This window comes from Halichoerus grypus, chromosome 8 (assembly GCF_964656455.1).
Source record: "Halichoerus grypus chromosome 8, mHalGry1.hap1.1, whole genome shotgun sequence".
Taxonomy (NCBI): domain Eukaryota; kingdom Metazoa; phylum Chordata; class Mammalia; order Carnivora; family Phocidae; genus Halichoerus; species Halichoerus grypus.
This window is the reverse complement of record NC_135719.1, coordinates 141,653,677-141,785,391: the sequence shown is the minus strand read 5'-3', so window position 1 is coordinate 141,785,391 and position 131,715 is coordinate 141,653,677. Positions and strand designations below refer to the sequence as shown.

Below are 131,715 nucleotides of genomic sequence, written 5' to 3'. Positions count from 1 at the left end.
ATAAAGATAAAGAGCCAGGAAAACACTGACAAGGAAAAGATACGGGTGAGGGTGGGGAGGATAGGGGACCAGCCTGAGCAGATACTAAAGCAAACCACACAGATGCTCTAATTAATTCTGTGGCGCTGGAACATAAATCTGGGGTCAGCCCAGTGACACAGGTTTGGGAGACTGGAAATAGACACCAGTACACGTGGAAATTTAATATTCAAAAAAGAAAGACTTTTAAATAAATGGTATTGGGACAACTGGATAGTCATTGGGGGGAAAAAGATACAAGTAGATCCATTCTTCACACCATACATAAGAATAAACTAAGAATCAGAGATTTATGTGGAAAAAAAAAAAGGAAAGAAACTATAGGAGTACAAGAAGAAAGCATCGGTCAATTCCTCTACAATGTAGGTGTAGGAAAAGGTTTTCTGCCCATGACTCACAGTCCAGATGAAATTAAAGAAAAGATTGGCTTATTTGACTACATAAGAAGTATTTTTTTTAAACACCCAGTCAAAAATTCATAAGCAAAATCAACAGAAATGAAAACTGGAGAGAATATATTTGCAAAGTCCGTCACTGATGAAGAGCAGCTATCCCTCACTTGCGGCTGCTGGAATATATGAAAACATGTTCATCCTCATTTCTAATTTTTAAGAAATGCAAAATAAAACTCCGTGGAGGTGCCATTCCCTGTCTGCCGGATTGGCAAAGCCGCGAGAGCTTCCCAGCACACCCCGCTGATGGTGGGGAGACCACGGGGCACGCAGCACTGGTGGGCACGCTAACGCCCACTGTGGAGCAGGAGATTGGCAATACGTAACTTACTCTCGTCCTACAACTGATGCAATCAATCCCCACACTCCAGGTGGCTTCACACACAGAAATAAATTCTTTCACAGTTTTGGAGGCCAAAGTGGGAGCATAAGGGGTCAGCGGGGTTTTTCCTGCAGGACGCTTGGGGACAGAACCCATTCTTAACAACTGAGCCACCCAAGCGCCCCGATCCCGGATGATCTTAAGATCCTTGCCTTAATTCCATCTGCAAAGACGCTCTTGTGAAATAAGGTCACAATTCATAGGTCCCTGGAGTTAGGATGTGGACATAGCTTTTCAGGGACCACGATTCAACCCAACACATACAACAAAAACACAGATATATTGACTTTTGATCCAGAAATTCTAGGAATTTAACCTAAAGACAAACCTCCCACAATTTTTAAAGAATAATCTGCACAAGGTTATTAAGTGGAGCATTATTTGTAATCACAAAATACTGGAAATTACTTAAATGGCCAAACACAGGCAATTGGTTGAATAAACAATGCAGTACTATGAAGTTGTAAAAAGTAGTAGTAATAAGGAGGACGTCTACAGTTGAGTTTGTAAGGAAGAAAAAGAAATAAGAAAGCAGGGCTGCCTGGGTGGCTCAGTTGGTTAAGCATCTGCCTTCAGCTCAGGTCATGATCTCAGGATCCTGGAATCAAGCCCCACGTGAGGCTCTGTGCTCAGCGTGGAGTCTGCTTGAGATTCTCTCTCTCCCTCTCCCTCTGCCCCTATCCCTGCTTGTGCTCTCTCTCTAAATAAAATAAATAAAATCTTCAAAAAATTATAACTGGAGGTATAAACTTATGGTTTCTAGTACATTCCTAGTGTCTAGGTATACCTGGGACCATTTGAAATCTAAACAAATGCAAACATGCATACATACACATTTATAATACGATCAGTAATGGATTAACGTGCACTAAATAAAATTGAGTTCATGAATCTATACTAAGAATGTTGATAAATATGAAAGGAATATGGATTTAGACCATCATCCTAAAAACTGATTCAGGCAAGAGTGTTCAATGGATATACATCTCAGCGGGGTGGGCGGGTGGGGGGGTGGGATGAGGAGTTTGATGAACAGGATATTTAAATTTTTTCCAAGTATTTCTTCACAAAGAACTTATTGCAGGAGACATGGAAGGTGTATCTTGGAGAAATGGACATCCCCTTAACCAAGTTATTAAATGAACATCACCAATTAGGGACAAACAGACATCAGGTGCCTCTGGATGTGATATCCTGAGAAGGACCCAACATTTTTTTTTTTTTCTATTCCTGCCACCAAAAATGTATAATCAGAGGCTAATCAAGGGGATACACAAGACCAACCCAAACTGAGAACCTATAAAATAGCCAAGCCAAGCCCTTCAAAATGTCAATATAATGACAGGCACAGCTGAAGAACCATCCCAGATCCAAGGAGACCAAGGTGAGGTGGCGCGAAATGCAACAGACAGCTCGGACAGGCTCCTAAACTGCAAATAAAAATAGCACAAAGAATATTCGTGGGGCAATTGGCAACATTAGAGTATGATTGTAGCTTCAGGTATTGTAACAATATTAAATTGTTTGGATTTGATCATTTATTACCATTTATATAAGAGAATATTCTTATTCTCCAGGACACCTAATCATTTCAAATGATTCAGAATAAGACAAGGGGTGGGGGGCACATGCAGACACAGACACACAGAGAGAATTGTCAAACATGTGGAAAAGGTTTAAAAATTAGTGATTCTGGGGCGCCTGGGTGGCTTAGTCGTTAAGCGTCTGCCTTCGGCTCAGATCATGATCCCAGGGTCCTGGGATCGAGCCCCGCATCGGGCTCCCTGCTCCGCGGGAAGCCTGCTTCTCCCTCTCCCGCTCCCCCTGCTTATGTTCCCGCTCTCGCTGTCTCTCTCTGTCAAATAAATAAATAAAATCTTTAAAAAATTAGTGATTCTGGGTAAAGAGTTATAGAAGTTCTTTGTAGCTATTCTTGGCGATTTTACTTGAAGTTTGAAATCGCTTAAAAATAAATGTTTTAAGTTAAAACCGGGAATAAATAAGTAATGACCAGCAGCATAAAAGGAAAGGAGGGTAAGGATATAACCCAGATAGAGTACAGTCAAGAACAGGTATGTGCATGCCCACGTGGTGTGGGTGTGCGTGTGTACATGTGTGTGTGCGGTAGGGGTGGAGAGGGGCCAGATGCGTGGTGAGCACCCTAGAAGTGTCCTGCTTTCAGGCAGTCGAGCTCCCGACTGACCTAAAGGCTCTTTCCTCCCCCAGCGCAGGGTCCAGCGCTGCGCCCCTGTGTCCTGGGCACTGAAGGCTGGACCAGAAGCCACGTGATTGGATGGGGACCCTCCAGCTGCCCTGAGATGGCTGCCCATGAGGTCGTGAGGTTGCCTCCCTGCTAGGTGAGCTCCCTCGAGATCTTTTGGTAACCAGGCAACCATTCCTTCCCATCACCGCTCCCACCCAGACCCTTGCATGAAGCCCTTGGAATCCTGGGCAGGCTGTCTGTCCATCCCCCTGCCTCCAGCGGGGCCGTGAGTCCTGCTGACATCAGCCCCCCTTCGCCATGCCAGGCACTGGGCTGAGTGCTTGTCACAGACATCCTGTTACTCTCAGGTCTAAGCAGCGTGGGCGCCCAGCGTCTGCCTGCCTTCCTGGCACAGGAGAGAGGCGCCCGGGCACAGGAGGGGGGCGCTGGTCTCCTAGGCACCAGGTGGAGGCGGAGGTTGGGAAGGCTTTTCTTTTCCACGTCGTGCCACCCACCTACCCAAGCTCTGCCCTTGATCTGATGCACACAGAGCAAACTCACAGTGGTTTCTCACATGTCCTCCTCCGTAAAGTCCAAATCTGGGGGCCACGTTACCTCTGACATTCCTTCTGGCCCCAGTGTCACACGACGACGACCATTCCTTAGCGCGTCCGGCCAGGCCTCAAGCTCTTTGCCTGCCCTACCCCAGGCATGCAGTGCTCACAGTTCGGCCGTGGGAGCCCATTTTATAGATGGGAAAACCTAAGCAGAGTGCGGTTGGGGAGCTAGTCCAGGGGGCACAGCTGGGAAGAAGCCCAAGTGACAGCGGTAGGGACTGAGTGTGACCTGCTGGGGGCAGCGCAGGACTCATGTCCTTACCGGAGGCACAGAGCGTCTGAGCCACACTTCCTGGGGGCCAGGGCTTGCTGTCGTCCAGCTCCTTGCTGGTTCTGGGTGCTGATGAGATATTCATAGGCCAGAGGCTTCGTTCTGGCCATTCCATGAAGCGGGGAAAGCAAGCACGGACAGGCTGAGCTGCATTCCCCAGTGAATACAGTGGGGGGCCCTGGGGTGGCTGACGGAGACCCTCATGCTCTTTCCAATACATTCTGCTGCCTTTCCTTGGAAGGATCCATTCTGAAATCCTGGCAGGCGTTGTAAGAGCCTCGCAGAAAGTCAAGTGCAACACAGTGACTTCTATGGAGCTCTGAAGCCCTCCGTGAACACCATGCCCCACAGCATTGGGCCCGCTGGTTCCTCTCAGACATCTGGCAAAGCTGAACCCCCACCCCAGTCTGCAGGAAGGAGCCCCTCCTCCATCGGCTGCAGGACAGTGCAGATGGGAAGGCCAAGGCTGAGAAGCCCACCTGCACCCCTCACCTTGACCTCATCGGGGAGCACTTCTCAACCGAGCAGGTGCTGCTCCAAAGGAACATTCCAGAAACATGTTGGGGCACTTTGGTTTTCACAAAGATTTGAGGACATGCGATTGGCATAAACCATGAGGGTCAGAGATGCCAGACATACTGCAAGGCATAGGACCGTCCCTCGCAATGAAGTGACCCAGGTCCCACAGGACAGATGTTCCACAGCGAGTCCGTACGGGTGAAGAACCTGTCCAAAAATCATCTGAGCCCAGAGACTCACAGTCCCACAGATGTTTGATTTCATATGAAAACACCAATTTCCCGCAAGGTTTTCATTCCCAATGAATTTTCTGTGAAGACAACTACTATGTAAATCAGAGGAAGATTTGTATTTTGTGTTGGGGAACTTTACCAAGTATGATTCACATTGCAGAAAACCTTAGGACTGAGATTGGTGGGGTAGGTCTTCATCGTCTCTGCCCCCACCCCCAACGGGGCACCCAGCCTTAGATTGGGGATCCAGGGGCCCTCTGTGGGATCCACCATCGCCTTCCTTCACACGAGGTACTCAGCCCCTGGAACAAGTCCATCCCACGAGGCTCTGGATCCTTCCAGAGCAACACCTGGGGTTGAGAGGCGGAAGCTCTCACGATGCACCCAGTCATATTCCAGGTTGGAGAAGCAGCTGGGGACTATGGGAAGCCTGTCTCTCTGTCTTTGCTTTTGCAGAAACACATCCTCCAAGCGGGATGTTAATCATTAACAGTCCCCTGGGGAGCATCCTTTGGAACAGCAAATATTTGCTGCAAACCCTAACCTTCCCTGTCTTTTTTCTGAGTGAAGGACCTTCCCAGGCACCAGGGGGCCACTCACTGGGAAGAGCCAGCCGATTAAAGGAGACCTTCAAAGGGTCCAACTAGTGAGCTATGGGGGAGAGATGTTCTTGTTGGCTCTGGGTGGGTTCCAAGGTGGGGGAGGGGGGGCCTGGGCAGTGCCGAGTCCTCACCCCCAGGCTGGATAGGACAGGAGTGGCTTAGAGGCGTGTTCTAGACACAGGGACCTTCCTTTGCAGGATGGTGGCCAGAGGAAGAGGCTTTCAAGGCTTGAGACTTCATGCCCATAACACTCGCCATGCAAACCACACTCAGGTCCCTGGCTTTCTTCCCAGGGACCCTCCTGCCCAGGGGGCTAGCCTGCCCCTTCCAGGACTGGGGGTGGGACTGCTACTCCAGGCCCAGTCAGGGCTGAGGAATGGCAGGTGAGCAGCTGATTTCTTCCCTCTCAGATTCTATTTAGGTTGATGCATCCTTGGCACGCTTGAGGGCACCCCAGTGCCCGGAGAGGGGAGGGACCCCTGCAGACATTCTGTTCTGTTCAGCAGATGAACCCAGGCTTTCGGGGTTACATGGGACTGTCCAGGAGGCAGCATGCAGGGACACCCATGTATCCCCGGACAGCCACTCCAGGCCGGAGGAGGAGCTTGCTCCAAGGCAAGACTTAGCCATCGGAAGGGGTGACATCTGCCGGGAGTGACAGGATCATTTCCTGATGACTGTCACCAAGAGGAGTGACTCGGAATTCAGGAGCATCCTGCCACGGGATGATGTCTTCATTTACAAAGTAGTACTAAACACTGTCACATACCGAAGGCGCGAGCCCCACGTAGGTTTGGTACACCGCAGCAGGTCCTTGCCCAGAGCTTACAACATAGGAGTGACCCGCTGAACACAGGCTTGCCATTTAGAATCGGACAGGCGTCCCCAAACACACATATTTAGGAAGCACGGCAAAAGTATTTCACCGAGTAAGGGGGTGATCCTGAGGCTGTAGGAGGAGTGGGGCCCTGAGTCCTAGAGGCACGGGTTAGCATCAGCAAGGAGCCACACGCCGAGTCCCAGGGCTGGGTGCTGTTTTATGTCAGGCAGGGACTTGGACACGGCCCCCTGCATCAGGGAGGAGAGGCCTGGGGACTTCTCTCGGGCACATTGTGCTCCAGGTGGCCTGGCTCAGAATGAGGGTCTCTGCCGATGGGAACTGCAGCCTCCCGCCTCCCTAGGGCACTTGGGGGGTGGGTGGGGGGACAGTCCCAGAAGAGAGTGAGGGTGCTGCCAACTGACTGCTAGGAATTGAGTCTGTGACCTTTTTAGTGTTGAGAGTCTATGGCTTTTATCTACATTTCGCCATTCTATGTACTTGTCCTGCAGAAACATGGAAGCTTTCTTCCCAAAGTTCCAGCTAGATCAGAAGTATGAGATGTGTGAACTGTTTAAGCAGATGGGAATCAGAAGGGTCTTCTCACCCCAGGGCTGACCTCTGTGAGCTCTCAGTTACTTCAAGAAACCTGAAAGTACCCAAGGTAAGTCAAGATCCTTCACAGGGCCCAATCCCTAAGTATCAAATGTGACCAAAACCAACACTTTTGCAAACCATTTAACATCAATAAAATACCATGCTGTCATAGAAACGTTGTAGTAGAAAATCAGATTTAAAATTCCCCAAAATTTGAAACAGCACTCAAGTTGAATGTTTTAATAATTTTGAGCTACTTTATTAAAACATTTCACTCATTTAATTCCTCTTATGTGGACTTCTCCCTCTTCTCTCCCAATGCTCAAGATTTACCCCCAAAATGGAACTGGGTCACAGATTCATTAAAATTGCATGAAATGACACCACTTTTAAGATGAAAGAATCCCCCAGAGGTCACCTGGCCCAATTTCCCTCCCCTTGTGGAAGTCCACTCTGGAATATCCCTACAAAACAGGCCCCTTGTTCTTTCTTTCAGTGCTTCCAATGACAGAGAACTCACCAATTCCTTGAAAAGCAGCTCAATCCACAAATGGCTAAAATTGTTTTTGTTATATACCCACCCCTCCCTGTAATTCCTCCCTAACTAATGCAGACTCCTTGGCCTTAGTTCTGCCTCTGAAGCTACTAAGAGCAAGGTTAGTCATCTTCCGCATGGAATCCCTCAGCAAATCCATTTTCTCAAGCCAAAGCCCTACTGGTTTGGAGGGGAAGCAGTCATCCGCTGTCCAGAGCAGTCCTGTGCATCCGGGGGAGCGGGGGAGCGCGCCCAACCTCTGGGTGCTAATGCTAGCAAGAGCGCCCCATCATTACTACAACCAAGAAGACGTTCCGACATTTCCAAATGGCGGCGACGTCTGAGCTATGAAGTCTGATTCCTGTTTTCCCCATACAGTTGCATTTTTCAAAGCCGAGAGAGATTTAAAAAGGCGCCCACTGAAGCAGGACCCAGCGGGGTAACCATGGCCTGCCCTCCGGCTTTACCAGCTCGGGGAAAGTCAGGCAAGTAAGCATGACCATCGTGCACACCAGCACCTGAAAGAATTTCTGCTGTAAACACGTCTAAAAATGAAGAAATGTGCTGTTTTACAGTTTAAATTGCAAACCATTAAATATTCTGCCCCCGCCCCCCACCATTTACTCTGGAAAATAAATTTTCACTCCACGAAATGAGAGAATTTCCAGGTGTTGGGACACAGATGTTCCTTCCCATGATCTCTCCTTATAAAAATTATGTCGGTACATCATTTGCATCACATGAGGGTTCTGGACAAGAGGGCCTCCCAAACATGATGAGCAGCCTGAGTCCAGGCACCCAGGGTCCAGGGAGACTTCAGGGACCCGAGGCACAGCTTCAGAGCAGTATGAGTGACTGGGGAAGCTTCTACAGAAGAGGAACCAGGCCCCTGCCCCCACTGTGCCTGCCAAAAGGGTCGAAGTATTCAGGGGTCCCAGGCAGTGTGGAAACCTTCTGCGGGGGGGCGGGGGGAGCATCAGCTCGCTCGAGAATCAGTAGCACAAAGCCCATGCTCACTAAGTATTTGATTTGCTGCGTGTGCGTGTGCACTGGCTAGGCTGTCCCCTGGGTCCACACCCACAGTGTGGTCTGGGGTCCCCGGTACTGTCTCGGGCTCCTAAGGCAGCGCCTGGTACAGCCTCAGACCCTTCCTCTCCGCACAGATGAGCCTGTTTCTTTAAATCCCAGGATCGTGGATGGCCCCATGGGTTGGACCGTAGCAAAAAATGTCAAGGGGCCCAATTAATTCCCTCCTCACCACTGCCCCATAAATGGTCTTCCACGTTATTTCCTTTTCTAGGTTTTACGCAGAGCAGTAATGGAGGATGATAAAAACAAAAAACAAAAAAACCGGAGGCAGTGGTGGGAACCCTGCAGGAAATCATTGCTTATTCCATGCCTCCCATCAGCCAAGTGGACCAGACATTTCACTTCATGATGTATAAAGAAACCTCTAGAACGTTTCTATTTCTGGGCAGCGTGGTGACTCCAGCTCTCCTCTGATTTATGACATGCTTAAGTACTTAGTGCTCCAGCCGAGGCTGAGTCCGGTGGCCCGGGGTGGCCGGAGAAGAGTGTCCCCCTTGTCCTCTGCTGGTCTGAGCCATTCTCAGACAAATCCGACTATTAAATTCACACTATTTTAAGGAGAGGTCTGTACCATCTGTCTGGTACTTTTAAGCCTGTTTCTCAGAGCCTTTGTTATTAACTTAAGCCTAGCTTGGTAGAATATCTTTACCTTTCTCTGTTACTCACGGATTTGGACTTTAAAAAAACGGGAGATCAGAACCCTATTTCAAGAGGAAGCCTTTGGGAGGAAGACACATTCTTCATGAGTCATGTGCTTCGCTCTCTTAACTTTCCTCTGGAGCAAAGGAAGTGTTTTATTTTAATCTGTTACAGAACCATTTCTTGCTGACTAAAATTAGAAGAAAACAGCTGGAGGCAGTCCTGACCGCGGCCCCAGCCTTGGGGCAGCCCTGGCTTCTCCGTGGTACAGCAGATCCTTTGACAGGCATTAACTGAGCCGCAGATCGAGTTCAATACCTTCATTTCACGCACAAGAAAGAACTGGGGGACACAGACTGGCTCATGGGTCATGAGGACATTCACAGGCCCCAGGCACTTTTGCCTTCAAGGCAAAAATCTCATCTCAGAGAAAGGAGAACGTTTGCCCAAGGTCACCCCACGTGGTGGGGCCTGACCCCGGCCCCCTGGCCCATTTCACTCTTTCTCCCTTCTACCCAGAACATCGATCTAAATATACAGGCACCATGCATGTCCTTCTGTTACCCACTTCACTTAAAAAGAACATAAGCATGGGCTTTGTCCCAGGGTTAAAAGGGAAATAGCAAATACCTCTGAAATTTTCTTAGTCATTTTCTGTTATAGAGACAAGAAAATATTTCAGGAGCAAATTCAGAGAACCATGGATAGAGCTAGCTAATTGGGAGTGTCAAGTATGTTGCCTAAATGCCTAATTGGATTTCTGTTTGCTATCCAATGTTTAAATATACCTAAAGTGAATTTATTAGTCATCTTGATTATGAATATGAATCAGAGTAACGTGAATCGTACTTAAGGTAATACTATTAAGTAGCAGTCTAAAGACTGACTTTTCGCCATTCTAAAATCTGCATGTTACTTCATTCCTGAACTCCTTCCATGAGCACTGGCTGACAATGCTAGGACCTAGGACGAGGCAAACATCAAGTACTAAGTCCAATCGACATTCTTAACTGACTTGTTAGTATTCCATCAGTCAAGTGTGTTTGTGGAAAAAGAGTAGAAAGGGAAATAAAAGAGAGTTCTAATCATCCACCTTTAAGAGATGAAATCTAGAAAAGTCTATGAGAACATAATATCCTCTGAAACAAATATGGCCAAACCCAGCTATAAAAAACTTCATTGTATTGAAGGACTCCTAGACTGTGCAGATCCAACTTGACCCTCCCCTCCCCATGTGCATGCAGAACAAGGACAGCACATAAAATTATATCTAACACATTGCCCTTGGAGGCAGAAAATGGCCATATTCCCTGCTTTAAGAAACTTTTTTTTATGTTATACGAAAACAATGAATCGTGGATCACTACACCAAAAACTAATGATGTATTGTATGGTGATTAACATAATAAAATAAAATTAAAAAACAAAACAAACACCTGCTTTGGAAACAGTGATATGAAAAAAAAGAAAAAAGTAATCCCCCCACATATGACTGAAGAAGTCCCTAAGACCCCAGGTTTCAGCTTTTCTAAGTATATCTATGTGTGGTGAAAAAAGGCAGACTAATGAAAAATGTAATAGATCTTACCAAAAAAATTCAAGGTTTCAACTCAGGGGGCAAAGTCTGAACATTGCAACAAGTCTTCACTATATTTAAGTGTCAGGTTTAAAAACTGTTCTCACATAGACACAAACACATACACTCACCCACACTCACACACTATCACACACGCTGCAAAAACTGACAACAGATCACTGAGTTGGTCCAATTCATTTTATCTTCACTGCAAAACTCCTACTCAAGCTGAAGAGTCTGGTCGACTTCAGTTTGAGTACCTCACACATGCCCACAGACTGCAGGGCTCATGGAGCCATCCTTCCAGAATAAGACTTCTCAACGCAGCAAGTCAAATAATGGAAATGAGTTTGAACGTGTACGAAGTTATTATCAGCAAGACTCCATATGCTCTTCTTGCTTATTAGTAAAATCCTTTTTGGCCCGATCTCCGTTTCTGCCAGGAAAACGGAGTTCTACAGGGTCTGTTATTTCACTTGTAATGTGAACTGGAGACATTCTAGAACCTGTCCTTAAAAATGCAAGTCTCCATAATTAACAAGAAGATAAAGGAGCCAGCCATCCCTATTTCACTGCGGCGGCAGATGCCACACAACTATTTTAAAGGATCTATCTGGTGAGTTGTTACACGGAGAACTTTTACTGAGAGTATCAATCTTGCTTCTGGTGTAAATTGAGATATATGCGGATATTCATAACTGTCACCAATTTGTTTTTTACTGTTTTTATATATCCGTCCTTGGAAGTATAATCTTAGCAAACAGGTCAACAGTTTTAGAAATCATGCTCTGTGGGGGAAAAAAAAAAGAAAACTCCCGAAAGTAATGTTGATTAATCGTCTTAATTGACAGGAACAAGACCTGTTCCAATTAAGTAGGAACAAGACCGCGGCTGACTTGCACGTACTCCTGAACTCTACGCGCCCTGGTGACAAAGCACTTTACTCTTCCGTGCGCACACGATGGAAAATAAAGCCCCTAACTCTGCTATTATTATTATTAGTTATTATTGAACAAATAAACTGAAATTCTCCATTTTATTTAAAGCAACAGAGTCAATGCTGAGTATGAAGCAAAGTGCTGGATGTCCCATTATGCACCGCACACATTCTCTCCTAATCGTGCCCTCAGTTCCATGTGAGTGATGCTGAGTTACATAAAATCCACAGAGAACACTGAATTCACTGAGCCCATATTGTCCAGTCTCTCAAATCGACCCAAGTTTTAACTACTGACCAAATGAGAAGTTCAACAATTCCATTTCTTTGTCCTTAAATGAAAGATACTAAGAATCACTAAAAATAGCCCAGAAGAGGCCATATGAAAGGCAAAGGGGAAACACACATCTTGGACCAAGTCTCACGCTGAGTTGCTGTCCCCTGAATAATTTATAGCTGATGCTGCTGTGCTGCTCGTTCATTACTTAAAAATGAACTGTCTTACTCGTTAACTGTAGAATAAAAGCTGCAGGAAAGTATTTAAAACTTTTTTCACAAACACTGGTATCTCATTAACCTATGTTTTATTTTGAGTAAATTCATTATTCATTATTTCACATTATAAAAAGTAACCACACACGCATATGCATTCACAAATTAGATCATCTTTATCATACATCAATATATTTTAAAAAACAAATATTTTCTAATATCAATATAGTTATATGCTGATTGCATTTTGAAATGGAGAAGCTGACAATAGCTTCATACAGTATATCTCAAGAACTGACATTTTAAAATTAAGAATTGTGTATGTTCCACAGGCAAATTTTTATGGAAATATTAGCATTAGTACAAATAAATGCTGTTGACATAGCTTAAGCATGATAGCTTGGAGTAACAGCTGATTCAAACTAGATTCATCATTTTAACTTAAGGACAAATACAATCTACAATGTAAACAAAGTACTTATAAAATAAATTCTTCTAGGAAATGAAATCATCGATCTATTATTTTTAAGGTAGTTGTAAGCTACAAGTTATCAGAAACCTTGGTAGAATTTTCATTGCCAAATTGAAATTTCAGAATGTCCAGTTATAACACTGTCACCACCATCGTAGGACTGATAAACTGCTGTTCGTACCCTTTTCAGTGTGGCTTTTTAATTGGGCTTGGAGATTTGTGAGAAGATGCAATGTTTTTCTTACTCCCCAGGCCCTTCCAAGTGATTAGCTAAAGCAATTTCAGTTGATTTGGACTTCCATATAATTTTTGAGTGCTAAAACTCTAGAACAGTTAAATAGATGGTCTCCTGCACAGATGAATGGAGATCCGTCCCTTCTGCGGCAGGGCTAAAAGCGTATAGCTGAAGTTGTTTTTCATTGCACTTCACTACGACATTGGAATTCTGTAATCACATTATTACTCAAGAAATACATAGTATACCTCCTAGGGAATCTAATTTCAAATATGGAAAGTTTATCCACATCAGCTGCCATTATGTGTCTCTTTTCCATTCATTAACCAAAAAAAAAAAGAAAAAAGAAAAAGAAAAAGAAAAAAAAAGCCCAGCCATTTGCTTTAGCTTTTGTCCATCAATCACATTATCTCCAGTTGTCTTTGTTTTGCTTCCTTCATCAAGCAGATATTTAAGGATTGGATTTTCTCGGTTTTCTTTGTCAAGAAAGAAAGGAGGGAGGGAGGGAAGGAGGGACAAGGAGGGAAAAAGAGAAGAGAAAAAGAAAAAACAAAACATGAAAAATTTTATCCATTCAATGCTTACAAAGTAAATAAGAAACACAATCTACTTTAAATAAACCGACTATATGAGGATTCTGATTAAGTGAAAAAGAAATCACACATTAAGGATGACTTGGAACTCTTTAATTACCCAATCCTACATACATCTAACATAACATTCAATTCAATTCATATGACTTTTCCCACTTTTTTGTGTGTAACGACAACAGAAATGAACACAGGCCCAAATACATCAATATTCGATGCCTTCCCGTACCTCCTTTAAGACACTGGTACTCCTAAATACCAGACGGCTCATCTCTAGGACACTGAAAAGCTGGAGAATGTGTTGCATGGAATTTTTTGGAGAAGCATCACTGAGATAATATTTTCTGAAATCACTTAAGCTTATTTTACAGAAAACGGAGAGATTTTCATTTGGATATGACACATCGCTGAATCTTGCATAATACTTCACAGAAACTAGACCAACGTAGATATCAATCAGCTATTCCAGCCATGTGGCTGTATGCTTTCATGAGAAAGTCCAGGCTACAACTACATCACATGGAAATAGAGTTATGGACTCGATATCCAGTCTCCTGTTAAAAAAAGCAGCTGTAATACCAACATCCCTCTTCCTTCACAATATTCAGAAAAGAAGAAACAAATGATGTGATTTTTTAGTGTTTCTAGATTCATTTTTTTAACCCTCAATTATATGTAACTGATTATATAATTCTATGGATATAATTTTATGTTATCTATAAAGGATATATATTGAGCAAGAGAAAATTCAGTCTATAAAAAGGAAAAACGTGCTCAGCAAAGAAAGAACAGATGAAGACAGTAATCTGAAATAAAGGAGAACTGGTCAAAATATTAGGTTTCAGCCATCTTTACTTTAAAAAATGCCTATGACACACAGAAAAATAAGTTGAGAAGAGAATGAACTACATTCCGATGTTATTAAATATGTTCTTCAGTAGAAGAATTCCAGGGCAAGCCTTTGAGAGGAAGAGGCCTAGGGGTGACAGACAGGAAGGCCCCTTGAGGGATGAATGCACCCTGTCATCACACAGATGAGCACAATGAGGCCCAGACGCCAAACAGACAACACACAGCGTTCTGCCACCCGCTGTTGACACAAGAGCACAAGGCTCCAGTTCCAAGCTCTCTACAGACCTTTACCCCATCCTGTCCTCAATCCTCAAGACTTCGAAACAGAACTTCAAAGTATAGTCATTTGAACAATCATTGTAAGGGCAAAGAACATTCTCTGCAAATAAAAGTATTAATGCGACTAATCTGTAATATCAATATTACATTTTGTATTTGCTATTGCCTTTTGCTATTACATCATCCTACTCTCTCCTTGAGCTCCATTCAATAAATTTTTTCTAAGTTTTAAATGAATTTGGAATACATCTGTATTTATATATACCAATGGCCAATTAAAATTTAGAAGAAATTATGATATAGTTCAGTTCCTAAAGGGGACTAAAGCATGCAGTTTCTGCAAAAAAAAAGATGCATTCGAGAAACTTCATGAGAAAATACTCATGAATTCAGTGAAATATATTTAAAAGAAAACCTGAGTCCTGTTTAAACTCCATTCTAATCAGAAGGTTCCGGTATCCTATATGAAAGCATAAACCTGTCACTATGGTTTGGGCACCCTGGCTGATCAGTCCCACCTTGATATGATCTCTCACCATGGAGACTTTGAGAGTTTACCCTGTTACATGTTCCAACCACAAGTACCAAAGGCTTCAACAATTCAAACCGGATATAAATAGTGCACAAAAAGGAACCACGAGGGAAAAGAAGAGAGGCCCTTTAGAACCACAATGCGAAAGCACAAGTGTGGTCTGCAGAAACCTCCAGTTTGCTGGGCCCACAACCCCAGATTACGGGCTGCAGTAATATCCCTTCAGGGGCCTTAGCTGTACCCATCTTTCTAGGCACTGGGGGACTACATACTGTGTTCATGAGCTGGGTGTTTAAAAGGGATACAATTATATCCAGTGTCTTCTCAGAGATAAATGCCCTGAATGCAAACACTTCACAGGAAAATAAATGGATCTCGGGTTTTAATAGGAGCCATTTAAAGTTTCTTATTAGAGGCACCTGGGTGGCTAAGCGTCTGCCTTCGGCTCAGGTCATGATCCCGGGGTCCTGGGATCGAGCCCCGCATCGGGCTCCCTGCTCAGCGGGGAGCCTGCTTCTCCCTCTCCCACTCCCCCTACTTGTGTTCCCTCTCTCGCTGTCTCTGTCAAATAAATAAAATCTTAAAAAAATAAAAATAAAAAGTAGCTGACGTAACAGAGGCGCAGGTAAAAATAATTCCTTTTAATTTCTACCTTTTCTTCATTACGGACATTGTCTCTTCTTTGGAAAGAATTTAAGTGGGAAAGAGAGTGCCTCGGAAAAGAGTAGAATGATCCAGCCAGCACAGCACTGGATTACTTACAAGGGAGCCTTTCGTGGTTGCGCGTCTTTGCTTCCACTGCTCTTTGGATCAGCTGAGTTACCTGCCCCACGGGAGGTGCTCGGTAGGGAAGGACTGGGAGAAAAGGAAGTCGGAATGCTACTGGCACTGCGAGCGCGGAATGAGTCATCTGGAAGGAATTCAAGTACAGTCAGACATACTGAATGTGCTAAGAAAGATGATAACCTAAGAGAAGAAAGGTTAATGATAGCTGACCTTTTTCTTTTAAAATCCATTTTATTAAGGTAGAGTTTATGTACGATAAACTGCACAAATTTAAAGTCTGACGTACGTATACACCCATGAAGCCATCACCACCACCAAGAGTGAACACACCCACTCCTCCCTCCTGCACCCTGGTGCCCCTCCCCCACACCCCAGGCAATCTACCTCGGGTCACTAAAAATTAGTTCAAATTTTCTACAATTTTATGTAAATGGAATCATACAGTCTGTCTGTCTTCTTTCACTCAGCATTATTTTGAGATGCATCCTTGTTGTTGTGTATATCAATACCTCATTCCCCTTCATTGCTGACTGATGTGCCATTGTATGGATATGCCAAAATTTGTTTAGCCATTCTCCTGTTGAAAGACATTTGGATTGTTTCCAGTTTTTGACGATTACAAAGAAAGCTGCCATGAACAATTGTGTACAAGTCTGTGTATGGATATGTGTTTTAATTTCTTATAAATAAAAGCCTAGGAGTGAAATTGCTGGATCACATAGTAGGTGTATATTTAGCTTCATAAGAAACTGCCAAAAATTCGACCTCAGCCGCAGCAACTTCTTCCTAGACACATTGCCAAAGGCAAGGGAAGCAAGGGCAAAAATGAACTATTGGGACTTCATCAAGATAAAAAGCTTTTGCACAGCAAAGGAAACAGTCAACAAAACCAAAAGACAACTGACAGAATGGGAGAAGATATCTGCAAATGACATATCAGATAAAGGGCTAGTATCCGAAATCTATAAAGAACTCATCAAACTCAACACCAAAAGAACAAAGAATCCAATCAAGAAATGGGCAGAAGACATGAACAGATTTCTGCAAAGAAGACATCCAAACAAACACATGAAAAAGTGCTCAACATCACTCAGCATCAGGGAAATACAAATCAAAACCTCAATGAGATACCACCTTACACCAGTCAGAAAGGCTAAAATTAACAAATCAGGAAATGATTTAGCCAACATCTCAACAGATGTTGAAGAGGATGCAGAGAAAGGGGAACCCTCTTACACTGTTGGTGGGAATGCAAGCTGGTGCAGCCACTCTGGAAAACAGTATGGAGGTTCCTCAGAAAGTCAAAAATAGAGCTACCCTATGACCCAGCAATTGCACTACTGGGTATTTACCCCAAAGATACAAATGTAGGGATCCGAAGGGGCATGTGCACCCCAATGTTTATAGCAGCAATGTCCATAATAGCCAAACTATGGAAAGAGCCTAGATGTCCATCAACAGATGAATGGATAAAGAAGATGTGGTATATACATATAATATGGAATATTATGCAGGCATCAAAAAAATGAAATCTTGCCATTTGCAATGACGTGGATGGAACTAGAGGGTATTATGCCAAGCGAAATAAATCAATCAGAGAAAGACAATTATCATATGATCTCACTGATATGAGGAATTTGAGAAACAAGACAGAGGATCATAGGGGAAGGGAGGGAAAAATAAAACAAGACGAAACCAGAGAGGGAGACAAACCATAAGAGACAATTTCAGGAAACAAACTGAGGGTCGCTGGAGTGGAGGGTGGGGGATGGGAGGGATGGGGTGGCTGGGTGATGGACATTGGGGAGGGTATGTGCTATGGTAAGTGCTGTGAATTGTGTAAGACTGATGAATCACAGACCTGTACCCTGAAACAAATAATAATATGTTAAAAAAAAAAAAAAAGAAAAAAACTGCCAAACTGTTTCCAAAGTGGTTGTACCATTTTGCATTTCCATGAGCAATGAATAACCATTCTGGAGAGTTGCTCTATATCCTTACACGCACTTCACAGTGCTGACCAATTAGTTCTAAAGATTTCTTTTGTTCATCCTGAATATAAGTCCTTTGTCAGGTATATGTAATATGATTATTTTCTTACAATCTGTGTCCTGCCTTTTATTTTGTTCATGCTCTATTTCAAAGAGCAGTCTTAAATTCTGATAAAGTCCAGTATGTTAACTTTTTCTTTTATGGTTTGGGGAAATCTTTGTCTATTCCCAAATCACAAAGACTTCCTTCTGTAATATTTTCTTCAGAAATGTCATAGTTTTAGCTTTTATGCTTAGGTTTATCGTGCATTTTGAGATAATTTTGTGTGTAGTGTGAGATAAGGATTGAGGGTCACTTTGCTTTGTTTTTGTTTTTTTTAAATTTAGATATCCAAAGAACACATAGTGATTTGAGGGGCACATGCACCCCAGTGTTTATAGCAGCCATGTCCACAATAGCCAAAATATGGAAAGAGCTCAGATGTCCATCAACAGATGAATGGATAAAGAAGATGTGGTATAACTATACAATGGAATATCAGCCATCAAAAAGCATGAAATCTTTGCAATGACGTGGATGGAACTAGAGGGTATTATGCAGCATCATTTTTTGAAAATACTATCCCATTACCACTGATTTATCCTGGAGTCTTTGTGGAAACTCAATTGCCTACGTATGTCAGTGTAGACATTCCCATCTTGACTACTGAAGCTTTCTAGCAAGTGTTGAGATCAGGCAGTTTAAGCTCTCTAAATTTGGTTTTCTTTTTCAAAATGGTTTTGGCTATCCACAGTTCTGTGCATTTCAATTTAGATTTTAGAATCAGCTTGTACATTTCTACAAAAAGCCTACTGGAATTTTGATGAGGATTGCATTAAATCTCTGGCTTAATTTAAAAGGAACTGACACCATAACAATGTTAGGTTTTTCCATTCAAAAACATAGTATCTCTCTCCATTTATTTAGGTCTTCTTTAATTTCATTCAGCAATGTTTTGAATTTTTTAGTGTACACAGAATACACATTTTGTCAAATTTATCCCTGAAGACTTAATGTTTTTGAAGTTACTATAAAAGTTATTTTTTAAAATAGACTTTATTTTGTAAAAGTTTAGATTTACAGAAAAATTGAGAAGATAATACAGAGAATTTTCATCCACCCCCTTAACTCGGTTTCCTCTCCTAACACTTCACTCTAGTATGCTACACTTGTTACAGGGAATGAGCCAGTAATGAGACATTATTATTATTATTATTATTATTATTATTATTATTATTATTAACTAAAATCCATAGCGCATTCAATTTCCTTAGTTTTTGCCTAATGTCTGCTTCTGTCTCAGGATCCATCCGGCATACAACATTACCTTCACTTGTCGGCTCTCCTGAGCCTCTCTTTGTTTTTGGTGACCTTACCAGTTTTGAGAGGTATTGGCCAAACGTTTTGCAGGATGCCCTTCTATTAGAATTTAGTGGATGCTCTTCTTAAGGTTGTAGGTTTGAAGAAGGGTGACAAAGGTGAAGTGCCATTTTTATCACACCATACCAAAGGTACAAACTATGATATATTTTATCACGTTTCATGTATTTTATCCTACTGTTTCATGACAGGTCACTAGAAATGGGATTGCTTGACTCAAAGACTACTTTTTAAAACTAGGATTCTTGATGAACTTTACCAAACTGTTTTCCAAAAGGGTTCCATGCATTTTCATACCCACTAATGGATACATTGCCGTTCGTTTCCCTGAATCCTTACTAGCATTCCCTTCGTATTTCCCCCAGTCTGTTGTAGCCACATAGCCTTGGATGAATTGAAGACAGGCAAAAGTCACCAATTACCGATGGGTTCATATTAAGTAACAAATACTCAATTTGACCTTCCAAGCGATAACTCTGACCTTTCATTTCAGCTTTATTTACCCCACCCTTCTACACTCAACTCTGTGCTCCAGACAAACTGGCCTACTGCTACTTCCTCAAGACATTGACACGTCCTCTTTATGACACGTACTCTGAATAGGATGTTATTCCATACACTTCTCTGCCCGTCAGAAATCCCAGCATACCTTAGGCTTCATCCCAAATGACATAAACATCTTGAAGCCTGCCTTAAGTCCCAAAGTAAGTAAAATCTCTTCTCTATGTGAACATCTAATACGTTTGTAAAAAGACATTTTGCTCCCTTTTTCTCTTTGTAGATCAGATGTGTAATTGTGTAACGACTTTTTCCTCAGTCTGTACTTCATTAAGCAATATACAATAACCTAGAAGAGATTTCATTCAACCAATATTCCCTCTCCTCAAAATAATACTGAACCCTTAAGACAGAATATTTTCCAAATATTTTAATACAAGATTTACCCTTATAAAATACATTATTTTATTTAAGACTCTGGATGTTAAGTTTTACGGATCAGTAGATCACATACACACTCTTGATTCTCAAGGTGACTTAAGAACTAGCAAAGTAAAAACTGGAGAAATTAGTGCACAAAATAATTGAAACTTATAAAAAACCATTCTGAATCATGGGGCGCTTGGGTGGCTCAGTCGGTTAAGCATCTGCCTTCGGCTCAGGTCATGATCCCAGGGTCCTGGGATCGAGCCCTGCATCAGGCTCCCTGCCCGGCGGGAAGCCTGCTTCTCCCTCTCCCACTCCCCCTGCTTGTGTTCCCTCTCACTGTCTCTCACTCTCTCTGTCAAATACATAAGTAAAATCTTAAAAAAAAAAAAAAAACCATTCTGAATCAATATTCTTAATGACTTAAGCAAAGAAATTTCTGGGCAAGGATTGTTAGAAGCTCATGAATAAATATGCTCATTTGAACTCATCTTCAAGAAACCAAATTGGATCCATGCAAGTCTGAAGAACCACTTATGGATATCAATAATCATCTGCACCATTTAGCTCCAAGCTGAGCTAATTCAAACTGACTTTCCATATATAGTTACAATTCTTAAAGACACTCCGTATATAAAGTTCACAAACCCTGAATGTTCCCTTAGTATCTCCTAAAGAATTCACTGATTTGCTATGATAAAAGTAAACAACAGTTTTATTATTTATAGCCCTCACTTCAAGAATTGTTGATAACTTTAGTTCAAAAGCTTCCTGTTATCAAATTCATTCAGGTTTCTTATGCTACTCATAGTCTGTCTTGTAGAACCACTCTATACAGGGCATATGAATGTCAGTGCTTTAATATTAGAAAGATTTTTCTGATCTGGCAAATGAGAACATACTGCTTATAGAACAGCCAGTGAGTGTATATCTATTTTTCATGAGAATAAGAACACAGTAAGAGGTAAGAGAAGGACAAAATATTCAAAAACGTAACCTAAAAAGGAAATGTGACCAAACTTAAAAAATTTCAGAACTTTGAGTAGATTTGCTATTCTTTACACTAAAAACTGACCATAGATCAATACTATAATTTTTAGCCAATATTCTAAGATAAAAACTTAAAAATATACTTAGAGCCACTAGTAATTTTTAGCAATATATTTTCCCTTATTCATAGTGTAAGTCTGTGTTCTATTATATAAGCCAGAATTCAGCAAGCTATCAGTCTGTGAGCCAAGTCTTGCCTGCTGCCTAAAATTTTACTGGAATATAACCGTACCTATTCATTATGTACTGTCTATGGCTGCTTTTTGCTCAACAGCAGAGTTGAATAATAGTGACAGAAACGATTTTAACCAAAAAAGCTGAAAATATTTACTACCTGGCTCTTTACAGGAAAAGCTTGCTGACCTGACCCCTGGTATAAACATTCAGATACGTAATACTGTAAATGTTTGGCTGCATATGATCCACCATGAAGCCCTACTGTTTTTAACTTCCTTAAAAATTATTGCAAAAACATTTAATCTGTGCCCCCAGGAGGCCCTCGGATTATGGAAAAACCTACCCTATTACTGTCCTTTCTCTCTTTCAAAAGCATTGAATGCTGAGTTTTGACAGTGAAAACAAAATGGCATAGTCAAGTATTTTCTTAGTTGCTAGGGAAAAATTTAATTATTTGGGCATTTGATAAAGAGGTAAGGCTAGGGAAAACACTCTATCTAGAAATAAAGAAGTATGTCATTTAAAGAAAATAACATTTCATTATACTTAGCAATTTTTTGAAGAGCTCAGATTTCTACTTACCTGTCAGTGAAATCACAGAAGTCTTTCCTAACCCTGAGACAGAAGGTGTATATCCTGCTGTAGAACTTTTACTAGAAAAGAAGGTGATTTAGTTTAAAATACAAGAATATGCTTCTTTCACTCCAGTCATTAGGCACGTGGTCTTTTCTAATCTTTTTTAATGCTTCCCGTTACTTCTGATGAAGCACATTTGCTACTATTACTTCTCATTTATTGTTTACATTCCACGCCTCCCAACAATTCCTTTGTCTTTAACTTAAAAGCATTTCCTTAAAGTTTTTCTCTCGGCTCAGCTAAGACAGAGAATACGGGTAAAATTTTCCTGGAAATAACTTATCTTCAGTTCTAATCTCTTTTGTCCATCTCAAGATCACTCCAGATAGATCTATTGAGAATGTCCAAAAATATAGCTGAAAATCTAGAGTAAGCTGTCTTTAGCAAAAGAAAAATGTATTTTTCCCATACCATGTTATTTTTCTCAATAAGTACTTTTAAAGACAATTATGTTTACTTAAAATTAGTTTTGTTGATTGGTATGCAGCTGTTACATACTATATATGCACAACATTTATAACAAATTATGGTCATTGAATTTATGCTGATTCTCTCCTAATCTTAACTGTTTATATTTATAATTCAGTCTGTGGGGCAAAAGGGGAAACCAGACATTCATCTATTGTAAGAAGAATGGTTGTGATCTCTTTACCACAGACACATGCCGATGGCTTCTCTATATAGAAAGAAACAGTATCAACAGCATGTGGATGTCCACATCCACTTAGCAAATGGGGCACGTCCATATGCACTTAGAGGCTGAGGGGCGTATGTGATAGAGCACCACCTCCCTCATAAAACAGTATATGGATCCCATGATGTCATTATACAGCACCACGGCGGTAATTTTTCTAGAATGCCAGAATACCTGTTCCTATACAAATAGGTAGACTACAGGCTTTTTCATAGAGAATCTTACAGAAGAAATCTTACAATTTACTGACTTATACAAAACTCAAAATTAATCCTGATTTCACATAAATAAAGATGGTAACTATAAAATAAAAATTGGATTAAAACATGAATAGCTGACAGATCATACCTAGGACACTTGTCTAAGTTGCCATATTTTGCATGAAAAGCTTGATTATTAAAAGACTGGCTTCGAATCAGTTTGGATTTCTTGATTTCTTTGCCTGGAGTAATAAGCAGAAGGAAAATGCAGCTGTTCAGTTCATCCTTAGTTGCGCCAACCCCATCCCCTTGCCAACCCCAACCCCACTTTCATTAGGCACAAATGTGTACAGCTTCCTTTCCTCAGTTTGAGCTAACTGGACTATCTCTTACTCCTACTGCCCATCAAGAACTCCTGAAATAATGAAATGATAAAAGGTAAAAAGCATTTTAGAATTTCATCTCATGGAGCGACTTTCCCTGTAATTAATTTTTAGAAAAGGGGAAAAGGAGACATAAAAAGAAGTTGTTTCTTACTTGTCGATGGGGTGCTTGTTCCAGAAGGTCCAGGAACAGAAATAGGGATGCTCTTAGGCAGAGTTGTTGGTGTCTTAGTGTCTCTACCTAAAACAAACTCTGTTTTAAATTCTGTAATTTCCTCTGAGCTCCTAATCTCCATATACACACGCAAGACAACACAGAGAACATGAGTCCCTGTCCCTAGCTAAACAGCATGCTCTTTCCCAAATATTCTTACTTTATATATTTACATATTACATATTTCAAACTTCACTATTCAGTGACCAATTTCACAGTCTTACTGCTGTTACCAGACTTTAAGTTTTCCTTTGAAGAATATGAACCTCCACACTGACTTGCACCATTTATTCATGTATTCCTAAGTCAGTCCCACATGAAGCAGCCAATTTTTGAAAAGAACTTTTTAAAAAAAATTTTTTTATTATGTTATGTTACTCACCATACAGTATATCATTAGTTTTTGATGTAGTGTTCCATGATTCATTGTTTGCATAAACAAATTTTAGAAAATGAAAGAAAGAAAAGCAATTTCCCATATCAAATCTGAAAATCAGCATGGGTTTTCAGAATGCCAGGATGCAACATTAATTGTATGACTTAGTGGTGAAGACACAGGAAAACCACTTACGTTTCTTTTCAAAGGTTTTATCACTCATGGGCCTCCCATCATTCTGTTGCTTCTCTTTCTCTAATTGTTCCTATTATGAAAACAGTATGTTAGCATTAAAGGTAAGCATATATAGATTTAGAAAATTATTCTAAGGTTTACAGATACAAATACAGTTCACAAAACTGCCTTGGAAAAGAATTATTTTTTCCAAGTTACTGTCAAAAGAAGTCAAGGTTCTTTCAGATTTGTGTTCTTTTAACATCTACAGCATTGTGCCCTTGGGGGTTTGTCAAGCTAAAACAATGAGTGTAGTATCATTGTTGTAATGAGCATTTATACTCTAGAAGACATCTGCCAATTCTCACTGGCAAAATATTTGTTACTATTAGTCATTTTCATTTCTGATTGGTAAGTGGCAAAGTAATATTTTTCTTTAAAAGGACCGAGAGAAAAAGAAATGGTCTTTTGGATATTTTTAAATGTTTCATTGAAGTATAACATACATTAAGTGCATAAATTATAAGTGCATATAGCTCAATGAATTCTCCCAAAACGAATACACCTATATAACCAGCTTCCAGATCCAGAAACAAAATGTTATCAAAACTCAAAGGAGTCCTTTATCCCAAAAAAACAGAACAAGTAGGCAAGAAAATCATAAACATACCAAGTTCTGAGCAAAATTAGCATAACTGACACATATAAAACACTACACTCAGGGAGCCTGGCTGGATCAGTCAGTAGAGCATGCAACTCTTGATCTCAGGGTCATGAGTTCAAGCCCCACGTTGGTCATGGAGCCTACTTAAAATTTAAAAACAAACAAAAAAAACCCCCACTACATTTGACAACTGGAGAACACACATTCTATTTAGTTGTATATGTAAAGAAAAACAGGGAGAAAATAGACAACAGACTAAAAAAATTTCCATATAGAATTGGTCTGCATAAAAAAAGAACCAAATGGAATCTCTAACACTGAAAATAAAACATGTAAAACTGAAAATTAAAATATTATTAAGTGGGCTCACAAGTAGTGTTATCTATTTTGTCCACCTTTTCCTCTATTATCTTGGTCATGTTGTCTTAAAGTTCTTTTCTGCTAACTCTAATACCAGTATCATCTGTGGGTCTTTTTCTATTACCTGATTTTTGTCTTGGGTTTAGGTCATTGGGTCCTAAAAATTTTTAAAGCCTGCTTATGCTCTACAACATCTATCCTGAACTTTGATCTTTGTCTCAGAAGGCTGCTAAAGCAATGTGATTGCTTTTCAGAAGATTTCCACTTAAGTGTTTAATCTCACAGTACAATTCTCCACAGAAAGACAGAACATATAAAGAAGAAATAAATGGGAATTTGAGAACTGAAAAATACAGCATTGGGAATAAAAACACTGGATAAGCTTGGAAGCTGAATTGGGAGGACAGGAAAGAGTCAGTGACATTGAAGACGGATCAACAGAAATTATTCACTCTGAGTAACAAAGTTTAAGAAAAAAAAAAAAAAGAACAAAACCTCATGGACCTGTGGGGCAATATCAAAAGATCTTACATGTGTAATTGAAGACCCAGAAGTAGACGAGTGAACACATATTTATTTATTTTTTAAAAGATTTATTTATTTTAGAGAGAGAGAGCATGCACACAGGTGTGTGCAAGTGGGGCGAGGGGAAGGGGGAGAGAATCTTCAAGCAGCCTCCTCACTGCACCTGGAGCCCGACACAGGGCTCAATCTCACAACACTGAAATCATGACCTGAGCTGAAATCAAGAGTTGGATGCTCAACCGAATGAGCCACCCCAGCGCCCTGAAGAATGAACACAAATTTAAATAAATAATGGTTCAAACCTTCTCAAATTTGGGAAATAATACACGTTTACAGATTCAGGAAGCTAAGGAAATCCAAAAACAGATAAATTTGAAGTCAATTATGCCTAAACACATCAAAAGCAAACTGCTAAAAGCAAGAATAAAAGAAAAAAATCTTCAAAGTAGCCAGAGAAAAGCAACATTACACACAGAACAATAATTTGAATGAAAGCTAATATTTTATCAGATGCTCTGGAGACTAGAACACACATCTATAAAGTACAGTAAGAAAAAGGCTATCAACCCAGAATTCCCTATCTAGTGAAAATATCCTTCAGGGACAAAGGCAGATAACACTATATTTCAGATTAGGGAAAACTAAGAAAATATGTCACAAAATACTACATCCCAAGAACAACTAAAGACAATTCTTCAGGCTGAAGGGGAAAAAAAAAAATAACAGAGGGAAGTTTGGATCCTGAGCAACAAAAGAAAGTACTAGAAATGGTAAAAATAAGAAAGTGAACACAGAAGTTCACTCTCTTAAATTCTTCAAAGGTACATATCACAACTTAGAGCAAAGTTTAGAATCAGTTGTCATGAGACAACTGACTGGTGGGGTTTTCAATACAGATATAATTCACATAAAAATTTTAACATAAAGAAAGGGTAGAGAGATCCACATCATTATTAAATGAAGTGGTACAACATTAATAATAGGTAGACTTTGAAAAGTTAAGTATATTGTAACCTCTAGAGAAACCACCAAAAAACAATTCTGAAAGGGAGAGAGAGAGAGAGAGAGAGAGAGAAGGGGAAAGAGCGAAAGAACACCAGCCACTAAGATAAGAATGAAACAGGGGTTGTCACCATGGATCTGATATACATTAGAAGAATATAAGAATATAAACAACTTTATGGCAACAACTTTGACAGCTTAGATGACAAAGAATTTTGGGTGTGGGAAGCAACTTATCAAATTTACAAAAGAAGAAATAGAAAATCTAAACAGTTTTATATCTATTAAAGTAGTTGAATCAATTTTCAAAATCCTTTCTAAAATGAACACTTTGCGGGGCACCTGGGTGGCTCAGTCATTAAGCGTCTGCCTTCAGCTCAGGTCATGATCCCGGGGTCCTGGGATCGAGCCCCGCATTGGGCTCCCTGCTCCGCAGGAAGCCTGCTCTCCCTCTCCCACTCCCCCTGCTTGTGTTCCCTCCCTGGCTCTGTCTCTCTGTCAAATAAATAAATAAAATCTTTACGCAAAATAAAATGAACACTTTGGGGCTTGACTGTTCCACTAGTGAATTCTATCAAAAGCTCAAAGAAAAAATAAGACCAATTTTATACATACTCCACCAGAAAACAGAGGAAGTGGTAATACTACACATTTCATTTTATAAGGCCAGAATAACTCTAATACCAAATTTAAAAGACCCCAAAAATGACAAAAAAGGAAATTATAGACCAGTTTCACTATGAATATAGATGAATATTAAAAATTAGCCAAGAATCCAACAAAAAAGAAAAGGACAACATACCATCACCAGGTAGAGCTTATCCCTAAAATATAAGATTGATTTAGGCATTGAAAAGATCAATGTAATTCAGTGTCTTAACAGAATGAAGTAGAAAAAAACAAGTATCACTTCTAAATATGCAGAAAGAGGGGGCGCCTGGGTGGCTCAGTCATTAAGCGTCTGCCTTCGGCTCAGGTCATGATCCCGGGGTCCTGGGATCGAGCCCCGCATTGGGCTCCCTGCTCAGCGGGAAGCCTGCTTCTCCCTCTCCCACTCCCCCTGCTTGTGTTCCTGCTCTCACTGTCTCTATCAAATAAATAAACAAAAATAAAAAATAAAATAAAAAAAATATGCAGAAAGAGCATTGGACAAAATTCAATAATCATTCATAAAAACTCTCAGACTAGGAATAGGAGGGAATTTCCACAAATTGATAAAGGGCACCCACATAAAACCTCTTGGTAATATCATACTTAATGGTGAAAGATTGAGCTGTTTCCCCCTAAAATCAGTAAAATGACAAGGATGATGCTTCCATCACTTTTATTAAACTGGAAGTGTTTTATTATATTGGAAGTCCTAGACCTTGCAACTAGACATAAGAAATAAAAGGCATAAACACTGAATAGGAAGAAGTAATCTTGCTATACTTAAAGAGGATGTAATAGCTCATGTAGAAAACCCTATTAAATCTAAGAAACAACTCTAGAACAAATACAAGACTAATATACAGAAATCAACAGTAACTGACAGCAGCAATAAAATTTTAGGAAGTGAAATTAAAAATTACAATTCCATTTATAATAATTCCCAAAACCATAATATACCTAGAAATAAATCTAACAAAAGACTTTCTTAACTCTACACTTAACACTACCAAAATTATGTAGAAAAAAGTAAAGAAGATTTAAACAAATGGAGTGGTAGACAATGTTCATGGACTAAAAAATTCTTTAAGATGGCAATTATCCAAATTGATCTATCAATCCTAATTAACACACAACCTAACAAAAATTCCAGCAAACTTTTTATGTAAATGGACAACTGATTCTAAACTTTATATCAAAATGAAAAGGGCCTAGACTGGCCAAAGCAATTTAAAAAAGAACAAAGTTGAAAAACTTAACTGACCTGATTTCAAGAATTACTGTAATGTTATTATGATAAAGACAGTTTGGAATTGCCAAAAAGATAAACATATAAATCAGTGGAACAGAATAAGGAGTCAAGAAATAAACACATACATATATGGACAATTTTTTTTTTAAGATGTTAAGGCAATTCAGTAAGAGAAGTTTTCAACAAATGATGCTAGAATAATTGAATATTCAAATGAAAAAAATATATAAAACTAATTGAAATGGATCACAGACCTAACTGTAAAACCTAAAACTAAAATTTCTAGAAGAAAACATAGGAAAAAGTCTTTGTAATTTTGGGATAGACAAAGGATTCTTGTAACAAACAAGCATAAACAAAAGAGAAAATACTGTTAAGTCGAACCTCATCAAAATTAAAAAGTGCTCTTCAAAAGACACCATTAAGTGAAAGATAAGTCACAAACTCCAAGAAAATACTCATAAAATGTGGATCTGACAAAGAAGTAGTATTCAGAGTATATAAAGGACCCTTACATCTCAATAACTGAAGACAAACAATCCACTTTAAAATCTGAAAACAGGGGCACTTGGGTGCCTCAGTCAGTTAAACATCTGCCTTCGGCATGTCGTGATCCCAGTTCAGGCTACCTGCTCAGTGAGGAGCCTGCTTCTCCCTTTCCCCCCCGCTCATGCTTTCTCTCTCACTCTCTCTCTCAGATAACTAAATAAAATCTTTTTTAAAAATTTAATAAAAATCTGAAAACAGACTTCATCAAATAAGAGATAAAGATGACCAATAAACAAACAAAAAGATGTTCAATATCATTAGGCATTAGGGATTTACAATTTGAAAGCCCAATGAGACACGATTACATACCCACCCTATCAAGCTAAGAGGATATGGGGTAACTGAAGCCCTCCACCACAGCCAATGGGTATGTAAAATGGCACAGTTTTTGTTTGTTTTTAAGTCAAGCATGCCCTACCGTATGATCCAGCCATTACATTCCTAGGTATTTCCCCAAAAGAAAACAAAGCATATGTCCATCCAAAGACTTCTTTATAAATGGTCATAGCAGCCTTATTTCTAACATCCCCAAACTAGAAGTAACCCAAGTGCTCATTAAGGGGTGGGTAAACAAACTGTGGTATGTCTGTAATATGGAATACTACTAAGAAATAAAAAGGAATGATCTACTGATATATACAACAGCATGGATGAATGTCAAAACAATTATGATGGTGGAAAGAAACATTAGCAGAAAATACTATATATGAACAAATTTATATAAATTCTAGTTGCAAGCTAATTTATAGTGATAGGAACTAGATTAGTGGTTTTTGGGGACCAGAGTAGAAGATAGGGATTACAAAGGGGCACAAGGAAACTTCTGAGGGGATGGAAGTGTTTGGCATTTTGATTGTAGCAATGGGTTCATGGATTATCCGTATGTCAAAATTCATCAAATTGAACACTTTATATATATATGCAGTTAATTGTATGCCAATTATATACTTCAATAAAGTAGTTGTGGTTTTTTTGTTTTGTTTTGTTTTGTTTATAAAGATTTTATTTATTTTTTGACAGAGAGAAAGAGAGAGGGGGAACACAAGCAGGGGGAGTGGGAGAGGGAGAAGCAGGCTTCCTGCTGAGCAAGGAGCCTGATGTGCTCGCTCCCAGGACCCTGGGATCAGGACCTGAGCAGAAGACAGACGCTTAACGACTGAGCCACCCAGGCACCCCAAAGTTAGTTGTTTTTTGAAAGGCTCTCACATGTAGTTTTCCTTCCAGTTCATAAAAGAGATTTCAAAAGATCAGGACACTTCTTTAATCATTTAGGAAGAAAAACAGCAGTGTGAAATTGAAGGAAATGACTAATAAGTAATTCATAACAAAGCCCAGCTAACACTGGTCAGGAATAAGTATGTATGCGTGCATGCAAAAACAACGTACCATTTCCATAAGAAGTAGTTCTTCTCTTTCTTTCTCTTGATCCAACAAATCTTTTTCATAAAACTTTTTCTGAAACTAAGTTTAAAGTTTAAAATGAAATTATAAGACATTATGATAAGCTTCTGCCAATTTTAAAATATTCTTTCAGCAAAAGGTAAGGTGTGTGCTTACCGCATCCATGGACATTTCCATTCTGTCCAGCTCTAACACGGTCTGTAAGCAAAGTTGTGAAAATTATTCAGCAGTAATTAAATTAAACCAACCAATCATTTCTCAAAAAGACTCCCCTTCCAGAGGGAGGTTCAAAGAGGAGATTTCTCTACTCTGTGGAAGGCTAAATTAGAAAATCTCTGAAGTTCTTCCCAACTTTACTCTGTATTTTTAACCTCCGAAGGCCAGGATCCATTTGCACTTGTAGAAGACTTTGACCTTAAGAAGAGCAAGTCTCCAGGGATACTGTGAACACACTAAACACACACAAACTAACAAACTTCTAATAACTCCCAGGGCCACTTTTCTCTGAATTTTCAGAAATACAAGATAATTTTTGAATTTTTAATTTTTTTGACAGGGAGAGAGACAGCGAGAGAGGGAACACAAGCTGGGGGAGTGGGAGAGAGAGAAGCAGGCTTCCCGCTGAGCAGGGACCCCGATGCGGGGCTCGATCCCAGGACCCTGGGATCATGACCTGAGCCAAAGGCAGACACTTAACCAACTGAGCCACCCGGAAGCCCCAATAATTTTTGAATTTTTTAAAAAAACTTTTAGCTAACTATAGATGAAGCAAACTCTCATTTGGCTTAAAATCCTTAGTTCCTTTCCGCAGAAACTTTTGACCATTATGACATTCTAACCACTAAGACTTTGCCCCGAAAGTATTTCTTGATTTAGTATTTCTCTTTCAGAACACATTAGTCTGAAACAAATTGTTTCAATCAAACAACGGTCCATCTAACCCAGGATTCTAACTCTGATAGAGGACAGTACTTCTCTTCAGGAGTAACTCTGATGGCCCCAATAAAGTACATTTATATATTCTTATGCCCAAAGCTAGCCATTGCAAATGTAATATTATTTGAAGCCTTATTTTTATGCTGAAATTTCTGAAAATATTAGTTTATGCCATGAAATGTCCCTTTTAAATACAATTACTTCCCATCTTAAAAAACTGACTAGCATAAAGCCATGCCATTTTTATCCCGAAGCTCTGTATAGCTTCCTCAGAGGTTCCCATGCCAAGATTTCACTTTGATAAACATTAGACTAAAGAATTTTCATGGGATTGGTTGACTTCCTCATGTGACATATACCTAAAGAGCTCTAGTCCAGAATAACCCATTGTAGATTAATAATCCACTAATTATATCATTTTTGTCCCTACTTATATGGTCAGTTTATCTTTTGAGTTAATAAATTCTTTCAAAAAAGTAACTAACCCTCTTAGGTTTATTACTTTGAAAGTTAACTCTATTGCCTAAACTTTTGTAATTAAATGGTAAGAACAGAAATATCTGGTATAAACAAATACATGTAATATATTTTATTTATATATATATAAACATATTACATACTATAATAAAAACATTACATACTATATATACATATATATTACATATTATTGTAATATATACATATATATTACATATTACATACTATATATATATATATATATATATATATATATAGTATGTAATATGCTTTTAGATGTAGATGCATGTCCAGACTCTGGGTATTTCTGGTTAGTTTAGTTGGCAAAAGAGGAATTCACATTTCAGTAAAACAAGAGTATACTAATTAATAGTAAGTTGTCAAATCACTTTATTAAAAAGTTCCTTGTGTGTCATGGAACACTACATCAAAAACTAATGATGTAATGTATGGTGATTAACATAACAATAAAAAATTTTTTTAAAAAAGTTCCTTGTGTGACATCTGGCAATGATCTCTAGAAACAAAAGGAAAAAAAACATCAAAGGATTCTCTTTTTTTTTCTCATCATTGATGCTAAGTTAAAGACATTAATAAATTAATTCCTCTCATTACAAATCACGAAGTTGAAGTTCACATTTAGATTCGTAAGAGTACCCACTTTAATTCGACTTAATCTTATAAAAATATTAGTTACAAGTTCAGCAAAAAGTTGTTTTGTTTTTTTTTTTAAAGATTTTATTTATTTATTCATGAGAGACAGAGAGAGAGAGGGGCAGAGGGAGAAGCAGGCTCCCAAGGAGCAGAGAGCCCGATGCGGGACTCAATCCCAGGACCCTGGGATCATGACCTGAGCCGAAGGCAGACGCTTAACCATCTGAGCCACCCAGGCGCCCCAGCAAAAAGTTTTTGAAGACTATGAGGTATTTTCAGGTTTGACTTCACTAACCCAAATTTTTACTTTTAGTTTCTAACATCCCCAAACAATCCATATAAGATCCTGTGCTAAAACAAAACAAACAAAAAACTCGTAAGACACGATGTTACATTACTGAAAAAGGAATGCACTCAGGGTAAGAGATCTATATTCTGGCCCCAGCTCTGCAACTTGCTGATATGATCTCAAGCAGACATTTACTATCTCTAGGCCTAGAGCTTTTGAAGCAAAAATCAAACAGATCACGAAGGCCCTTCCAGGGCTGAATTTCTATGAAGTGTGACTTCCCCAATTTTACCAACAAAGTCTTCCTGGATTATAATCCCTTATAAATCAAGTCTGGTGGATGAAGCATTTGGTTGACCAGTATTTATTAAGTACCTCAAATGTCCCAAGCTCACTCTCATGGCGCTTGTATTACTAGTAATAGAAGCTGAGTGTCTGAGTGCCCTTTGGAAGGAACTTTACGAGCTGTAGCACACACATCAGCCAAGTCAGTTACTAATCCTACTCTAGCAACAATGTAAGTATTTTAACATACTGCTATCCTGTCAAGTAAAACAGGGAAGCGAAGATTGACACTCTCTTCATGCAAGACATGCAGACATGGTGGTAAGAGTGATACTTACTCTTTTTACAATAGCCAGAACATCCTTATCTTTTTCTTGACAGAGGAGTTTCCTCACACACATTTCTAACTGCTGAAGTAGATGCTTATCTGCAGGGATCTTCAGGGTAGATTTCACTTTGGGCAACAAGTAGCAAAGTTTCATTCTATAATAAATTAAACAGTATTTGCTTTTGAATGCATTTAATAACTAAGAATAATAGTAACATGACATTGAAAGAAAATTCAAACTCCGGATAGCGGATAGCGTGGGAGTTTATTTACCGTGTAGCAAATGTTTATGGAGTGCCTGTGATGAGTCAAGCATGCATTATTCTGGGTGCGGAGATACAACAGTGAATGAAACCAACAAATCCTCTGCTCTTGTGGAACTTACACCGTAGTATGGGGTAGGGAAGAAAGAATACGGAAATAAGTAAAATGTCTATCAGACAGTGCTAAGTGCTGTGGAGAAAAAGAAAGCAGGGAAGGATGAGGGAGTACCAGAGGAGGGGTGTTACAATTTTAAAACACGTGGTCATAGAGGGTTTCAGTGAAGGTTTCACTGAAAAGATATGATTTAAGCAAAGCCTTAAAGAAAATGAGGGAACAAGTAATGTGAACATCTGGAGAAGAGCATTACAGGCAGGGGCCTGCAGTAGCGCATATGCCCTATAGGGGGAGCTTGCCTTGGCTGTCACCCCAAATTGGCCCAAACTTGCAACAGGAGGCCAGCTCGTTCAGGGCCTTGTAGGCCACGGCATGGAGCCTCGCTTTTCCTTTGAGCACCATAAGAAGCCATGGAGAATTTTGCACAGAGGAGTGAAGTGATCTGACTTAAAATGGACAGAACTTCGCCAAGCCAACTTTGAGTTATTTTTTCTTTAGTCTTAGAAGATCCATAAATTAAGAATATCTACTCAACCTTCTCCTGATGTCAATGTGTGTATCCAAGTGTCAGGAGAAGCCTGCCAGTCTGGCTTTGACTACTGCCCTCTCGACCCATTAAACAAAAGACCTGAGACAGTTAAAAAAAGATTATGCTTCCAAGTCCTATTGAGGCTCATTAACTAGAACTACTAGGAATTTCAAAGTAAGTATAAATTATTTATTTGTCTTTTTAAACTGACTATGAAAAAGATTTTGCATGTTCATTATATAAGTAGATATATTATAGAAGATAAATTTAAAAGTACAATTTTTTCAAGTATTATCTTGGATTGGTACCATACCTCACATTTGCCACAGGATCATGTGTCAGTTCAATAGCAGGTAGAAAGAAATATTTACAGAAAAATGATTTGGAAAAGATCTCTATAATAAATTCACAGGTATCCAAAAATCGAAGTCTATTCCAGTAACTTTTTCCTTGGCCCAGTTCTAGAAACAACAATAACAAAAAAGAGAAGTTTAATTTTTCCTACACAAAATTGTATGTGACAAAATCAAACACACAAAATCCATGACAGGTTTCTTTGTATCCACAATTTGTTTAGCAAATACAAGAGGTAAGAGAAAAAAATCATATTATACACTCCAGATTTGTAGACTTCCAAAATAATGACATCTCAAAAACCAGAAAAAAAAGTAATTTTTAAGTACTGAATATATAAACTATTTTTGATCACCCATTATGTGCTGAGTACTTTAAACGTATTATCACATTTAATCCTGAAAAGCAACCCAATGGGATAAGCATAGATTTATCCTCCTGAGAGGAGATTCAGAGGTTAAAGTCACAGAGCTGGTTGGTGCAGAGTTGGAATTCAAATGCAAGTTTGTATAATTTCAAACTTTGAAGTTATATTTGATCAATCAAATTAACTGCTTTCTTTGCCTCATTTTCATAAGAATGCTCTAAAGTGGTTTAAGTCATACGTAAACACTGTATTACTGACAATAATTCAGGTTAACATTTAAAGGATTATTTTCTCCCTAATTACACAAATGTTCAAAAGCAAAATTCTTAATATTTAAATCCAAACAGAATCTCGTTACAAAATAAAACTGATTCTAAATGTGTGGTCCTATCACTGAAAAATGAAAATTAAAACAGAGTAAAAAAGAGAAAGATTAAAGTATACCGAGCATAATTTTTCTTAAATAGAATTTTATATACTCGTGGTGATCCATACTTAAAATGGTAAACTCCAGTAACTAGAAAATCCCATTACCTACCTATGCTGGAAAACAGAGTTTAATGAAAACATTAAGACATTATGGTCAAAGCAAGTATACAGTAATTAAAAAGGATATATAAGTGTGTGCCACTATTTCTAGAATTAACACTCCAACTAAAGGTTTTTATCTTGATTTTAGCCCTTAGTAAATTAAAATAAATTTGCATTTGTTAATTGACTTAATTTTTTTAAGACATTATGAACCACCTAGGCTTACCAGATTCATATTTATGTGTACTATCAACTCTACTCAAGGAAACAAACCAAAAACCCCCTCATTCTGTTAATATTTAAAATAAAAACATAAAATAAATGACTACATTCATGGATATTCTACTCATATTTTAGTTCCAAATGCTATTTCATCAGGGTAGAAACTAGACTTTCAACATAAATTTAATTTCTCAAGTGTAGAAACTCACTAAAGAAGGCCCAGACCAATTATTACTTCCATTCATCACAGACTGATCCTGTCATATAGATTTCTAAAACCAAAAAAAATTAACCTCCAAAACTCAAAGACAAACACACTCCAGATATTTACCAATATCAGCTTAACTATTCATGGCAAAATTGATAAAGTCAGTCAGAGCTAACTAAGGCCAGTTTACTTTGTTTTTCAAAATGAGAGGCAATGATTACTTACGTTCAATTAATTTTTGAATGACCTCATGTCTCTGTTCTTGTTTACGATTATAACGCAGAAAAATGCATAGAGTTCGTGAAGCTGCCTTTTGAACAGGCAAGACATTCTTAAAGAAATAGGTAAGAAAGACAATTAAATCAATCTAATAGCATAATTTTGCTCCACAAATCAATTTTCAGTTTTGGCTAAAAGCAAGAGCAATGTTGTCTGCCTCTCAGATCACTGTGTTAGTGTCTTCTTAATTTAATGTTAATATCACTCAGGCAAATCAACCTAAGTATCACATTACAAAGTTAATGTAGTTTGGCACGGTCATTTTCAAATCATCCCGATCTGATTTATATTTGACTATCCTTTCTCTGCCTGAAACTTCAGCTTAAGTGACATTCTCCCCCAATACCTCTCAGCCACCCATTCTCTTAGCCATTCCCTGGACAAATATTTGCAAGAACATGCCCTGGGTCAGATACATCACCAAAAATGTGCCACTTCTAAAATAGAAACCTAGAGATCCCATGATCAGGTATACTTTTCAATCTTTCTGGTTTGCTTCTGCCTCTTCTGCCTCAGTGTCATTCATTGAGATCCCTGGTCCATACCACAGATAAAACTTAGAATCCAAGGGACACCGTGTCAGTAACTCTTACTAGTGTTCTATATACTCCTTTGTCTTCTGAATTTCTGTCACACCACTGGGCACAATTAATTAATTTTAAATGAATTCAATCATCTATCTTTCCTGGGTTTGGGTTCAGATTACATATTAGAGAAAAATCTCTCAACCAGATATATTGTGTCCAGTATAAAATTCATGTTCACCATCTTGGCTTACATAAAAATACTATAATATTTAATTCTTGAAGATTCAGAGTATTATAGTGCTATTATAGGACCCTTGAAATTCAAGTAAAATAAAACTTTACATTGCTGGGAGTGTGTTGCCTGCTACCTCCTCTCGTGTTTTATACAAGCTATTTCTCACTATTGAGTATTATTCTGTGCATTTTTAATGTGTTAAATGTAAAAGGAGAATATTCACTATGAATTAGAACAGAAAGTTTAAGAAATGTGCATAAACAGAAGCATCACAGGAATTTTAAAAAATGAATTTTAGATAAATGAACTAAATAAAAACATGTTACTCTTTTCTTTCATTTTGTGTATTCTAACAGAATTTCAAACGCAAAAATACTAGTCATATGAAAATATGTATATTTTGGTTTTTGGTGCTATTGTAATGGAATCGATTCTCTAATTTCTCTTTCTACAGTTGCATTGCTAGTGTATAAAAAAGCGACTGATTTCTGTGCACTGATTTTTTTTTAAAGGTTTTATTTTATTTATTTGAGAGAGAGTGACAGTGAGAGAGAGAGCACAAGAGGGGCTAGGGTCAGAGGGAGAAGCAGACTCCCTGCCGAGCAAGGAGCCTGATGCGGGACTTGATTCCGGGACTCCAGGATCATGACCTGAGCCGAAGGCAGTCGCTTAACCAACTGAGCCACCCAGGCGCCCTTTGTGCATTGATTTTGTATCCTGCCACATTACTGAAATTGCTGTATGAGTTCTAGTAATTTGGGGGTGGAATCGTTTGGGTTTTCCACATAAGGTATCATGTCATCTGCAGAGAAGGAGTTTGACTTCTTCTTTGCCAATTTGAATACCTTTTATTTCTTTTTATTGTCTGATTGCTGTTGTTAGGACTTCTAGTACTATGTTGAACAATAGTGGCGGGAGTGGGCATCCTTGACATGTTCCTGATCTTAAAGGAAAGGCTCTCATCTTTTCCCCATTGAGGATGATATTCGCTGTGAGTTTTTCATAGATGGATTTTATGAACTTGAGGAATGTTCCCTCTATCCCTATACTCTGAAGAGTTTTAATCAGGAAAGGAAGATACCTCGGAATAAACCTAACCAAAGAGGTAAAGGATCTATACTCTAGGAACTACAAAACACTCATGAAAGAAATTGAAGAAGACACCAAAAGATGGAAAAACATTCCATGCTCATGGATCAGAAGAATAAACATTGTTAAAATGTCTATGCTACCCAGAGCAATCTATACCTTCAATGCCATCCCGATCAAAATTCCAATGACATTTTTCAAAGTGCTGGAACAAACAATCCTAAAATTTGTACGGAATCAGAAAAGACCCCGAATCACCAAGGACATGTTGAAAAAGAAAAACAAAGCTGGGGGTATCATGTTGTCTGATTTCAAGCTATATTACAAGGTAGTGATCACCAAGACAGCATGGTACTGGCACAAAAACAGACATACAGACCAATGGAACAGAATAGAGAGCCCAGATATGGACCCTCAACTCTATGATCAAATAATCTTCAACAAAGCAGGAAAAAATATGCAATGGAAAAAAGACAGTCTCGTCAATAAATGGTGCTGGGAAAATTGGACAGCTATATGCAGAAGAATGAAACTCGACCATTTTCTAACACCATACACAAAGATAAACTCAAAATGGATGAAAGACCTCAATGTGTGACAGGAATCCATCAAAATCCTAGAGGAGAACATAGGCAGTAACCTCTTCGACATCGGCCACAGCAACTTCTTTCAAGATACATCTCCAAAGGCTAGCGAAGCAAAAGCAAAAATAAACTTTTGGGACTTCATCAAGAAAAAAATCTTCTGCACAGCAAAGGAAACAGTCAACAAAACAAAGAGGCAACCCACAGAATGGGAGAAGATATTTGCAAATGACACTACAGACAAAGCGCTGATTTCCAAGATCTATAAAGAACTTCTCAAACTCAACACCCAAAAAACAAATAATCAAGTCGAAAAATGGGCAGAAGACATGAACAGACACTTCTCCAAAGAAGACATACAAATGGCTAACAAACACATGAAAAAATGTTCTTCATCATTAGCCATCAGGGAAATTCAAATCAAAACCACACTGAGATATTACCTTACACCAGTTAGAATGGCAAAAATTGACAAGGCAAGAAACAACAAATGTTGGAGAAGTTGTGGAGAAAGGGGAGCCCTCTTCCACTGTTGGTGGGAATGCAAATTGGTACAGCCACTTTGGAAAACAGTGTGGAGATTCCTCAAAAAATTAAAAATAGAGCTACCCTCTGACCCAGCAATTGCACTACTGGGTATTTACCCCAAAGACATAGATGTAGCAAAACGAAGGGCCACACACACCCCAATGTTCATAGCAGCAATGTCTGCAATAGCCAAACTGTGGAAAGAGCCGAGATGCCCTTCAACAGATGAATGGATAAAGAAGATGTGGTCCATACATACAATGGAGTATTACTCAGCCATCAGAAAGGATGAATACCCAACTTTTACATCAACATGATGGGACTGGAGGAGATTATGCTAAGTGAAATAAGACAAGCAGAGAAAGTCAATTATCATATGGTTTCACTTATTTGTGGAGCATAAGGAATAGCATGGAGGACATTAGGAGAAGGAAAGGAAAAAGGAAGGGGGAGAATCGGAGGGAGAGAAGAACCATGAGAGACTATGGACTCCGAGAAACAAACTGAGGGTTTTAGAGGGGAGGGGGTGGGGGGATGGGTTAGCCTGGTGATGGGTATTAAGGAGGGCACGTACTGCATGGAGCACTGGGTGTTATACGAAAACAATGAATCATGGATCACTACATCAAAAAACTAATGATGTATTGTACGGTGACTAACATAACATAATAAAACAAAATAAAAATTTTAAAAATATGTATATTTTGTACCTCACAGTATAACATAAGTTATCTTTTGGGCCAGAAATCAGAGATAAATGTAATCATATCAAAAACACGTAGAGCCAGCCTGAATAAGTTGTGACAATTGGAGCACACCAATAATCATCACAGTTGATTAAAACAATATTTAATATTAGAGAATGAGCCTGAAAGAGAGAACAAAACCAAAACAAAACTCAGTTGTCACCACTGGAAGTGGTTCCTACACCAACTCCTAGCTCTGAAAATTGATCATAGGAGGAAAAAACTAAAGATTACCTGAGGAAATATATTTCAGCATAATCAGATTAGCCACATGGATGAAGCAAAGCATCTCTTCATAGAAGAATGGCATGAAAAATGCAGAAGTGATAGAATTTTTAAAAATCACTCCTCTGCAAGTTCTAATATAAACAGATTCAGGAAGGATCATCAGTGGATGCTAAACCTAATGGGTATAAGGTTGATGAAAAACTGGTGTTCAGAGTGTTCAAAGTGTCAGCTTCCAATTACAGGGCACCTTGCAAGGGAGAAAACATAATTTTGCAGTGGGCTGATAAAACGGTCACCACTGGAGAACCACTCTGAGCTCACTTACAGAGGAACACGTGTCCAGAGATGATGCGATATAAAATACAAAGCAGCATCTGTGAAGTATTCTTGCCAAAAATGTTTAACCTAAAACTCAGCAAGTCTTTAGATCTAATTTTCCGTTTACAAGAAATACTGAGAATAGGTGAACAAGCTAACACCATGAAACAGCAATCTGACAAATTCAGAATTGGAATATTCTACAGGATGATGAAGTCTCTTCCACAATTCAATGTCATGAAAAAGTGGGAAAAGGGAGAAAGGGAGTCTGTCCTGAATTAAAAGACAATTAAGAGTTGTAACAGTCAAAAGCAATAGCCAAAGGATCTTAATTGGATCCTATATGGAATAAAACAACTATAAAATATGTTTGGGGAACACAATGTGAACTACATGGATATGAAATGGTATTGAAGAATAACTGTCCATTTTGCAAAATGTAATGATTATACTGTGATTATATAGGAGAATGTCTTTTTTTAGAGATGAACATTGCAATCTTTAGAGAGATAAAATACAATGACATCTATAATTTAAAATTCCTCAGCACAATGAAATAGAAAAAGCGAATAATGGCAAAATGTTAACAACTGTTCGGTCTCGCTGGGTTCTACATGAAGGTTCATCACAGTATTTTCTTCGCCTCTCTGTATCTTTAAAATTTTTTCACAACAAAAGAAAAAAAAGTTAATGTCATTCCTCAAAATCTTCTAAAGATTTTCCTTGTTTCAGAGAATAAAAGCTAGATTCCGCATCACGGACCAGGCACCCCCCTACCTCATCTCTCCACCACCTGCCACCCTAGCTTCCTTGCTCCTCACGCAACCACACTTTCTTTGCCAGACCGCTTGTCCTTCATCCACATGGTAACTCCTTTACTTTGTTCAAGCCTCTGCATGAAGCATACTTGATCAGAAAGGATGTTTCCCTGACCGCTATCTCCACAATAGCATCCTACTACCTTCTGTCATGTTCCTCACCCTCTACCCTGCTTTACTGTGCTTCACTATACTTTTCACCCCTGACATACTCTAGGTGTATGTTGCTTTACCACCGGTCTCCAGTAGAATTTCAGGTTCTGTGATAATACACCCTTTGTCTCTTTTGTTCATTGCTGTATCCTGGTACCCAAAATATAGTAGTGCTTAGCACATAGTAAGCACTCAATAAATTTTGCTGAATGAATGAATTATGACCATTAGGTGTGGAATTAAAAATATAAATCTTTCTTTTCTCCAGAACATCCTCTTTGATCACGGAAAATGTGCTATAATAATCATGTATCTCCTTCTAACTATGGAATTACTGCCTTGTAAAAGAAAATAGTAAAACGATCTCTTAGGCTTACAGGTACTTTGTTCGCACTCTATGTTGTAAATCATTTCTCTTTCTTGATAAGAGAAGTTAAAAATATGGAATAATTATATATTCTTAAGCTCTGTAAACACAGCATGCCTACTAACTCATCACGCTGAGATAAACAATTAAGATCAAACCACAGCACTTACCGGCATCTGTAAATATATCACTCATCCTGTTGTATTATGTATCCTGATACCACCACCCTTTAGAACACAAGCTCTGTTAAGAGAAGGAGTCTGTCCGTCTTAATCCACTCCTGTATCCCTCCCTCCTCAAACAGTGCCTGACATAGCAAGCAGGTACTCAAATAGGTAATTTCTGAATAAAATAATTCATTAATTCTGCTCAATTTTATGTGAAATTTCCTATGTGGCACACTCATGCACTGTCCTCTGGTAAGGGAGTCACTGATGTCATTTCTTAAGACTATTACAGCTATAATGTAACCTTCATGCTCTAGGCTTTGCTTTGATGAATGAAATTAACCTGCAGAGTGTCAGTTCATGAAATGTATGCCTGTTTTCTTACTTAAGTTGTAAATGACACCAATAACGTTATTTTTTTTCTTTTTAATCTTTGAAGCTAAACCTGATTTTGGTTTTCTGAAATGGCTACAAGATCTCATTATCTCCCTTTTATTGAGAACAATGACACTATTAAGCACCTTTTCAACAGTTTCTAAAATGTACATGTTATATGGAACTTTTTCATACTTCCAAAATGGTAGGAAGACATCATATTAAATGTACAGTGAACTGTAGGCTAAATAAACCTCTGAAATTTTTGTGAAAAAGGTAGACAACTTACTCTCTGGGGGATATGAGTACAGAACTTTTCCTTTTTTTTTTTTTTCCTGCTTTTGACTCTAATTTTAAGGTTATCCATAGTAGGCCATCATGTTTTTAATATAAGCTTTATCTGTTACACAGCCACTTTTTAGAGGTACTTTAAAAGAAAAAGCAACTCCACTAAGATTTAGGGATTTACGGGATGTCTGGCAACATGGCATAGTTGAGGTCAGCTCTGAGGCCACGACACATAAAAGGTGGATATCAGAGCAAGAGGGACTTAGCAGTCGAGATCACAGACTCCGGCCAACCTGCCTTTTGAGAAGAACTATATCAAGTTTGAAGTGAATCTGTTTACACTCTCCTTGGCAACATATGAAAAAAGGGTAAGTAAAGGTACCACCCGTTCATTCTTCAACCCAGCTACATAGACAATGTTCAAAAATAAGCATTACTGAAGAAGCACGGGGAAATCTGAGTTTCCCCCTCGGGGATCTGGGAGGATAACATCTTTCCAGGGCAAAATGGAATAAACAAAGTTTGTTGTACTATTTTGAGAATGGGAAGAATTTGGTAATTCCAAAATCAAGTGTGAGTTCAAAAGATTTAGATAAAAGGTACTGGGCTCACATTTGTCATCATGATTGTGAACATTCTTTGTAAGAAACGATAATAAATCTGATCACTTGATATGATATGCGGCAGACAGGCATATTTTTGTAGTAGCTTCTCATGAGTTCTCCATTTCAAGGAGGCTGCTGCTCGCTGCTCGGCAGCTGTGAGGGCTGGGATCAAGTCAGGCAGAGATGATAACTGAAAAAAAAGCACATCAGAAGATTGATGATAATAAATCAATTGCAGCATTCAGTCAAACTATTCAGTCTTACAATACATTGGGGAGAGGAATATTCTCACTCACTTCAGAACCTAGGGGGATCTTAGTTGTCACAGGGAGGTAATTATCTGGCAAAATCAAACACGTTTCAAAAAGATCCATAAGTAAAATTTACGGTCACTGAAAACAAAATTTTGAAATAGAGAATGGGACTCAATCCTTCTAACTAAAGTAAAATTTCTTATATTTCGCTGTTGGAAAATTTTGACCTACATTCCTACTCTTCTGTCCTCACCAGATGCTATTCTTAGAATAATAATTAATGCTAATAAAAACTGGAAATATGAATGTAAACTCCAAGGACAATAAATAAGAATCATGGTAATGGAAGAATTGTAGGGAAAAATTCAGGCTGTTGAAGCTCCAAGAGACACTTACTAAGCCACCTGCTATTATGGGGCAAGCACTACTTTAAATGTTTTCCACACATTCTCTCATTGATTCCCCACAACCAACTCTATAGAGAAAGATCATATTTAAAACATTCAGGAACGTCTTTGATACATGGGATTTACCTTATTTTCTTGAATACTGCTTTCTCCACCAGTAGACATAAGTTCAAGGATTTCTGGAAGATGATCTATAAGAGCATCTAGTACCTTTCAATAGAGATATCAATTACTGTTATGGCAACTACTGTTTTTCTAATCTTAGGTTAGCCTCATATGTCAATTTCTGTGCAGAAATAGTATTATTTACCAAACAACATTTAGGGAGTTTCTATTTTCTTACATTGCCATCTTCTTGCTGGAACATTTTAGAAAAATAATCAACTGCCTTGATCAAAACTACCTTTGAAAAGAGATTAGTATATCTGCCCCTTGATATTGTTCCAATAGTCTAGATCTGAGACAGCTACTTCCATACAACCAATATGCCGAAAACTGCCTCTCAACTTTTAAAAAGCAATTTAAGTAAGATAACCCCCTCAGCAACGTGTAAATATTGATGAGTTGAGCTAGCAGTCATTTGGGTGAACAGGATATACTAAATGCAGCATCAAAATAAAGTATTTCAGTTTTCCCAAATATATTCCCTAAACAATGCTGAGAGAAAAAAAAAAAAGATGTAAAATGTGATATAAAATAGGATTGCAATTAAGTAAAATAAAAACTTTTTCATAGCAAAAAAAAACTTAAAAATATACCAAAACAGAAACAGTAATTGGAACTAAAGGTATCCTTTTGTTTGTCTATTTTTTGGCATGTCCTAAATTCTTAATAAACAAATATACATATATATTTTAAAACTGAGTATTTTTTTAACAATCTCAATTTCCAGTCTATGATACAACTGCACCTTGTCTTGACGCTTTTGGGGCTAGTCAGCTGAAAGAATTCATGCAATTCCTAAGAAGTGCGGGGGAAGAGGGGAAGGGCATTGATAATATTCAGACTTAACATGAAGTAAAAACCAAAGAGTAAGAAGATATTACCTCCAGTGATTCATCTTGTAATAATGTTATTAGTTCTTTATGTATTAAATACACTCCAGAATTCAGAAGTTTAGATACCTGAAATGGAACAATAAAGTCTCTCAGATTTAAAACTACTAGACATTTAAAGGTTATAATAATATTTTACAAAACACATCCCTGTTAGATACTTCTTCTAAAATGAAACTAGGTTACAACATAAATGTAAAAATTAGATTTCTAAAAAATTAATTGCATAGAAAACCAGCTTTTTAGTCTGCTTTGTAACACTCTGGAGTGTGGACACAGGAGGGTGGGAATGTCAGTGCCCACATGGGCGCAGAAAGTACAGGATGGATTTATCAGTCATAATTTTCATGTCACGAGCAGTAAGTCCATGGACACCTCTAGCTCATATTTTAAAGTCTTACAGCAGTCAACAGGGTCTGACAGGACATATGAGCATTCATCCTGCTTCAGCGCCTCCCGAAGAGGATAAGTACTACAGAAGGTCAGTGTGACACAGGGATAGAGGGGACTCCTAAGCAGGCAAGACACCGAAGATTTTTCCCGTCAAAGACTTTAATCAGCACAAGAGGAGTTGGAAGGGTCTAATCTAGCTCCCCTGTGAACAGTCTTTTTTCTTCCTCCAGGCAAACTCAGAACCCACAATGGTAAATTCACCAGTTTCTACTTCATCTTTTTTTTTTCTTTTTCTTTTTTGGGCTTGGTGTTTTGTTTGTTTGTTTGTTTGTTTGTTTTTACATATTGGGCTTCTGGGTAAGATTTTATTTGCGGGGGAGGGAAGCTTCCTGGATAAAGAAAATGTTCTAAAAAACTCTGCTCTACAGGGCTGTTTCTGACTTGTTCAAAATATTTTCAAAATAATATGCTCCTGAAAAACAAGAATAAAGTTAGGACATGGTAAAATAACTATCAGAATTTAACAACAGCACTGTGAGAAAAATTTAAATCCACCAATGGATTCTCACTACTCAAAAGGATAAACCTAGACTAGCAATCTATTTTATGGAGTATCAGTAACAGCCTACCTACATGGTATGATTGAGAGAACAGGGCAACTAGCCACCAAAGAGCTAGATCAATGATCCGAACTCACTCACTCCTACCAGTAAAGTATTTTTATGGACACATTTCAGATGTTTATTAACATATTGTGTCCACTATAAAACACACAAAAAATGAAATATTAAAGGGATGAGATAAAAATGAACATAAGTAAAAACTCTAATATTATATAAATATTGCGTTCTCAGATACTAACCTCATGAAACCATCTCTGGAGACCATTCATCTAACAGACACGCACAGTAACCAAGACTACATGCCCACTTAATGCACAGTGGAGACAGAGTTCACTCAGCTAACAGTGCCCTCTGTTCTTTCCCCTCCTCCAAAAGAATATTTCTACCACTATATTTACAAAGATGACTTAATTGTGCAACACTGGAATTATTTTAATTACTTATACCATTTAAAGGAAATATTTCCTAGATTTTGCACAGTGAACATTTCATTCATACCAGAAAAACTGTTAATGAAAAGAAGCAGAGACTTTCAGCCAACAGCCAAGAGTCTTAAGCAACATAATAATGATGTTATAGGTACCTCGGGCACTTTGAGCTGATCTAACAATGCTCTGCTATGGAATACAGTGCAAGGAAGGGGCTGAAACCTTCTCATTGAGACTAAGAATATTTAGATACCTCTTATAAAGAAAGGAAATATTTTATTATGCCACTTAGAAAGATGTTTACGTTTTGAAGTTGCTAAGTTATAGTTTATACATCTTTACTGCAACTACAGCATACATGTGCTTACTGGGAACCTCTAAGACATACCCAAATTTCAACCTCAAGTGTTAAACAGTTAATAACATTCATCATAAAAGTTTAAATTCAGGGGCGCCTGGGTGGCTCAGTTGTTAAGCGTCTGCCTTCAGCTCAGGTCATGATCCCAGGGTCCTGGGATCGAGCCCTACATCGGGCTCCAGCCCCGCATCGGGCTCCCTGCTCGGCGGGAAACCTGCTTCTCCCTCTCCTGCTCCCCCTGCTTGTGTTCCTGCTCTCGCTATCTCTCTCTCTGCAAATAAATAAATAAAATCTTAAAAAAAAAAAAAGTTTAAATTCACTTTTGCTCTTACATTACAGAGAGTTGCAGTAATAGCTGAACGTAACAGCTATGTTCATGAAACATGATCCATTTGCAGTAAAAACAATAAATGTAGGGCAGCTGGTGGCTCAGTCAGTTAAGCATATGCCTACGGCTCACGTCATGATCCCAGGGTCCTGGGATTGAGCCCCCCTGCTCAGTGGGGAGTCGGCTTCTCCCTCTCCCCCTGCCCCTCCCCCTGCTCATGCTCTCTCGGCTCTCTCTCTCAAATAAATAAATAACACCTTTAAAAAACAATAAATTTAAATAATCTCAATTTTCCATTTATTCTCAAGTTCTTGAGTTTAGACACAAAGTTAAATATAAATATTGTAAAGCCTATAAAAACTGATTTTACTTCCAAAGTTGCAATACCCATATTCACACCACAATGTCTGGCTTAAAGTAAGCACTTAGTACATGAATGGATTAATAAATGATAATTGATTATAATGTGCTTATGTGAATGAATTCTATAAACATACTAAGAGAATTATGGGAATTTTAAAATAACATTTAGGGCCACAATATGCAAGACACATGGAGCCTGTAAATAAACCTTTATAAACAGAAGTGTACACAATATCAAAAAATCATCTAGCGTACACAGGTAGAATTAACAACCAATGTAAAGTCATTTCACTTCTTCAGACTTACTTCATAAAAGCAAATAGCAATAGTGTATCTGACTGGTACTTCAGGGTCATGACAAAGGCAGAAGAATGTAGAATAGAGTTCCATGTGGAAGTTTTTAGGATCAACAAACACAATCATGGCCTGGTGGAGGTGGAAGGGAGAAGATGAGCGGGAAGGAGAGAAAAACAGGCATCAGTACCTAATATTACAATCACTTCGTTTATATTGAAATCATGTCCTTGGAACAGTAATTTAGATAGAGATCATATTTGGAAGATCCAAATGCATGCACATAGTTCTAATTTATACATAAAGATAAATATAAATTACACCAATATTACTCAGTACCTACTGCATATACCAGACATAAGGCTAAGGACGTGTCAAATATGGCCATACTTTTTAATGCTATCTATTCATATATTTTAAAGTTATAATCAAAATGTTTAGTCAGTACAAATACAATTTATTACCGGGAAGTTATAAGCACAGTTCTTCCGGACAGAAATATATTTCTTCTCCTGCTCTAGGATTTGGGGTGGAATCTGATTTTCATTGTGTCCATTTTCTTGTTGCAAACCCAATGTACAGAGTTTCTTATAAAACTCCAAAAATCTCAAGTGTTGATCTGGAGTAAAAATTCCTAAAACAAATGTAAAACCTTTGTTCAACATTTCAATTGAAAACAAAAATAAAGAGAGAAAAGCAAAGTACAATACACACATAATTGGAGCAAAATAGTCAAATAAATGGCTAAAGATCATAAATAAAAACAACAGAGGAAAGGGTACCTATTATGAAGAACTCCCAACAGGTCAATTGTTTCACCTTATGTTAATCTTAATAATATTTTAATTTTAATTTTGATAGTATGACCTACACAATGCAGGAATTACAACTGCATTAATTTCTACAGCATACATCATACCCCAGACCAACAAGTCACTACAATAATAATACATCAGGGCCATTACTGCTATTTACTTATCATAAATATTCTAAAACAGTCTGCAGAAAAGACATGTATATGTTTCTGCAGAGAGGCACTTAAAAACTCAATCTAAAGGATGGCAAAGTAAACTCAAAATATTTTTGATCAATGGATAGGAACTCATCATATACCGTAGTACTTACTTTCAACAGCCTGTTAAGAGTCTACAATATACATTTTTAAAAATGTTTTACTATGCCAGATGGTTTTAACTTAATTTATGCTTACATTAGTATAGTAAGCTAAGAACTGAGTAATATGTTCAAAATGCCAAGTTGTATTATGCTGATTCTAAGCTGAAACACTCACATGATATATTACAGCAAATAGTTGATAAGGGTATACTTACTATGTACCAATAGTTAATATAAATGAGCTTCTATTATCATATGCCAACTGATACATAAGTATAAAATATTCAGAAATTTAAAGGGCCATGCCTACTTCATTCTGTCACTGTTCTTTCAAATAGGTTCTATTGGGGGAAAGTCATTTTTCAATGTGTTCTAAATTATGCTATCAAAAATCTAAGGCCTCTTAAGATTTTACACACTTAAAGGATAGGTTTTACACCTGGAAAGCTGAAGTTTAGTGGCTGAGGTAAAAGAAAAAGGAAAAAATTATCTACAAATCTTGAAAATCTTAAGATATATCATACCATATAGTCCATGGCATAGTTTTCCTAAATGGAAAGATAAGGAAATAAGAATTGATTCATCTGCTTTGAAAGATTTTTCACAAAATGATTTCACTAAGGGAAGTATAGTCTGACTTCTGTCATCTGGAAAACAAAACAAAATAAAACATACTTCAGACCAATCACCCACACTGCACATGTAGAAATTAATATATACACACAGATCCCAGGAAGAAAAATTACTATGTCAGCCACAGAGCAGCAGAAAATTTCTGCCAGCAATGGTGGCGGAGCTGTGGGGGACGGAAGCAGTGAGAGGAGAGTTGAGATCATCAAAAACCTTAATGTCATGCGGAGGAGCTCAGACTTTCAGTGCACCTGTTTACTGAATTTCTTCACTTTCACTTCTTAGAAGACACTTCCTTAAGAAGCTAACCGATTTTTTTTTTTTTTTAAGTAGGCTCCACGCCTAGCAGGGAGCCCAATGCAGGGCTTGAACTCACAACCCTGCAATCAAGACCTGAGCTGAAATCAAGAGTTGGACACCCAACTGACTGAGCCACCCAGGCGCCTCAGAAGTTAATTAATATTTTTAAATATATCTGCTGGCTATAAATTGCTGATATATTAGCAAAATTTACATCTTAATTCTAAATACTCTGAATTTCCCATAGTTCTCTTAAACTTTCAGAAATGCACCACTGCTTTATTAAGGGTCTGACAGGACTAAGTAAAATGCAGCAACGGGGTTATTAGTATTATTATTCTGGTTACTATCACCACAGTTCAGTACCACAACTACTGTTTTAACTAAACAACATTCATTAGACAAACATTTATTGTATTTCATACAGAACAAGCATTATATTAAGTAGAAGTAGAAAGAGGAGTAATACATGGTGTCTGAACTTGAGAAACTCAGACCAGCGAAGAAGCCAAACACAAAAACTATCATAAGACGATGTGATCACTATTTTCATAGTCGTCATAAGGCAGGGGTCTGCACATGTTTTTTGTAAATGTTCTAGGCTTCACAGTGTATTTGTCACAACTACTCTGTCACCACAACACAAAATCAGCTACATAACCACATGGGCATGGCTATGTTCCAATAAACTTTACTTACATAAACAGGAAGTGGCAGAATTTAGCCTGTAGACCATAGCTGGCCAACTCTTGGCATAAGACATTTAGAGAGATATCGGAGAGGAAACTGTATTTGCAATGAGCACTGAAGGAGATGTTGGTTAGGAGGAAAATAGAAGGAAAAAAAAAAACAGAGAGAAAAGAATACGCAGAAAAGCTAGAGGTGTGGGAGAATGGAATATGCCAAGGTAATGACAAGTGGTATTGGAGCATCGCGTACCAGGAGTGGAAGGAATGTCAGGGAAAGCCGAGAACACAGGTCAGACCCAGATCTGTGATAACCGAGTGTGAGCAGTGAGGGGGAAGAGAGCAGAGAGGATGCCAAGGTTCCTAGACTGAATGCCCAGGGGTGCCCCATAATTAGGACAAGCAGATTCATTCATTTGTCTCTTTTCATGCATTATAGTTTTTCCTCCTCTGGCCCATCAGATAGCCTAAATGATTTTTCTGTAGCAATCATACATAATTACTGTCCACACTGCAAAAATCTTTCACAGGCTCTCCTAGTTCAGGTAAAATGCTGTTAATCCAAGTAAATGTAATCCTATAATTACACAATAGAGTTTTGCACCAAAGTACTTGATATTTACTCCTCCAAACTTCACCATTTCAACATGGTTAATGTTTACTAATAAATTAATGCCCAGCATTAGTCAAAGGTCTAGTCATACACTCACAGAGGAGCTGTCTTTGTGATTTGATTGACACAACGCTAAGAAATACCTCTGTACCCATTCCCATCCAAGTACCTCATCCCAGATTTCTCCTCCTATGGCCATGAGATTTCTAGCATTAAAATATTAAGGTAGGGAAACTAATTTAGACCTTGTTTTAGTCAGCATCTTTCCTAGGGTCAATTAGATGAACAAGTTAGAGGCTAATTACCAAGCCAAATTCTTAGGAAGGGAGGCTTAATGTTCATCGCAAAATCCGATGTAAGAAATTCTGTCCTTTATCGTCCTTTACTCCCTTATCAGTGATACAAAAGAGGGAAAAACACTGCTTTCAGAAGCAAAGACGTGTCCACATGTAGATTTACCTGTATCAAATACATCAAGCAGATTAACCAGAGTTTCAAAAGCTGCAAGACGCACACTGCTGCCTTCATCCCTAGAGAGTTCTATTAGTTCAGGGAGCACCACGCTTTTTGTAAGTTCTGTCCTGCACAGTAAGCAACAGAAGAAAATAAATCAATTCAATAAATTATAGCAAGAGCTTATTAAAAACAAGCCATGGTGCCAGGTGCCGTAGAAAATAGGAAAAATCACAGAGACGTGGCTCCTGCTCTCCAGAAGCTGGCAATCTGGTTGGAAAGCATGATAAAAACATAAGAAACAGTAATAGTAATTGTATAATTATTTAAATCAGTTCTAGTTCCACCAGGATAATATTATTACCTACAGAGATCTTAATGACTAGACATTTATATTAAACTTTATAATTTTCAGGGGCACCTGGGTGGCTCAGTCGTTGGGCGTCTGCCTTCGGCTCAGGTCATGATCCCAGGTTCCTGGGATCGAGCCCCACACCGGGCTCCCTGCTCGGCGGGAAGCCTGCTTCTCCCTCTCCCACTCCCCCTGCTGTGTTCCCTCTCTTGCTGTGTCTCTCTCTGTCAAAACAAATAAATAAAATCTTAAAAAAAAATAAAATAAAATAAACTTTATAATTTTCTTAAAATTTTATTTATTTATTTTTCAGAGAGAGAGAGAGAGAGCACGAGCAGGGGGAGGGGCAGAGGGAGAGGGAGAAGCGGGCTTCCCGCCGAGCAGGGAGCCCGATGCGGGGCTCGATCCCAGCACCCTGGGATCATGACCTGAGCCGAAGGCAGCCGCTTAACCGACTGAGCCACCCAGGCTCCCCTAAGCTTTATAAATTTTAACATAGTTTTCCATTTTAAGCAATCAGCTAATGATCTGGACTAATCAGAAAAACTTAACAGTAGTGACTATAGAAACCTTAACAAAATCTTTTTCTCTAGATTTCAAGGGATAAATTACTTTTCATTCACCTAAAACATAACATTACAGGAACTAATTTCTATATAGAATGATATATGATACTAGCTGCTCCCTCTAAAAGAATGAAACACAATATACGTGCTTTCAGGACATAGACAACATTTATAATATAATCACAAATGGTTCTTATTCAAGACTTTAAGTTTCTGCTTATTCACCCTGATAAGATGTTATTACAATGACACACACTGATAAAGTGGAGGCATATAACGTGGCCAGCTTTCTTGGACACATGATAGAAGATGGTATGAATTATAATTTGATAGAATACAAAACAGTCAATAAGAGCTGCAGAAAGCCTTAAAAAATTCAGGGCGAACACAAAGACTCTAAGACATCACCGTCAAGCAGAAGGTTCTGCTATGATGGAAATGTTTGTAATTTAAAATAAGGTCAGTATAACTGAGGAACTGAAGTTTTAATTTTATTTTACTTAATTTAAATAGCCAAACATGGCTAGTGGCTACCATACTGGACAGCACAGCTCGAAGGACTTGAGTGATTAGAGGGCCAAAAACTGTTTTTTAAGGAATTAATCTACGAAAGGGGGCAAGGTGGTCAAAAAGGTGCAAACTTCCAGTTATTAAATAAATAAGTCATGGGAATGAAATGTACAGCATAGTGACTATAGTTAACAATACTGTATTGCATATATGAAAGTTGCTAAATCTTAAAAGTCCTCATCGTAAGAAAAAATATTCTGTAACTATGTAAGGTGACAGGTGGTAACTAGACTTACTATGATAATCATTTGCAGTGTAAACAAATATCAAATCACTATGTTGTACACATGAAACTAATATAATGTTATATGCCAATTATACCTCAATAAAATTTTTTTCTGAAGAGTACTTATTCTTCATATATAAAATACTCATGTGAGTATTTTGAGTAATTTTGAGTATTTTTGAGTAAATTGCCAAGAAAATCACCAACACCCATTTCTTTTTTTTTTTTTAAGATTTTATTTATTTATTTGAGAGAGAGAGCACATGAGAGGGGGGAGGGTCAGAGGGAGAAGCAGACTCCCTGCCGAGCAGGGAGCCCGATGCGGGACTCGATCCAGGGACTCCAGGATCATGACCTGAGCCAAAGGCAGTCGCTTAACCAACTGAGCCACCCAGGCGCCCCACCAACACCCATTGCTTTAGCATAAAGCTAAGAGAAAGAAAAAAAAAAAGGAAATGAATCTAGATCACAGGCGCAGATGTTAACATTACCAGTAATTCACAAACATTCATCAAACATAGGAAGTAGACAGGGGAGGTAGAGGAGGAAAAGAGGAGAGAATCTATTCTGGCCCAAAGGTCATAAAAATTTATTTCATACAAATCTTCCTCAGAACCACTGAAAACCTTGAATTTATTAAGAATGAAAAACAATAGTTTAAGATAAAGATTTCATCCCTATTTATAGTCAAAAGTTATTTCCATTCAATCTTTTTTTTTTTTTTTTTTTTAAAGATTTTATTTATTTGACAGAGAGAAACACAGCGAGAGAGGGAACACAAGCAGGGGGAGTGGGAGAGGGAGAAGCAGGCTTCCTGCGGAGCAGAGAGCCCGATGTGGGGCCCGATCCCAGGACCCTGGGATCATGACCTGTGCCGAAGGCAGACGCCCAATGACTGAGCCACCCAGGCGCCCCTCCATTCAATCTTTCAACAGATTTTCTCCCCCGAAGTAGTACACCGATGCAATCCCAACTTAATTATCTGGGTGTTAGAAATAAAGATAATCAGAAGCAAGAGGTCTTTAATGGCTGTACAACAATTTCTTAATGTTGAAAAAGCAAAGAGAATAAATCAAATCCGTATTTCATTAGTGCTTAATAGGGACATTTCAATTTCAACCTACCAGCACAGATCGGGATTTCTCATCTCCAACTATGTTAAAGCCACTAAAAACTACTGCACTGTGTATTAAAATAGCACTTTTATATGTTCGTTATCAAAATTTTAAAAAATTTAAGAAGTATAAAAATAAAATAACCTATAACCCTCTACTTAGAGAAACTTGGAAAGTTTCTGATAATGTATGGCCTTCCAGACTTCTATCCTGTTCATATTATATAACATTCCTCTTTGGACTTCAGCTTCCCCATCTGTAAAAAAGGAAGAACAATACTATCCATCCAAGAGACGCTTGTGAGGATATTAAGTTCATACATGTGAAGTGCTTAGAACAATACCTCACACATAGTAAATATTATCTAAGCATATACTTCTATTATTCATAAATTTTAATATAAACTAGTTCCTTAGACTCATCTCTCAAATCTGATAATATAGATAAAAGATAAGCAAAATTTTTTTTCCTATACTGTAGAACTCAAAAGGACTGTAGGTTTATGCTTCTCCCTATCGTACGTGAAGAAGTTCCCTGTGCCTTTGCTAATACTAAAGATTTATCATTAACTTTTCCAATTTCATTGGCAAAGTAGCATTTCACTATTGTTTTTGTAAATATCACATATTATTCAATAACTGTCTGTCTACTTGACTACATCTGTTATCAAATTCTAAGCACCTGGAGATAGGACTCTATCTTTTTCATTATTACATCCCCCATATGTAATCCAGTGCTTGTGGTAGGTGCTCAATATATATTCATTAAATGAATACATCTCCTACAACTAATGAGCTTGAACAATGAGGTTGAATCTGTTTATTAGACACCTGTATTCCTTCTTTATGAAGTATATATTTGTTTTCTTTGCCCATTTGTCACATTATAAAAGTTAAGTGGAAATAAGGCATCATGGCAGACCCACACTAAGATGCAAATATTCTCTCTTATTAGTTCTTCTAAACAAACTGGATTATAGCTGAGTAACTTTTTCAGGAAGCAGATGTGGGTGGTACACTGTCTGTGCTAGTATATTTATGAGAATATCTTTTTCTTGACTTTATATATAAACTCCACCCCAGCTAGGGCAGAATTCTAGGTCATTATCCTTTCTGCTAAAAACTCTTCTGGCATTTAAGTATTCGGAACAAAACTCTGGGGACAGCCTGATGCTATAATTTCTGTAGGGGTCTAGTTTCATCAGCCAAGATACTGGCAATTACAGCCTAACCCTTCCATGATGTCAGAGGGGAGATGTGTAAAAAACAGGGTGAAGGGTAACAAGAAGAATGAAACAAGCAGGCTTGCCCAGGCAGCCAACCCGGAATTCTGGGGTGGCTGTGTGATACAAATCTACCCAGATGCTGGCCATGAGTCAGTGTCATCTGATGGTAGCTTGTCTGCTCAAGCTAAATACTGATGAAGATGATCCTGAGCTCCATGGTGGGCCAGGACAGCAACAGCAATTCAAGGAAACTTCTCATTTGTTTGTGCCTTTTCCACTGGCCTGTTTTAAGAAGCCTAGGCTTAAAGAAATACTGGGGACCCAATCATTTCCATCTCTTTGTTAAGAAGATGGAAGGTGCTTCTAGTGTTCTTGCTTAGCCCTCCCCTACATGACTCTCCTTCATCAATGACCTTGCAGTCTGACAAAAGACAAAAAAATCATGGGCAAAGGACAAAAACCAACCATCAATCAATCCCATTATATCCAAATTCTACAATCTACCTCTGACTAAGGCAATCATGGATCTGCTTTTTGTCACTATAGTTTGTATCTGTCATATGGTATTTATACTTTTGCATCCGGTTTATTTCCCTTAACACACTGATTGTGAGATGTATCCATGATGTCGTATTGCATGTATCAGCACTATGTTCCTTTTTCTTGCTAAATAGTATTTTCATTGTATGGACATACCACATTTTATTTCTCCCTTCACCTATAGGTAGACATTTGGATTGTTCCAGTTTGGGTTATTAGAAATAAAGCTGCTATAAACATGTATATATAATATAATTCTTGTTATGGACTTATATTCTTACTTGTCTTGGGTAAATAATTCAAAGTAGAATGACGAGGTCATACAGAAGATGTTTAACTTTTAAGTAAATGCCAAATCAGCAATATTATATCATGTCAGATGGGAAGGCTGTTGATTTGATTATATTCAGAAATGTGATAAATTTCAAATTAGTCTTTATGTAGGGTATGAGGTGAGAATCAATGTTCACTGTTTTCTCTCATGAGTATCCAGTTATCCCAGTACTGTATTTTGAAAAGATTTTCTTCCTTGAACTGCTTTGGCACTCTGCTGAAAGTCAACTGGCCACATATATGTGGGTCTATTTCTGGACTCTCTTCTGTTCCACTGATTTATATTTTTGTATGTATCCTGAAATATCCTAAAATCCATTTGTTAGTTCTAATAATTGTTTTGTAAATTACTGAGGATTTTCTATGTAAATGGTAATATCATCTACAAGTAGAAATCATTTTACTTCTTCCTTTCAGACCTTTAGACCTTTTAGAAAGTTTTTGTTTTCTTGCCTTATTTCAATAGCTAGAACCTCTAGTACAGTGTGAGACAGAAGTGCTAAAAACTATCCTTGACTAGTTCTTACCTTAAGAGAAAAGCATTCAATACCTACCATTAACTATGACGTTAGCTGTAGGTTTTTCATACATGCCCTGTATCAGATTAGGGAAATCCACTTCACCCCTAGCTTCCTGAAAGTTTTTATCATGAATGGATGTTGAATTTTATCAGAAATTCATAAGGGGGCTTTTTCAGGTTATCTTATTTGCCATATCACCAGAATTAGAAGTCTGATCAACTTCTTCAAAAGTATGTTCTTCCTTTCCGATCTGAGTGCTGTCTATGTTCTTCCCCTCTAACACTGAAGGATCTTTTTGTAGATCCCACATTTGTTTCTTTTTTTCTCTTTAGTCATCCCTGTACAAAGAAAGGTCTATTCCTTGTTTTCCTACAAATAAATGTGCATGACCTCTTCATTATACTATTCATTATGAATCTGATTATTCTAACTGTGCTCTTTGACCCTAAGCTGGTGCATAATCCACAGTTAGCTTTCTAGTGATGTGCAGCCTTTACTTCATATGCATATGCTAGCTTGACAAGAATCTCTTAATTTTGTTTCCTGATTATCTTATTAATGAATAACAATTTCTAATGCTCATTTCTGATTAAACTGCAGTGGTCAGTAATTGTTCCCTTGCCAGCCACAGCAAATACAAAATTACAAACCCAAGTCTGTACGGTTCTCGGGCGTCTTCCCAGCACTTCTCATACCCAAGTGCCTTAGAACACAACTCCCAGTGCAGTAGTGGGCAGCCTCTCTCTTAAATCAGTAGCAATCTCTGAAATGTCTGTTCCCACCTCCTTTCACCCATCTGAGGGATTCTTCTAGCCTTGAGTGTAGGTATTTCCTGTTGGTGGTCATCAGATCTTATCAATAGTCCTGATTTCCAATGCCAAAAGAAAAAAACAGTGTACCTCTCTTTAGTTTTATCTTTTATCAAAGGGTGAATAAAGAATATGAATCAGATCTTAGTAGTATTCAGCCATCATACCATGAAAGTCCTATGATTATGTTCTAATAGTATGTGAGAATTCAAAATTAAATGAATATGCATTTAATCAGGCAAATTAGTTTATTACATGAATTCTACATTAACAAGCTAGGTAGATTCTAGTTTTGCTTTTGTAAATTAAGCCTTAAACAATAATCCGATATTAGTTTTCAGAAGACTAATTGGAACACACTTGACCAGGATGGGGTTTTTTTTTGGGGGGGGGGGCATTGGTTTTTTGGTTTTAAAGATTTTATTTATTTATTTTAGAGAAAGATAGCACGAGCTGGAGGAGGGGCAGAAGGACAGAAAAAAACCCAAGCAGACTCTCCACTGAGCATGGAGCCTGACGTGAGGCTCATCTCAGGGCTCTGAGATCATGACCTGAGTCAAAATCAAGAGTCGGACAATTAACTGACTAAGTCACCCAGGCACCCAATTGACTAGGCTGTTTTTAACAGTGGCAAAATGTCAGATGACAAAAAATGGAATACAGAAAGACAATGGTATATTCTCCTGATAGGTTCTGATCCTGGTTAAGGAACACAGAACTGGGCAAGACTGAATTATTTATGGTCCACAATGATCCAGAGTCAGCCTAGCCTTAGAAGATCTATCAGAAAGAAGCTGGTTCTAAAATGAAAATTAGAGAAATGATTACTCTGTTGAAATGTTAAGCTTCCAACACAACACTTAAATCCAACTCAGCACGTGGACAGGACAGAGGACCTGAATCTGTGTGACTCTGAAGTCATCCTAAAGCCTTAAATACTGGTCCCCAATTTTTTTTATTAACAATTGCACAAATAGCAACAACCTGATTGTCCTTGCTTGTGAAACAAAGAACCAGATGAAAACAGTGCAACTTCTACTAAAAATGAGAGGTCCCAATATTTTTTGTATCTATTTCGGATCCTTAAAAAAAAAAAAAAAAACTGTTTCCCAAGATGGTTCTTAGATAAAACTTCCTTTAATATACCTTGACATGAGATCAGTTTTTATGGAGAAGAGACTATCTGCCTTATGTGTCTCCTTCCCAAGCTTCACACATCCAAAAGGCAAGAAGAGCAACAAAGCAGACAGTGGAAGTGTAGAGTGTAAAGGAAACAAAGACTTCAACTGAGTAATCCCATCTGAGATGACCCAATAGTAGGCTGCTAGCCCAAAGAAATGCTATTGCAATAGTCCAAGCATGGTTTATATCGGGACATTTTCCTTCCTTAATCTGGGATGCTAACAAGCAACTGAAGGTAAGAAAGAAATTAGCATGAAATGAATGCTAAGCATCTTCACTTTAATGTCTCTTAATCCAGACACATCAGGAGGTACTTGTTGTTACAATCATTTTTAAAGATCATATAATGCTTAGCCTTTCAACACCATGCTTTCATGGAACACAGGAACAGGATATGAATATCTGACAATCCAAAACTAAGAATATGACATAAGGAATTGAAAGTATACTTACCCAATGCCCTGAGCTATGTTTTCTAATTGCCGACACATACAAGACCGAACTTCATATTCTACATCTTGACAGAGTGATTTTACCAGAGGAAGTACTTCTCTTTTAATGCTTAGAAGGGAAGGAAAGGAACATGCAAATGGGTGTTTTAGAATAATTAAAATTTTCAAACAGTTATTATCAAAATCTTAGCTTAATAACAAATATACTTTAATAGAAAGCTTTATAGTTTATGTGGTATTTTCACATATGTCATTACATTTGGATGTTATCTTTTGTTATTTGTAAATTATATATATGCCTGGATCTTTTTAAAGTAATGGTTAATTTTGGATTGACAGTTAAACATCTTAGCTAAGATGAAAGGCTACAGGCAAATGGAATGTTTAACAACCATCGACCAAAATATTCTTTTATTTTATATTTTACTCTTGTGTCATATTATACAACATTTCATTCTTTCCACTTGGTATTTATCATCTGGGCAGAGAGTAGCATATAAATTATAAACATTCTCCATAAAACCCCAAAATAAGATAAATTATTCAAAGTAATGAATTCATAACAATAATGGAAGAAATCAGAAAGTCTATCTTTAGGTCAGGTTTGACAGTTTTTGAAGTCTATAGAATAATATATTTTATACTCAAAACTACACTAGGTGTGTGACAGAGAAGACTAAGATAAGAAATAGAAAAAAAGTTAACCATATTGATTTTGAAATGCCATGAGATGAGAAGAAATGCATCTGAATACGTAGACTTCCAAGAATTCTATAAAGTTAAAACAGCTAAGCTTGTATGCAGTATGGAATAAGTCTAATATAATTGTTAATCATATGACCATCATACATTTTAAATCAATTTAATTGAATAAAGTAGACAAAAATTATATATAAATACTCACGTATGGGCATCAAATTTGTTGGTCAATTTTCCTAAAATTTTACAACTAACTAAACGAGACTGGACTGTTTGGGAAAGTTGTGCCTTGGAAACAAGTGGGTTCAAAATCTAAAGAGAAAAGATTTAGAGAACAAATTCACAAAGTGTTATATATTCTTGCCACTAATGTCACCTATTTTCCTCAAGGAATATTTTAGGGTCCCAAGTGTTTTTAAGGAACCTGAATTATAATGTGAGGTGCTCATAACCTGAATCACCTTGTTTGCCTTCTGGCTTACTAAGGTAAACATGATGATAAATTACATAATTAAAAACCAATCAGGCACATAAAAACTGAATTAAAGCTTATGGTGAATTCTGCAGTGATCCGTATGCACATAAAGTATCACTGTGAAATGTACATTTTCAAAAGAAAAAAAAGCAGATTACCACATAGTCTGAAATTTATTTTTATTCCATATAAAATTTTCATATTTATCCTAAAGGGATGCAAAACAATATAGCTTCAAATAGATTCTATTAAGTAATTCTGTAATTTGAATGCAATTCTGATATTGTATTATGTACATGCTGGGCACTCAAAAATGCAACAGCATGACAGACTGTAAAGAACTATGAAGATCAGATCCTGATTCTGGCCCCCGCTCTTTAATTTATCCAAGTAATCTTGCTATTTCTGGTCCCAAGGTGGCTCATCTACTTAAGATGGATATCAGAATATGTCATACTAAGAATCCTCCAAGTTCTAAAACTCCATAGCTCTAATAAAAAGTCAACTGGTTTTTTCCTCTCAACAAAGTAGCCAGAAATGCTGAATACATAATGATAAATACCATATGAAACTCGAAGATGTAAAATAAAATAAACTGTGTATTTAAAATCTTAAAAATCACAGAAAATAATATATGGCATTCTAGAGTAAAAATTGCATTCCACTATATAGCACTCTTCAAAAAGTATCAATAACAGACGTGAATATTAAGTTCAATGTTTAAATATGTGTAATCATCTAGATGTTCGGCATTAAGTTTACAAACATCCTCATAACTGAGTAAATCTTCCCATTTTCAACCAAGTATTTTGACGTTGAGATAGGACCACAAACTATATGAGGGCAAAGAAGGACAAAAACACGTCATGAAATATACAGAGGAATTTCATTGACAGGTAACTACTTTTTAAACCATGACATATTTGAAAAGAATATAGGGATGTTGTTCAAAGAATGAAAAATCATTTCATTAGAGAATAAATTTCCTTTCTAATTTTCTCATTCTCTCATTTTAATTTACTAAAACTTTTAGAGATGGGTATACTGAACAGTGTTAAAAACTTAAAAGCAAACAAGAAATTAGTAAAATTATCTGCAACAAACATAAGATTCGCAACCTTGATAAACAGCACATATAAACAGTGACCAAAGGATATGATCAGACAATTCCAAAAGAACAGAATTGATATAAATATATGAAAAAAATGTTCAACAGCATAATAATAAAAAATATTCCAATTAAAATATAATTCCATTTTTTGGCCCATCAAACTAAATTGGAACACTATAGGGGCACCTGGGTGGCTCAGTCAGTTAAGCGTCTGCCTTTGGCTCAGGTCATGATCCCAGGGGCGTGGGATGGAGCCCTGTGTCAGGCTCCCTACTCAGTGGGGAGCCTGCTTCTCTCTCTCCCTCAAACCCTCTCCCTCTGACCCTCCTTTTAACCTCCCCCTTGCTCATGTTCTCACTCTCTCTCAAATGAATAAAAAAATCCTTAGAAATAAATAAATAAATAAATAAATAAATAAATAAAATTGGAACGCTAATGCTGAGTAAAGTCCAGGGAAACAGGCATTTCCACATATTGCTAGTAAGAGTCTTAAGAATACGAATGCCCTCTGACCTAATTCCACTTTTTTGGAAGCTACAGTTAAGAAAATTTTCTGAAACTTAAAAAGCTCTACAGAGGTGCTCATTAATGCCTTATTTTAATAATAAAATACTGAAAGCAGGCTTAAATGTTTAACAAGTAAAATATTTTGTACCTACTACCAATGAGTTTAAAATAACATTTAAGAAAATAATGCTAAGTGAAAAATAACCATATAGAAATTCACCGTGATTACTAAAAAAACAAAAAACATGTATAGGGAAAAATCTGAAATGATTTTTCAGATTTTGGCGACATCCAGAACCATGATTTTTCTTCCTACTATTTTCTGTATCACTCATATTTTCCATAATGAACATGTGTTGCTTTCAGAGTGGGAAATAACCTTATTTTTCTTTTTAAATACCACTTTTTATCAAAAACAAAACCAGAAAACCTTAGAATGACTTACTTAATAGCATTTACAAAAAAAAAAAGTATTACCTCATGTCTCAGGGTTTCTTTGGGCAATACTTCTATCACAGACAGAAGAGTCTCCAGCCAGGCATTGCTGACACCTGATTAACACAGAAAAAACACACCAAATTAAATGTCTCACAGATTTAGTTTCAACTCAGCCATTAAGTTACAACAATATTTAATGATAAAATGGGATGATTATTTTTATTACTATTTGAAGAAGTTCCTCTATTTTTTTTTTTTTTTTGCCTTGGCCAACATCTAGAAAACATTTATATCTTTAAAAATAATATGGGGGGGATATCTTTCAGCCAAATTGTGTATTTTTTTGCTGTACGATAATACTATACACATAAATATTGTAAAATTCGAAAATTCTAAGAAGAAAGTATAGATCATAAGATGAATTAATGGGTCTTCAGCTTTCAAGGACACTGAACTTGGAGGGTTTTGTAAGGAAAGAGCCATGGCTGTTTTCGGTCACACTAATGACCAGTTATCCTCGTCAGGCTAACAAGATTCCAAAAACATCATGGCCACATCCAAGACACAATAAACAGGTACAGAATGAAGCATGCCAGGCTGCTAACCTGCATCCCGGTGCTCCAGATGTAGCAGAATGACTTGGAGGAAGGAGTGGGCATACGTATGAATTGACACCGATTCTTCCTGTAGAATGGTCAAGAACGACACCGCAGCTGTTAACTGCATTTCCACTCCTGCAACATGCAGGACTTCCTGCGTAATCAGAAAGAGTTTGCTATTACAGAGATGAGAGATCAGAAACTCTTAAGTTTTAAAAATCCAAGGTCAGAGAAACCAAACATAGTTATATTCCACAAAATAACTCTATATGACCTTTAAGGGTATGTACTTCCTCTTACTACATTAAGAAAACTCTATTAATCTGCCCCTTATTGTTTAACTCATTACACCACAAAAAATTTAAATGTCTTAGGCATTTACAAAATAAGATTCCACTGCTTTTTAAAATGAAAATTATAAATATAGATAAACCTCTAAATAATAGAATAGGGATTTTTGATAGCTCTCAATTTCTAATTTTGCTATTTGTATTGTACAGTTTGCCATCAGACCTAGAACAAGAATATCAAAGGTCAGACAATCACATGTGTTTTCGTTACTTGTATTTCTGCTTCAAAAAATAAACATTATGCATTTTACTATAAAAAAGGAATACACTTAAGATTGTACAAATGTATTTTCCCCTTGAAACCACTGACGAGTACATAAATTACCATGCAGTAAACTGTTCTTAAAAGAAATTTTTTAAATATAAGAATGTTTCTAAAAATTAATTATATTCATAGCCATCTCCATTCACCATTTAAAAAAATTTAACATATATTCAAAGTTAAAAACTACATATTAGTTTTCAACACATCAAAAAGTAAAAAAAAAAAAACTTTCATATAAACCTCATCAAAGATATTACTTCTCTAGAAGAGAAAGTGTGTGTGTGTATGTGTGTGTGTGTGTGTGTGTGTGTGTGTTTAACGTAAAGGTAGCTAAAAGTATTCCTTTGCTTAATCAGTTATGTCAATTATAGGAATTGCCCTTGAATGCCTATTTTATAACTAACATAATAAAGTTGGTAGAACAACGTGGAACTTGCGGCCATAAAACAAAGTTTCACATCTGTGACCTTAAGAAAATTAATCTCTCTGTATTATTTCCTAATCTATAAAATATGAATTGTAGTACCATCTTCTCAGAGATTTAAATCATTTAAGCAGAGTTTTCATGACTTAGCAACTAGTGTAAACTGGGCATTTAAATAATGACCACTAGCTATCCACCGGTCTCCTCTACACGAGGCTAATAGGAATCTTATCTTGTCCACACCTGAACTGATCTCTCCCCAAAACCTGCTTCTCCTCCAATCTTCACCTTGGTAAACAGTGAATGACAGCCCTGACCTTCTGGTCGCCAATCTAAAAACTCTGAGGCCAGTCCTTAGCTCCTCTCAGTCCCTCACTCACCACGGATAGCCGGCCAATCCTGATCCAGAATCTGACCACTTGCCATCTCCACCACTACCACCCTGATCCAAGCCACCATCACCTTCAGCCTGAATTACCCCAGTAACCTGTTAACTAGTCCCTGCTGCCATTACTGCCCCCCTCTACTGTCTAGTCTCTATACAGTAGCCAGAGAGATTCTTATAAAAAATAAGTCGGATCATGGCACTTTTCAGCTCAACACTCTCCAACGGCTTTCCATCACACTCAAAATAAAAGTCAGTCCATGCAATGACTTCCCACATCTGTTCCCACTTCCCACTTTTCCCAGATTTCCACATGACTGGCTCCCTGATCTCTCCCAAGCCTTTATTCAAGTATCACCTTTCCAAGGAGCTCCTCCCCGAAGACCTGATTTTATAATGAAAGCCACTCCCCCACTCCAGCTCTCACCACCTCCTTTATATTACAGATGTATTATCTCCACCACCCGACATGCTCACGTGCTTATGGTCCATCTCCCACCCCTAACCACGAGCTTCAGGACCGCAAGAGTTTCTGGCTGTTGTGCTCATAGCTGCACCCCACCTCCTCGCACACAACACGCATTCAGTAAGTAACTGCCAGATGACTCTTACCCTTTGACCTAAACCTTCTACTCTTGACGCTCTCTCCCTTCACATACGTTTTCCACATCCCTGCTGTCTTCTCCCCCAGTGCATCTCTGCAAACCAGGATGCACACCAACTACTCAGACTTCTTGATGCATATGGTAGGACCAAGGCCAGTCATCGTTCCGGGACATGACAAGTCATTTTATAGCAGAAGCAGCAGACTCGGGGTTGTCAATGTTCTGCTGAAGGCCAGCGAGCTAGTGATTGGCAACTCTTAAGACTTAACCTTTGTCTGCCTGATGCCAAAGCTAAGTACTGACATTCTTCCTCGTGGATTCTGCACTTCCATTCGTTGTTTATGAAGGCCTGGCTTAAATCAATCCCAAGCCTTCGTGGGGTAGCGCGGGAGATCTGGCAGTGGCTTTGGTGGGGCAAATGTTTAATCGGCATGGTTACTTCCCAGGAAACCTACCACACATTCAGACTTTCGTATCACACACACAAATATTATTTTACAAGGTTTTTCAACCAATAGCCAATTACATATCTCAAGAGTTCTTGGCTGAAAGAAAAAGAGAAGGAATGACAGGCGTAAAGCAAAAGCAGCGACTGGTCTCTGAAATCATATAGCACAATCATATCTCCCTGCTTTATTGTTTCCAAAACAAACATCTGTTCCACACTAACCATTCCGGATTTGGAAAACACTCTTAAAAAATTTGATGTGGCCAGTATACATCGCTTACAGGTCTCAGAACACACAGCCTTTATTTAGAAACAGAAAGTACTTTGCAGGGAAATATTAAACTATATTGTGAGGGCCACAGTGTACATTCCGGGTCACGGAGTCTGCGGTTTTAAGTTCCAAGAGATGTAATTCTGCCCCCTCTGAAAGCCATTAGAGTCTCGGGTTTTGTACGTATGCAAACTTTATGCAAAAGAAGAACATGAGAAGCTCTCCAACTTCATATCTTCTTACTGCATTACTTAGTCTTGACTCCCGCAGCAACATTTGCCCCAACTATTTTGCATTTAATTTTCGAAAAATCCTCAAGTCTTATCAGGATTTGGGTTTTTCTCTTGTTGTGCTGACTTCAACATCTGGGACTGTCCACTGTTAAGAAACCAGCACAGACTAAGAGATTTTATCACTGCTAAAAATCGATTTCTAAACATATTTTTCTGAAATATAATACAATAAGAGTTTGACACTTACCAGTAAGTGTTCTCCTCCACAGAGTCACACCCTCTGGACAAACATAGTGAGATCCATACTCTCTGGGTAAATAAGTGTGCATCCTCATGGACCTTGGGAGACACTGAAAAGGAAATTCCTCTATTGCTTAAGTGCATGCCTTAATGTCGGTTTGCCCCTCTTACATCCTATTGTATGGCTGGCATTCCAACCTGAACTCCTCAAAAATGAAATGAGACATTTGATAAATGAGTACATGGTACATCTCCAAATTTAAAAAACTATTCCCACTCGAGGAAGGAAAATGTCCTAGACACTTCTCTGTTTAAATTCATTCTGTAGTCAGTGTGAGTAGTACAAGACAGCGTTTTGTAAAACAGCGTAATACAGTCCTTGCCTAGAGGGCAACTGCTCTGTCTCCAATAAGCCCACATTGTATACATCAGGAAGATATTTCTCTTTACAATACACGACATAGAGAAACATTAAATAAATCACTGGCGTATTCCAAAAGAACAAATATTTTGGATTCACACATTTGGAAACTAAACTTAACTAAATTAAACTGGTAAATATATTTACCACAAATGGTGCTGGCTAAAGGTAAAGGAGCCCTAACATTACAAAGTATCTTTGTATATTTTTAGAGAGAATATCATTGACTGCTTTGAAACTAAATAAATAGGAATCTAAAAATTAAAACATTGAAGACTTGGGACATAATGAAATATCTGGGGTTTTGAGGGCCATACTTGTGAGAACTTTTAGTGACTAACAATAATGGTAAACAGCTCTTTTCACTATGAAATAATAATATTTATATGACTGTAAAACTGAGTTAAATATGAATAATTGGAACATGCCAACTCAGATACCTTTAACAATTCACTATACCTCTTTTTTTTCCCCCTATCACTGGCTGCCATGCTCTACACTAAAATAAAGGGTGGGGAAAACTAGCTGAGAACCCTGAAAGTCAGAATCTGAGAGGAAAAATGGGAAAATAAAGTGGAGACAGGAACAGGACTAAGATGGATGTGTTTTACCCTTCTTTAAATCTGTGTTTCAGTGATTAGCAAGGTTCATGAGGAGGTACACATAACAATACCCCAAAGATCTCTTTCCATAAAGGAAATACCAATGCCAACAGTAACTCTCATATCACTACTGTAGATGTGTGATCAAGTATCCTTCCATGCAAAATCATGACAACACCAAACAAAGAAATACATTTCACGACAGTGGTTTTGAAACTCAACTTCTAATTGGGCTACTCTGCCAAGTCATTTTTACATATAATAAATTAGAATCATGTACTCTCACAATTTAGGCCTAGAATGTAAATAAAGGGCTATAGAGGGCCCCTGGGTGGCTCAGTTAGTTAAGCATCTGCCTTCAGCTCGGGTCATGATCCCAGGGTCCTGGGATTGAGCACCACATTGGGCTCCCTGCTCGGTGAGGAGTCTGCTTCTCCCACCCTCTGCTCCTCCCCGCTGCTTGGGTGTTCTCTCTCTCTCTCTTGAATAAATAAATAAAATATTTTTTTAAAAAAGAGCTATATAACACTGCAAAGAAAAGATGTGCTTATCAAAGAAATATCTATTTGCTGGATATAGTACTGTCAGTAACCATATCAAACAATCCATTGTGGCCATATTTAATTAGTCAAATATATTTTGATTAAAGTATACGCTGTTTTCTTGGAGGGGGGAAGCAGCACTGGAAAGTGGCAAATGTCTATAAGCAAATGGAAATAGGGCTTTCTTTCTTGTCAGTCTTACCCTAATCTAGTCCCTTCTAATCTTTCTCTTAGTAGCCCAATGAAGATCTAATTCTGATAATATAATTTTAATTTCATTCACAACTATTTATTAAGCATCACACGAAGTATTCTGGGAAACTGGAGAAAAGTCAAACATCGTGCCCCTACCTTTGAGGGACTCCTCTTGCTTCTATACATTCAAACATTCAACAAATATTGAGTGACATTCAAGGCACTGAGCCAGGTGCTGGAGACTTAGCAACAAGCAGGGCTAGCAGTGTTAAAACTGTGATAAAAGCTAAGGATGAGAAGCACGATGGTATAAGAACATCTAACAGGTGACCTGATCTCTTCTGAGAGGGGATCAGTGAGAAGTGACAACTGACTTGTAAGAAAAGAAAGAGATAATTAGACAAAAGTTGGGATAAAGAGAGGTAAGGAAAGCAAGTAGAGTAAGAAAGCAAGTGCTCCTGGCACTGAGAAGTAAGAAGGAGCATGGCAGATTCTGAAACTGAAAGATCAGTGTGCCTAGAGCACAGAGTGAGAGGAGGGACTGAGGCTGATAAAGCAGAAAGAGCCCCAATTATGTAGGGCCTTGGATGCATTCAGCAAGAGAATACTCAAATTATAGTCTTAAATGCTTTGAAATAGCATGCTGACTCTTAAGATGAAAATGAGTCAGAAAGTAGTACGGTAGGGTGGAATGGGAGGGAGGTGGTGGGCAGGGATCACTTGCAAAGCTATCACCCTCATCCGAGCAAACCCTCATAGTAGCTTGGATGAGGGCAGAGCTGGTATGGCTGGAGAGAGGTGGGTGGATTCGACAGAATACTGAAGACATAACATAAACAGGACTGCTTAAGCGAATAGTAAAAGAAGAAATGGTATCAAGGATGACTCCCAAAATTCTGCCTTGAAAACCAGGGTGATAACAGTATTACACATTAGGACAGGGGACACGGGAGGAACCCCAGGTGGTGAGGGGAAATGGCAGGAACTGAGTTTTGGACTTGTTAACTCTGAAAGTCTTTGAGGCATCCAAGTGGAGATTACGGACAGAAAATTAGCATATACAGGGGCGCCTGGGTGGCTCAGTCGTTAAGCGTCTGCCTTCGGCTCAGGTCATGATCCCAGGGTCCTGGGATCGAGCCCCGCATCGGGCTCCCTGCTCCGCGGGAAGCCTGCTTCTCCCTCTCCCACTCCCTCTGCTTGTGTTCCCTCTCTCGCTGTCTCTTTCTCTGTCAAATAAATAAATAAAATCTTTTTTAAAAAAAAAAAAGAAAGAAAATTAGCATATACAGATCTGTTGCTCTGAAAGGTTGCTGTAAATAAGAGAATTTATATAGAATAGATGCAACTTATATAGATGATATATAAAGACTTGGGTGTAGATGAGATTGCCTACACAGAAAACAGAAAGTGGAGATCTGCTACTGTTAACATAATTTCACCCCAACAAAATAAGGGGATTGAAGAACTCAAAGTTTAAAAAAAGAGATCCCACACAAATGTTTTGGCAGAATATTTATAGTGCAAGATTATTCTTAACACATCCCCAGAAAACAATCAATTGTTTTGTGTGGGGGTAAGGGTGATGGCAGGCCATGGTGAAAGGGTATACGCAGGTATACAAACAGAAACATTTTGGGTTAATATCATTCCAAGATTAAACCAAGAAGAATAAAATAAAAGGAAAGGGAACTTCGTAATGACAGACTAGATCATTTTAATCAGCTCTCCTGATGACAATAATTAGCGAAAAACAACAAAATACAAAATTCATCTGCATAAAGGCATATGGAAACTAACAAGGCTACCCATCGAAAACTAAAAAATTACCCATACTAGATTACCCATCACTGGAATAATTACCCATCCAAGATCTAAGAGAAAATGGCATTCCAGAAAGGTAAGCATGTAATTTGGGGCCTGTTTTTCCTCTGGGGTCACTTGCTAATTCTAGAAAGGGCTCCTGAGAGGCTAAGAGCTTAAGTGACTTTTTTGAGTCTTGTGGAGGCCGCAGTGGGATAAGCCCTCTGGGATAGGATAAAGATGATCCTAAAGCAGACTGGCATTTGCAGGATGAGCAGCTCAGCTTCAAACCATCCAATACCTGACACTGGATTAACTGAGACTTTATTGTTAGTGCAGGGAAGTAACTCCCAGAAGAAAACATATTCCTTTCTAGAGGAAGATGTCACCCTAGAGCTCAATCTATTTCTACAAGCAATTTATCAAATACAAGATCAAACACACAATCAATAATATGCAGACACATGAAGAGATAAGATGATATGAATGAGAACCAGCAGAAGCAGAAAACAGAAATGCACTAAAAAAGTGCTCCGGGTACTAGTGTTATCTGACACACGTGTGGTTCAAGGGGACGTGGCAGATTTCTAAAAGAGCTGATTAGAAATTCTAGACCAGAAAAGAATAATAATCAAAATCAGACTAGACATAAATGAACTGGTGAACTGAACTATGGGTCAGGTTAAATCACTCAGAGTCACAAAAAGAATGGAAAAGAAGGTAAAAGACATAGAAGATACCAAGAAAAGGTCTAATATATGCAAAATTCAAGTCATAGAAGAGCAGAGAGAGGATTAGGCAGAAGCATATTAGAAAAATATCTGAAAAGATAACGGTCAGGGTTTTTTAATGCAAATATTCTAACAAATATTCAAATACATTTGTATGTATCGAATGACTAATGAGACTGAGCACCATTTCTTACGTATACTGGCCATCCATAAATCTTCTTTGGTGAAGTATCTGTTCAAATTTTTTGCCCGTATTTTAAAATACAGGGTTTTCCCCCTTATTCTTGAGTTTGGAGAGTTGTTTGTGTATTCCGAACACATATCCTTTATCAGATATGTGATCCCTGAGTATTTTCTCCCATTCTAGGTCTTCTCTTTTCATTCTCTTAACAATGTCTTCTGAAGAGCTGAAGTTTAAAATTTTCATGAGGTCAAATGTATCAATTTTTTCTTCTATGGATCATGCTTTTAGTGTCATATGTAAGAAACCTCTGACTGACCCAAGGTCACAAAGATTTTGTTTTCTTCTAGAAGTTTTTACAATTTTAGTGTTTAACAGTTAGGTTTACAATCTATTTTGAGTTAAATTTTTGTACATGGTGTGAGGTATGGACTTTTCCCCCAATTAACCCAGTGCCATTTGTTAAAAAGATTATACTCTACACTGAACTGTCTTTGCTCCTGTACTGAAATCCACTGGCAATGTATATGTGGGATTTATTTTTCCTCTGTATGTGTCCCACTGATTTATCTTTATATATATAATTATCAGATAGTCTTAACTGCTGTAGGTATATATTATGTCTCAAAATCAGTCAGCAAAAGTCCTCCAACTTTGCTTCTTTTTTTCCAAGTTGTTTTGGCTATTTCTGGTCTTGTGTATTTTCATATGAATCTTAGAATTAGCTTGTCATTTCCTACCAAAAACAAATAAATAAAAACAAAAACCTAACCTGCTGGAATTTTTATTATTTTACATTAAATATGAAGATTGATATGGGAAGAACTGACATCTTAACAATATGGAGTCTTCTGATCCATGAACATGGGGTTTCCATTCACTTACTTCATACATTATTTCTCTCAGCAATGTTCCACAGTCTTCAGTATACAGCTTTTACCTATCATTTATCAGATTGATCCCCAGGTATTACATACCTTAATACTACTGTCATAGTTTAAGAAAAAACTTCAATGTGCAGTTGTTTGCTGCTAGTGTAGAAATACAATCGATTTGTATATTGATCTTGTATCCTCCAACCTTTCTATACTCATTTAGTAGTTCTAGTATTTTTCTTTTGTAGATTCCATCATAGATAATAATGTTATTTAAAAAAAAGATCATAATTACTTCTTTCTCTGCAATGTGAGTGCCTTTTATTAATTCTGTTGCCATACTACATTGGCTAAAATGTCCAGTATAATGTTGAACAAGGTGGTAAGAGTGGACACTCTTGGCTTATTCCTGGTCTTAGGGGAAAGCATTCAGTCCTTCACCTTTAAGTATAATGTTACACCTATACATTTTTCAGAGGAAGTCCCCCTCTATCCCTAGTTTGTTGATTTTGTTTTGTTTTTCAGGAATGACTGTTAGATTTTTGTCAAATGCTTTTCCTAAATCTACTGAGATAACTGAATGGTGATGTATTTTTTTCTTTTTCCTTTTTTTAGTTTGTTGATATGATAACTCACATCAATTCGTTTTTGAATTTTGAACCAACTCTAAATTCCTGAGATAAACTCCAACTGGTCATGATGTATTATCCTTTTTTTATGTTGCTGAATTTGGTTTGCTGTTTTTCAGATGTTTGCATGTAAGCTCATGAGGGATATGTATCTATAGTTTCTTGGTTTTATAAAGTCTATGTCTCATTTGGGTATCAGGGTAATGTCGACCTCATAGGATGACTTATTCTTACTTCCTTTATTTTCTGAAGAATTTGTGTAGAATTGTTACTTCATTTACACTTATCCAAATTTTTACCATTTCTAGTGCTCTTTATTTCATCATGTAAATTCAATGTCCATCTCTTATCACATTACTTCTGCCTAAAAAAACCTCCCTTAGCATTTCTTATAGAATAAGTCTGGTACAAAGAATCCTTTCAATTTATGTTTGTCTAAGGAAAATAGAATTTTGCTTTCATCCTTGAAAGATATTTCCACTGGGTGCAGAATTCTTGTTGCCATTTTTTTTCCCTTGCTTTAAGTACTTCTAACATTCCACTGTCCTCTAATCTGCATTATTTCTGACCAGAAGTCTGCTTTACTGTCATGTTTGTTCCTCTGTTTGTAATGTTTCTTTCACCTCTGGCTGCTCCCAAGACTGTCTCTCTTTTTTTTTTATATTCAGCAGTTTGATCATGATATACCTAGGGGTGTCTGTGTGTGTGTGTGTGTGTGTGTGTGTCTGTCTGTCTGTCTGTGTGTGTGTCTGTGTGTCTGTGTTTATCCAGCTTCAGATCCTCTGGGCTTTTGGATCTTTGGGTTGTTGTTCATTAACTTCAGAAAAGTCTTGGCCATTATTTCTTCAAATAGTTCTTCCTTGTTCTCTCTTTTCTGAGACTCCAATTGCACATATATTAGATCACTTGACATTGTCTCAAAGCCATTTGATGCTCTCTCCTATTTTTTCCGTCTGTTCTACCTTTGTGTTTCAGTCTGGATAACTTCTACCTTCAAGTTCACTGATTCTTTCCCCATCTGTGTCCAAACTGCTGATAAGCCCATTGAAGGACTGCTTCATCTCTGATATCACCCTTTTTATTTCTAGCATTTTCAGTTGATCATTTTATAGCTTCCATCTCTCTGCTGAAATTTCCTATATGTCCATGCAGAACAGTCTGAGGAAATGGGCCGTGTTGTGTTCCCGTCCCCAAGCAGCAGTAAACCTGCATCAGCAAGGGAGAGTCTCTCCAGTCTCCTGTCCTGCAAGGCAAGGAGGCCTGCGGAAAGGAGCTTGCTAGTGGGTGCAAAGTTCCTTGTGTCTGGAGCTCCAAGTTATTCTAAACTGATAGATGCTTTTCCTAAATCTACTGAGCTAGCCCACAATCAACCTTTAAAAACTTGTCACAATTTTGGCTGATTGTTTTCTAACAACCTTCTGTGGTGGCCAGTTCTTCTTCCTATACTCTGTCAAAAGTCAGCGTTCCTGTGTCCCATCTTTCCTCAGAGGGACCGCTGCTTTTCTGAATTCAGCTTTCTATGGATTCTGTGACTAAGCTATTGTTATTAGGACAGGAGTTATGTTTCCTTGCTCCTTTCCACACCCTAAATAGAAGTGGAACTGACTGCTTTGTTTTTGAGCCCTGAATAAGCCTTCCTCCCTTATAAGCTTTACTAAACATTTAAAAGAATGCTTGCTGTACTTTATCTAGAGCTTCTAGATGTTCTAATTTGAGAAATTTCTAGGATATTAGTTCACCACTGCCAAAAGGTTAGTTAATCCATAAAGTTTTAATCAAACATTACAGATATGTATGACAGTATAGTATATAAATATTTTCTAGGTTTTACACTTTTGCAACGATCGTAAATAAAAATATCTATAAATGATCCTAAATATCACTCAAATGCCTTAAATCAGAAACAATATTCAAGTATTAACAGTGGTCCCACTATCACAGAAATAAAGTATTTCCTAACTAAGAATTTCAAAAGTTCTAGTTCATTTTTTATGGTAAGCAAGGTAAAAATAACAAATGAATGACTAAGAAACTCATGTGAGAACACTGGTCTCCAAGAGAATTTACTGAAAGGCAGTATTTTTAGGTTTATTAGGAATATTAGCTACTGTAACATTTTATATATGTCCAGAAAAACTGTATACTCAGTAAATGTTTCCATTGAATTTAATTACTGTAAAATAATCAATGATGTTAATCCATTTTATCCTTAAGTGCAAACAGATAAAAAGACACAACATAAACATTATTTTCAAAATGTGTATGGGTCAATGTACTTTTATTTTTGAACTATAAACTGCAGCAGAAAGAGTAATTTGTATCATCTGTTCATGTTCCCTAATTCCTTTGCTTAATCCTGCCTCTCTCTTTCTAAGTGAACTAGACAAAATGTTACATAATTTTATGTTTCTTAGCCTATAAAACCTCCTCGTAAAGTCAATTCTAACCCTGATGGTTGCTTTCCATTAGCTTACATTATAGGCATTATTTCATTTTCTTCCTTTACATTACAGTGTCCCTAAATGTTTAGTCTGTCAACAGACTACTACACTGTGCACTTTTTAGGACCTGTAGGGTGTCTGGAACACCATGTTCTGTTTATTATGTATAAATGTGTTGCTTTCACAAAATCCATTTGCTTTTCTCAGGATGTAACTTTTAATTTAACTCAGAAAACATCACCTACAGTGAGGAAGACAAGTACTTTTACTTTTGAGCTGCAAATCAAAGAAAAAAGCAATTTGTATCTTCTGTTTATGCTCTTTAATTCTTTTAGTTAAGACAATTTCTCTTTTTCTTGGTGAACTGTACAAATAAGTTATGTAATTTCATGCTTCCTAGAAAGCTCCCAACAAAATATTCATAGTCAAACACTGAATTTTTTAAGTCTGGATCTTCTCAACTGTGAAATGAGAATAAATACATCATGTAGAGTTGTGATGAGATGTTTAAAAGGGTGTGTCTAAAGCACTAGGCACAGTACCTAGCCCACAGAAAGTGTTATGTTATTATTGGTTATCCACACATCTGTGCTACTTGAAATAAGATTTTAAAAGTAAGTAAAGCTAAGTTTTTTATTCACATATATCTATATTTACACAGTAAAGGTTTTCTTTAAACAGCTGAAAATGAAATCTTTTTTAAAGAAAATCAACCTATATTCAGTAGATGTAAAATACTCTAATAAATAATTACATTGGCAGAAACTTCTATTTTTTCTATTATTTCCATTAATGAAAATAATGCCATGTAAAATTAATAAAACTAATGAATCTTTTCAGAATCAGATTGGTAGACCACATCTGCTAATCTCAAATGACTAAATTTCATATTGATTATGTCTCTTTTATTCTTTCCTTATTATGCATCTTTCTCCACTCCCCCAAAAAAGGCCTCTCTAGGACCATAAATCAGCATCATATCACTCTACTGATATCCCATTTTTACTTCTCATCCAAGAATGCCATCAGTGGATCAGGCCAATATGTCATTTGTCTTTCAGGCAGACGCTTACTGTCTTAGAATATTATGTTCAATCGATGCTCATTTTTAAATCATTGTTTATTATTTTGTGGAAAAGAATTCAAACTTAATCAATAAAGACCACAGGAAAAAATGTTATTTCTTTTTCAAAGGATACCCTATGATTAAGTCGTTGAACATGAATACATTGTTAACAACTGTATTTAAAAGTGTCTCCAATCCAGGAAACTTAAGTTGGAGGTCAAAATATTTCCTTCCTGGAGTCTTATTTAAACTTAACCTTGAGATGAGTGACCTGATAGCATTATCATTCACTGTACACTTTGGATAAAATTTACAAAGTGAATTGCAGAAATACTATGGATTAGCTCAATTCTAATCCTGACTTGGTTTCTGCCACTTTTAATCTTAAATTCCTTCATCTCTAAGACAGTGAAAATAGCAACCCATTTTAAAAACCATTGTTCAGTTAATATATTATTGTAAGGATGAAATGCAAATGCAATACAACAACAAAATAAATAAAAATAACACTGGTGAAATTTTATACTACATAAGGCCAGAAAGAACTTCCTCATCACTGTGTCTAATGCTCTTTAAGGTGAAGATAAGCTAAAGGGTGAGCTCTAAAAGCTGCTTATCCTACTCTTGTGAATGTGCTAACAATCTCAGGAATGAGTTTCTTACAGAATATTTATTGTTCATATCTTTAAATTCTCTAAAAGTAAATCATTCACAGAAGATTAGTAAGTACACAAACTACTGTTCCCCATGGATTTAATAAACAACCAACCAAGACACTCAAAACCAGCAGAACCATACAGATGCTCAAGCCAGAAATCTGCAAGGCATCTCTCACTTCCCACATCTAATTCATAGGAAGTTCTGCTCATTTCGCCTCAGTAACTGCATCTCTAATACAGCCACTATGCCCCTCTGTCCCAGGTAGCTGGCCTAATCCAAGCCACCTTCACATATCACAAGGACCAGTGCTGTACCTTCCTAATTCTTCCACTCCAAGCCACTCGCCACACAACTACCAAAATGATCATCATAAAATGTAAATGGGATAAGCCACCACTCTGCTCAACGGCTTTCCACTGTCCTAAGAAAGAACACCTCTTGCGTGCTCTGTCACTGACCATCTCTCTAACTTCTTTTCAAGTCACACCCCACTCCTGCCCACTGCATTCCAACCACACATGCCTCCTCCAGTTCCAGCCAGCATTTCGATCTTAGGGCTACCTGCTACTTCCTCTGCCTGGACCACTCATTCCTGACTCCTCAAATGGCTGCTTCCTCCTACGCCTTTGGTTTTCAGTTCCTCAAAGAGGTTTTCCTTGACCTCCCAATGCACAGCAGGTAAGCCTGTCCCTTTATCCTGTTCTTCAAGGCACTTACTTGTTTCATGTCTGTTTCCCCCACTCTCACCTGGACCCTCTGAGGGCAAGTTCTCTGTTTTGTTCACCTCTGATCTTCTCACTGCTTACAACAGTGCCTGGCTCAGTCAACATTCATGCAGGAATGAGAATGTCATTATTACTATATGCTCACTTGGGGATACAAGATTGCTTTTTTTTATATAAAATCAACTAAGGAATTATGGCCATGGCAAAAGAGAATAAAGTGGCTATGTGTGATTTTTGTCATAGTTTTATCACTTGAATGTAACCATTCACAGAAGCAAGGCAGAACTGAAGAAGGTGCTAACTATGAGTACCAATAAATCTTCACAATATCTGAATATGGTGATTTAAACATGATTTGCACATAACATAGGTTTTATAATTTGAAATGGAGTTGCTTAAATGTTTAGCTGCCCACATTATATATTAAACTCTCTATAAAAGTCACTATTATTACCCCATAAAGTCTTTCCAATATACTTAATTCTTCACTATTTTTACACAAAGTCAGAATCACACAATTAAATACTCTCCTAGGATTGTTCTTTAACTGTTTTCCATAGTCTTTAGGCCATCCTGCATAGAATTTAATCTAGGACTGTCTTCTACCCTTTCGGTATCTTTTTTAGGACAAGACAGAATAAATGAGTCCTAAATAAATGGGTGTTTGTTGATAAAAGAAATGAATGAAATCTTTCAGCACTAAATAAAGGCTTCCTTAGTGCATATTCATTAGTATACATTTTCTTTATATCCATTTATTCAGTTAACCTTCTGTATTATGGATTAACTTTAATTACCTTAAAAGCCTATTAAAATCTTATCTTCTATAACTCAGTTATATAATTTTAGCAAATACATTTGATGCTTTGTATAAATATGCTGTATATATGAGTGTATAATATTCTTTATACATTCCCATGAAATTAAGATTTTTCAGGAGTTATTACTTGACTTTATTATGAACTCATTAATGAAAGGATTTTTTCAAAATAATTGTGAAACCTCTAAAGGCCACTATTCTCCACCCTTCATCTTTTAATTTTGCTTTAAGAAAGTGTGGGTGCTCAGTAGGCTGTCCATGAACCAGATTTAGCCTGCTCAACACAGAGTGTGTAGCATGCTCGGTATTTTTAGCTTTAAATCAAATTCACTTACCTACAATAATTCCTTAGTCGAGACTTAACCACTTGTTCCCTTCTACTATCATTTAACTGGCACTTCCAGGTGTCATGCCAAGAAGCTTAGGTCAGTTACTATCACTGAAATTGAATGTGAAATTAAACCTGGATGGTGGAGACTTAATTCCATTGAAAATACAGCATGATTCTGGGAAAAATAGCTATGAAAAATGGATTCACTTTTGAATCACATGCAAAGCCAAAATAAACATTTTCTCAATTCACTATTGTAACCAGTAAAAAGAAATTCATAATGCCTGCATAGAAATGTGGGCATCTTATAAAAATAACATGCTATATCCCTCACCTAAATCATAGCGGCCAGAACCATGATGTGTATGTCTAAAAATGAAACTCAAGAACACACTAATATAGTTTTTAAACACATATAAATTAATAAAAAATTATGAACAAGCTATAACCAACCAGAAAGCCAAAGCAAAGTATACAAAACTCACTATCAGCAAACATAGTCCCCATTAGTATGTAACCTCCCTGACCCTAAATAGTAGGTAAGCTCCCTGAGGACACATAAGCTGTTGTCTGCTTTGCTCATTCAAGTTCTTACAAATAAGAACAACACTCTGCACACAGCCACAGATAAATAACAAATACTATGTATCAAATATTTAATATTATATATTAATAATCAATAAATATTAAATACCACAGAAAAGAACGTTCTAATAAATCAAAGATTTTTGTTTAAAGCAGGAAAACTAATTCTGAAGGAATTTAGGAATCAATAAATAAATATAAAACTAAAACTGTGATGGTAATTCAATCTTTATTTGGTGATTCTTTAGAAGTCACTAGAGGGTGATTATTAGGAATATTAATTAAATTTAATTATCAGTGTTGCAGAAATACTATTAAAATAAATTTACATCAACAGACTACCAAATAAGATAGCTATGATTTCATAAGACTAAGGAAGATGATTTTTTTTTTTTGAGCTACTGAAAAGCTACCTTTATTAAATAAAATGTCTTGGGGCACCTGGGTGGTGAGTCGATGAAGTGTCCAACTCTTGGTTTAGGCTCAGGTCGTGATCTCAAGGTCATCTCATGGAGCCCCCCGTCGGGCTCCACACTTGGCAAGGAGTCTGCTTGAGACTCTCTCTCCCTCTCCCTCTGCCCTCCTCCCTCCCCCTGTGCATGCACACTCTCTAAAACAAACAAATCTTTTTTAAAAACAAAATGTCTCTACTGAGAAAATGACTAAAGAAACATTTACAACTTAACATCTGGATTTTTCCCATTTTCAGCCAATTTTCCTAAATATTTTCATTATAACTCAAAATGTGTATTATAATACTTCCTCCACTCCACAATTAGGTACAAAAGATCAGCCATCCAAAACTCTGACATCTCCTCCTGATAATGACAATGTGCTACTGGAAAAATGGTAAATTCAAATCTTATTTCACACCAACTTACTCTAACTTTCGGCAAGACTCTCCGAAGTGTCTCAGCAGGATTCTGTCGCATCAAAAATGGAAGATTTGCAATCACACTTGTTCCTTGGATATCTTGGCCAGCACTTACAAAGAAAACACAAATTTAAAATTTGTAATTACAAGCCGAGTGCCTACTTTACAACTATAAAAAGCAGGGACTTTTAATGATAAATGCTCAAAAACATCTGACAAAGTTTTAAACTTTAAACACATCACTTAGATATAAAAATAAAACCAGACCTGAAATTTCATTAAGGAAATCTTCTAACAAATGCACAAAGATATGAATCATGCTTCCGCTAAAACAAGATTCTCTACATACATGTCTTAAGTCTAAAAGTCTCGAGGCGATTTTTAAGTACTTCCTATAAAACTCTACCTCATTTTTTCCTGTGACCTGCCAGTTTACTGTACTTTATAAAAAAATATATAGATGTTGCAAAATTTCACTATGGTAAAATATTAGTAACCATAACAACAGCAGGGACAGCAACAAAATCGACTTACCACAGACCCATACAACTTTCTTCCGATCCAATGAAACCACTGTTGCACTAGCTGGACTCTAAAAGTTGCCAGAAATTTCTTAAAGATATACTCAGGTATATTTACATGGTACCTTTTTGATATAACATTCATTAGGTCAGTAAAGCTTTCCCAAAATAATCTCAGTGACACTCTAGGGGCCTAACCACCTTGGAAAATGTGTTCAGATTCTTCTGAAAAACTATTTCCATACAGAAAAATCTTTGTTTGAAAGCATTAGCTAAGTGACATGTGCACATACTTGAAACATATTATTAAAAAGATGCTGGTCAATGTGGAACCACCTCAGATGGAAATTCTACTTTTTCTTAACTGATAACAATTTAAATGTTAATTGCCGACACCATAATATTTATTTTAATTAAAATTATTTTTACTTATCACTTCAAATAGAACTTTTGTGATTATCTGTACATAAGACCTTAACATGGTTTTTTAAAGAATTTCTTAAGGTATTACATTTATTGGCTTCAGAGTTTAATAAGTTCTGTTAACAAGAATCATATCCTGATTCTAAACGGAGTTGCCCCGTTGTGAAGAAAGGCTTTTCCCCTGTTGCAATATGGCAGTGAAATATAGGTCAGTACAATCGTTTCACATCCTTGACACTCTCAAAGTGAATACTCGAAAAGACAACATGCTTTCCTTCCAAAATAGAAATGAGAAGAGAGTAAAAGAAGGGACCCATGCCAAGATGGGAAGAAAATCAAAAAAGGGAAATTAGAGTTGCATATACTATAGGTGTCCCTTGAACAACATAGGGTTAGGGGTGCCATCCCCCCGACACAGTCAAAAATCTGCATGTAACTTTCAACTCCCCCAGAACATAACTACTGTTGATCGGAAGCCTAACTGATAACATAAATAGTTGATTGATACATGTTTTGTATATATATCATATACTGTAATCTTACAAATAAAGTAAGCTAGAGAAAATAAAATGTTATGAATAAATTCATAAGAGAAAAATACATGTACAGTACTGTAATGTATTTACTGAAAAAATATGCATACAAGCCGACCTGCGCAGTTCAAACCCATGTTGTTTAAGGATCAACTGTACTTCTAGTGGGTCAAATGGTGGCCCTCCATAAGGTATGTCTGCATCCTAATCCTGGAACCTGGGAATGTTATCTTAATTTGACAAAGGATCTTGAGACCAAGAAATCATCCTGGATTATCCAAGTAGGCTATAAGCCCAATAACAAGTGTCTTTAAAAGAAACACTCAGAGAAGACAAACCAAACAGAAGAAGGGAATCTGATCACAGAGCAGAGATGGGAACAATGCTGCCACTAGCCAGGGAATGCCAACCGCCACCAGAAGCTGGAAGAGGCAAAGAACAGATTCCCCTAGAGTCCTACTGACACCTTCATTTCCACTTGGTGATACCGATTTCAGAACAAGTAAAAGAATAAATTCCAAAACAGTGAGAGAATAAATTTTTATTGTTTTCGGCCATCCAGGTAGTGGTGATTTCCCATGGCAGCCACAAGAAACACACCACTAAAGAACTGGGAGAGAGGAGAAATACCTGAGAAAGTAATGTTTCATAAGACAATTCCTGGCCCAAAGCAGAGGTTCAGTGTCTCCTGAAAGGATGGATGAATGGATAACTCATTAGATGACCTGATGCCAGGAATATTTAATATTGAACAGAACACTGGTGAATTTTATTCACTAATTTTGCAATTAGGCAAAAAACAATATGGTATCAGGCATCTAATAGATGTGGGATGCTGGGTGGCTCAGTCGGTTAAGCGGCTGCCTTTGGCTCCGGTCATGATCCCAGGCTCCTGGAATCCAGTCCCATGTCGGGCTCCCTACTCAGCAGGGAGTCTGCTTCTCCCTCTGCCTGCCGCTCCCCCCTGCTTGTGCTCTGACAAATAAGTAAATAAAAATCTTAAAAAAAAAAAAATCTAATAAAACAAACAGAAAACAGGGGCGCCTGGGTGGCTCAGTCATTAAGCGTCTGCCTTCCACTCAGGTCATGATCCCAGGGGCCTGGAATCGAGCCCTGCGTTGGGCTTCCTGCTCAGTGGGAAGCCTGCTTCTCCCTCTCTCTCTGCCCCTACTTGTGTTCCCCCTCTCATTGTGTCTCTGTCAAATAAATAAGTAAAATCTTAAAAAAAAAACACAAAACAGAAAACAAAAAATAAATGGCAGATTTAAGCCCAAAATATCAATAATTACATAAAATACAAATAGTCTAAATTCATCAATTAAAGGACAGGAAATGGCAGAGTGGATTTAACATGACTCAACTAAATGGAGCCTACAAGAAACTAATCTCAAATAGAGTACCAGCAGCAGGTTGAAAATAAAGGACAGAAACAGGAATCAGAAGAAAGCAGGAGTGGCTAGGTTAGTACCAGATAAAGTAAACTTCGAGGAAAAAATCACCAGAAACATTAACATTATATCATGATAATAGAGACCATCCTCCAGGAAGACACAGCAATCCTAAACGTGTGTACACCAAATAGAATTGCAAAGTATGTGAAACGAAAGCCTACACAACTGAAAAGAGAAATAGACACATTACACACGCACATGGACATTTCCACACCCCTCTTTCAACAACAGATGGAACAAGGAGACAGAAAATTCTCAAGGACATAGGAGAACTCAACAACAGCAACAGCCAACAAGATCTAACTGATATTTACAGTACACTCTGTCCAACAACAGATTATACATTCAAGTGCCCAAAGGATGTATGTCTAAAAAGACCACATCCTGAGCCATAACACAATCCTCAACAAATATTTAAAGCTTGAAATCAGGGGCACTTGGGTGGCTCAGCTGGCTAAGTGTCTGCCTTCGGCTCAGGTCATGATCTCAGGGTCCTGGGATCTAGCCCGGTAGAGGTGACGGGCTCCCTGCTCAGAGGGGAGTCCGCTTCTCCCTCTCCCTTTGCTCCTCCCCCCTGCTCATGCTCTCTGTCTCTCTCTCTCTCTCAAATAAAATAAAATCATAAAAAAATTGAAACCATACATTGTTTTCTCTGATCACAATGGAATCAAACTAGAAATCAATAATAGATCATTTAAAATTCAAAAATTCTTGGGGACTAACACACTTCTACATGATGCATGGGTCAAAGGAGGAGTCCCAGGAAAATATAAAAATACATCCACCTGAATGAAAATGAAAGTACAACATATCAAAATTTGTGGGACACAGTAAAAGCAGTGCAGAGAGGGAAATTTATAACACTAAATAAATGCATACATTAGAAAGGAGGAAAAATCTAAAATAATAATCTTTCTACTATGAGAACCTAGAAGAAGAAGGGAATCACGATAAAAACAGAAGGAAATAGTAAACAGAAGAAAGTAATGACATAAATACAGAAAATGATATAGAAAATAAATTTTTTAAAAAACCTCATTCTTTTAAAGGATCAATAAAATTAGGGCACCTGGGTGGCTCATTCAGTTATCTTGATTTTGGCTCAGGTCATGATCTCAGGGTCATGAGATCGAGCCCTATCACTTCTTGGCCTTTTGGCTAAGATCAAGTACATGAGATTGAGCCCTGCATCAGGCTCCGTGCCAGGCTTAAGATTCTCTCTCCCTCTCCCCCTCCACCCCCATTCATTCTCTCTCTCTCTCTCTCTCCCAAAAATAAATAAATAAATAAAGGATCAATGAAACTGACTACCTTCTAGTAAAACTGGCAAATTAAAAATGAAAGAAGACACAAATTATCAACATCAGGATTGAAACAGCATATCACTACACCCTATAGACACCAAAAGGATAATAAGAGAATACTACAAATAATTTGACATATATAAATTTGAGAACTTAAACCAAATAGACCATTTCCTAAAAAAAAAAAAAAAAAAAAAACCCACAAACCATCATAACTAACCCAATTCAAAACAGATCATTTGAATAGTCCTACAACCATTAAGGACACTGAATTCTTGTCAAAACTCCTTAAAGAAATCTCCAAGTCCAGACAATTTCACTGGATAATTCTACCAAACATTTAAGGAAGAAGTAACACCATTCTACACAATCTTTCAGAAAACAGAAGAAGGGAGAACATTTCCTAAATTACTTTATGAAGCTAGTATTACAGAAATATAAAACCAGGCAAAGAACAAAAAGAAAAACTTGAGAACAATATGCTTCATAAATACAGATGCAAAAATTCTTTTTTTTTCAGATGCAAAAATTCTTAACAAAATATTAACAAGTAAAATACAGTGATACGTAAAAGGAAAAGTTATATACCATGACCAAATGGGGTTTACTCCAGGGATGCAATGTTGGTTCCTTTTTCACAATCAGTGTAATCCATCATATTAACAGGTTAAAGAATAAAAATATCCATGATCATATCAATCAATGCAGAAAAAAACATTTGACCAAATTCAATACATGAACACTGAAATTACAAATACAATACCACTTGAAAAATGAAATACAAAAGTAGAGAGGTTTAACACAATTCATATCAAAAATCTAAACAAGATTTTTGGGAGACAGAGACAATATTTTTCTAAAATTTATATGGAAAGGCAGAGGAACTAGAATTCTTGAAAAGACAAAAATTATACAAATGGAGAACCAGATTAGTGGTTTTCAGGATTTGTTAAAGATGGGTGTAGGGAGGGAAATGAACGTAACTAGACAGTGATAGAAATCTTACCTATCTTGATCATATCAGTATCAATATCCTGGTTGTGTTGTACTATAGTTTTTCAAGATGTTACTATAGGAGGAAACTAGGTAAAGGGTGTATATGGGTATCTCTGTATTATTTCTTACTCCTGTATGTGAATCTATAATTATCTCAAAAGAAAAAGTTTAATTTAAAAAAAAATCAATCAATATGAGAGAATTCTTTAAAAACACATATGAGCATCTCAATAGATGTAGAAATCTGACAAATCTAGCATTCATTCATGATTTAAAACTACCAACAAACCAAAAATTCCTAGATAAAGAATGCCCTTCAGATAAAGGGCATCTACGAAAAACATACAGCTTTCTTCATATTTAATGGTACATGAATGAATGCTTTCTCCCTAATCAAGAACAAGACAAAGATGCTCACTATTACCACTTCTATTCAACATTGTGTTGGAGGCTTGGTTTGTGCCAGGACAATAAGCAATAAAAAGAAATAAAAGGCTTATGGATTGCAAAGGAAAGAGTCAAATTGGCTTTAGTCACAGACATTATTGTCTACAGCAAAAATAAAACTTACATGGAAATGCAAAAGATCTCGAATAGCCAAAACAAACTTGAATACAAACAAGGTTATAGTAGAGCAAATATTACCTTATTTCACAACTTATTATAAAGCTACAATAAAAAGGACAGTGTGGCACCAACATAGAGATAGTTCTGTAGATCAATGAAAAAGAATCAAGTGTCCAGGAAATAGACTCAAACATAAACACATGGTTGATTTTTGACACAGGTGACAAGATAATTGAATGAGGAAATGATCATCTTGTCAACAAAGGGGGCTGAAACAAATGGAGAGCCATATGCAAAACATAATGAATCTTCCCCAACCTGAAGCCATATACAAAAAATTAACTCAAAGTAGATTACAGGCTTGAATGTACGAGCCAATACTATAAAACTTCCAGAGGAAAACTTCGCAGAAAATCTTAGTGACCTTGGGTTTGACAAATATTCCTTAAATAGGACAGAAAAGACATAAATTATAAAAGAAAAAATATAACAAAAAGAACTTCATCAAAATTAAAAACATTTGCTGGGTATTAAGGAGGGTACTTGTTGTGATGTGCACTGGGTGTTATATGTTAAGTGATGAATCACTAAATTCTGCTCCTGCAACCAATATTATATTACATGTTAACTAGAGTTAAACATTTTTTTTTAATTTTTAAAAAATTTTTAAAAATTTAAAAAATTTACTTTCCAAAGGCACTGCTACAAAAACAAAAAGGCAAGCCACAGACTGGCATGAAATATTTGCAAGATATATATTCAACATACAACTTGTATCTAGAATATACAAAGCACTCAAACTAAATGATAAGAACATCCAAAAAGAAATGGACAAAAGATTTCAAAACTTCACCAAAGAATATATTCAAATAGCAAATAAACACATGAAAAAGATGCTCAACAAAATTAATCATTAGGTAAATTCAAATTACAACCACAATAAGATACTACACATCTACTAGAATGACTAAATTTATAAAGACTGAACATACCAAATGTTGGCAAGGATGAGAGAGTACTCTCACATACTACTGATGGAAATGGAAAACGGTGTAATACTTGAAAAAGTTTGACAATCGCTTAAAAACTTACACATACACCTACCAAACAACCTAGACATTCCACTCTTATTTACTCAAGAGAAACAAAAGCACATGTTTACAGAAACACCTGAACACAAATACTTATCAGAGCTTTGTAATAAACAAAAACTGAAACAACCCAAATGTTCACTAACAGGTGGGCAGATAACCAGATTCTGATATGTTTATACAAAGCAGAATACTATTAACAATAAAAAGGGATGAACTATTGATACACACAACAACATGGGTGAATTTCAAAGCAATTATGCTGAATGAAAGAAGCCATACTACTGTATGATTCCATTCACCTAAAATTACAGGGAATGCACATAAACTATAGTGACAGAAAGCAGATCAGCTGTTGCCTAGAGAATGAGAAAAAAAAATGAAGTTAGGATTGCAAAGGGGCATGAGAAGTTTCAGCAGTGACTGATAGGTTTACTATCTTCATCATGGCGAGGATTTCATGGCCATATACATATGTCAAACTCATGAGACTGCATTTTAAATATGTGCAGGTTCTTTGTATGCCAATAACACCTCAATAAATATGTACAAAATAAAGTATGTAAATACAAAAAGACTGACAGAAGGGTACCTAGGAAGGCGGCAACAGTAGACACCTAGTTTTTGAAATATCCTAGTATTTGAAATATCAGAGCCGAAGGCAGTCGCTTAACCAACCATAAAAACAGAGCAAGAGTAAAATAAAAAACTCATGCACTACAATGACAACATAACCAATTTCCCACATAAACCCAAGATCCTGCATGTATGGACAGCAGCTAAAACTATAAATGATTTTGTACACTCCAATACCTGATGAGTTCAATGTGTCCATAATAATATCTCAAGGAGCTAAACTAGTCTTATCCCTATGAATTCTCAAAACATGTAGAACAAAGAACACTGAAGAAAAATTCTAGGAAATAGAATCTGAACTGAAGAGGATAGGAACAAAAGACCACAAAGGGAAGACAAGGTCCAAATAAATGTAGGGAAATAGAGCCCAGAAACCTCAGAAAGTAAAGCATCCTATTTTAAACATGAGGTAAAAAAATAAGAGGGAGCTCTAGAATCCTGAAATTAGAAAAGCTACCATGAACCACACTGCCTTCTAGGGTTTATGAAACTAGTTTCATGTAAAAAGGAGAAACATAGAAGGATCATGATGTAATTCCATATACAGCTACCAAAAGAAAAAGAGAATAAAGAGTGGACTAATAGCCCTAAAGACAACGAAAGACAGCCATGCCCACAAAACAGCTAACTATAATTACTATTTCTCCACAAGCAAAAGAAAGAGAGAGAGAGAGAGAAAGAAAGAAAGAAAGAACGAACGAACGAACAAAAGAAAAAGAAAGAAAGAAAGAAAGAAAGAAAGAAAGAAAGAAAGAAAGAAAGAAAGAAAAAGAAAAGAAAGCATAAGGTATTGGAAAAAAACCCATCAATGATAATTATGAAAACTCAGAAATAAGGTGATAGAATTCAGGAAAGAAACGAAGAAAATATTTCAAAAAACTAAAAACTAGAAAGAACACAAGGGTGAATGAACGCAATAGATAATGCCTTAAGAAAAATAAAAGGTGAATCAAAAAAAAAAGAAAAAGGTGAAAAGAAAGATAATTTTTAAATAAAAAAGATTTAAAAGATTTGGGAGAAAGTAAAAAACATTTGAGAGAAAGTGATATAAAAGCTAGGCAAAAAAGACCAGCTCCTTTTTTTTTTTTTTTTTTTTTTAAAGATTTTATTTATTTGTTTGAGAGAGAGAGAGAGAGCACATGAGAGGGGGGAGGGTCAGAGGGAGAAGCAGACTCCCTGCCGAGCAGGGAGCCCGATGCGGGACTCGATCCCGGGACTCCAGGATCATGACCTGAGCCGAAGGCAGTCGCTTAACCAACTGAGCCACCCAGGCGCCCCAGCTCCTACTTTTAATAGGAGTCCTCAAAGAAAAAAATCCAAAGCAAGGGAAGTGTTTAAAAAAGAAAAAGTTATAAAATGAAACCTTCCTTTAAATTAAAAAAAAAAAAGATTTAAAAGAGCACACCATATAACTGAGAAAACCAATCTAGCATAACCAACACTGAGATATACTTGACTTTACAGAAAAAAACAATCCTTTGGCAAAATCAGCAAATTACTGAGAAACAAAATCAGATTGCCATTAGATTTTGACAGCAGTAAGATATTAGAAAACCAAATAATAGTCTACAGGTAATATTGCTTACCATAAACAGGACATGAAGAAACACACAAAGAAAGTGAACTTAAATTATAATCACCATAATCTCTATCAAACCACAAAATCTAAATTTAATTTTTTATTTTAAGATTTTATTTATTTATTTGACCGAGAGACACAACGAGAGAGAGAACACAAGCAGAGGGAGTGGGAGAGGGAGAAGCAGGCTTCCTGCGGAGCAGGGAGCCCGATGCGGGGCTCAATCGCAGGACCCTGGGATCATGACCTGAGCCGAAGGCAGACGCTTAACGACTGAGCCACCCGGGCACCCCTGAATTTAATTTCTAGAGTTAATTTATGTCCGGCCCTTCTCCCACTGAGGGAGAAAAATGTGTATTTTATGGGTAATGTGTTGAGTATTACTGCTTAGAAGGGAAAGCAACTGGGTTAGCTAATCATTCTCAATGGGAGTGATCTCCTACCCACCAAGCACCAGGACACATATGACAAAGCCTGGAGAAATTTTTGATCATCACAACTTCAGATGCTACTGTAATCCAGTAGGTAGAATCCAGGGATGCTGCTAAACCTCCTACAATGCACAGGACTGCTGTCCAGAGCTAAGAATATCAACAACTCATTTTGGTTGGTTTACACAATGGTTTACACAAAGTAGCTATTAGCTGAACCATATGACTTTGCCAATATTAGATAACTGTTGACCTACAATAATGGCAATTTCATATTTTCAACTTACACACTGAGCTTAGCAGAAATATATTAAGTCAAAGACTTCAAGGAAGTGTACCAACCTTTACAGGTTGGTAACCACAATATGCTAAAGCAGTGGTTCTCAAACATTACCATGTACCAGAATCACCCGGGAGCACCTGTTAAAACTGGGCCCTACTTTGAGAGATTCAGGTTCAGGAGATCTTGGTGAGGCCTGAGAACCTGATTTCTAACAAGTTCTCACGTGACCCTAATGCTGCGGGTCTGGAGACAATACCATGAGAGCTACCATGATAAAGAATTTAAAAGAAAAAAAAAAAAAGAGGAGACTGCAAAATTCTTCACATTTTTAGGACTACATGAGTGAAATGAGCCAAGTGCACAGTAGCAGTTTGCCCAAATGAAGCAGAAGGTCCATCTGATGTTGAATGCATTTGTTCGCTCCTGCTGTTAGTCCTGGCAACAGGGTTCCTCTTCACAATAACAATGTTCAAAGTGATGTGGCAAAGAACAGTTAGCAGAGGTGGAATAACACGTAGTCTGCTCAAATGCTCATTACAGAAAAGCAGGAAGAGGAGCGTGGGAAGGGATTGTGCATCTGACAAAAGAGACACTGACAAGAGTAGACGTGGCCAGACGTTAAAGTGAGATACTGCGCTTGCATGCCTGGAAATTTCCTGGGTGCCGTGGGCCCTGCTGCTATGTCCTGTTTGGTAAATAAACCAAATACGTGTGGATCTATACAAGCATCACTGATTGGAATGAACCCAAAAACGATCAGCATAGGTTGGAATCAACATTATAAAATTCACTTTATTGCTATTTGATATAGTAATTGTAATTTTAAAATAAATGTTGACTCAATGTTATTATACTTTTTTTTTATATACAAAGTAAGCTTCCTAGAGTTCAAAACCTACAACTTTCAACTGAAAGGCACAAGGGACCATCATCCTGGCTACAAAATGCATTGTCCCTTTGTGCCCCAGTTGTGCTATTCTTTGGGACATGTTCCCTTTCTAGGATACTCACTGAGAAAGAAAAAGGACACAAGCCCACTCAGCAAACCATTCCTCTAAAACTAAAAAGAACTGGGTTAATCATCTAATATGTATACTAGTGGCTAAAAAGGAAAGAGGAAGGAAAAAAAAAGACAAGATAAATAAATGAATTTAGGACAGCTATCTTCTAAATTCTAAATTAATGTTACTAATTATTTTATTCCCATTGGGAGAGGCACCTATTTTAAAGACCCATTTATAATAATATCATCAACCAATGAAAAACAAGTCAATCCACTCAAGCATTTCTCACTGTAATAAAGGTTCGGTCTTCCTTGTCGCCCGAGCTCCTGCCACTGTCACGGGTAACCTCAGCATTCAGATGACCAGCAAACAGCTAGCTCTTGACCCCTCTACTCCAATGATGTTTTGCCCAAATTTTACATTCCCCAATGCTTAGCACAATCTATCGCATGCAAGAAAAGCTCCATAAATTATTTGTTGATTTAAACTGAATTTGCCTCCACATCAGCAACCACTGTCACATGCTGGATCTTACCCTTACCTGGAAATGCTTATCTCGAGAATCTCAAACTCTGGGATCTCACTCACTGGCCATAAACTCTTATATTTCTATTTCTCTATCACTAAATCCATTTTTTTTACCCTCCTCCTATTTCTAACCTGTCAATTCCTTCTTATTCTCCAGTTTCTAATATTCCTCCTAGTGCCTCTTTCTTTCTCACCAGCCTGAACCTGCCTGGCTGTTCCTCCAACCACACTCTCACCAGTCACCTCCTTCTTCAATTCTCCTCCTCCTTGACAACAACAACAAAAATAATATCTAATACACTGCATGCCAGGCATTATGCTAAATGAGCACCTTACTTGTAGTCATATTATTTAATGCTCACAATCCTATGGAGTAGATACTTTTATTAGCTCCATTTTATAGATAAGGTTAACTAGGGCTTAGAAAAATTAATGCCCAGAGTTACCCAGACTGTATCACCCCAAAACCCAGGCACGACACTGCCTCTCTTCCAACCTTTGTGCCCAGCCAATACCAAACCCATCCAATTGTGCTTTCCATCCCACTCCTGCTCCTAAGCATGGAGAATTATGAGAGCAAACTGTATAACTATGCTGTGTAATGCTTTTAAAAACATGATTTCAAAAAGAGCTGGTCCTCAGTGATGCTGGGGGGAAACAAAATGATAATCAATTTGTGGTAAATCAAGAAAAGGACCAGAAATTCTTAGTATATCGTATTGCCCAAAGCACTTTCAGGAACATTATCTTGGGTCTTCAAACATGAGGCTATCTGTGCTAGTTTATGAAACCCATGCCCTTCCCACAAAGAAGGCTGGAGCCGCATGTTAGAACAGATCTGGAGACTGACAAGACTGCCTTTCTCTATCCTTGTACCTTGCGTCAACCTTCAAAGAGCTCAAACTCTAAGGAGGAAGACAGACGCACACACTAAGAATTCTGACTGTAGAGCAAAAAGTCCTATCTCTTCTCCTAGCCGGCCAACCTCACTGTTTATTTAATTTTAAACCACTGGGGAAAGGGAGAGGGGAGGGAACACATACCATCCAAAAATGATGACATAACATGGTCAGTCACTACCAGAGAAATTAATCTGAGAACTCTAGCTTTGCTACTGTTAAACTACATGTAGGATCTCAAATGATTTGTGTATACACAGTCTGTGGTCCTAATCCTAGCAGCTCTCATTTCAAACTCAAAAATATAACACAGAAGCTGCTGACGCCGTGTTTGAATGCAGAACAATGAAGCAGATGCCGTACAGGCCTTGTTTTGAGTTTGCAATGAAAGTAAACTTCACGTAGTTGACATTTAATTATTTCTTTACTCAAAGTAAATTATTAAACAGTTTGTTTTAATGAATGGAGCAAAATAAATTAAATGATTAGCTCAGAGAATTAAACTTCCAAGAAAAACAAAACCTTTTAAGACAAAGATGACTCAGGAATCTAAAGCAGAAGATGCAGAATACCAATCCACAGTAGCAGTCATCTTTCAAATGTGGCATATTCTCCTATGTTAGTACTATAAAATCGAATCCAGAATAATGTTAAATCTTCCAAGTACCACCTTTACATAGTTAGGGAAACATTCAACTCTGCTTAGTCATTATGCTTAGGATCATAGAGAAACATATTTCTGAATAGCACCATGGAAGGGTAAAAGAAAAATGAACATTTAAGATCTACAATGTGCCAGGCAAGACACTTCACATAATCACATTAATCTTCACAATATATGAGCAATATATTTCTATCCTTACTTTACAACTGAGGAAACTGAGGCCCAGAAAAATAAAATGCAAATTACCCAAAGCCAACCAACTACTAAAGACTAGAGCCAGCCAGAATTCCAACTATGACTTCTAAGCCCATACCTAACCTAGGGCCACAATACCTAGGATAACGTCACATCTAAGAAGTGGCTAAACTGTCAGCCTAGAAATGTCTCTAAGTTGATAATGCTGCAAGAGAAAAAACTGCACACGATTTATTTAGTAATATTCATGTTACAATAAATTCTTTAGCTGACAATTTCCACTCTATATCTTTTACTATCACAGTGCCACATCAACATAGTAGGCAGAAGGTACGTGTTCATTGTGACGAACGAACAAACTCCTCTCTTGATTGAACTCAGTTATACAGACAGCATTTCCTTTTGAGTGGCTCTCCAACTTCATATATCAACTAGTGAGTTCCTTTCCCCTTCCATCTACCAACAAGGGTCTACCTCTGACTCTCCAGGTATATATCTTGGAATTACTTTCACCTTCCCTTTCTCCCTCATACCCCACAGCAAATCTCACAGCAGCTTACAAGATGAGCATTATTATCCTCACTTGTCCTGGTGTGGAATGAAATTATTATGGGGCAATTATTAACTATGTCAAGACTATTTGATGCTAACTTTGATATGTTTTTATTTGATTATACATAGAAGGATAATTATTATTAAAATTTAGTTTCAGTTATATATATCTACATACATATACACAATATATGTATATATATATATATATACTATATATATGCGTGTATATATATACACACACAGACACATAAATACACACACAGGCAAACTTGTGTGTACATGCCAGGTCACAATTTAAAATTCTTGTATGTCATAGTAAAAAAAAAAAAGAAAATCATTGCTCCACAGTATTTTGCAAAGAGTAAAAGGAAGATTACCAAGGTCTGCCCTACGTAAATAAGCTACAGCAGAAATGTTGAAAGGTATGCAAAATATAAGTTCAGGAATAACTATACAAACTTGGAAGATTTCAGAGAACACTGTAGTCTCTCTGATTAATTTTGTAATCAATCTTTCCACTTCTCCATTAACACAGTAGTAAAAATCTTTTAAAACTACTTTTAAAGACTATATATACATATCAGGACATAGCGGGGGAGAAAGGATAGCTAAGAAAGATTCAGTTTACGTAGCTGCCAACCCACTAAGAGAGGAACCCAGGAGGGAAAATAGAAGAGTAAAAAAAAAAAAAAAAAAAAGAGATAAAAGCAGGCCAAATCCCTGGTATCTACAGGAAGAAAAGATGATAAATTGCTCTCACAGGAAGGGGAAGAGACCTGATTGCTTAACCTATAGAACACAGGAGGACTGATATGTTCAATTAGTCAGGAAGTACTTAATCAGGACCTGCTGGTGCCACGCACTGGTTCTGGATTCTCCAACATGATCTAATGATGCTTTATGCCTAGCCACAGACCTTGTCGGACAGCAAGGACTGAGTAAGTGCTTATTATAGACTGGGCAGTGAACTAAGCCCTGGCCGGGATATGAGGGTAGAGCAGACACAGCCCTTGCCTTATTAGAGCTTCACAGTCAGAGAAGACAAGTATTAAATGACAATCAATGAAATCATCTCAAGTGTGCAAAGACCTATCAAGGAACAGTACATTTGAGAACATCACTTAATTTAGAGGCCAAGGGAGGGCTTCCTTGAAGAGTTGCGACCTGAAAATGAGTAGGAATAGGTGAAAAGAGAGAGTCGAAGGAACAGTGTGTTCAAAGGTTCCACGCCAGATGGGATTCATGCAATCATTTTATAATGGTGTACTGAACACTTATGATTCGCCAGTCACTGTGCTCTGAAAGCAGAAAGAAAACAATAAAAACAAAGCACTCTCATTCTGTGTATCTGAATTAGAGTGAAAAAGAAGAAATGGCTTCTTGCAGAAATTAAATCAATAGGACTTGATATAAAACCAATTACTGAGGGAAAAAGGAAGAGTACAAAATCATTCCCAGATTTCCCTCCAGGATGATTTGAAAGGTCAGGCTCCAATGACAAGTGAAGGCACGTTTAGATAAAAAGTGATGAATTCAGTTTGGGGCACACTATGTTTGAAAAGCCAGCAAGGCATTCGGGTAGAGACATCCTAGTGGAGACACCCAGCAGGCAGACCTGGCCCAAAGTTCACAAGAAAAACCCAAGGTTATAGTCACAAATTTGGAAAGTATGTCATAGAAATAATCACTGAAATCTAGGGGTGGATAATATGACCCAGAAAGAGAGTCCCAAACAACATACAGTGGTTCCTGTCTGCTTGACTGATATTACTGCAAATGAAGTACCAAATCAGAAGAAATGTAACACAAACAAATCAATCATAAAATGTAAAAGCTCATCGGTCAACCCCAAATCAATATGCAAAATCTGCCTGAAACGGCTCCTTTTCTCTAATGCTAATGATAGGATAGAACGGAGTGTGTTGAAGAGGGCCTAAAGCAGTGATCATCTCCAAGGCATAATTTCTAAATCCATAATTCACCTCCTCACATTGTGACAATGAAGAAACCAACATCTATAAAGACTATAGAAGTTGTTCAAGTCAACCAGGTAATTACTGTCAGGGTCAGGACAGTATCTCCATAAAGCAAGAATCTAATTTAAATAAAACAACAAAACTATTGGTCCTATAGTATTTCTCATGAGTTCCAAAAATAACTATTAAATTAATTTCAGGGGGGCCCAGCTGGCTCAGTCAGTGAAACATGTGACTCTTAATCCTGGGATTATAAATTCAAGTCCCATTTGAGTGTAGAGATTACTTAAAAATAAAATCTGTTTTAAACATTTTAATTAATTGGGGCACCTGGGTGGCTCAGTAGGTTAAGCATCTGCCTTTGGCTCAGGTCATAATCCCAGAGACCCACACCTCCCCGCCCCCACCCCCGCTCAGCAGGGAGTCTGCTTCTCCCTCTCCCTCTGCCCCAGTCATGCTTGCTCTCTCTCTCTCTCTCTCTCAAATAAATAAAATATTTTAATAAATTAGTAAATAAATAAAAAATTTAATTAATTAACTAATTAATTTCATGCATATATTTTCTTCTTTAAGAGAAACAAAGTCAGGAGCACCTGGGTGGCTCAGTTGTTAAGCCTCTGCCTTCAGCTCAGGTCATGATCCCAGCGTCCTGGGATCGAGCCACGCATCGGGCTCCCTGCTCCGCGGGAAGCCTGCTTCTCCTTCTCCCTCTGCTGCTCCCACTACTTGTGCTCACTCTCTCTCTCTCTGTCAAATAAATAAATAAAAATCTTAAAAAAACAAAAAAAAAGGAGAGGGGCGCCTGGGTGGCTCAGTCGTTAAGCATCTGCCTTTGGCTCAGGTCATGATCCCAGGGTCCTGGGATCGAGCCCCACGTCGGGCTCCCTGCTCAGCGGGAAGCCTGCTTCTCCCTCTCCCACTCCCCCTGCTTGTATTCCCTCTCTCGCTGTGTCTCTCTGTCAAATAAATAAATAAAATCTTAAAAAAAAAAAAGGAGAAACACAGTCAATTTTATCCCTGCTGCCCCTTAAAGAATTATTTTAGACATTCCTATCATTCCTCCTAGCAATATATGAATTACCAGTCCTCTAATTATTTTAAAAGAAAAATACTGTCTAAAGAAATATAATTGCTAATTATACCACATGTAATTCAATGAGTAAATATGGATACATATGAATAAATTTATGAGTTAAAGATGATATATATCTTACCTAAATTATTTTAATATGTTGTCCATAAGACTAGGTCCATGTGCTACTTATGTGGAAATCATAAAGACACTAAGCAGTAAATGGACTTTTTAAATCACAATATGTAATGATTTTTACTACAAAATAATGATTTGATGAAATAACAAGTCATTCTATTCTTATTTATAACTCTTTACCTGCACAAAAGGATTTAGAGAAGCACACACTTAAACATGCAAAATATTGAACACTTTAATATTTTTTTTAAATACGAGGCAAAAGAATCAGAGTTGATTTGTATGCCCTGAGCTTTTTTGTTTTTTAAAGATTTAAAGAGAGAGAGAGTTGGGGGTGGGGGGAGCAGCAGAGGGAGAGGGACAAGCAGACTCAGTGCGGAGTGCCAAGCGGGGGCTCCATCTGAGGACCCTGAGATCATGACCTGAGCCGAAACCAAGAGTCCGATGCTTAAATGACTGAGCCACCCAGGTGCCCCTATCCTGAGCTTTTTTTAAACTACAAATAAGTAAATATTTTTGAAAGAATAGAGAAATGAAGGTAAGCTGATAACTGCAGTGAACGCTGAATTAAGTGTACAGTCATAGTGCAAGAAATGGTCTTAACAGCATGACTAAGTACATATCCCTTACTTTACTAACAGAATAGAGATGCTAAATGATGTTCCCAAGGTCACACAGCTGGTTAGTGGCTGTGCTCTGTCTCTTAGCAACAAGGATTAGAAGAAAAACACAAGTTTTATAGCTCTCACTGCCTAATAAAAAAAAACAAAATTAGTGTCAACTAATTATATATATGTAAATATATATATGTAAATATATATATATAAACATATATAGATTCCTGTATAATATATAAGAAACTAGAGCTAATAAAATATATGCTGTTTTGGAACATTAAGAAAATTTTTCCTGAAGAAGAAAAAAAGAGGCCACATCTATTTACCCACTAGTGTACCAAAAGAAATGATAAAACACTGGAATTCTGACCCTTCAGCAGGTTTCTGCTAATCCAGTATTTAAAAACCATCTTGAATAAAGAAATGTGGGAGTTTTTTAATGCCTATATCAGAAAACTACAGAAACCTTGTGAACATTCTTATTTTGTAAAAGAAAGATTTAATCTGCTTAAATATCAGAGATGAGGAACAGGAAAGATTGAGAATACTCACAGGTTTTTAACCTGTGACATGAAGTAGATGACGGTGCCATTTATCTGAGATAAACAAGCAACTCACATATGAGTAAAGATGTGAAGGAAATAATAGACCTAGCAATGCAGGTATGTGAGGAAAACATATTAAAAGCAGAAGGAACACAAGTACAAAATCCGAGGTAGGTGTATACCTGGTATGTTTAATGAATAGCAAAGATGGGTAGAGTACACACCAAACAAAGAAGGGAATAGTAAGAAATTAAATCAAAGCAGTTATGGGGAAGGAAGAGGTAGTCACAGAAATCAGGGAAAGTACATTCCCAAACTGTAATGGAACTAAACAAGAAATCAGTAACAAAAAGATACCTGGAAAATCCCCCAATATTTGGAAATTAAACAATACACTTCTCAGTGACTCATGAGTCAAAGAAGTCTTGAAAGAAAGTTTGGTTGTTGTTGTTTTTTTTTTAAAAAAAAAAAAAGCCTTTATTTAAAGAGAGAGAGTGTGCACATGCCCACATGAATGAGGGGGGAGGAGCAAAGCGAAGGGGAGAATCTCAAGCAGACTCCTGGCTGGGCTTAGAGCCCAAGGCCAGGACTTGATCTCAGCACCCTGAGATCAAGACCTGAGCTGAAATCAAGAGTCGGACATGGAAGCTTAACCAACTGAGCCACCCAGGTGCCCCAGAAAGAATTTTTATTTCAACTAAATGACAAGACACAAAACATCAAAATTTGTGGAATGCAGTTAAAGCAATGCCTAGAGGGAAATACATAGCATTAAAATGCATGTACTAAAATAAAAGATCTAAAATCAATAAACTAGGATTCCACCTTAAGAAATTAAAGAAGGGAAAACTAAACGCAAAGTAAGCATAATAAAGGAAATATTAAATACAGAATAAAAATCAATGAAATTGATACAGAAAACATTACAATACCGAAAAACATTAAAGAAAAATGAAACCAAAAGCTGGTTCTTTTAAAAGATCAACAAATTGATAAACCCAAAATGCAAACAAGAAAAAAAAGTAAGAAAACACAAATTACCAGTATCGGCCATCAAAGAGGGGACATCAGTACAGATCCCACAATCATTAAAAGGGAATACTAGCATAGTCTAATTCAATGCCCATAAATTCAATAACTTAGATGGAATACAGTTAAGTACTTGAAAGACAAAAACTACCAAAACCCACTCAAAAAGAAACAGACAACCCACAGAGCCCTATATCTATTAAATAATTGAATTTTTAGTTAAAAACCCCTCCAAAAAAGATAATCCCAGGCCCAGATGGTTTCATTGGTGAATTCTACCTAACATTTAAGGAAGAAATATGGGGCACCTGGCTGGCTCAGACGATGGAGCATGTGACTCTCGATCTCAGGGTTATGAGTTCAAGCCCCATGTTGGGGGTAGAGATTACTTAAAAAAATTTTCTAAACATTTAAGGGAGAAATAATACCAATTCCACACAACCTCTTCCAGAAAATAGGAAACCACTTCCCAAGTCATTTCATGAGCATCCTCCTAAAACCAAAAGTAGGCAACGATATTATAAGAAAACTATAGGATCAATATCTTTCATCACATTAGATGCAAAAATCCTCAAAACTATACTAGCAAACAGAGCCCAGAAACATTGAAAAAAGACTCATATATCATGACCAAGTAGATTTCATCCCAAGAATGCAAGGCTGGTTCATCATTTGAAAATTGATCAATGTAATTCAGCATATTAAAAAAACTAAGTTAGAAAAGCCATACACCATATCAATAGATTCAGATAAATAATATTTACAAGATTCACCACCCATTCATAATAAAAACTGTCAGCAAATTAAGAATACTTACATCATATTTAATCGTGAGAGACGAATGCCTTCCCCTAAGATCAGAAACAAGGGAGGTCCTCTCTCACCACTCCTAGAGGGGAGGAACCTGGCAGATACTACTTTAACCAAGTAATCAAGATGATCAGCACCAGTGATAAATTGTGCTGATAGCATGTAACCCCCTGAAATGATGGGATGAGAAAGGCATTTCACCTCTGTGGATTCTTCCCAAAAGCCCGTAACCCCAATCCAATAAAGAGAAAAACATTAGACAAATACAACTTGAGAGTCATTCTACAGAATAGCTTACCAGTACTCTTCAAAACTATCAAGATATTGAAAGGCAAGGGAAGACTACAAAAGCATCGCAGCCAAGAGGAGACTAAGGAGATATGCAATGTGGTATCCTGGAGGAAAAGAACATTAGTGAAAAAAACTAATAAAATCCAAATAGTCTATAGTTCAGTTAATAGTCATGTACCAATGTTAATTTCTTAGTTTTGACAAAAGTACCAAGGTTATGTAAGATATTAGCTTTAGAGAAAGCTGGTGAAAGTTATATGGGAACTCTCTGAACTATTTTTGTGATTTTTCTGGAAGCCTAAAATAATTCCCTCAAAAATTATCTTTTTTAAAAAAAGCAAAACGTCAGGGGTGCCTGGGTGGCTAGTCAGTTAAGCGTCTGCCTTCAGCTCAGGTCATGATCTCAGGGTCCTGGGATCGTGCCCCGTGTCAGGCTCTCTGCTCAGCGGGGAATCTGCTTCTCCCTCTCCTTCTGGGCTCTCTCTCTCTCAAATAAATAAATAAAATTTAAAAATTAAATTTTAAAAAAGCAAAGGTCAGAAAAAGATATACTATGTAAACACTGACCAAACGAAAGCTGGAGTAAGTATATTAATATCAGATAAAGTATCCTTCAAAACAAAGAATATTTCTAAGGATATAAACAAATATTACATAACTATAAGGGAGTTAAATCACCAAGAAAACATAACAATCCTAACTGTGTATGTACCTAAATACAGAAATCAAAATACCTGAACTACTATTAAAACTGACAGATTTGAAAGTAGACAAATCTGCGTTTATAGTTAGAGACTTCAATACTCCAGTCTTTGTAATCGGTAGAATAAGTAGATAGAAAATAGGAAATATGGAAGACCTGAAAAATACCATCAACCCACATGACCTAATTCACATTTATAGAACATTATACCCAACAACAGAATGCACAATGCTTTTCAAGTACACGTGGAATATTCACCAAAATCAACCATGTTCTGGGCCATAAAACAAACCTCAGCAAATGTAAAAGAACTGAGGTCAAGCAAAGTAAAGTATGTCCTGTGACCATTACAGAATTAAACTAGAACCAATAACAGAAAGATATCTGGGAAAATCCCCCAAATAACTGGAAAATTATGTGAGGTACAGATAAACACCAGCCCCATGTATAAACCATCCCCTTTCCTCCCCACCATTATCAGAGCTGCGAGGAGAGGTGTCCTCTCCCCTACAAGCCCAGGCTGTACTTTTGTGAATCCATTCCCTCTTCAAGACTACTTATTGTTCAAGCAAATATAGTTTAATTTTATTACCAAGAGAATTTCTAAGCAAATAGTTTATAAACTTATTACCAAGAAAATGTATATGACAATTCTAAGCCAGTCAGACTTCTCAGTCTGCTTTTTCATGCACGAACATGTAAATATTTTTATGCTAGCCATATAACTCTCATTCTGCCCAAAACATATTCAAACCAAATCTACAATGTGCAGAACTCCTTAAAGAAAAAATATTTTCTGGGGCGCCTGGGTGGCTCAGTTGGTTAAGCGACTGCCTTCGGCTCAGGTCATGATCCTGGAGTCCCTGGATCGAGTCCCGCATCGGGCTCCCTGCTCGGCAGGGAGCCTGCTTCTCCCTCTGACCCTCCCCCCTCTCATGTGCTCTCTCTCTCTCTCATTCTCTCTGTCTCAAATAAATAAATAAAAAATCTTTAAAAAAAAAAAAAAAGAAAAAGAAAAAATGTTTTCTGATATTTTTTAGTTCAGCAAAATGAACAGTATTTTTTCTTTAATCATAATGTTATTGCATCCAATCCTTAATGAAACACAAGCACTTCCTGAATTATGACTATTTACATTACAAATGACAATTTTTTAAAAAAGCTGTGAAACTCTTCACCTCTCCAAGGACGTTCTGCCCTACAAGGATGACCATTAGCACCACCTAGTGGATGAAATAATAAACTGGGATTCAACATCTCTTTTTATCTTACAATTGAGGATACCCTGCTGAAGCAAGATGGAACCTTAAATTCTATCAGGTTCAACCCATTGTACTATATGGAGGGAAGAGGTGGGGAACGGTGCCTGAAGAACTTGACTTGAATGTGATCACAGACACAAACGCCACGTCCCCTGATTTTTACAGTCGCAAATTGGTCCTTTCTATTGCACGTTACAGCCATGTGCAAAAAAATTAACCTCAAACCTTACCTTCACCATATGCAACATTTGCCTGGAAATGGATCAGAGACCTAAAATTAAGAGCTAACACCTTAAAACTGCTAAAAGAAAACAAAGGAAAAAAATCTTAATGACCTAGAAGTTGACAAAAATCTCTTATAAATGTAACACAAAAAGTACTAATTATAAAGGAAAAAAATCAGTAAATTAGACCTCATCAAAATTAGACCACAACAAAGCAAATACCCTTTGCTCTCTGAAAAATACTTTTATAAAAATTAAAAAGCCACAGACTGGGAGAAAGTATCTGTAAAACATATATCCAACCAAAGGGCAAAAGCTTTGAACAGATACTTCCCTAAACAAGAAATATGGCTGGCTTGTAAACACATGTAAAGATGCTCAATGGCCACTGATCATTTGAGAAATCCAAGTTACAAATACAATGAAACACCATCACACTAGACCACTAGAAACACCATTAAATGGCTTAAAACTAAAAAGACTGATCATACCAAATGACAAGTATATGGAACAACTCAAGCTCTCATACACTGCCTGGAAATGTAAAATTACAAGTTCACTTTGGAAACAGTTTATCAGTTTCTTAAAAACATAAATATACATCTACTACGTGACCCAGCCATTGCACTTAGTTGTATACCAGGGAAGGAAGAAAGCATGTGTCCACCAAAGATTTGTACATGAATATTTATAGCCACTTAAGTCTGTAGTAGCCAAAAACTGGAAATTACCCAAATGTCTATTAGCAGATAAATGAATAAGCAAAATATGTTATATCCTTAAAATGGAATAATTATCAGTACCAAACAGAAATAAACCATTGATGCATGCAACATTATACATGAAACTCATAATAGTTAAGTTGAGTAAAAGATGCCAGACAAAATAGTAGATATTCCAATTTATTCCTATAAAATTCTAGAAATTGCAAACTAATCTATAGTGACAGAAATTAGATCAGTGATTGCCCAGATGGGAGATCAGAGGAAAGGGAGAGGATATTAAAAAAGGACACAAAGTTACTTTTGGGAGTAATGGATATGTTCATTATCTTGTGATGACAGCTTTATGGGTGTGTGTGGGGGGGTGTGGGTGTGCATACATATATGTATGTATGTCAAAATTCATATATATATATGTCAAAATTCATCAAATCATACAATTAAATGCAGTTTACTGAATATCAATTATACCTCAATAAAACTATAAAAAATGAAAAACATATATATTCATCACATAACCCAGCATTCTATTTTTAGGCATTCATCCAAGAGATATGAAAACATATGTCTACATTCTAAAACAGGAAAAACCAATCTATAGTGACAAAAAGCAGATCACTGGTTGCCTAGGGTCACAGTGGAAGATTAATTGCAAAGGGGCACCATCTGGAGAGAAAACTTTACAACTACAGGAAGTTTCCGGATGGGAATTTTCCCATACATTCTATATATACACCTATAAAATATGTTCTGAATTGCAAACAGGTGATTAAAAAGACCAATAAACCCTGAAACAAATAATACATTATATGTTAATTAATTGAATTTAAATTAAAAAAAATAAAATAAAAAATAAAAAGACCAATAACAACTATCCTTTCCTAAACACAACTCTGCACCAAGCACTATGCTTTCTATATACATCTCCTCCAATCTTACAGTCCTATAGTATAGGTATTATTATTGCCATTTTAGAATAGGAGGCTTGAACTCAGAGAAGCTAAGCAACTTACCCAAGGTCTCTCAGTAAGTAAATGAGTGAGCCCCAGCCTCTAAGAATAAATCTGGGCTTGTCTTAATATAAAGTATTTCTGACACAATGTCCTGCCTTCTCAACACCCAACATACTTGTTAACTGGGGATGAACTCTATTCTACTGAGCTCTAAGAAAAATGCTTCTGCTTCCTTAAGTACTTCCTTGAACACAAGTATCTGCTGGTATAATGTCACTGGTTCCCCAGGTGATCCCTAACACATACAAGTACTCAATAAATATTTTGTACCGTTTAACTTAAACCCATAAGGTTTATTCTGAAGTACCTATTAGTTGCATTACAAATCCTTTCCATTATTAATATCTCTGACTATACTTAACAAGATAAAAACTGCCCAAATCTCTCATAATTGCATCATGTTAGTAAGCTCCAGATCTTTCCAATGACATGATATGGGTCACTTTTACATTGATGAAAATAGTTTACTCTTTTGTTAAGCTTTTCCTACAGATCCCATGAGAGCATTCTGCTTCCTACTGATGTCACAGAGAGAGCCTTCTGAAGCTTCAGTAAATAGGAAAAGAGAAGCCGATGCCATTGTTAAAGCTCATAACAAAAAGCAAGGAAAAGGAGGTGGAAATAATCACCAAACCCCTTACAGTCAGTGACCTAGTACTTTTCCAAAACAGGGTATTCAAGGTTTGCCAAGGACTTAAGTAATTTGGCCTGAGCAATAATGTAAGATATACAGCTAGAATCCATTATACACTCCTCTTTATATGTGAAGCACTAGTCCTCTATTCTAAAACATGAAAATGGAGGCGCTCCCTAGTTCAAGTCATTCAAGCATCACCTTCACAGAGGATGATAATTTGGGCATTTTTTTAAATGGGACCTCTTATAGGGAACATTCTTGTAGGAAAAGAAAAATGTTCAATGGTATAAGTAAATCAGGCACAGGAAAACAGAAACCTCTTCAGGCTATTAGTAGGCAGTTCGTTATCAATATGCTAGGAAATTTACATACTAGAAAGTTTGTCACTTTCTTTCCTTAAAAATAAGGGTTAGACCACTCATACACTGCTGATACAAGCTTAAAGTGGCACAATGTGGAAAATTGTTTAGCCATATCTTTTAAGCTGGACATATGCATATACCAATGACCAATAATTCTACTTCTATGAAGATAACTAAAAGAAATGCATACCTATGCATACATATTCACCAAAAGACCTGTACATGAATGTTCCTAGCAGCACTATTCATAATAGCAAAAAACTGGAAACAAGCCAAATGTCCAACAACAGTAAAATGAATAATTAAATTGTGACTTATAATGGAATACTATACAGCAATAAAAGTGAACAATCTATTTCTCCATGCAACAATATGGACAAATCTCTTTTTGAAAAGGCTCAGTAAAAGCTAAGCACAAAACAGTACATTCCATGGTTCCTGCTACACAAAGTTCAAAATCAGGCAAACTAATCTCTGATGTTAAAAGTCAGGATGGTGGAGGAACTGGACAGGGTAAAAGGGAGGTACTAGGCTAATACAGTAGACTGTGTTCTATTTCTTAATCTGTGTGCTGATTACATGGGTGTGTTCACTCATGAAAATTCAACAAGCTATATATTTAGCATTTGTGCACATTTCTGCAGATGTTCAAAAAGCTTGTTTTAAAAAACAAAAAAAAATATGCCTATGAAAGTACCACTTTGGGGCGCCTAAGTGGCTCAGTCAGTTAAGCATCCGGCTCCTGATTTCAACTCAGATCATAATCTCAGGGTCGTGAGACTGAGCCCCGCGCTGGGCATGAAGACTGCTTAAGATTCTCTCCCTCTTGCTCTGCTCCTCCACCCTCCCCCCCCCCGCCCCCCACCACCTCTAAAGGAAAGAAAGGAAAGGACCTCTTTAACTGAGATTGCTAATTCATTAATTTTTTTTTTTTTTTTTTTTTAGTATACAAAAGTAAAGGAATAACAGAGCAGACCATGGGCCAAACTCAATGCAGAAACAAGAGAGAGATATCATGGGTAACCAAAGACGAAGAAAGGTCATCATAGTACATACTTTGAAAAAGGATAGTATCTCTCTCTACATGGTGTTAAAAGACTCTTGCAACTGAACAGCACTCTCCACTTCCTTGCCAAAGGCAGGCTGAACGCTCATAGCTAAGAGGCTACTTTCTAGAATGCTCACAAGCTTCTGCTCTAGGGGATTTTTAACCAAGAGTCAGCTGCAGACCAGTTTATCCCAGTTTCACTGGCTACTGCAATTACATAATTTAATTAAATACTGCAGAAGCATATGATGCAAAAAGAGAGTCATTTCTATGAAAACTAAATTGAAAGTTTTAGAAACAGTCAATAAAGATAACTTACCAAAGAAAATTGCTATTGAAATAGGAAGAACGAGACAACTTGCAAAAGATGAGTAGAAAATCACAAAACTCTAGGACCATGCTTTCTGAATACTTCTAAGCCATCTTCAAATTCTCACCCAGCTTTAAAGAAATGTAAACTTGACATTTTAAGTGCATGATGGGGGTAATCGATGCAAGAAAGCAGATCCTGAACTGTAACCAACAGACCTATACTCAAAGAAAAGGCAGTGGACCTACAACAAAGACTGGCAAACTCTACGTATTTTTTTACACTAAAATAAAATGTTGAATGTAGGTATCATTCTTATGATTCCCCATGCTGACCAATTTTTTGGGATTAACTAACCAACTATCCATTCCACCTGTGAGGGATTTAAAAGGTTCTTCTGTACATCACTCAAGAAAACTGGGTAAAGAGATACTAGACACTCAAGCGCCCCCCCCCCCCACACACACACAGTCTCTCTCTCTCTCACATACATACACACACACTCACATACATCCCTTATATACCCGCTTTACTAAAACAGTATTAAAAGGCAGAAGGCATCAAAAAAAGAAATCAAGACAATAGTGAAAATAAAAGAAGTATGGGGATATAGAGATCTTAGAAATAAGGTCATACAAAGGAGTTTTTCACGCAGCTTTTTACATTTGCATAGCAAATACGAAAGGTATTTTTAAAGACAAAACAATCGAAACCTAGCCAGGTAGCCAAGCTTATCACTGAAGTTCTTCCCCACTATTTTACTGCTGTCCTTCCTGTTCTAGTCTTGAATGCAAGGGTCTCCAGAAGTGATTAGCAGTAGCCACAGTTTAAAGCACTTTTGTTCATTTCCAGATTTGGCTGCAGAAATCTCCCTCTGTGACATCACCAGGGGGAACACTTACTTCTTAAAAAAAGGGGGGAAGGGGCGGAGGCTAAAAGTTCCTAATTAAAGATGCACTTTACCTGACAGTCCCTGGAAGGCAAAGTGCAAAGTGTTTTAAAACTCACAGCATAGGGGCGCCTGGGTGGCTCAGTCGGTTACCCAGCCAACTCTTGAATTCAGCTCAGGTCATGATCTCAGGGTCCTGGGATCAAGCCCTGTGCTGGGCTCTGCCCTCAGCGGGGAGTCTGCTTGGGATTCTCTGCCTCTCCCTCTCCCTCTGCCCCTTACCGGGCACAGGCACGCTCATGTGTTCCCTCTCTCTCTCTCTCTCTCTCAGCTCACGCTCATGTGTTCCCTCTCTCTCTCTCTCTAATATAAATAAATAACTCTAAAAAAAAATTCACAGTGTAAAGTGACTATAAAAGCAATCAACATAAAAGTGAGGTTAACACTAACCAATCCACACAACGCATGCATAATGTTAAGAGCAAATATTGCTTAAAATAAGGTCACTTGGTAAGAAAATATAAATCTGTAAAACAGGCTGACCTTATCACTCAAGTTTAAAAATGCTTAATTATAATTTGTGAAGATTCTGGTTTCTGATAAATACTATTAGCACAGGAAGTTAATAGGTATCTTTTATAAATTTCAGTTGACATACTTTACTTGCCAGTTACTTTACTAAATTAGTGGAAGGCAACATTAATATTGTTATCCTCTTTTAAAAGTTTGAAATGTACCTTGAGAACCTAAGTAACAAGGAAGTAGGGACAAGGGGAAAGAGACAGAAGGAAATTAACATTAATTGGGAACCTATTCTGTGTTAGGGCTCCACCCATAATACAACCTTGGGAAACAGGAATTGCTATTTCCATTTTACAGACGGAAAAAAGGAGCTTAACAACCATCAATAATGTGTTCCTGGTCACACAGATAATAAACAGTAGAATAGGCTATAACCTAAATCTGTCTGATTCTATTGCCTATAATACAAAAAAATCAGAAGTATCTTAATTCATCTGGCATTTTGATCATCTTAAATTAAATAATACACTTCATGAAGAGGTATGTATTTTTATCACAGCACAAAACAAGAAAGACCAAAACAGCAACAACATAACAGATGGCTTGCCCTCCAGGAGCTTACAATTAAAGAAAATGTTCCCACAGGCACACACACACAGGTTAAGGAATACAATGTAGTGATTAATCACTCCTTGAGTGAGGCCATCCATAAGTGATAGGGGAACTCAGAGAAGCCTGGGCTCCATGTGGTTTCAGCAGTTCAGAAAGGCTTTATGAAAGATGCAAGATCACACAGCTGGATCCTGGAGATGGAAAATGCTGAACAGGTGTAATGAAAGGTCCTCCAGGACAGGGAAAAGCAGAGGTAAGGATGAACACGATGAATATGAGTAACAGTGAAGACGCCAGCAGGACTGCTTTAAAAAGTAAAGGACTAAGTGGAAACAACCCAAGTGTCCATCAACTGAGGAATGAATAAGCAAAATGTGATATACCCACCCAATGCAATACTACTCAACAATAGAAAGCACTGACACATGCTACGACATGGATGAACTTTGAAAACATTATGCTAAATGAAAGAAGTCGGTCACAAAAGGCCACATACTGTATAATTTCATTTACATGAAATGTCCAGAGAATAGACAAATCCATAGAGACAGAAGTAGACTAGTGATTCGCAAAGGCTGGATGGGGTAGAAAGAAGTAAGGAGTGACTGCTTATAGGTACAGGGTTTCTTTGGAGGATGATGAAAATGTTCTAAAATTGATTGTGGCGATGGTTGCACAACTCTGTGAATACACTAAAATCCACTGAACTGCACTCTTTAAATGGGTGAAGTGTATGGCACGTGAACTACAGCTCAATCAAGCCATTAAAAAAAAAAAAGTTGAGGGCCTGGGGGAACATCACACTGCACAGCTAAGATGGAGTCCCTTATGCCAAGTTTGAGGGTCTGGAATTTATCTGGTAGGCAATTAGAAATATCTAAGTAAAGACTGACCTAATGAAAGCACAGTACACAAACTTAGGGCTCTTCTCTAACAAAATTATTCACATATTTTAAATACATTCCTAAAATATATGCCAAAATCACAAAGACAACAGAGAATAGGAAAAAGATGATGCAATAGGATTTTGATGAAGCCACAAGCTGTGACTATTAGGAAAGCTGTTTTGCTTCATCACTAAATGCCACAGATATGGATGTATCAGCATCATATTTATGCAAAACCACAAATTCATCTGTGTCATGTCTTCAAATACTGTAATGTTCTAAGCTTAATCATGAAAACTGCATTAACAATTGATCTGCCGTATTTTAAGAGTGAGAGAATGAACTGTGTAATTTGTTTTTCATTGGATGACAGTACTCTACAGATAATGTTTTATATATTAGATTCACTTTAAATGCTATCAGAACCTCCACTCCACTGATAGAAAACATGTGTGATGCAAACACATTTGTCTGAAGTCTAATTTAACCTAAGATTCCAAAAGAGTTTTATTATACAAAGTAAGAAAACTAAAGAGACAAATCCGACATTCAAAGGGGGAAAAAAAATCTGGATATTAAATATCTAATACAAAGGAAAAGGCAAAGCACTCAAAATCAATCTGAAAATCAAAGAAAAAAAAAACAGGGGGCACCTGGGTGGCTCAGTGGGTTGACATCTGACTCTTGGTTTCGACTGAGGTCATGATCTCAGGGTCCTGGGATTTAACCCCACAGGCTCCGTGCCCCATGCTCAGCACAGAGTCTCTTGTCCCTCTCCCTCTCCCTCTGTTCCTCCCCCTCTCTCCCTTCCCCCCGCACCCCCCCCCGGGGCTCTCTCAAATAAATATATAAAATCTTAAAAAAAAAAAACAGATCTCAGTATGAGGTTCTATAGCATTGGGAAGTACAATGAAAGAAAAAAAGGAACAAAGTACATTTAAAATAAAAGGCTCAATATAAGAGAGCAGAAGAGGCTGTAACAGAGGAAAGTTTGGAACTCATCTATAAGACAATCCCATACCTTCCCCGGAATCCCAAGGAAGAAAGAACCTTTCAGGCAGTGTGCTGTTACCCCTTCAGAAGCTGGCCTAAAGGTGAAATCCCAGTTTCCCCTAGGAGGTGGTGAGATGGTAAGAATACAAAGAAGAACTCCACTAGAGAACCCATACACAACCAAACTAGTGTTCGCCTTCTGAGTCACCTTGCAAAACTCCTTCAAGGTAGATGAGCCACGAGAAACTAAAGGAGATATCAGATCTGTTTTAAAATTCTCGTCTAAGGAGAGGACCCATCTGTCTCTGAAAGGCTTTGTAAATTCCAGAACTGGAAGAAACTTGTGTTCTGTGTCTGAGAAATACAGACAACTTAGATGACCCGGTTCACTAACAAACAATAAAAGCAAAATAGAAAACAAGTAAGCTGTCCTAAAAAGGAAGCCTTGTCACTGATATCTAGAATAAGGTATCTGCTGTCACAAGTAAGCAGAGCAAGACTCTCCATTTCCTAATTGTAAGCCAGAGTTTATGCAAAAGAAGAGACTTCAATAGGAGTATCCAGTAGGAACTTTTTACAAATCATTAACTGCTGTATGTTAAAAGAAACTTATCGAAACGTTCATCAATTGTCTACCTACTCCAAACAAAAGAACTCGGGGAAAAGGCAGAAGTTTACAACTACTTTTCACCGTATTGGACATGTTAATTACTAAGGAATAGAGTGCTTCAAATATAATAAAGTATCAAAAAAAGATTAAACACTGAATTATTCTCTATGTAAACATCAAAAATACATTACTGTTAATCCATACATAAATAAAAGTTTTCTTTTAAATAAATAGGGAGAAATAAGGACACCATGCTACCAAAGATCACCAAAGGAGGGGAAATAACACCAACATAAGGTCTAATACCCAGAAACATTTTCAAGTGATAGAATTATTAGAATGGCCTAAATTATAAGCATGCTACAATTCTGACTAAACTAAGAACAGAAACCCAAGAGGCCATGAATAAGCTAAAAAATAACTAAGAGAATGGAAGTCATGGGGAGGGATTTTTAATTTTTTACAGGATCCTCCACTGAATAACATGGAACTAGAAGCATGACCTATAAATTAGAAAGGAGAACAAGAAACTTGTCAGCACTTGAAACTGGCAAAGCTGACCTAAGCTAAGGAAACAAGGATGATAAACATCTCAGGAGGTAAATAACACTAGTTTTCAAAATCTGTTCTAAAAAACAAAAGGGAAAACTAATTTGCCAAAGGGAAAAACATGTGGCTGTAAGTTAAAGAGAAATTTTAAAACAAATATACACAAAATACCTTGGGAAAATTTCTGCTTTGGAAGTATTTTCACAGATAAGCTCATTAATGTTCACTGCATTAGCTTTTAAGAAGTTAAATCTAAAGTTTTTTTAGTTGAGAGAAATTTTATAAATATTTGCAATAATCACTTGCATTAAGCAATTCTGCAGAGCTTGCAAGATTAAACTTAAATGAGAGTAGGCTCAATTAAATTTTAAAATCTTTCAGACAAAATTACAAGGCTTACATAGCAAAAGTAATCTAAAAACAGGATATCCTGAGCAACAAATTGAGCTACTCTATTTGTGTGGAGTTTTTTCTATATAGTAAATAGCATGTAAGTTCATACTCTTACTATTAACTTAAAATTAATCACTGGACATTCTTTAAGTCTCATCCAAACTTACTGGATCTATGGGAGAACAACCAAAGCTGGAAAATAAAAAAAGGAGATCCAATTCAAGTCCTTAAGCTGTTCTGTTCCTCCTCCTCCAAGAAATATTCTTTAAGTTGGTTGTCTTACTGGATTTCAATTCTCAAACATGTAAGTCCATACCAAAATCTTAACTTACAACATAATTAAATGCTATGCGTGCCAAAGTACTCCGTTCAAGCGGTTGGGTAAATCTGAACATAACCGTAACGACATTTCACAACGCGTTCATCCATGCTGTGCCACAGGGAACGAGCAACAAATTCACAGAAAGACTTCGAGCAATACCTGAGCAGATAAACAGCCCTTTCAATATCACTGAGGTCTTCATCAACTGTCAATCTTTCTATTTCTTCTGGTGTCTGTCAAGTGTAAAATACAAATTATGCACACAAACGTGGATTAGTCTTGCCCCCCAGTGACCCTCCGGGAACCCCATATAAGTAGAGACTAATGAAAAAGTTTCGCAATTAAGCAGTTACCATTGAAAACTAATCAAGAGTCTGAGGACTCCAGGTGCCGACCTCAACCACAGAGGTCTCCGTCTCGAATTGTTGGGTTGGGGTGGTGGAGTTTTTTGTTTTTTTTTTTCTTTTTTAAACTATTCTAGCTTGAAAATTACAGTGTGGCTTCATAACATTGCCGAACTCGATTTTATATGCATATATAAAATACATACGTACTTTTAAATCTCTAATACCCCAAAGCTGTTTCTCCAGCATTTTCCACCCCAGGAAATGCTACAAGGGGGATGGAGGCAAACTGCAGCCGAGAGAGAATGAAAAAGACGAAATGTGGAGTGGGGGAAGGGAAGGGAATAAACTCTAGGGCTGGAAGGAAATCAAAGATTCGCGATATTGCGGCAGGTGGGAGTGAGAAGAGCTCAACGGAGCTTTTGAGAGGACGGCTGGGGGAGGGGGTGGTCCGTAAAGTAGGTTTACTGGCAGTGAGGGTTGGAGGCTGGGACGAAGATGACTCTGCGGGGTGGGGGAGCGAACTGAAGGTTGACTCCCTCAAGGCGGGGAGTGGGGATCAGGGTCCCAGCTGGAGTCTTGGAGGGGCTGGGAAGAAAGGACGTGTGGTGACTCAGGATGGGGGCGAAGGGTCGAGAGGGCTTTGAAGATCCGTAGCGGGACGACGGTAGCCTGGGCGCTGGGTGGGAGGTGAAGGGAGGCCTGGCCGACTAGGGGGCAGAGGCACCCGAGCTTCCTCGGATAGAGGACGGGGAAAGTGGGATCCGGCGTTCCTCCGGGAGGAGGGGCGGATCTGTGTTGACTGAGGAGTGGGACGGAGTCCGGTGGGGGGGCGGGAGGCACTCAGGAGAGGACAAGGCGGCGGCGGCCTCGAGGGGCAGCTCCCGCAGATCGGAAGGAAGAGGGGCCACAGCCGTCCCGGAGGGGCGGCTTGGGGGACGACGCTGGACCATCCGTTCCTGGGGGCGGGTTGGGGAAGGCGCACGGGCCGGGCTGGGCCGGGGGGCTGGGGGAGCCCAGGGCGTCCGAGGGGTCAGTCCCTCGGGGAGGGGGGTCCGAGCTGGGAGAACCGAAGCTGTGTCGAAGCAGGGGCGCCGGCAGGAGCCGGTTTAGGGTGACACGGCGACCGGAGGAGGACTGAGGGTCCAGCCCGACTCCGAGAGGGTCCCGGGCCGCCTCGGGAAGAAGGGGACGGGACGGGGTCGGGGCCCGGGCCAGTCGCCAGGCTCCCTGCGGGCAGTTCCTCCTCCCCGGGGCGCACCTTGAGGCTCCGGCGGACCGGCCTCTCGATGATGGTGAGCTCCTGCAGGTCCTCCATGTAGCCGAACAGGCTGTTCTGACTGAAATCCATCGCGGCAGCGGCGGGCGGCGGCGGATGCATGGACCGCCGGGCCCCCTCGCCGCCCGGGCCGGAGCGGCCCCGGGATGCCGGACGCTCGCAGCCCCGCGGCCGCCCACCGGCAGGACTTTCTCCCGCTCTCGGCCGCGGGAGCCGGGCGGGAGGGTAGCTGGCGGCGGGAGAAGGAGCGCGGCCGCCGGGGGGCGGGGCGGGCAAGGCGAGGGGGCGGGGCGAGGCGCGCGGGCGGCCTGCGGGGGCGGGGCCAGAGGCGGGGGAGGTGCCACAAGCCCGCCTCAGCCCCGCCCCCCAGGCGCGGCGCGCACGCGAGCCGGACGCAACTGCCGCGCTGCACCGTGGCTGCCCCCTCCGCCCCTCGGCGCCCTCCTCTCCCCTTGCCCCGCCCCCGGCCGAGCGCGCCCCGCCCTGTGGCGCGTGCGCAGAACCTTCCTCCTCCTGCAGCCTGCGGAGGCGGGCTGGGGGCGGTGGCCGGAGGCGGAGAGGCTGAACCAATGGCAGGGTTAGCGAAGGACAGGGAGGTGGGCTGCTGTCGTATTTAACCTGCAGGAATAACCTTTCGATAATTCGTGTGATTGCCCACCACAGCAGGCAAGCTGTGTCCGTGGAGACTACCCTAGCTCAGCTCTAGCCCTGGGGGAGGGATGCGTACCCCAAAATCAGCAATTACAGCGTGGTGTGTGCGCAGGTGATGCGGGAAAGGGTGTATTGGAATACAGTCCTGAAGGGGCTAGCATTTGGGTGGGGCTGCGGCCAGAAAAGGACTCCCGGAGGGGAAACACTTAAACCGAATCTTAAACAATCAGACTTTCCTAGAGAAATAAGAGTAAGCCCATTTCGAATTGAAATCTGGGCTTGTTTTGACTGTGGGACGTACGGCTAGGAGTACAGGGAAGCCAGGGCTTGGCGAGGTGAGTGGAAGGGAGAGGCAGGTCCTTTTTAGAGAAAGGCCCTGCTCTGGGCAGCGACACTGAGTCGCTTGCATTTGATTCTGTTAAGAATAGGAAGCGATGGGAAGGGCATTGGGGCGATTTTTTTGGACCTCAGGGACAAAAGTTATGTTGAGTAGACTCTTCAGCTCCTAGGAGAGCTCTTTTTAAATTTTATTTTGTTATTTTCCACTCGTTCCCTCTCCACCGTCCCATTTCTCTACCCGCCATGCGCACCCTCTCTTGTATGTTAAGATATGTCCCAGGACGTGTGTATATCCTCCAAAGATACTGTTAGTTTCTGTATTATTTTTATTTTTTTTTAAAGATTTTACTTATTTATTTGAGAGAGAGAATGAGAGAGAGCACATGAGAGGGGGGGAGGGTCAGAGGGAGAAGCAGACTCCCTGCCGAGCAGGGAGCCCGATGCGGGACTCGATCCAGAGACTCCAGGATCATGACCTGAGCCGAAGGCAGTCGCCTAACCAACTGAGCCACCCAGGCGCCCTCTGTATTATTTTTAAAATACATGAAAGGTATTGTGCTAAGAGTTCGTTCTGTTTCTTGTTTTTCCCTCAACATAATGTCTTAGAGATTTATTCATGGGGCTATCTATATAATTCTAGGTGTTCATTAGACCTGACCACTAATAGCATTCAGTTTGTGCATCTAACACATTTTACTTATCAATTCCTTAAAAAATGGACAGTTAGGTTGCCAGCAGTTCCTTATAACCACAGACAATACTGGAATGATGTTAGACGTGTCCCTGATGGACCATTAGAAAGAAAGGGAATTGCCGGGTCATGGAGTCTACAATGCTTGTTTTCACTCTGCCAAGTTGCCCTCTAGAGTGGTTTTGCCGGTTTGCACTCCCACCAGTGGTACATGAAGACAGAAAGATTCTTGTTTTCCCACTTCATATGCTAACATTTAGTATTATCTGATGTCCTAATTTATATCAATCTGATAGCAAAGTAGTATCACATTGTAATTTCATTGAATTTTTTTGTTGATAGGTGACGTTACCCATTTTTCCATATACTGAAGAAACTGAGATTTTTTTCTTTCTGTGAATTAACTATTTACATCCTCTGCCTATTTCTTGGCTAGATTTCCTATTATTTTTCCGAATGAATTAAAGGAGTTTCCTATATTTCTAAATATTAATCTCATGTCAGTCTTGGACAATGCAAGTATTTCTCCCAATCTTTCACATGCCCTGGTAGCTTGGCCTTTGCTATCCTCCAGTGTAGGGGAAATCCTTATTTTGATATATACAAATGCATCTAATTTTAGCCTTGTGGAGTGGGGTTTTTTGGGTCTCCTTGAAGAATCTTTTCCTACTCAAATATTCTCCTACACCTTCCCCTATTTAATAACATCATACCTTTATCTATCACAGTTAGGTCTTAATTCATCTGCAGTTCACCTGGCATATGGTATAACCAAGAATAAAGTATTACTTTCTCTGCATAGTGAGCAGATTTGCCCAGCCGTACCCACCAAACAATCCATCTTTTCTCCACTGATGTGTGATGACGTCTCTGTCCTATACCAATTCTTAACAGACACACGTCCCTGTTTCTGGGCTCTCACTACTGCTCTGTTGATCTAGATCTGTTCTGCACTGTTTTTATCACTATGTCTTTGTTATATGTTCTAATATCTGGTAGCGTGAGTCCTCCCCCACTGTGCTCTTTTTTAATTCAGTATTGCCTCTGAAGTTCAAAGCAAAAATGGTCAGTGGTTACCCCACGGCTAAAATCCAGGTATTCCAATCCCTGCTCCACATTAAGGAAAAAGGGGTGGGGGGGAGCTTGGAGAGATCAGGATGGAGAAGAGGCAGAGACGCAGGGGAGGTGGTTTTCCTTAGCAATACCTTGCAGCCTCCCTTTCCTGTCAATTTCTGAAATTGTCCTCTTTTCCCCTTGGTTTGTAACTGATACTAAATCATATTTATAAACTTTACTGTTTCAGCTAAGAAGTATTATCTCATGTTTAGATTTTGTAACACCATCATTTGAGATTTGATGATATTCTTAAATGAAAAACTGATTGAAACACAGACATAGCTTTGATGTTGGCTGCTACAGGGCAGGAGACTGATGAAGTCAGTTTGGTGACTAGAGTCTATAACTGCTGTAGTTACTGCCCTGTGGTAGAAATAGCCTGACCCTGCCTGGCTGCCAGGAAACTTTAGTCCCAGTCCCGGCTCTGCCAGTGACATGCAATGGAAGGAGTCTTGGAGCCCCGTTTTTCTTATCTGAATTGTTTTCTTATGACTTGTCTCCATGTGTCCTAGAAGCAGCCCTGTGAAGTACAGATAAGATGCACCACTATTCCAATCTCATAGATAAAGAAATTGAGGCTCAGAGAGGTTACATGACTTTAGGCATAAGCACACAGCTAAGAGAAGCTAGATTTATTCATGTCATGTATTCATTCAACAAAAGCCTGGTAGTTAAATGCATGGACTTCAGAGTCTAACTGCCTGGATTGGCTCTGGCCAAATGCCTAGAATCCTGGCTGTGCTACTTCCTACTGTGGGCAAGTTACTTAACCACTCTGTCCCCCACTTTACTCATCTCTAAGATCAGAATAACAGTAGTACTCAGCACAACGGCTTAAATGACTTAAATGAGATAATATGCACACAATGTTTAGAGGAATTCCCAGCACATACCAAGCATTATTACCATCGGTGTTCCCTGTCCCTGGGCTCAGAAAATATTTAATACGCCGTGTGCTGAAGCTGTTGATTCTTGTGGTTGAATCTGTTGAATCTGTGATTCTAGAATAATATCCTCCCAAAGAAGTCCAGGTCCTCATCGCTGGAAACTGTGACTGTGTTACCTTACTTGGCAAAAGAGGCTTTGAAGATGTGCCTCATTTGAGGATCTTGAGATGAGGAGATTATCTTATGTATCTAATACGTATTAGATTATCTGGGTAAACCCAATGTAATCATAAGGGTCCTCATGAGCAAAAGAGGGAGGCAGGAAAGTCATCATCAGACTTTGAGAAAACTTGACCAGCCATTGCGAGCTTTGAAAACAGAAGGGGCCCACAAGAAGACAGCCATTAGAAGCAGGGAAAGGAATACAAGAAATAAATAAACTCTCCTAGGGCCCTTCAATGGAAATGTAGCCCCGATGACACCTTGATTTTAGCCCACTGAAACCCAGATCTAACTTCCAGAACCATAAGATAATAAATTTGTGTGCTTTTAAGCCACTACATGGGTGGTAATTTTCTACAACAGCAAAACTAAAACTAAGCCATTATCTATATGAGGAAAATGTTTAAATTAGATTACTACCTCAGACCATACATCACATGATTATTAAATCATGTGAATTAAAAACCTAAATGTGGCTCTCTGGGCTTGAACCTATAGGTTGCAACTCGGCTAAATGCACCAAGAAGGTCAGAACTGTCAGTAAAATATACAGGACCCATGAGGGCGATGCTCTTAGGAAAATGGTGAAGAAAATAGAAATGAACTAGCACACCAAGTGCATTTCTTCCTTCTGTGGCAAAACCAAGACGGAGAAACGAGCTGTGGGGATCTGGCACTGTGGTTCCTGCATGAAAATGGCTCCTGGACCTACCTCACCTCTTCTGCCATCACAGAGACATGATCAGTTGCAAGACCAGTTGAAGCTCCACCACCAGCCTAGGTGAGTTCATTATGTCATCACAACAGCAACAGCAAAACCCAAATGTGTAAGTCAGATCTTCCAAACTTTTCCAAGAAAATACACGAGGATAGCTTTATGACATCCGAAGACGGAGAACAAGAAGCACGGGCTATAAAATACAAGATTGATAAATCTAACTAAATGAAAATTTAGAACTGGTATTCATCAGAAGAGACACCACAAAGACAGTGTGACAAGACAAACAATCGACTGGGAAAAGATATTCATAACAAATTAATCAAAGAAGGATTGCTGTCCAGAATTAAGAACTCCCAAAAAATCAGTAGGAAGACAACTAAGTAGAAAAATGGGCAAAATATACAAACCACCACCTTACAGAAGGGGAATTTCCAATAAACCTATGAAAAGAAGCTCAACCTTATTTTAATAATCAGGGAATGGTAAATGGACACACCCAGCAAGTGGTGCTGGTGCAAATTGGTGCAACCACTTTGGAAAATAATTTGGCATTAACTTGCCTAATGGAATAAATCTCTTCAAGGCATATACTCTAGCACACCTGCACAAAGAGACCCGCGTGAGAAGGTTCACAGCAGCAAAATCCTGGTAGCAACTCAAATGCCTCTCTACCAGAGAATAGATACATTAGTTGTTGCATACTCAAATCAATGGAAAACCATGACGGTGAAAATGAACCACAAGTACATAATTCAATAAAGATAAATCTCATGAACATATTGAGCAATAAATGCGAATCGCCCAAGATTATCTGCAGTATGAAACGCTTACATAATGTTCAAAAACAATAATATGTATATAATATCCCTATGTGGTTAAAATGGCCAAGAGAAGAAAAGGAGATGATAAACACTAAAACGTAATATATTGTTGGGACGCCTGGGTGGCTCAGTCAGTTAAGCCTCCCACTCTTGATTTCAGCTCAGGTCATGATCTCAGGGTCATGAGATCGAGCCCCGCGTTAGGCTCTCTGCTCAGCAGCAAGTCTGCTTCTCCCTCTCCCTCTCCCTCTGTGATCTCCCCCTCTCTCTCAAATAAATAAGTAAAATCTCTAAAAACAAAACAAAACATATTGTTAATCTCTAGGACCAAGATGTGACCGGGGAGGGGCACACAGAAGTCATAGGGGATGTGTTCTTTTTTGAACTAGATAGTAATACATATTTGTTTTATTGTTATGCTTCAAATATACATATGCATTCCGTATGTTTTATGCATGAAATATTTTAGAAGTTTTTACATCAGGGAGATTATGTGGTTTCTAGTTCTGAATTTAGTACTGCTATCCATCCATTCATTCAAAACATATTTCAAGAATTCTGGCTATATGATAAGCATTGTTCTAGGCTAGGTCTACAGATATGAAGCAAGCCAGGTACAGGCCCTCCCACCACAGAGCTCACATCCTAAGGAGAACAATGGAAATTGATCCAATAATCATCTACTGTGATTAAATATCTGACTACAAGCTGGGATAACTGCTATGGAAAAAATACAGGAGCTGGGATACTGATGGAGAAGGACCACCTTGGAGTGATGTGAACAGGTTCACATCTTCGGGGGCTGCTCCACCCTTGATGTACTGGAGTATGGGTGGAGGTCAGGGAGGCTGAGGCAGTAAGGATGATTTCCACATGTTTGGCTTGTGCAGCTGGATGGATGGAGACATCACCCACCCAGTGCTCGCCCTGTGCCTTCTTCAGTGTCTGGGTAGAAAGCAGCTTCCGACGACCACCGCAGAGCAGAGCTCCACCGGCAGCACCAAGCAGACTGGCCAACGTCTGCCCCCCAAGTCGGCAGCGGCTCCCTGTAACTCCCTCCTCTTCAGCTTGGTTCTGGGTGAGCTACGTGAGGTTCCTAGTGGGCCACATCTGCCGCAATCTCCCCAGTACCTGACGTGATGGCTAGCACCCACTAAGGGCTCTGTTAATGTTGGTCAAGAGACAGAAAGAGGCGGGAGGCAGGGAGGCTGGAACAGGGGCACTAAACTGGCATGGGAGGAGGTCAACCACTGTGGTCCAAGCCACCCTTATTTCTCACCTGGATAACAGAGCCTCGGCTTCTGCCCTTCTACTTTTAAAAGCCTTACCAACACAGCCAGAGTGATCGTATTAACACGAAAGTCAGACTCAGTCACCTCATGCTCTAAAACAGGGCTTTTCAACCTAGTTACTCCATGGGCCCTGGAAATTCTCTGTGGGGGAAGGGGAGAGAAATGCTGTCCTGTGCCTGGTAGGCTATTTAGCAACACCCCTGGCCTCTCCTCACTAGATGCCCGTATCCTATCCTGACCTCTCCTCACCTACCCCCATCCAGTTGAAAATGGAAATGTCTTCAGACGTTGCCAAATGTCCACTGGGAGCAAAATGCCCTCCCCCCCCACCATTGAGACCACTGCTCTAAACTCTGTGGTAACTCCCCACCTGGCACAGAGGATGTCCTCCCACACACCTCACCTCTCCCACCTCATGCTCCCGTTTCCTCCCCCCGCCCACTCTGCTCTCTCCAGGCCCGCTGGCCTCCCTACTATTCCTCAAACACTCGAGGTCTGATCCCAGTCAGAGCCAAGGAACCTGCCCTTCCCTCTGCCTGGAATGTTCTTCCATTGGATTGTCAGCGAACTCCCTCTATCACATCCTTCAGGATATTACTCAAACATCACCTCCTCGATGAGGCCAGCTCGGGATGCCTTTTATGAAATTAAAATCCCACGGTGTTAATCCGCTAGGGCGGCCATCACAAAATACCACAGATTCAGTGACTTAGACAACAGAAATGTACTCTCTCACAGTTCTGGAGGCTGGAATTCCAAGATCAAGGTGTAGGCAGGGTTGGTTTCTCCTGAGGCTTGTACATGGCGGCCCTCCTGCTCTGTCCTCACATGGTCTTTCCCCTATGCGCCTATCCCTGGGGTCTCTGTCTGTCTGAATTTCCTCTTTTTATATGGACACCAGTCATCTTGGATTAGAGCCCTGTTCTGATGGCCTCATTTTAACTTCAGCACCTCTAATGGTCCTATCTCCAAATACAGTCACATTGTGAGGTCCTGGGGGTCAGGGCTTCAACTTATGAATTTGGTGGGGGGGGGGGACACCATTCATCCTATAACACCCACCAGCCCCACCACTGGCATTGATTAGTCTAACATTCTGAATACTTTACCTATTCATCTCATTTATAGTCTTCTTCTTCTCCAATCCTCCATTCAAATGTTGTGTTCCATAAAAGCAGAGATTTTGTCTATTTTATCCACCCCCACATTCCCAGTGCCTAGAATAATGCCTGGTACATAGTAGGTGCTTGTTAATTATTTGCTAAAGTAATGAGTAGGCATAAAGGAATGAATAATGACATCATGAATCTCCACTAACTGGCTGTACCCTTGATGGAATCATTTAACTTCTCTGGGCCTTAGCTCCTTCTGACAAATGAGGGAATTAGGCTAGCTGACCTAGAACGAGAATGTTGCTCTATGTGAATCTTAGTGCCAACTTAGTCCAGATTCCCTAGAAAAGTCTGAGGAAACGCTTAAGCGCTAACACTTCCTTAAGAGGTACAATCCCAGGGCAGCCAGGGTGAGAGACAGTGAGGTGAGGTGGGGCAGGATGGGAAGCAAATACACGAACAGCACTGTGCTACCAGGCAGACCCCCCCCAATTCAGGGAGAGGCCCAGCCAGGTCCCATACAGGGCATCTCCAGACAGGCTATGAAGAAGCCCAGGCTTGGGAACCGTCCATAGGAAGGAGGCAGTAAATCTTCCTCCTGCCTTTTGCTTCCCACAGGTCAAAGTTGGCTCATTGAGGAGTTAACTCTCTTGCACTTTAATTGTTTCAGCGGGCTCTTTCGAGCAGCCTCTGGGATTGCCAGAGCCCAAGCTCTCAGGAAGAAGGCTTTGGCCCAGCCAGGAAATGGGGCAGGTGTCTGAAGGGGTTGGCCTCAGGCTGCAGGGAAACGAGAAAGGAGAGTAATCAGGATAGGAATCCTTGGTCCCTAGGGCTCAGTAAATGGCTCAGGACCTAGGAGACAGGGGGGACAGGGGGGCCAAGGGAAGGAATAAGTGAGGAGGGAGAGAGCTGGTCCCTGTAAAGTCCTGATGGGGACCCCAGGACCCCAGCAGCCCGGCCTCATGGAACTGTTCTGATGGGGTTTTGGAGGGCACGCAAACGCATCGCTTGCAGGGCAGACTCCAGGTGTCTGTGGTGACAGAGGGTCTCTGATGTCCTAGGCAGGGAGCCACTTCCTTAGCAACAGGATCTTGCCCCCAGCCTCCCCCCTCCCCCCAACCCTCCCCCCCTAGCCACCGCAGGGCGCTCTCCTGATCATCACTTCGCAAACCGTTCCCAAACTCCAGCTGCCCCCTCAGCTGTCTCTGGAGGGAGAGGGGGTGTTTGTTCACTGCCACCGCTCCCTTTCTCCTTGGAGGGGGTGTTTTTCCTCCTGTGTGGGCCGTGTGTGTTGGGCTGTGTCCCAACTCGAGGGCAGATTCCTCCCTCCAGAGGTGATGATACACGCTGAGAGCAGATTGCACATTTGTCTCCTGGGAGGCAGTGGGCGAGGGAAGCAGAGAGCTCAGCGTGTGAGCGTGGGGAGGGGTGTCTGCAGAACTGCGAAGGGGTGAGGGGCCCAGAGAGCAGGGAGCCGCTGCTGCTGGCTGTCTACAGAGGCAGCGGGAGGCTGATTATAGGGCTGGGTCCCGTGGCCCTGGATGTGGGTGCAAGAAGCTGTGTACGCACTTGACTGTCAAGATGGGAGTGATGGTTACCCTGGTGATCGGGCGAGGAAGTGGGTTGGCCTTGCAGGCAGAAACGCTGGAAAGAAAATATAATAAGCACCAGTTAGGGCTTCTCTCTTTCTCTCCTCTTTTTCATGATTGGAGCACCAGTTAGATGGAGACTTGTCATCATAAGTGAAGGGCAACTTTCAGTGGTTGGGCCGACTGTCCCGTCTTCTGGTTCCCAGATCCTGGTCCTAACTAGCCCTGGGACGGAGGGCAAGTCGCTTCCTCCCTAAGCCTCTCTCAGACGAGGCAACCTCCAAGACCTCTTGGTGCTCTGATTCCCGGACCACACCCCCAGACATTTTGATTCAGCAAGTCTGGGGCCATGCCTAGGAATCTGGATTGTGGCCACACCCCCAGGTACACTGCACCTGCTGTTCAGAACCACTTCTACTTGGCGTTTCTCAACGTGGGCATTTCTCCCCCAGGCGTGGGAATTTCTCCCCCAGGCGTGGGAATCGGACAGACCCAGATTCTCACCTTAGCTCGGCCCCTCTGAACCTGTTTCCTTGCCTCTTTGATGGGGGAGGACACGGTGGTATCGTGAGAATCGGCTGAGAAGCGGCAATCACGTATGGCACAGTGCCTGGCGCACAATGAGGGGCCAATGAGTGGTCGGCTTTTTAGCTTCTCATTCTATCCGAATCTGTAGTGTCTCTACTACCCTCTCCCCTGCCCGGCAGCCCCCTTCCATCGGCTTGTTCTCCTCCAGCCAAATCCCACATCCAGGAAACCAATCCAACAGTAAGAAAGGACTCGTCAGGCGAGGACCCAGGCAGAGGACGAGGAGGAGACAGTAAGCTCCCAGCTGGGGTGCTTACACCTAGTTCCAGCTCATCTGTTGCCATGACGACCCATAGCTTACCAACCTCTGTGGGGTGCCATGGTTTCCTCCGGCATCTGGGGGCTCTGGCTGAGAATGGTCATTTCACCAAGGCACCAGGAGATGGGAGGTCCCCACGCCCACCCCCATCCAGACCACCACATTGTCATTTCAGGATAAACTGAAGGCTTCTCCCAGGATGAGGACTTAGCCGAATTTCACTCCAAAGCCCACATTCACAAAGCCAATTCACAAAATGCCTGGCATACAGTAGGCGCTCGACAAATAGTGGTTGAATGAATAAATAAATGTGATATAAATCTGATTCTCTTAAATCTCTTCATCAACAATGAGTTTCTTTTAAGAGAGAGGCAAAATAAAATGAGGACTCCAGGCATCTGCCTTTTGGGGTCTTGTCTTCCCACCTCTTCCCTTTGGGAAAACTGCTTCCCGCCTCTCTCCATGGCATCAATACGTGAATATGCAGCAAAGCCCAGGGCATGCAGGTACAACTCACCAGCCCCTCAAAGTTTGGAAGTAGCATTGCCTCAACAAATTTGTTCGCAGCGGTGTGAGAATCAGCTGGGATGAGCTGTGATTATTAATAGATCAAATTCTATACACCGCGAAAATTCATCTTTCCGTTGCAGGGACTTTCTTCCCCCCAACCATGAATTTTTCATGTTCCATCAGTTTCTGTCCTTCTCTCTCTTGAGGCCCTCTTCTCTCTAGCAAAGGACAGAATTGATTGAACAAATCTGCTCAGTATTGCAGCTGATTAACAAAACTCATATAAGAAAAAGAGATTAAAACTCTTGGCTCAGAAGTTCTTTTTAAAAATCATCCAAGAGACCAATATTTCTATTCCGTCTGCCATGAAGCGACAATTGTGAGATAATAGAGAATATATGCCTTGGTCTCTCTGCCCCTGGCTCCTGGCACAGAGCTCCTAAAAGCCTTGTAAATTCCTAACTGATAAGAGCACGAGGAGCCTCTTTTGTTCTATGGAGGCAGCTCTGGGTGGGCCCCTGCAAAGCTCCTAGAGGGGAGCTGGTCCCCAGAAAGACCAAGCCATGGTTAGAAGCTTGGGATTTTCAGCCCCACCCCTCATCCTTCAGAGAGGGAAGAGGGATAGAGAGGAGTTTATAATTGATCGTGCCTAAGTAAGAAAACGTCCCTAAGATCCCAACAGCAGGGGCTGGAGATCGTCCAGCTTGGTGCACAGGTGGAGGTGTGGGAAAAACACAGGCAGACAGAGCGTGGAAGATCTACGTCCCTGTCCATATACCTGGCTCTCCTCATCTCTTCCACCTGCCTGTTCGTCTGTATCCTTTATCCCATGCTTTTACGAGAAACCCGTAAACAGAAATAAACTATTTTTCCTGAGCTCTGTGAATCTCTCTAGCAAATTAATTGAACCCAAAGAGGGGCTTGTGGGAACCTCTGATTTGTAGCTGATCCATCAGAATCACAGTGACCCGTCCTGGACTGAATTTACCATCTGAAGTGAGGGGGCAATCTCGTGGGCCTGAGCCCCTAACCAGCAGGATCTGTTGCTGCCTCCAGGTAGATAGAATTTAACTCACAATTCACTTAAATTAGGGGCCCCTGGGTGGCTCAGTCGTTGAGCATCTGTCTTTGACTCAGGTCATGATCCCAGGGTCCTGGGATGGAGCCCCGTGTCAGGCTCCCTGCTCCGCGGGAAGCCTGCTTCTCCCTCTCCCACTCCCCCTGCTTGTGTTCCCTCTCTCGCTGTCTCTCTCTCTCTCTCTGTCTGTCAAATAAATAAATAAATAATTTAAAAAAAAAAAGAATTGAGTTAAATTATAGGACATCCAGCTGGTGTCATGAGGAATTGCTTGGTGGAATGTGTAAGGGGAAACCCCTCACCCCCCATCGTTGTAACTGGGTCCTAGAATAATTTTGGTAATTGAGGCTTGGTTAATGAAGCCTGTGCTTAGGATGATATTCATTCATTCATTCATTCATTCATTCATTCACCAAATATTTATTGAGTACTTACTATGGGCCAGGCAGGGCCAGCTTCATGGGCCTGTAGCCTGGACAGTCTCACCGGGAGGGCCCGGCACTCAGAAGGGCCCCCCACTCGAGGTTGGACGCTCTCTTGTCACCTTCGTGAAGTCCTTAACAACTTTATCTTTGAACTGGTGTTTTGTAAGCCAAGTCCGATGGGAAACCAGACCTCAAGCACAAGCAGAGCAGTTGAGCGCAATACGGGTGTGAAGGCAGGCTTCCCTCTTTCATCAGTGTCTGAGGCTGGGGTTCTGCGTTTGTCGGCCAGCACAATATTTTGTTTTGTTGTGTAATATGGATGTCAAAGCTCTGATGGGAAGCAGGACCAGCCAGTTGCGTCCAGCCTCACCACTCCCTGTTGGCGTATACCTGGCCGCCTTAAATCTTTGTGACTGGGCTACTTTTACCTTGGATTTATTCATCAATCCTTTCAATGACAGAGTTGAAAACTGGTTTTGGTTCCTGTCCCGCATGCTCAGCTCTGTTGCATAAAGGAAGTGACTCCTTTATTCAAGCCCAATATGGAAAACTTGTTTGATCTAACAAGAACATGGATAAAGCATCACTATACTTGTCTAGCACCATGTTTGGAGCTAAGAGAAAAAAAGGGGTTACAAAACAATGAAACCTCTGCCTGTATGAGCTTATGGTCTAAGAGGAGAAAGAGGGGTGGCCTGGGTGTCTCAGTTGGTTAAGCATCTGCCTTCAGCTCAGGTCATGATCCCAGGGTCCTGGGATGGAGGCCCACGCCCCCTCCCCTGCTCTCTGCTCAGCAGGGAATCTGCTTCTCCCTCTACCCTTCCCTCCACCCCCACTTGTGCTCTCTCTTTTGCTCACTCTCTCTCACAAATAAATAAGTAAATAAATAAATAAAATCTTTAAGAGGAGAAAGAAGATATGTAAACTGTTAACAAGTACAGGTTCATATAATGACCCTGACAGTGCTTTAAAACAAAAACTGATTGAAGTTACTCAAGAGCTATTTCTAAGGCAAAGGTGGGGAGTGGGTGGTATGACTTAGATCCATGGGCAAATCAAATCTTTACACTACTCACTCCTTCCCCTTAAAAAGACAGGGAGGAGAGGGAGTAAGACCCAAGGGAGGGGCTTGCTGTTCAAGGAGATTGCATCAGCGAATCTTTAGCCATCTAATGTATTCCTTGAATTATTTTTTTTTGGGGGGGGGCAGGAACAGGAGTGAAAGTCTCCCAGGCTGAGAGAAAGGGAGGGTGGGAATAGCCAAAACACGAGGCATGGTAGTAGCGAGACTTTTAAAGACAGTGATGTCCAATATTCAATGTTGAGTTGTTGGCATTGCTGAGTTGTAAAGGCCCCTCCTCTGCCAATAAATCTTAAATAAAATCTGCCCCAGTGACAAAGGCACTGTGTTGCACGAATGGGGCTTCTTCCCCATGAAGGACATTCATTTTAGCATCTAGTGTGTCTGGCACTTGGCAAAAAATTGATGAGTATTTATTACAAGAGAGAGCAAATAGACCCGTTTAATGAATGGACACAAACGAGAGAGTGAATAATGGTCCACTACCACGCCAGATTTCACATCCGGGTGCAAGCTGGAGACACAGAGTGCACAAGGAGGTGCTTCCAGAGGGTATGGGTTGGATGGGGAGGTGAAGCTGAGCTTTGGTTCGTTTCTACTTGGAGACCCAGCTATAAATACATGCTGTGGCCCAAAAGACTCAAAGCACCTCGAAAGTAAGCCTAGGTGAGAATGGCTCACATTCAGGATGAAATGGATTCGGCTGATAGCAAATGCTTCTACACAATTTCTCAGCAAGACCGTGCAAGGATCTCTAACGCTGTGCACTGTGATTGCATTTGTCTTGGCAAACAGAGCGAGGCCGACCGTTGCCACCTGTTTGCAACAATACTCACTAATGCTCATTCCTGACTCATGCTGGCTCACTGTTTCATAAGAGGGGGCAGCTCCGTTTCTCTCCCTGTGTCACCACAATAATTATCGAGAACAATAATTTGAACAATGAGAACTTATAATTCCCCGGTAACATGCAAAAGTACCATTGTTTACAGCAAAATAATCTCCCTAGTGTTGGGTAATGGAAACCATTATGTGCTGCTTCAGGGCGCAGGGCAAGTGTGAACCTTGGCTGTGAATGGAATTGGAATCCCTCACTCATTCGTTCATTTTGCATTCATTCATTCAGCAACACCAATAGATTTCCAGTGACGTGGCCAGCGGTATACCCCGTGGCATCTGGAGTCTGGAGTCTGGCTTTATTCCCTCCCACATTTTGACCCAGAGGTAGGGTCTGCCAGAACAATGACCATCTGATGCTGGGCTCTAGGGGAGTGACACCATGCAGCACAGACCCCCAAGAACATTCTGGCCACTGTGTTTGAGGAGTCACACTATATATAGGGGTTCAAGTTTCAAGCCAGAAACCTCCTACATACCCCACTGTCATGGCACGTGGGCTGATCTGGGTCTGAGTCCCAGTCCTGGCCAAGGGACCTGGGACTGCTCCTCTCCGAGCCTCTAGTGCAGGAGGTAAAATGGAAATAAAGCATGTCCTCGAAGATCGTTCAAGCAACAGAAAATAGGAGGGATTGATGGATTTAGAAACTAAGGCAGGTCTTCAGAATAGTTATTCTATGCTACTCCAAGCAAATTCTTAAAACTCAAAGCATAGCACGCATTAAATGGTAAACAGAAACAGATAAGATTAGCTTCTCTTAAAATTAGCTCCAGACCCATGAAACAATTTCAGAAATACTACCACCCTTCAAACTCTTTGTTAGGTGACTACATTGCAACGGAATCGAGAGAAGAAATCAACACACGCACAAAACGTCCATCTACACTCAGCGGTGACTACACAACTACTGATACCCAGGAGCCCAGACACAAACAAGACCTACTTAACAGTTTCCAGTTTGTTGCTAAGAAACCATGACTGCCTGGTATGGGTGTATGACCCCTCTGTGTCTTGTGTCAACTCATTATGGCCCACGTGATTGGAGAGAACTTCGCATGGGAGAATGGAACATGGCAATGCATTTTCACCACCTACACAGTGAGTCTACTATTGTCCCAAGGCCTGAGAAATCTTTTCCAGAACTAGTGAAAGAACAGAGAGGCCAAGGAAGAATTGAGATCATGTGGAGGAAGGACGAAAGATTCTTCACATGACAATCCACAAAGGTCTACCAACTGGGTGGCAGCAGGTCATCTCCCTCTCCCTTTCCAATACCGTGCTGTCGTGTTGGTTAAACATGGACACCTATGGCTGGACACCATTATGTCGGTAGAGCAGAAGAGTGAGGGGCAACATTCCCATGACTGTGGTCATGTCACCCTAAGCCACTCCCCTCTCCTGCTCATAGGAGAATGAAGCCTGATGGTTACGTGGCTGTGTTTCTCCTCCCCAGCAGTGAGAGGGTCAAAGGTGATTGGTGTTTCCTCCTAGTGGCTCTGCGCCACAGTCCAGCCCGCCCCAGGTGGCCGGGCACCCATTAGCCTGTCGGTGGCTGCAGTTTCCCAGAATTCCACAATCATCCCGAGCCCCAAAATACACGAGATGGTTTCTTTCTGAGCTTCTAGAGGATATTTCCTAAATCACTTCTCTTAGGAAAGCAAATGGTCTTAAGATAACTCAACATCATTCACTCACTGCCTCCATTGGATTTAAATTCCCTTACCCCATTTCACTGGTCCATCAATTTTGTAAAACGTTGACTCAAGCAATGGCGCACAGCACTGGCAAGAGCACGGAAGACAGGGAATTTAGCAAAGGACAGTCCAGTATGGGGAACAACGTGATCAGTATGACACACGGGGTTGTGGGGCCCCCAGATAAGGCACCTATTTCTGAAAGGGACAGCTATGTGTGTGGCAGAGAAGGGGTCCTTGAAGAGATGGCAACTAAGGACTCAAACTGTAGTGTCTCCACTCGAGAGCAGACCTGGCCTCACTGACCTTTGCATCCAGCCCCTACCTAGCACAGAGCCTCACTCTGGGTGGACATGGCATTGTCATGGCCTTGGACTATCACCCACTCAGGCATCTCAGAGGACCCCTCACCATCTCAGCCACTGCCTCCACCCCTCTCTAGCCTGCTCATTTCCAGAGCCCTGGGGGAGGTTCATTTATGCTTGTTTAACTTTGATTTGACAATCTTATAAAAACCAAATGAAGCAGCTTCCAGGCTCTCACCAGGTCTTGGAAGAGGAGCTCTTCCACTGTGGGTCTAAGCAGAGCCTGGCACCCAGGGCCCATTGTAGGCATCAATGCCCTGAGGCTTCTCAGTCCAAACCCTCCTTTTCAGCACCTGCTGGGGGTTCAGGCCAAGCAGGGGGCAGAGGGCAGGGTGCTGGCTACAGGTGTCCACCATGTCCGTTGTCAAAGCGACAGGGCTCTTCTCACAGCTGTGTGGGAATGCACACGCTTGTAGGTTTTATGGTGGGGGGGGGGAGTAGTTTTCCAGAAAAGCAATACAAGTGTCAGTTAAAACTCATTAAGTCAGAAAAAGGGAAAAACACCTACTTTATGTGTTAGCTACATTTTGAATGACAGCCCTTTATAAGATATACCTGGGGCTAGAGGCAAAACACACGATGACTGGGTTTGATATTAATACCTAATTTATAGAGCTGTAGTGCCTGCACTCCTCAGAGTCCCATCTGGGGGGGTCAACTATGTATCTCGGATTTCAATCTTTCTTAATCTCTGCTTCCATCCCTTTGCTTTTCTGTTAAGAACTTGAGCTGATGCCTAAGTCCCACGAGGCCAGTCCACTGTCTTGGCCCCCCTATTTTTTATTGCAAGTACCTCCCAATGGAGCCTCCTGCTCTCACCAGGATTGTTGTCTCTGCTTGTGCTAGACATGGTGCTCATCCCTACGTCCATGCACTTGGTTATGCTGTTCCCCCACCATGAATGCTTTTCCCTTTGCTCCACTCATAGCAACTCACCTTGCCCTTCAGAGTTCAATTTACACCTGCTTTCCTCCTGCAGCCATCTCCGATGACCTTAATGCTCCTCCCCTCCTCAGTTTGGGTCCCCCCCATTATGTATGCACATGGTCTGTTCCAGTCTCCTACTCCGTGTGCTTTGTGTCTCTGTTATGGATGTGGAAGACAACCTAGTATAACAAGAAGCTTTTTGGGTTTGAAATTGAGCCTCGGCTCTGCCACTATCAGCTGTGTGACCTTGGGCAAGTTACTTTACCTCTCTGGACCTCAGTTTCCTCGTCTATAAAAAAGGGACAATGACGTCTACTTTGCAGGATTGTGGCGATTACTGGAGATAATGGGCATTGACGGACCTGGCAAACAGGGAGCTTCAGAATGGTGGCCACCATTGGCGTTAATGACCTCCGAGGCCTCCCTCTTCTGGCCTTTCTCAAAGGACGTGATTGAAGAGAGCTGGCTGGGGCGCCTGGTTGGCTCCGTCAGGGTTGAGTGTCCGACTCTCGGTTTTGGCTCAGGTCATGATCTCGGGGTCGTGAGATTGAGTTCCTTGTCGGGCTCTGCACTGAGCGTGGAGTCTACTTAAGACTCTCCCTCTCCCTCTGCTCACTCGCTCTCTCTCTAAAATAAATAAATAAATCCTCTAAGAGAGA

General features: G+C 39.1%; 1 protein-coding gene across 2 annotated transcripts; it reads right to left on the bottom strand.

The window, feature by feature from the left end:
* Positions 1-12,075: 12,075 nt before the first annotated feature.
* PPP4R4 (protein phosphatase 4 regulatory subunit 4) lies at positions 12,076-114,032 on the bottom strand. 2 transcript variants are annotated; one of them, XM_036071868.2, is made up of 25 exons: positions 113,773-114,032; positions 112,327-112,400; positions 79,979-80,081; positions 63,279-63,426; positions 62,713-62,786; positions 60,348-60,454; positions 59,445-59,552; positions 51,559-51,680; positions 49,395-49,517; positions 48,219-48,388; positions 47,767-47,886; positions 44,959-45,036; positions 44,039-44,122; positions 43,259-43,441; positions 36,170-36,275; positions 34,576-34,723; positions 33,366-33,510; positions 30,543-30,584; positions 30,372-30,446; positions 24,007-24,076; positions 23,376-23,462; positions 22,987-23,080; positions 21,891-21,961; positions 15,723-15,870; positions 12,076-13,183 (listed from the first exon to the last, which is right to left on the bottom strand). In XM_036071868.2, exons 1-25 carry the CDS (start codon positions 113,890-113,892, stop codon positions 13,159-13,161), a joined length of 2,625 nt encoding a protein of 874 aa, XP_035927761.2. In that variant the 5' UTR covers positions 113,893-114,032; the 3' UTR covers positions 12,076-13,158. The 2 variants fall into 2 exon arrangements, with proteins under 2 accessions (XP_035927761.2, XP_077910282.1); XM_078054156.1 differs by lacking the exon at positions 79,979-80,081 and adding an exon at positions 66,501-66,603 and having other exon boundaries at positions 113,773-113,798.
* Between the last annotated feature and the right edge of the window lie 17,683 nt (positions 114,033-131,715).

Bases quoted from the DNA above. Each gene is read 5' to 3' on its own strand.
- PPP4R4 (XM_036071868.2), bottom strand. From the start codon at position 113,892: ATGCATCCGCCGCCGCCCGCCGCTGCCGCGATGGATTTCAGTCAGAAC. The intron at 45,037-47,766 runs GTAAGTCTGAAG...GTTCCATTTCAG, and splicing joins TTGCTATTTGCTTTTATGAA to GTATCTAAACTTCTGAATTC. The intron at 24,077-30,371 runs GTACGTTGTTTT...TTTTCATAATAG, and splicing joins AACTACTTCTTATGGAAATG to GAACAATTAGAGAAAGAGAA.